Genomic DNA, 144,179 nt, shown 5'->3' with positions numbered 1-144,179 from the left:
TGAAGTCGGACGCTTAACCGACTGCGCCACCCAGGCGCCCCTAAAAAAATTTTTTTTAAAAAGGAAAAAAAAATTTTTTCTCTCTTTATCCTAAGAAAGAGAAAGAATGAAAACAACTTTTAAGCAAAAAATAGAAACAAAGAAAAACAACAAATAAGTGAATCAGCAAACAGAATGAAACCCGAATGAAGTTATATCCAGATTCCCTAGAACTGAAACTACAGTATGACTCTATAGTCCATACACTAAGTAGGTGGACTGACTTGGGCTTGTCTTCTGGGGGATGTGCTTGGAGGGTGCAGTTGGGTGGAGCTTTGTGTAACAGCTCCATTCTCCACTAGGTGGTGTTGCTTAGCTTTTTGGGGTGGGAATGTGTGTGCCCAGATGTGTGTGTGGAGGAGAGGTGGAAGTGGCTTTGCTCATCTCCCTTGTCCCTGGCACAGGAGCTTTGCACTCTCACCAACCCAGGATCAAGCACCCCTCCTCTGTCTCAGGTCTTTGTCTACTCCCTGCCTCTACCTGTCCATGTCCAAGCTGTCCATCTCCCAGATGGCAATTCCCTCCAGAGTTTTATCTGAGATGTGATTACCCCACACTTCAGAGAACCCTGTGGCTTGGACCCACGCCATCTGTCTGGGGATGTTTCACTGAGCAATGGCTGGGTGCTGGCTTGCCCCAGAAAACGTTCATGTGAGTGCGCAGTGGCAGGGGATCACACATTATGGCAAGTCACAACACACAGCTGACACCAGGTTTTACCGCACTATGGCATCTTTGTTCCAATACCAGCAAATATGGCTACTCTCTGGGGTCCGCTGGGACCTTTGCCTGTGGGGAGGCCATATGGTGTCTACCAGATGCACTCCATTCAGGGGAATTGCTTCTCCCCATGTGGCACAGGGACCCCTCAGATTGTGCTGCCTGCTCTTGGGGATCCATCCAGCTTCCTCACCATAGCACCGCCAGGCACTGAACCCCAAAACTTCAGACTCTCCACTCCACTGTTTATAGAATCCTGTTGATATTGAAACCCTCTCCTTTCTCCCCATCAATGGTTTTGGGGAACAGATTTCTTGTTCAGTCCCTGCGACTGTTTTCACTCTTTGTCTCTGGCTACTTTTGGGGGGGAATTCTTCTCTTGCATGATCCCAGTGCACCACATTCTCCCCCTTTTTCTTTCACTCTTGGTCCTCTCTCCAAGAAAACAGCTCCCTAACCTCTGCGGCCTTTCTCTTCCCCAGTTCATCTCTCTGCACCATGTACCTGCCAAGTTCTTTGGTTGACATTATGCTTATTGTTGTGTTTAACCTCAGATCAGTTTCCTAGGTGTTCAAAATGGTTTGGTGCTGATCTAGCTGTGTTTCAGGGACAAGACAAGCTCAGGGTCTCTATGGTGCTCTGCCATCTTAACTCTGAGACTTTAACTCTTCTTTAAATGTTTGATAGGGGCACCTGGGTGGCTCAGTAGGTTAAGTGTCTGACTTCAGGTCAGGTCATGATCTCGCGGCTCATGAGTTTGAGCCCTACATCGGGGTCTATACTGACAGCTCAGAGCCTGGAGTCTGCTTTGGATTCTGTGTCTCCCTCTCACTCTGCCCCTCCCCTACCCACGCTCTGTCTCTCTCTGTCTCTTAAAAATAAATAAATGTTAAATATTTGATAGAATTCACCTGTGAAGTAGTGTGGTCCTGGACGTTTTTTTGTTGTGAGTATTTTGATTACCAATTCATTTTCATTACTAGTAATTTGTTCAGGTTTTCCACTTCTTCCTGAGTAAGTCTTGGAAGATCATATGTTTCAAGGAATTTATCCACCTCTTTTAGGTTGTCCAATTTGTTACCTTATAATTTTTCATAATAGTCTTTTATCCTTTTCATTTCTGTGACATTAGTTGTAATTTCTTTCTTTTCTGATTTTATTGTTACTCAGTTTTTGTATCTTAAATTTAAAAATTTTGATTCCACCATGGTAAACATAATCATACAGTATTATATTAGTTTCAGGTATACAATATACTGATCATCAAAATAAGTATAGTCTTGGGTTGCCTGAGTGTCTCAGTCAGTTAAGTGTCCAACTTTTGATTTCAGCTCAGGTCATTCGTGGGATTGAGACCTGCATCGGGCTCTGTGCTGACAATGTAGAGCCTGCTTAGGATTCTCTCTCCCTCTCTCTCTGCTCCTCCCTTGTTTGAAAACAATTTCTTAAATGTTTTATTTATTTTTGAGAGAGACAGAGTCAAATAGGGGAGGGGCAGAGAGTGGGAGACACAGAATCTGAAGCAGGTTCCAGGCTCTGAGCTATCAGCACAAAGCCCGATGCAGGGCTTAAACCCATGAACCGTGAGATCATGACCTGAGCTGAAGTTGGAAGCTTAACCAATTGAACCACTCAGGCACCCATGTTCCTCCCCTGTTCATGAGTGTGCGTGAGCTCTTTCTCTATCAGAATAAATAAACATTTTTTAAAAAGGTAAATGTACTCTTAATCCCCTTCATCTATCTCACCCATCCCCCACCTAACCTCACCTGTGGTAACTATCAGTTTGTTCTCTATAGTTAAAGGAGTCCTTCTTTTTGTTTTGTCTCTTTCTCCTTTTTTCTTTGTTTCTTAAGTTCCACATATGAGTGAAATCACGTGGTATCATTTCTGATTTTGTTTGAGTCCACTCTCTTTTTTCGATGAATCTCGCTAAAGGTTTATCAATTTTGCGTATCTTTTCAAGGAACCAGTTCTTAATTTCATTGATCTTTTCTATATAATTTTTAATTTGTATTTCACTTATATCCATTCTGATCTTCCTTCCATCTAGTAACTTTGTGCTTTGCTCTTCTTTTTCTAGTTCCTTTAGGTGGAAGGTTAGATTGTTGAATTTTTTTCTTGTTTCTTGAGATAGGCCTGTATCACTATAAACTTCCCTCTTAGAATTACTTTTACTGTGTCTGAAAGATTTTGAATTGTTTCCATTTTCATTTGTCTCCAGGTATTTTTCAATTTTTTCTTTGATTTTTTTTCATTGACCAATTAACTGTTTAGTTGCATGTTGTTTAGCCTTAATGCATTTGTGGGTTTTTTTACAGTTTTGTTTTGTTTTTGTAATTGGTTTCTATCTAGTTTTATGCCATTGTGGCCAGAAAAGCTGCTTCATATATCAGATTTCAATTGTCTTAAGTTTATTGAGTTTTGTGGCCTAAGATGTGACTTATCTTGGAGAATGTTCCATGTTCACTTGAAAAGAATGTAGATTCTCTTCTTTTTAAATTTTTTTTTAAACGTTTTTATTTATTTTTGGGACAGAGAGAGACAGAGCATGAACGGGGGAGGGGCAGAGAGAGAGGGAGACACAGAATCGGAAACAGGCTCCAGGCTCTGAGCCATCAGCCCAGAGCCTGACGCGGGGCTCGAACTCCCGGACCGCGAGATCGTGACCTGGCTGAAGTCGGAAGCTTAACCGACTGCACCACCCAGGGGCCCCGATTCTCTTCTTTTTAGATGGTTCGGTATAAAGTCATCTGACCTGCTTGGTTGTTCAAAGCCACTGTTGCCTTATCTGATCTAGCCATTGATTTAGTGTATTGTTATTATATTACTATCAATTTCTCCCCTGATGTCTGTTAATATATTTTTTTAAGTGTTATACACATTGCGGGTATAGATATTTACAACTGCTATGGATCTTCTTGTTGGAGTGACCCCTTTATTGTTATGTAATACCCTTCTTTGTCTCTTGTTACAGTCTTAAGCCAGAAGGCTGAGAAGTGATACTACCTGATTTCAAAATTTGCTGGTAACCTGGAGTAATCAGTAGAGTCCAGTTTTTCCAGGAAGAAAAGAAAAATGCTAGTTTTAAGCCACTGTCTTCAAAGGAGATGTTTTTCTGTTTAATTTCTTGTTATTGTGACTGTAATCTATTTGGTTAGCCATCTGCAGAGTTTCTCCTTGCCTGTAGTGGGTAGTGTTTGGATCTTGGCCAGAGTATGGCCAGTTTTAACTAGGTGTGCTCTGGAGTGTCTGTTAAAAGAGACTGGATGCTATTTCCACTAGAGCTGAAACTTTGCAGAACTCTATGGTTCCTGTAGAGGTGCTGGTCTTCTGGGGGAGGGGCCCATTGTGCTGGTTCTCAGGTACACTTCCTGGAGAGAAGCAGTACCAGCAGAACACAGGGGAGGCAGGGGGGTTGGTGTAAGCAGATTAGGCAGCCAATGTTGGCACTGTGCTGTTTACCAAAGTTAGTTTAAGCTGAGGAGGGGAATGGTGCCAGGGTGCTCCTTTGTCCCTGGAGAGGGGAGCTCAAGCCTGCTGTTGTCAGGGAAGCCCTTCTAGAAGAGGGAACAATTTTGCATCATGAGTTCTAGGTGTTCTCAGATGGCTGTTCTCATGCAGTCTGTCTCTTTGTTGCTTGCCTGCCTGGAGTAGTGCAGTGCATCTTGGGCTCTATCCCAGCCAGGTCTGCTGAGATCCAGAACTTTGAACTTGAGGGACCTGGTGTGGCAGGAACTCAGCAGGTGTCTCCGTGCCTATGCTGAGGGACAAGGAGGGAAGTGGCACCTGCTGGTTCTTTTGTCTTCAGAGAGGCAATGCCACCTCTCTCAGATGTGATCCAAGAAGGGAGAACCATCTGTCTCAGTGTATCTCAGGCAATCCTCAGATGGAGCCTTCTGCCCTCAGGTTACCTGCCTGTCTTCTCTACTGGAGCACTGGAGCACCCTCAGGTTCTATACCAGCCACAGCATGGACCTCTAAAACTCTAGTCTTTTAGTCCTGCTGGTTATCAGAACTCATGAAAATCAGTCTCTTTTGTTTTCCCAGTCAATGGCTTTGGGGAAGTGTTTTCCTTGTGTGATCTCCTGTGTGCTCCTCTCTCTCACTTCTGTCTATGACCAGGGCACCCTTCCCCTCCACAGCCCCCTCAATCCCTCTCTCCCCACAAACCATATCTCCATACCTGCTACTTTCTACAACGTAGCCTCCTCTCTCCCTCCAGGTGTGCAGTTTGTTCTGGCAGTCCTCAGATTGATTTCTTGGGTATTCAGTATTTTTCTAGCTGTGTTTGGGGGAGGTAGCAAGCCTACGGTCCTACTACTTAATGCACCATCTTAGCTCTTCTACTATAATCTGTTTGGGATATTGCAAAGGCATAACCATCATGGGTATTGAAAAATTTCAGCAAGTTTTCTGGTTGATGAATTTTTTTGAGATAAGATTAGTAGCAGCTAACATTCTTTCTCATGTTTAGAAGGTGAACCAGAGGAACTTATAGAACCTGTAAAAATGTGATGTAAAGGCATGCCACTGACTGGTATGTTCATTTGGGGAATTCCATGTCATTCCATACAAAATTATTTTTTAGAGTTCATGAAACAAATATTTTTTAAATTTATTTTATTTATTTTTTACTTTTTAAAGTTTATTTATTTTGAGAGAGAAAGCATGAGCAATGTAGGGGCATAGAGAAAGGGGAAAGAGAGAATCCCAAGCAGGCTCTGCACTGTGCACTAACAGTGCAGAGCCCTATGCAGGGCTTGAATTCATGAACCGTGAGATCATTACCTGAGCTTAAACCAAGAGTTGAATGCTTAACTGACTAAGCCACCCAAGTGCCCCTGAAACACATATTTCTATATAGCTTATATTTAAGAAGGTGATGGTTGAGGTGGTGATAATTTGCCTTACTCATATACATTAAAATGAAATATGGAAAGACTGATATGCTCTTTCAAGAGAATGCCTTAATAATTATTCAAAGTTCTAATATTTTTAGTAAAATGTAAGTAATTATAAGTGACTCTAGCAGTCAGCCATCAACAATAAATTCCTAAAAAATATTTGTTAAATGTCTACCATTAATAAAGCAACAGGCTAGATTAGGCAGAGGAATAAAGATGATTAAGACGCAATTCCTGGTTCAGTAAACCTATGTCTAGTTAAGGAAATAAAGCATATTCATATAAAGACTATAAAGACTAAAGAAAAATCCAGTGTAGTAAATGAAGAAAGTTTTTGAGTTTCTACTTTTTATCTTTTCTCTACATGATTCATTCTTCATTTTTCCTATAAGAATTTTATTCCATTCATAAACCTGGTAGTGTCCTTTGGATCTACTCAGTACTAAAAGATGTTATACAGCACAGAATACCATAGACATTCAAATTGTAGACTAATCTGGTGGTTCTCCAAGTGTGGTCAAAGACCAGCAGCACTAGCATCACCTGGCAAATTATTACAAATGCAAATTCTCAGACCATATACCAGACCTATTGAGTTAGAAACTCTGAGGGTAGAGCCTAGCAGGCTGTTCTTTAACAGACCTTCTGAGTAACTCTGATGTATACTAGTTTATCCCTTCACCTGTTGATGGACATTTGTTATTTTTCCATTTTGGGGCTGTTGGGAACAATGAATACCCATGTACATGTTTGTGCAGAAATGTTTTTTACTTGTCCTGGAGAAATACACAAGAGTGGAATTTCTAGATTATATGTTAGGTTTATTAGTTATTTATTGCTGTATAACAAATACTCAGAAGTTGAAAATAAAAATTTATTATCTCACAGTTTCTTAAGGTGGGGAATACAGCAATGACTTAGTGAGATAGTTCTGGCTCAGGACAGTCAAGGCGTCAAGGTGATTTGTGGCTTTGCTCATCACAAGGCTTGACAGAGAGAATCCACTTCTAAGGTAATACATATGGCTGCTGTCAGTCCTTAGTTCCTTGTTATATGAGCTTTTCTACGGAGCTGCCTCATTATGTGGCAGCTGAATTCCCCCAGAGCAAAGCAATCTAAAAGGGAAAAAGAGAGCATATAAGACATAAGCTACAGTCTTTATAATCTAGTTTTGAATGCGACATCTCATCACTTCTGTCATATTTCTTCTGTAGAGGTGAACCAGTAAGTCTAGCCCACATTCAAGAGGAGAAGATTAGACAAATAGCATAAATATCAGAAATGGAATTCACTGATGTTCACCTTAAAGGCTTTCTACCATAGTAGGTATTTGTTTAAATTTATAAGAAACTATCACACTATTTCTCAAAGTCTTTGTACCCCTTTATACTTCCACTAGTGATGACAGGCCTTTTTCATTTTAGACATTCTAACAGGTATGTAGATTTTTACTATGGTTTTGAGTTGCCTTTGTCTGATGATTAATAATACTGAGCATCTTTTTCATGGGATTGTTAACTATTCATATATCTTCTTTGGTTAAAATGGCTTCACATTTTTTGCCCATTTAAAGAAAATTTTTTTTTTACATCTATTTATTTTTGAGACACAGAGAGACAGCGTGAGCAGGGGAGGGGCAGAGAGAGAGGGAGACACAGAAACCAAAGCAGGCTCCAGGCTCCGAGCTGTCAGCACAGGGCCTGACGCGGGGCTCGAACCCATGAACCGTTAGATCATGACCTGAGCTGAAGTCGGACGCTTAACCGACTGAGCCACCCAGGCACCCCTTTGCCCATTTTTAAAAATAGTTCATATATATGTGAAATAGTTGCAATACTTCACATATATACATATTTTAATATGTAAATATATACTATATACTAGCAGAATTATTAACTAATATTTATGATAATATATAAAATTATATATTATAATACAAATCTTTTGTCAGATACTTGTGTAAGAAATATGTCTCCCAGTCTATGGCTTCCCTTTCCATTTTCTTAATCGTGTTAAGCAAACATTTTTATTTTGATCAAATCAATTTATCAATTTTTTTATGGTTCAAATTTTTTATATATTTTTTTTTAACATTTATTCATTTTTGAGAGTGAGAGAGACAGAGCATGAGCAGGGGAGGGGCAGAGAGAGAGGGAGACACAGGATCAGAAGCAGGCTCTAGGCTCTGAGCTGTCAGCCTAGAGCCTGATGCAGGGCTCGAACTCATGGACTGCAAGACCATGACCCGAGCTGAAGTCGGATGCTCAACCGACTGAGCCACCCAGGCACTCCAATATTTTTATATTCTAATAAGTCTTTGCTTTCTCCAAGGTTGCAAGGATTTTTCGAGATTTTGTTTTTATTAATGTAAACTGATGGGTAATTGGGAACTCTCAATATTATAACAATGTACTATAGCAATTAACTGTGTAATTTATGTATATATGGTATATATAAGCTGCTTTGTAGGACTATACATTTACTGTTGAAGTTTTTGTGTTTTTCATCAACTAGACTGTATATACTCAGTAGAAAATTAAGAGTAGAAAATTGTTTTGATTCTTTTTTTTAATATATTTTTTTAATGTTTATTTATTTTTGAGACAGAGAGATACAGAGCATGAACAAGGGAGGGGCAGAGAGAGAGGGAGACACAGAATCTGAAGCAGACTCCAGGCTCTGAGCTGTCAGCACAGAGCCGGACATGGGGCTCGAACTCATCAACCATGAGATCGTGACATGAGCCGAAGTCAGAAGCTCAACCGACTGAGCCACTCAGGCACCCCCCAAAATTGTTTTAATTCTTTTGTGTAGCTTTCCTTGCCTGGTATAAAGTAAGGACTCAGTAAGCATTTTTTGGTTTAATGATGTGTTTTGACTTGAAGGTAGCAGTAGGGTACTTACATTTAAGTGTTCAAAAGTGGAGCTTTATCAGAATGATTAGGGCTGTAAATAACAAATGAGAATCTTTTCAATACAGTAATAATTGAAGCCATGGGAATGGATGAGATCTCCATGGAAGAGAATGTATAGAAATAGGGTTGAACCTGGGAGCGTAGCACCTCTGAACCATAATGAACAAGGATGCTCCTGAGAAGGATGAATATGGATCAGTTATTTGCATTATTTTGACATCTCTGAATGTGCTGTGTCTAAGACATTGAATACTAAAACAGTATTCTTCATTTTGAGTAGTAAGAATAAAATCTTTCAGTAGTCAAAAATTAATTTTCTGTCCCCTTTTCTCTTCTTCTTGGGACTCCTATAATACATATGTTATTACATTTCATGGGGTCACTGAGTTCCCTAAGTCTATTCTCATGTTGCACAATTCTGTCTCTGTTTTGTTCAGCTTTATTATTTTCCATTATTTTATCTTCTAGTTCACTAATTTGTTTCTCTTATTCTTCCAGCCTGTTGTTCATTGCATCAAGCTATTTACAATCTCATTTCTTGCATTGTTCATCTCTGATTGTTTCCTAACTCTTTCATCTCTGTTGTAAAGGTCCCACTGATGTCTTCTATTCTTTTCTCAGGCTCAGTGAGTATCTTTATGATTGTTGCTTTAAATTCTCCATCAGACATGTTACTTACATCTCTTCACTTAGATGTCTGGCCCTAGCCTTATCTAGTTCTTTCATTTGGGATGAATTCCTCTGTCTTGGCATTTTGTTTAGGTCTCTGCCTTCTTCTCTAATTTTGAAAATCCAGTTATGTCTCCTACTCCAAAAGTAATGGTCTTATGAAGAAGAGGTCATGTAGTGCCCAGGGCCTGGCATTTTAAGGGAGTGTCTCTGGTGTGTGCTGTGTGTGCTCTGCTATTGTGTTTTAGCTGCTCTGTCCTTCAGATGCTTCAGATCTACAAATGCTATCTTTGCCTATTGTGGGCAGTGTTTTGTTCCTGGTCTGAGTGTGACAAGTTTTAACTAGATGTGCTCTTGTCTGGTTGTGAAATGAGACTTGATACCAGTTACACCAGAACTGAGGTCCTGTAGAACTCTTTGGTCGGGAGATGTGATGTGGGCAGGGGTTTATGCTGGTGTTATTGGGGAAGGGCCTTCTGCACTGGGACTAAGGCAAGCTTGACTGTGAAGAGTCATCCCACCAGCACACTGTGGTGTGAGGCTTGGTGTAAGAAAGCTTGGCAGCCAGTGTGGGCGCTGCACTGCTTCCTGCAGGTAGCTCTGTATTTATGTGATCGATGGTATAGGGACATGGTGCCAGCCAGCTCCTTTGTTCCTGGAGAGGCATCTCCATGAATGCTGCTTCTCAGGGATGTGCTCCCAGAAAAGCAAACAATGTCCCCCTCCCCCCCGCCCCCGCACCCGCACCTCCCCTCCGCCGTCCTTAGGCATTCTTCAGATCACAGTCTCCGCACTATCTGCCCCTGGATTTTTTTGCCTGCCTTAGCTCCAGGAGTAACACAGTGCCCTCTGGGGTCTATCCCAGCAAAGATGACTGATCTTTTAGTATATGTGCTGCCGAAGCGAGCACAAGATGACTGATCTTTAATACTCCAGGCTTTAAGCCCCACTGGTTGTAAGAACTCACGAAATTCAGCCCCTCTTGTTTTTCAAGCCAGTGCTTTTGGGAAAATGTTGTCCTTGTGCATTCCCCTGTGTGTTTGTCTCATACTTCTCAGTGGCCTTGGCTCCCTTCTCTCTGCAGCATCCATGATCCCTTTTTCCCCTGAACCACATCGCTGTACTTCCTACCTTCTTCAATGTGGCCTCCTCTCTTCCTTTAGTTGTGAAGTTTGTTCTGTTACTCTTCAGGTCGATTTCTGGGGTATTTAGGCTGATTTGATAGTTATCTAGTTGTTTTTGTGGGACAAGACAAGCTTAGAGCTCTCCTCTACCACTATCTTCCACCTCTCTAGCACACCTAGATTTTTATATATTGATTTTGTATCCTGCAACTTTAGTGAATTCATTGATTTCTTCTAACAGTTTTTATTGTTGGAGTGTGTTGGCTTTTTATATATAGTATGTCCTCTAGAAACAGAGCTGTATTTCTTTCTTTCTAATTTGTATACCTATTAAATCTTTTTCTTGCCTAATTGCCCTGGGTAGGGCTTCCAGTACTGTGAATAAAAGTGGTGAGAGTGACCTAATACCAAAACTTGATAAAGGCACCACAAAACAGAGAACTACAGGCCAATAAATCTGGTGAAAATCCTTGACAAAATACTAGCAAACTGTATCCAATAATATATTAAAAAATTTAGTTATCACAATCAAGTGGAGTTATTCCCAGGATGCAAGGGTGGTTCAGTATTTGTAAATCAATCAACATGATGTATCATATCAAAAGGGGAAAGATAAAACCATATGATAATTCTGATACAGAAAAATATTTGACAAGTACATTAATTCATGATAAATGTCTTCAACAAAGTAGGTTTACAGAGAGTATACCTCACAATAATCAAGACCCACAACAATCATCATACTCACTGGGAGAAACAGCTTTGTCAGGAACAAGACAAGGATGTTCAGTCTGTCTCATCACTTTTATCCAAGACACTACTGGAAGTCCTAGCTACAGCATCTGACAACAAAAAGAAATAGAAGGCATCTGACTTGGTAAGGAAGAAGTAAAACTTTGACTATATATTTGCAGATGACATGATGCACTATATAGAAAACCCAAAAGACACTACCAAAAAACTGCTAGAACTGATAAATGAATTCAGTAATGGTGCAGGATACAAAATCAATGTGTAGAAATCTGTTGCATTTCCAGATATAATAATGAAGCAGCAGAAAGAGAAATTAAGGAAATAATCTTATTTACAAGTGCACCCAAAATAATGAGATACCTAGGAATAATCCTACCCAAAGAGGTGAAATATCTGTACTCTGAAAAGCATAAAACATTGATGAAAGAAAATGAAGATGATACAAATAAATGGAAAGACATTTCATGTTCTTGGATTGGAAGAAAAAATATTGTTAAAATGTCTATGTAGCCAAAGCAATCTATACATTTAATGCAATCCCTATCAAAACACAAACAATAGTTTTTACAGAACTAAAGCAAAGAATCCTAAAATTAATACGGAACCAGAAAAGACCCTGAATAGCCAAAGCAACCTTGAAAAAGAATAGCAGAGCTGGAGTGTATCACAATTCCAGACTATATTATATATTACATAGCTATAGTGATCAAAATAGTATGGTACTGGCACAAAAAGAGACACATAGAACAGAAAAGAAAACCCAGAAATGAACCAACAATTATATGGCCAATTACTTTTCAACAAAGTAGGAAAGGATATCCAGTGGGGAAAAGACAGTCTCTTCAACAATTGGTGTTGGGAAAACTGGACAGCAACATGCAAAAAAATGAAACTGGACCACTTTCTTACACCATGCACAAAAATAAACAAAATAGATTAAGGACCTGAATGTGAGACCTGAAACCATAAAAATCCTGGAAGAGAGCATAGGCAGTAATGTGTCTGACATGGGCTGTAGCAACATTTTTCTTGATAGGTCTCCTGAGGGAAGAGAAATAAAAAATCATTGGGATTCCATCAAAACAAAAGGTTCTATACAGCAAAGGAAACAACCAACAAAACTAAAAGGCAACTGACAGAATGGGAGGAGATATTTGCAAATGACATCTGATAAAGTGTTAATATCCAAAATATATAAAGAACTGATACAAGTAAACACCCCCAAAAACAAACAATTCAAAGAAAATGGGGAGAAGATATGAATAGACATTTCTCCAGAGAAGACACAGAAATGGCCTACAGACATGAAAAGATGCTCAACATCACTCATCATCAGGGAAATGCAAATCAACACTGTAATGACCTATCACCCCATACCTGTCAGAACGGCTAAAATCAAAAGCACAAGAAACGACAGGTGTTGGCGAGGATGTGGAGAAAAGGGAACCCTCTTGCACTGTTGGTGGGAATGCAAACTGGTGCCGCCACTCTGGAAGACAGTATGGAGGTTCCTCAAAAAGTTTAAAGTAGAGCTACTTTAGGATCCAACAATTGCACTAGTGGATATCCCCAAAATACAGAAATACTAATTCAAAGGGATAAATGCACCCCTTTGTTTATTGCAGCATTATTTACAACCGTCAAAATATGGAATTCCCCCGAGTATCCATCAGTTGTGAATGGTTCAAGAAGAGGTGTTTTATATACACAATGGAAAATTATTCAGCCATGTAAAAAATGAAGACTTGCCATTTACAACAACATGAATGGAACTAGAGAGTATTATGCTAAGTGAAATAAGTCAGAGAAAGACAAATACCACATGATTTCACTCATATGTGGTATTTAAGAAATAAACCAAAAGAGCAATGGGGGAAAAAAAGAGACCAACCAAGAAACAGTTTCTGAAGTATCAGAACTGATGGTTACCAGAGAGGAGGTGTGTTGGCGAATGGGTGAATTAGGAGATGGGGATTAAGGAGGGCAATTGTGATGTGTACTGGGTGATGTCTAGAATTATTGAATCGTTATTTTGTCCACCTGAAAGTAATATGACACAGTTAACTATGCTGGAGTTAAACAGTAGGTGGTGAGAGTGACCATCCTTGTCTTGTTCCTGATCTTAGACGAAATACTTTTATCTTTTTACCATTCAGTACGATGTTAACTATGGGCTTGTCATATAAGGCCTTTATTATGTTGAGGTACATTTACTCTGTACCTAAGTTGTTGAGAGTTTTTCTTATGAAAGGATGTTGAATTTTATCAAATGCTTTTTCTGCATCTATTGAGCTGATTGTAGGATTTTTGTCATTTTGTTAATGTGGTGAATCATATTTGTTGATTTGCATGTGTTGAACCATCCTTGCATCCCAGGAATAAAGTCCACTTGAGTAGGTTGTATGATTCTTCTGTTGTGGTTCTGAATTTAATTTGCTAGTTTTTTGTTGAGGATTTTTTGCATCTATGTTCATTAGAGATATTGTCCTGTCTTTTTTTTTTTTTTTTTTTTGTAGTGTCCTTCTCTGGCTTTGGTATCAGGATAATCCTTGCCTTGTGAAATGAGTTTGTAAAAGTATTCCATCCTGTTCATTTTTTTGGGAACAGTTTGAGAAATATTGGTATTAATTCTTTAAATATATGCCTCAAAAGTTAGATAGAATATGACAGGGAAGCCATTTGGTCCTGTACTTTTGTTTTGGGGGAGGTTGAATCTCCCTGATTCAAATCTGATTGAATCTGATTGAATCTCCTTACTAGAAATCAGTCTGTTCAAGGTGACTACTTTTTCATGATTCAGTCTTGGTAGGTTTTATTTTTCTAGCAATTTATCTATTCCAGATTATCTAATTTGTCGATACATGATTATTCATAGTAATCTCTTATGATCATTAGTATACCTGTGTTCTCAGTTGTAATGTCTCTTTTGTTTCTGATTTTGTGTCTTCCTTTTTATTAGTTCATTAAATGGTTTCTTTATTCTGTTTGTCTTTTTAAAAAAAACAGGTCTTTGTTTCATCATTGATGTCTGTCATTCTAGTCTTTATTTCATTTATTTTCACTCTGATGTTTGCTATTTCCTTTCTTCTACTAACTTTGGACTTTGTTCTTTTCTAGTTACTTGAGATGTAAGGTTAGGTTATCTATTGGAGGGCTTTCTTTCTTTTTAAATGTATGTGTTTACTGCTGCAAACGTTCCTCTTAAAAGTGCTTTTTTTGCATCTGATAAGGTTTTGTATGTTGTGTTTCCATTTTCATTTGTTTCAAGATATGTATTTTTTATTTCTTTTTGATTTATAATGTATTAGTTATTCAGGAACATGTTGTTTAATCTTCACACATATGTGACTTTGTACCAGCTCTTGTATTGAATTTCTATTTGCATACTATTATGGTCAGAAAAGATAGTTGATATGATTTTAATCTTCTCATATGAATTAAGATTTTTATTTTGGTGGCCTAACTTATGATATATCCTGGAGAATTCCATGTGCACTTGAGAAAAATGCATATCTTGCTGCTGTTGGTTGGAATACTATATCTATTTGTTTAGTCCATCTGATCTAATTGTGTAGCTTAAGTCCAGTGTTCCCTTATTGATTTTCTGTTTGAATGATCTATCCATTGATAAAGGCTGGGTATTGAAGTTCCCTGTTAATCATTGTATTGCTGGTTATTTCTCCCTTCAGATCTTTTAATTGCTTTATAATATTTAGGTGCTATGATATTGGGAGGATAAATACTTAAAATTGTTACATCCTCTTGATGAATTTACCCTTTAACTTCATATAATTACCGTGTTTGTGTCTTGTTACACTTTTTTTGACTTAAAATCTTTTTTGTCTGCTAAATATAGCTACCCTATTTTCTTTTGGTTTCCATTTGCATGGGATATCTTTTTCCATTACTTCACTTTCAGTATATATGTGTTCTTAAGGCTAAGTAACTGTTTTCTAGACAGCATAAGATTGGTTAGAGTTTTTTCATTAAATTCAGCCAGTCTGTATTTTGATTGGAGAAGTTAATTCATTTAATTTTAAACCAGTTATTGACAGGTATAGATTTCCTAGTAACATTTTGTTAATTGTTTTCTGGTTGGTTTGTAATTCCTTTGTTCCTCTCTTCCTCTTTTGCTTTCTTTGTGATTTGATGATTTTCTGTAGTGTTATGATTAGATTCCTTTCTCGTTCTCATTTGTAAATCAACTATAGGTTTTTATGGTTAACAAGAAGCTTACATAAAACATAGTAATGATAGTATATTTTAAGCTGATAACAATTTAACTTTGAACACAAACAAAAGCACATTTTTATACCCTTCCACTTTGTTTCTGATGTCACAATTTATATCTTTTTTAGTTGTGTAGCCGTTAAGAAATTATAGTAGTTATAGTTATTTTTATTACCTTTATCTTTAACCTTTATACTAAAGTTATAAGTGATTTACCCACCATCATTACAATGTTAGAGTATTCTGAATTAACTAAGAAATTTCTTTTATCACTGAATTTTATACTTTCATATGTTCTCATGTTACTTATTAGTGTCCTTTCATTTCAATTTGAAAGATTCCTTTTAACATTTTTTATATGAGTGGTCTGTTGATGAACACCTTCACCTTTTGTTTATAGGAAACTCTTTTTTTATCTTTCCTTCAGTGCTGCAGATCAACTTTGTTTGGTGATGTATTCTTGGTTGCCATTCTTTTTTCTTTCAGTACTTTGTATCATCCCATTCCCTTCTGGCCTTCACGATTTCTCCTGAAAAATCTGCTCAAAGTCTTATGTGGGTTTTGTTGTATGTAACAAGGTTGCTTTTCTCTTGCTGCTTTTAAGAATCTTTCATCATCTTTTAACAATTTAATTATAATGTATCTCAGTGTGGGTCTCTTTGGATCCATCTATGACATTTTTTGGGTTTCTTGGATCTGGATGTCTGTGTCTTTCTCTAGGTGAAGGAAATTTTCAGCTATTGTTTTTTTGTTTTGTTTTGTTTTGTTTGAATTAGCTTTCAGTCCCTTTTTCTTTCTCTTCCCCTTCTGAGAATGGGTGTCCTCTTGTCCTCTTGCTGGTGTCCCAGAAGTCTCTTAAACTATCATCTCTCCTTTTTTTTTTTTGTTCCTCTGATTGGATGATGTCCACTGTCCGGTCTTCCAGGTCACTGATCCTTTGTTCTACTTGGTTTAGTCTGATTTTGAATCCCCCTTTTGAATTTTTCAGTTCAGTTATTGCTCATCCATATGATTTGTTTGGTACTATTTTGTATTCTTTGTGAAATTCTCACTTTGTTCATGCATTTCTCTCCTGATCTCACTGAGCACCTCTGTTATTGTTATTTTGAACTCTTTATGGGACAAATCACTGCTCTCCATTTCATTAAGGTCAGTATCTGCAGATTTAGCTTGTTCTGTTGTTGCAAACATATTTTCCTGTTTCTTCACTTTCCTTGATGGTTCTGTGTTGGTTTCTGTGCATAAGGTAAAATAGCCACCTCTCCCAGTATTGTTAGACTGGCCTCATGCAGGAGATGAACCTCATCAGTCAGCTTAGCCTGAGTCTTGGTTGCCTCCCAAACCTTTGTGTTTGCCTGAGTTGCTGTGTGTGTGTGTGTGTGTGTGTGTGTGTGTGTGTGTGTGTGTGTGTGTTTTAGTGACCCCAGTAGTCATCAGTGTGTCAGATCTGTCAGTGTTCTAAAGGTATGGGAAATGCCCATATCCCTGTTAGGTTCTTAAAGGGCTACTAATTGCCTGTTTAGTTTCCTCATGCAGGTTTATTGGAAGCGTGACCTTCTAGCAGCATTTGGGAAGTCAGGACATCAGATATGCAATCTAGCCCCTGCCAGGGAGAAACTGGGAGCTACCAGTTTATGCTTACTCATTCTGTGGTAATCCAATGAGAATAGTCACTGGGCATGCTTCTAACTTGTTCTCAGATAGAACCACCTCTTTGTTTTGTGTGGTTGCAGAATGGTGAATGCTGAGCTCTAGAGGTAGGTAATTTGAGAGTCATTTCCTCAGGTGGCAGCCATAAAAGTTGAGGGCACCTTGTAGAGAAGGTCCTTCTAGGGAGAAGCTGGAGACTTGTTTTTACTGTTGGAGTGAGCTGAGAGAAGACAATTGATGGGAGGTACCACCAACTCTCTATAAGGTTCCTGGGGGGATCCCAGTCAACTTCCACATGAAGGCTGATTAGAAGCTGGACCCTCAGGCAGCAGGTGGGAAATTATACAGTCAGATCCCTTCTAGGGAGAAACCGTGAGATGGCATTTTGTCTCCTCCCTCTGTGCTGAGGGAAGGGGCAGGAGACAATATTGCCTGAGGTGCTTATATGCCCATTTGAAAACTGCTCTTTAAAATTTTTTTTAATGTTTGTTTATATTTGAGAGAGAGGGAGAAGGAGAGGGAGAGCGAGAGAGCGAGGGAGAGAAAGAGAAAGGGAAAGAGAAAGAGAAAGAGAATGAGCAGGGGAAGGACAGAGAGAGATGGAGACAGAATCTGAAGCAGGCTCCAGGCTCTGAGCTATCAGCACAGAGCCTGATGCAGGGCTCGAACTCACAAGATGTGAGATCATGACCTGAGCTGAAGCCTTAAGCTTAACCGACTGAACCACTCAGGCACCCCCAAAAATTCTCTTTTTAAAATATTGTTATGTGGGACTTGTGAATGCTGAGCACTGTTGGCTATGACAGCTAGGTGATTTGAGGGCCTGTCCCTTTGGTGGCAGCTGCAAAAGATGAGGTACTTTATATGTGGACAAACTCCTTCCAGGGTGAAGCTGGAGACTTGGTGTTATTGTTGGAGTGAGCCAGAGGGAGAATGTGTGGGAAGTGCTCCCTGGCTCATTCAGGCTCCTGGGAAGATCTTACTTGGCTCGTAGATTCAGGCTAATTCGAAGTTTGACCTCAGGCAAAAGCTGGGAAGGTACGTAGTCAAACTCCCTCCAGGGAGAAACTGCAAGTTGGTTGTTTTTGCCTGCTCCCTTTTCACTGAGCCAGGAGGGAATAGTCACATAAAACTGTGTGTCTGCTAAAACCACTTCTTTTTTTACTATAGTCTTGTAGGACTTGTGAATGCAAGCTGTGTTGACTCACAGAGATTGGTAATTTGGGGACATGTCCATTACATGGCAGACTTAGAGGCTGAGGTATTATACGTGTGGTACAAACCCTTTGCTTCTCACAGAGAAGCTGAGAGTTGGGAGATCCTTTCCTATTGGAAAGTGTTATGCCAGGGGTAGGGTTTGTAGTGAGAATGTATCTCAGCCTTTCCAACCTGTTTCCATGTGGGTATTTTCTCAGTTGCCCAGTGTGGAGTAATCACTCAACTAGTTTCTGCATTTCTCACTAAGAGAATTGATCTGTGTGTAGCTGTGTATTTGGTTCATCCGAGATAGGATGGAAATTCAGGAGACTTCTGTGTTGCCATCTTGGTGATGTTCCCCACCCCCCTGCTGAGTTTTTAATTTCAGTGAAATATAACTTATCCTTTTTTCATGGATTGTACCGTTAGTGTTGTATTTAAATGGTCATGATCAAACCAAAGATATCTATATTTTCTTCTATGTTATCTCCTACAAGTTTTGCACTTTACATTTAGGTCTGTAATCCATTTTGAGCTAATTTTTGTGAAGGATGTAAGGTCTATGCTAGATTGATTTTTCTAAAGGTGGATGTGAGTTATTCAGCACTATCTGTTAAAGACTGTCTTTTCTCCATTGTATTCACTTTGCTCCTTTGTCAAAGATCATTTGACTATAGTTGTGTGGGTGTATTTCTGGGCTCTCTATTCTGTTCCATTGATCTAGTTGTCCATTCTTTCACCAATACCGTATTATCTTGATTGCTGTGCATTATAGTAACTCTTAAAGTTAGGTAGTGCCAGTCCTCCAACTTTATTCTTTTACTTCAATATTGTGTTGGCTATTCCTGAGTCTTTGGCCTCTATATAAACTTTAGAACCAATTTATCAATACCCATAGAATAACTTGCTGAGATTTCAATTGATATTGCATTAAATCTCTAGATCAAGCTGGGAAGAACTAATATCTTGACAATATTGATTCTTCCTATCTGTGAACATGAACTGGCTCTCCATTAGTCTTTTAGTTTCTTTCCTCAGAATTACATTTTCCTCATATAGATCTTGTACATATTTTGTTAGATATGTTCCTAAGCATTTTATATATTGGGGTGTTAATGTAAATGGCATTTTTTATTTTAATTTTTTTTTAGGTAATCTCTACACCCAACATGGGGTTTGAACTCATGACCCCGAGATCAAGAGTTGTACACTCTACTGACTGAGCCAGCTAAGTGCCCCAGCATTTTTCATTTTAAATTCTGGTTGTTCATTGCTGGTATATTATAAAGCAGTTGAGTTTTGAATATTAACTTTATATCCTACAACCTTGCTAATATTCACTTATTCATTCCAAGAGTTTTTTGGTTGATTCTTTAGGGTATTTTATATAGACAAACATGTCACTGTGAACAAAGACAGTTTTGTTTCTTCCTTCTGAATCTCTGTACCATTTATTTCCTTTTGTTGTCTTAAAACATTAAGCTAAGTCTGCATTAGCTAAGACTTACAGTATGATACTGAAAAGGGGGTGGTGAGACGAGACATTCTTGCCTTGTTTCTGATCTTAGTGGGAAAGCTTGTAGCTTCTCACCATTAAATATGATGTTGGCTGTAGATTTTTGGATAGATGTTCTTTATCAAATTTAGGAAGTTCTCATCTTCGAGTTTGTTGAGATTTTTTTTTATCATAAATAGATATTGGATATTATCAGATGTTTATTCCTGTAATTATTGATTTAATCATGTGATTTTTTTTTAAAACATTTTTGTTAACGTTTATTTTTCAGACAGAGAGACAGAGCATGAACAGGGGAGGGGCAGAGAGAGAGGGAGACACAGAATCTGAAACAGGCTCCAGGCTCTGAGCTGTCAGCACAGAGCCTGATACGGGGCTCAAACTCACGGACCGTGAGATCATGACCTGAGCTGAAGTCGGTCGCTTAACCGACCAAGCCACCCAGGCGCCCCAATCATGTGATTTTTCTTAAGGCTGTTGATATTGACAGATTACATTAATTTTTGTCTTTTATTTTATTTAAAAAAAAATTTTTTTTTTACGTTTATTTATTTTTGAGACAGGGAGAGACAGAGCATGAATGGGGGAGGGAGGGTCAGAGAGAGAGGGAGACACAGAATCTGAAACAGGCTCCAGGCTCTGAGCTGTCAGCACAGAGCCCGACGCGGGGCTCGAACTCACAGAGTGCAAGATCATGACCTGAGCCGAAGTCGGACGCTTAACCGACTGAGCCACCCAGGCGCCCCAATTTTTGTCTTTTAGATTATACTGATATTTGAATTTGAACTAGATTTGTGTAAGTGGAATAAAGTCTACTTGGTTGTGGTGTCTAATACTATTTAGACACTGTTGGACTCAATTTCCTAATATTTTGTAGAGGATTTTTCAATTTGTGTATGAGAGAGAATGGTCTGGCGTTTTCTTATAAAGTCTTTGTCTGGTTTTGGCACTAGGGTAATGCTGGCCTCATTTAGTGAGTTAGAAAATATTCCCTCTGCTTCTTTCTTCTGGACAAGATTTTATAGAATTGGTATAATTTCTTTCTTAATTGTTTGGCAGAAATCACTAGTGAACCTATGTGGGCTTGGAACTTTCTGTTTTGGTAGGTTATTCTTAATTCAGTTTCTTTAATGCAGATAAGTCTTTTGGGGACTATTCTTTTGTGGGCTTTGGTAGATTGTGTCTTTCAAGGAATTGGTCCATTTTATCTAGGTTATTAAATTTGTGGGCATAGAGTTGTTAATAGCCCTTTATTATTTTTTTAATGTCCATAGTATCTATAGTATTTTCCTCTCTTTCATTTCTGATTTTAGTAATTGGTATCTTTTTAAAAAATTTTTTAATGTTTATTTTTTTGAGGGAGAGAGAGAGAGACAGAGCATGAGCTGGGGTGGAGCAGAGAGAGAGGGAGACACAGAATCCGAAGCAGGCTCCAGACTCTGAGCTGTCAGCAGTGAGCCCGGTGCAGGGATCAAACCCACCAACTGTGATATCATGACCTGAGCTGAAGTCAGATGCTTAACTGACTGAGCCACCCAGGTGCCCCATAATTTGTATCTTCTTTCTTTTTTTCTTAACCTGGCTAGAGGCTTAATGAATTTATTGATTTTTATGAAGAACCAGCTTTTGGTTTCATTGATTTTTCTCTATTATTTTCCTCATCAATTTCACAGATTTTTGCTTTAATTTTTATTATTTTTCTTCTTACTTTGTATTTAATTTGATGTGTGTGTGTGTGTGTGTGTGTGTGTGTGTGTGTGTGTGTGTGTGTGGTTTTTTTTTTTTTTTTACTTTTGTAAGGTGGAAGCTTAGATGATGAATTTAAGTTCTTTCTTCTTTTTTAATATATGTATTTAATGCTGTAAATGTTACCTCTAAGCACTGCTTTCACTGCATCCCACAAATTTTGGTAAGTTGTAATTTTGTTTTCATTTAGTTAAAAATATTTTAAAATTTCTCTTGAGATTTCTCCTCTTTGATCCATATATTACTTAGAAGTGTGTTATTTAATCTCTATTTATTTGGGGATTTTCCAGCTGTTATTATTTTCTAGTTTAATTTTGTGATCTGAGACCACATATTGATGGTTTTTATCTTGTTAATTGTATTAGGGTATATTTCATGGCCCAGAATTTGGTCTCTCTTGGTGAATATGCCATGTGACCTTGAGAAGAATATGTATTCTGCTATTGGATGAAGTATTCTGTAGATGTTTGATTATTATATTTGAAATATAGCTATTTGATGATGCCGTTGCATTTAGTTATGTCATTACTGATTTTGTGCCTACTGGATCTATTACTAATAGAGGGTTATTGAAGGCTTTCAGTTGCTTTTTTTTTTTTTGGCTTGGTCTGATGTTCTTTCTTGGTTTTAATTTATTTCTTTAAATTCAAGTTAGTTGACATACAATATAGTATTGGTTTTAGGAGCAGAACCCAGTGATTCATTGTTTACATAGAATACCCAGTGGTCATCCCAAGTGCCCTCCCTAATACCTATCACCCATTTAACCCATCCTTCCACCCACCACCCCTCCAGCAACCCTCAGTTTGTTCTCTGTATTTAATAGTCTCTTATGGTTTGCCTCCCTCTCTGTTTTTATCTTATTTTTCCTTCCCTTCCCTATGTTCATCTGTTGTGTTTCTTAAATTCCACATATGAGTGAAATCATATGGTGTTTGTGTTTCTCTCACTGATCTTGTTTAGCATAATACACTCTGGTTCCATCCACATTGTTGCAAATGGCAAGATTTCTTCTTTTTGATCACTGAGTAGTATTCCATTGTATATATGTATATATACCACTTTATCCATTCATCAGTCAAGGGACATTTGGACTCTTTCCATAATTTGGCTACACTTTCTTCTTGTCCCACAATCCATACAGTTTAGGAGGGAGATCCCATAACGGGTTAGTTCTTACAAATTTAGACCATTTATTTGAGGAAAGTTGTTGAATATAAGTCCAATTTTATTTTGGTCTCAGAATTGATTAAAAATATCATTGGCAAAAAAGTTATCACATATAAAATCCAGAAACTTGTTAATTATCTTAATTTTGTCTAATTAAATTATTCATACCTTTGCTTTAGTTTTTCAAACTATACCTAAGATATAAGTTAAATAACCATCCCCTGGATCAGTTTGGGTGAGTTGAATATTTTTTTGAAGCCTTTAGTTATAGCTTCATTTTCTGTTTTTAGTTTTGTAGAATTTTAGCTCAGGGAACTAGGGGAGGCATTTCATATTGGCATTGAATGAGTGGGCGTGTCTTTTTGAATGGTGGTTTCCTTGTGCTGTGACAGTTTGTCAGCTTAGCTTCCTCTAGTACAACTGTCTTAAATCTCTGGAATTTGATCACCTAGCTATGCTTATTCTTGATGTAGTATAACCTGCATAAAATCAATAAATATTAATGTTTGTTGTTATTAGCTAATATTTAGTTAAGAGCTAATATTTATTGATTACTCATGTATCAGGAACTATTCTAAGGGCTTTACACAGTTAGGTGTTTGTTTTGAGGATTAAAAGAAATAAGAGGTTGATAATACTTATATCTCCATTTTACAGGTGAGAAAACTATTAAACAACTTGCTCAAGATTACAATTGGTGACAAATCCAAGTTTTCATCACAGGGCTGCCTTACTCCAAAGCTCATTCTCTTAATTGCACTACCTGCTGCTCAATCCTGAGGACTTTCTAAGTTTTAGGAACCAGTTGCTTAGGCTTGAAACTATAGAATAACATGAAAGTAATGGTCTCTTCTAACAGCAAAACACATATTTCTAAGTTTTCTAGTTCTCAACCCCAAATCTTATTCTTATAAATATAGCTTTAGTACTTTTTACTTCCTAACAGGGACAAGTTGTGGTTCATACAAAATTGAGAATAGAGGGGCGCCTGGGTGGCGCAGTCGGTTAAGCGTCCGACTTCAGCCAGGTCACGATCTCGCGGTCCGGGAGTTCGAGCCCCGCGTCAGGCTCTGGGCTGATGGCTCGGAGCGTGGAGCCTGTTTCCGATTCTGTGTCTCCCTCTCTCTCTGCCCCTCCCCCGTTCGTGCTCTGTCTCTCTCTGTCCCAAAAATAAATAAACGTTGAAAAAAAAATTTTTTTTTAAGAACAAGACTTTCATTTCGAGTTAAGTTACCTTGAAAAGTGTTAGATTTTTGGGGGTGCCTGCGTGGCTCAGTTGGTTAAGTGTCCGACTCTTGATTTCGGCTCAGGCATGATCTCGCATTTTGTAAGTTCGAGCACTGGTTCGGGCTCTGTGGTGCAGAGTGCCTGCTCAGGATTTTCTCTCTCCCTCTCTCTCTGCTCCTTCCTTGGTTGCGCATGCACTCTCTCTCAGAATGAATAAATAAACTTAAAAATAAAGAAAAATGTTAGATTTTCTACTTTAGAATCACATAGACTCAAAGGTTAGGTTCATTTGCATTGTGCAAAAATAATACCAAACCAATTTCCAAGATATATCTCTGAATAATACATCTTGAATGTCATGGATGAAGCTACAGATTATTATCTTTCACATTAAGATTTAGTAGTCGTTTTCATGTTAGTGTACAGCATCATAGTTCTGTAGTTCAAATAAAATAATAAAGTTTACCGTTTTTCTTAAAAATACCATTTTAAAATGCAAACACTATAAATAAACTAACATGATTAATATATATGTATATGTGTATGCATATGTATATATAAAGATTGTAGCTGTGTAAAAATTGCCTTTGAATGTGAGAAATAATATGCAATAATGATTTGTTTTCGGAGTATGGGGTTATATGAGTTTATTTTAATAGTTTATTAAAATAAAAATTATACTAGTTTCACATCAAGTAGTAATGTCTGAATTGTTATTTTAGAGAAGATAACCATCTAAATGCTTTGCATACTTTAGGTAATTATATGATGAAGAACCCTGTACTTCATTTTAAACAAAATTATAGTTTTAGTCAACATTTTAAAATTATTTGTGATTTTGGGGGTACATCGGTGGCTCAGTCAGTTGAGCGTCTGGCTCTTGGTTTCTGCTTGGGTCATGATCTCACAGTTTGTGGATCTCACAGTTTGTGGAGCGTCTGACTCTGCACTGGCAGCACAGAGCCTGCTTGGGATTCTCTCTCCCTTTCTCTCTGCCCCTTCCCTGCTCACACTCTCTCAAAATAAATAAAGAAACATTAGTAAAATAAAATAAAGTAAAAAATTTATGATTTTTAAAACTCAGGGTTTGCTTAATGCATATATTATAGTTTTACCATAGTTTGCAGGTAGTTTCATTGCCATTAATATTAGTCATGCTCAGTAGTTATATTCATTTCAAATTGAACATGATGTTATCTGTTCTGTTGTAACTATTACCTCTTTTTAGTTTTGTAAGTCCTTCATATCATCATTTATATAAATGTCATGTGCTTCGTAAGGAAATTCTTTTTTAAAAATACCCTGTGGAAACTTTATCCATTAGCTCTCAATTAAAATTCCTTTTCTCCACAAACTTATACAGTGCTCTTGAATTATTCCTACATGAAAAGATAAATAAGGAGTCTAAAGAATGTGGTTTATTTTATAACTTTAAAAATTGGACAGTGATTTGAGAGGGCAGCTTAGTACAAGTCCTTTTATAAATAAAATTCTGCTTCATTTGCAACTCTGAACATGAGAACTGAAAGGGGTGTTTCCCTTGGCTGGTGCCTGACCTCTGTGCACACCTTGGTCTTTGTCTCAACCTTGCCCACACTGCACACTACAGCCATATAAATCAGATTTTCAATTGGTTATAAAATGCAAGGCACAGATGTAGTCCGCAGTATTCAAAAACTTTTGAAACGCTGAATATCCAACAAAATTTGTTGTTTGTATGAATGTAAGTTTTTATTGAGGTAAGTCTGTTTGTTTGAAAGTTAGCTAGTGATTATTTCAAATTAAGTAGATTTAATTTCTCTCTATGTCTCTGTCTTTCTTTGCTTGTCTGTATAAGGCTTTGGGAAGAAACCTTGATATTACACCTGTGTTAATAGGAAGCTGTTGATTGAGATTTCTGTTACAAAGTCTTCCTGTCAGGAGTAAGTCACTTTATAAAACGAAATTGAGAGCTTGTAATCATAGAGTGAGTATCCTTCATCTCTTCATGTGTTTTTTTTAATTCCTTTGTTTCTGTTATAGCAGGTAACTTCACATACGTCTTAATAGCTACTTTGCTGTGCCAGATGCCAGATATTTTTTAAAAGGAAAGCATATGTAAATTGGTAAAATAATGTTCAATCTACAGTAAATTTGTAAAAGTACAGTTCTTTTATAAAAGTTTTAAAGGTTCTATAGAAATGCAAACCTTTAAATGCTATTAAAGATTTTTCCATAGTATATTTTTGGCCATTTTCGATAAACTGAAAATTTGGAAGTTATTGATTAATTCTGTTTAAAAGTCAGATTAGTAATAGGCTTTATGAAAAAGTAAAAAGTCAATTCAGGTCATTCAGTTTCATTTACTGAGTCATATCTTTTATATTTTGTATATACTGAGTCATATACTTTTATACTTTTTTTATGTACTGTATTTGTACTTTTTAATGTTGATCTTTTAGTTTTTTATGTTCAGATGTTTTTATTGATATGTAGTAAGTATCTAAACAAATAGATAAACTAACTGAAGAATTTTGTCACTAACATATAAATGTCTTCATTTTCATCATTTTAAAATATTTGCTATTAGAATATTTGACTTTTATAATGCCTTCAAAAGATAATTTCTCCTAAATTAATTATTCTAGGTGCTGTTTTTCAATCTTAAACTTTTGCCCAAGAATGAAACTATTTAAAAATTAAGATGCCAACAGGTAACCTCTTGTAAATTTATATGTCAGTGTATGTCACATAGCAATTGAACACTCCCGCAAAAAAAAAGTGTGCTAATACAAAGCTATATTTTTCCCCATCTAAAATTGTTCCAGAAATCTGAAATGTTTTGGTTTTGAAAGATCACTTTTTATAGCATGAAAATATTTTATTTTAGACATATTTTGTTGCTTTTTACAAATTGACAAATTCTAGCTTACCCTATATCTGATACCAACTTTACAAAACAGTAAGTGATATCATCATATGTGGAATTTAAGAAGCAAACAGATGAACATAGGGGAAGAAAAGGAAAAATTAGATAAAAACAAAGAGGGAGGCAAACCATAAGAGACTCTTAAATACAGAGAACAAACTGAGAGTTGCTGGAGGGATGGTGGTTGGGGGGATGGGCTAAATGGGTGATGGGCATTAAGGAGGGCACTTGTTAGGATAAACACTGGGTGTCATATGTAAGTGATGAATCACCAAATTCTACTGCTGAAACCAATACTACACTGTTAACTAACTTGAATTTAAATAAATAATTTTTTATATTAAAAAAATTGTTTTTAATGTTTATTCATTTTTGACAGAGAGACAGAGAGTGAGTGGGGGAGGAGCAGAGAGATAAGAGACACAGAGTCCAAGGCAGGCTCCAGGCTCTGAGTTGTTAGCACAGAGCCAGATGCAGGGCTCAAACTCAAACTGTGAGATCATGACCTGAGCTGAAGTCAGTTGCTTAACTAAGCCACCCAGACGCCCCTTAAATAAATAAATTTTTTAAAAAGGAGTAAATGAAATCAAAGTAACAAAATAGATTGAGAGATAATGCTTCAAGTTAGATGAGCATTCTTTATAGGTAAAATACCAGTAGAAAACCCTATGTGATGATTCCTGTGATTCTGATGTAATGTTAATTGGGATTTTATTTGTTAGCCAAATTATTCCTGAAAAATGGTAAGCATTATCTTATTAAAAGTTGTTTCATTGTAAAGAAGCACACCATTGTGTAAAAAAGAAAAAATCCAGAAGGATTAGTTCTTATTGGCTTACTTTCTTTTTTCCCACCTAAATTTTTTTGTAATTCTGTTTTCTTCTTTGTATTTTTATACTTTTATTGTTATAATGTCATGGTGAAACCAATTCTTCTTAAATCTGAAGTAAAAGAAATATTTAAAAATTTTAAATTCTGGTGGCGGAGACATCTGGCTCAGTAGCAATTATATCTTAACAACTGTTGATATTCAGTGGCAAGTAAATGCTAGCTGATTTTTTTAATGCCAAATCTGAGTAATGCCATTTTCTTCACATAAGATGATTCTAGGTCATTTTCTAGACAGTTAGGAAGCAGTAATGTGCAGTTTTATCCCTCTTAAAGGCTGAAAGATAAAGTGTTCAGCAATTTGTTCTTCTAATTATAAATAGTGATATAATGACTCAGCGAATTCTAGAGATATTTCTAAATTTTTCTATATAATGGTTTTGGAATAAAAGAAAAAAGTTAAAAAAAAAATAGGTGTGGGGAAGGAGGTGCAGGATGGAAGGAAGGAAAGGGACCATGGGAGACCAGGAAGGCAAAGAGATAAAGTAGGATAAAGGAAGGGTCAAGGATAAAGAAGGACGTAAGGATGGAGAAAGAAGAGGGTAGGGAAAGCATGCAAGAAATGGAAGTTTATTTTTTCAATATTCTAAAAGTTTTGGCTGTATATCAAGAAATGACTTAGGTTTTTAATTTTACTTTAGAACTTTAGATGTCTTTTCAGTTATCAGCTGTTACCTAAAATCCTCTTGCAAATCAAAACCTTGTAAGATTACTTTTTAGGTTTTTTGTTGTTGTTGTTATTTTAAAGATTTTATTGTTAAGTAATCTGTATACCCAACGTGGAGCTTGAACCCACAACCCCAAAATCAAGAATCTCGTGCTCTACTGACTGAACCAGCCAGGCATCCCTGGGTTTTGTTTTGTTTTGTTTAATTGTCATACATGAAATATTTAAAGATAATTTTGGAAATCAGAATTTATTTCAATTACATAAATCATTTTCCAATAGCAGTTTTCATAGTTTAATGAATTTGAGACCAAAAGGAAAGATAAGAATTTAAATATACCTTTGGAACAGAGAAACTCTAAACAAAAGCTGTTGCAGAGTCTTAGTATTAAATGAGAAAGGCCACCATTTATTTTAAGATCCTAATCCCCTTTTAAAAATCTAATGAATGTAGAGATTCCTTATGTCTGTAATATAACCTATAAATCTGTTATAACTAATGGTCATATCCTTAGGACATATTATTTTTTTCCCTCAAAGGGACAGAAGTCCCTGCTTACCAAATAAGCAATAAGATTAAGTTCTTCATTTTGAGAAGCAATTCTTCATTTAATTTTTAGAATCGCCACTTCAGTCTAAGATACTGAGTCCTTTACTTGTTTTATTAGAAAAACTTAATTTGCCTTTCTCTAGTTTCATTTATGTATATGTTTAGATCACGAAGAGCCCTGTGGTCCCAGTCACAGGTCATTTTGCCTGAATGGAGGGATGTGTTATGTGATACCCACTATTCCCAGACCATTTTGGAGGTAAGTAAAATGTGCTGGGGTGGGGGAAGGCAATTTTATTTTTTATCAGCTACTAACTTCTTTAGAAGTGATAAATATTGGGGCGCCTGGGTGGCGCAGTCGGTTAAGCATCCAACTTCAGCCAGGTCACGATCTCGCGGTCCGTGAGTTCGAGCCCCGCGTCGGGCTCTGGGCTGATGGCTCAGAGCCTGGAGCCTGTTTCCGATTCTGTGTCTCCCTCTCTCTCTGCCCCTCTCCCGTTCATGCTCTGTCTCTTTCTGTCCAAAAAATAAATAAAAACGTTGAAAAAAAAAAAGTGATAAATATTGATCAAAAAGTGTAAGATGAAAAAGTGTGAGGAATGCTGTATATAAAACAAAATTATACTTTAAAAACAAACAATGTGGCAAATCACAATCTTGCTCAAAGTGTTTACTTTGGAAATTGTAGTGATTTCAAGATTAGTCTGATTTTTTTTAATAATCAATTTTGGTGAACTCTATGATTTTAGCAATTTAGGGAAGACAGTCTATGTTTAATATTACTGATAAAACAGGTAGAGAATTCATTAATATAAGAAAGCCCAACATGAGGTGTTTGAGTTCAGAATACATAAATACATAACTGTGTTGGTACCAAAACTTACATTTGATATGTTAAAAAGAAAATGAAACATTAAGTTTCTCTAATGGTGTTAAAAAAAAAAAGTCTAAGCCACTATTGTTTTAAATAATATGATTCACTTTGGGAGTATATAGCCAGGTCAGTAAAGGACTTGAAAATAGTACTTGTTTAGCTGGCTTCCTTTGAATTTGGTTGAATGGGATTTAAGGGGGGCATAGTAAACCTCTTTTAATACATGAATTAACAACATAATACTACCAATGATGTCCATAGACTTTAGTGGAGCTGACACTTAAGGACTTCAAGATATTTTGTGGCATGTGCATGAATTACTCTGTTTTTGTTCATTAACTGAGATGAGAGGTATAGAATCTAGATTTAAGATCTTATTGAAGTAAAATTCATATGAAAAATGAAAAATATTGGGATTTGGTGTGGAGGAGAGGAGGCAGAGAAATAATCTCATAATTATCTCAATCCGTTTTTAGAGGTTTTCATATGGGAAATAGTGAGTAGGTATTTTTCCTCTCAAGTTAATAAAATGAAAAAGGAAGAGGATAGAGGAACAAATCAACAATTGCTTTGTACCCCCTAGGTGCCGGTATGTTTTTCTTTTTAAAGTTTATTTACCAAAATGTAATTTATGAATGATAAACTACATTCTTTTTTAAAAATATTTTTTAATGTTTGTTAATTTTTTAGAAAAAGAGACAGAGTGCAAATGAGAGAGAGGCAGAGAGAGAGACACACACACAGAATCTGAATCAGGCTCTGGGCTCTGAGCTGTCAGCACAGAGCCTGATGCAGGGCTTGAACTCACAAACCCTGAGATCATGACCTGAGCTGAAGATGGATGCTCAACTGACTAAGCCACCAAGGTGCCCCTGAACTACATTCTTAAAAGTACACAACTGATGAATTTTTATACCCATGAATATTTATACCCAAATATTTATATCCATGAATATTTATACCCAAATATTTATACCCATGAAACTGTCACCACCATAACAAGATCCAGAGCATTTCTGTTATCCCACATTTGCTGACCATATTTTTCATGTTTTCATTTCACAAAAACATTAGAGGAAAGGGGGAGAGAAGATGTAAGGAAATAGAAAAATAAAGGGAAAATGAGAAATTAAGCGACTTGCTAAAGGTCATACAACTAGGATTAAATTAAAGAAATGGCCTTTGAAAAGTACAACTCCCAAGTTTCACCTAATCTTATGGTGTATTCATTCTGAATTCTTTCTAATAGGATAGGACATGTAGCATTCATTAAATGAAACTAAAATACTCATCAAAACAAATACATTTAATAATTAAAAGATACTAACTTTTTTTTCTTTAATTTACATCCAAGTTAGTTACCATATAGTGCAACAATGATTTCGGGCGTAGATTCCTGAGTGCCCCTTACCCATTTAGCCCATCCCCCCTCCCACAAGCCCTCCAGTAACCCTGTTTGTTCTCCATATTTAAGAGTCTCTTATGTTTTGTCCCCCTCCCTGTTTTTATATTATTTTTGCTTCCCTTCCCCTTTCCCTTATGTTCATCTTTTTTGTATCTTAAAGTCCTCATATGAGTGAAGTCATATGATATTTGTCTTTCTCTGACATAATACCCTCTAGTTCCATCCATGTAGTTGCAAATGGCAAGATTTCATTCTTTTTGATTGCTAAGTAATACTCCATTGAAGATACTAACATTTTGTATCTTGATTGTAGTGATGGCTTCTTGGGTAAAAAGGCTGTCCTTTCTCCATTGAATTACCTTTACATTTTTGTCAAAAATCAATTGATCATATATGGTGGGACTATTATACTCCATTGATCTATGTTTCTATCTTTCATGATTACCAAACCATCTTGATAACTGAAACTTTATAAGTGAAATCAGGTCATGTGAGTCCTTAACTTTGTTCTTCAGCTCATTGATCTTTAGTCTTCTTTTCTAAAAGACTGTATTTAATGTTAAAAATTCCCAACTACATTTTACCTGCATCTTACAAATTTTATAATTTGTTCATTTCTAAGTTAAATATTTTTTCCGTTATGATTTCTTCTTTAACCTAAGTGGGGTTTTTTGTTATCCTTTAATATTTATATCTAATTTAATTGCATCGTGGTCAGAGTACTTGGTCTATCAAGCTGTCTCTGTACTAAAGCCGTGTTTATACTGCACTGAATAAGTTGAGAGAAAGAATTAAGAGTACTGAAATTTGGAGACTCACTGGGATGGGAAGAAACATAGTCTTAACTAAGGCTGCTATAGCAAAAAAACATAGGCTGGGTGGCTTATGAACAATAGGAATTTCTCACAATTCTGGAGGCCAGAAATCTGAGATCAGGGTGTCAGCTTGATTGGGTTTTGGTGAGTGCCTGCTTCCTGGCTTGCAGATGTATCTGGGTAGATCTCTTGACCAGCAGGTTTATTTTCAGGAAGACCTGGCAAGGGATCAGCTTTGTAGACCACACAGCCATCAATGACAGAAAGAAGAGCATCTTCTAGAGTAGGATGCCAGCAAATTACAGACTATAGGCCAGATATTTGGGGGGCAGGGAGCAGATTACTTTTGTATGGACTTTTTACTAAGAATATTTTTTGGTTTTTAAAGAGTTGTAATAAACAAGCACACCAAAAAATACAGAAGATTAGGGGCACCTGGGTAGCTCAGTTGGTTAACTTGATTTCAGCCCAGGCCATAATCTCATGGTTCGTGAGTTCGAGCCCCATGTCAGGCTGTGCTGACAGTGCAGAGCCTGCTTGGGATGCTCTCTCTCTCCCTCTCTCTCTGCCCCTCCTCCACTCACTCTCTCTCTCTCTCTCAAAATAAATAAACTTAAAAAAAATAAAGAAGATTATGCCACACATGGCAGGAAGAGAGAGCTCTCTGGAATCTCTTTTATAAGGGCATTAATCCCCTTTATGACAGCTCTATCCTCATGTTCTAATTACTTCCCAAAGGCCCCACTTAATACCATCACATCGAGGTTAGGATGTCAACATATGAATTTTGGGGGTACACAAACATTCAGTATATAACACTTAGGTTGTCACTCTGCTTTTGTATTTTGGGCAAATGTATTTTAAGTTTATTTTCAAAAAGTTACCAATGGAAGTGAATGGACCACTTTGCTCACACTGGGTTGAGGAATACATCTAATTTCTTCCTAATCTGAACTTTAATAGTAGTAAGTAAAGAATAGTTGAAACTGTGTCCCTGGTTTTATGGTGGATAGGGAAGGAAGCAAAGTTATCATGTTGCACAACAGCAGAAGATTTCTGTGGGATTAGCACCCCCTGTGCAGTATGGATGGTGTACCCTGGAGTTGTTCAACACCCTGGAAGGAAGTGAAGTCAGAGAGACAGAGAGAAGGAAGGAATATAATGGCTAAGGTTTAAATAAAGTTGGATGGCAGAGACATTTTATATCATATGTTAGTTTTAAAAGTAACTGCTTTCCAATAATTAATTTTAGGGCCATCCTTTCTTATATAGCACTATAGGTAAAATAGGTCTGAGGATGATAAACTCATTTCCATCTCAACTCCTACTACTTCCTGTGTTCCCTATTTCTGTTAATGACATCCCAACTGTCTTATCACTGAGAATCTTTGACTCTATCATTGACCCTTGTCAAGTTGTCAAACCGTAATTCTACCTTTGTTGTATGTCTCTTATCTGTCTAATCCTCTTTGTTCTTACTATCACTATACTAGTTCAGACCTTTTTAACCCCTCATTGTCTATAGAAATAATTTTCTAACCAATTTTCCTCTTTTTTTAAGTTTATTTATTTATTTTGAAGAGAGAGGGAGCAGGGGAGAGGGAGAGAGAGAATCCCAAGTAGACTCTATATTGCCAGCACAAAGCCTGATGTGGGGCTGGTCCCATGAACCACAAGATCGTGACCTGAGTGGAAACCAAGAGTTGGATGCTCACCACCACTGAGCCACCCAGGTGCCCCACTAACCAATTTCCTTGCGGCCTAATTCTAATTACTACTTCTGCAGTTTGCTACCCAAACACTTCTACGGCTTTCTCTTCTTCCTTGGTCTGTGTTCTAACTAGAACCATTTACTATTTATGTTAAATGTACTCCCATCCTTTCTTCCTGTCTATGCGTATTGAAATCCTACTTATATTTCAAGGCCTTTTCCTCTCTCAACCCTATCACAAGTCAGAATTAACCTCTTCCTCCTTTGAACAGAGAAATATGTGAAATTTATTACTTTATATTTTGTCTTTGTATACTCATCTCCTTTTTTGGACTATAAATATTCCCCACTCCACCTCACCACCTAGGAGAGTGTGTTGGTCATAGTAACAAAATTTAAGTAATAGTTGACTTATAGATAGTGAATTTATAGAAATAATTTCATCTCAGAATCAGTAGTCATTATATTTTTCTTAAGTGAATGGGTAGGTAATAAATAAACAAAATAATTAGAAATACTGCAGTGGCAATAAACAAGTACAGTTTACAAATTTAATTTAGTTTTATCATACATTGGTCTTTGTCCTCTTGTCTCTATTTTTTTTCTTCTTTGTACTTTATTTAAACCAGCATACTCTAGTTTTTCTTATCTAATTTCTTTAGTTGACTATTTAGCTCTTTGGTTTTTTTAAGCTACTTTATTTTTTTTTTCAATATATGAAGTTTATTGTCAAATTGGTTTCCATACAACACCCAGTGCTCATCCCAAAGGTGCCCTCCTCAATACCCATCACCCACCCTCCCCTCCCTCCTACCCCCCATCAACCCTCAGTTTGTTCTCAGTTTTTAAGAGTCTCTTATGTTAAGCTACTTTAAAATTGAGGACTGCTTGGTATCAGTTGGTGTTGAGATCTGCTTTGAAGCCTAGTTCATGTATAGTATTTTAAATGGCCTATGTGTAGTAGAGAAGAATGTGGATTCTTTAATTGGTGGGCGAAAGGTTGTATATATGTACATAAGATCAAGCATTTGTAATGTGCTGTTGAAATCTGTTATGCCCTCAACTAATTTTTTATCTGCTTGATTTATCAATACCTGAAGAGGTATGTCAAAATTTGTCACAATGATTTTGGATCTTCAGCATCTCACAATTTCTGTTAATTTTTGCATAAAATATTTTGAGACAATATTATTAAGTCCATATAAATTCAGGATGGTTATGTCTTCTGGTGAGGTATCCCTTTTATCATTATATAATGACCTTCTTTATCTCTAGTAATGCTTTTTGCTTTGGAATCTATTTCATCTGACATTCATATAGCCATGTCAGCTTTCATTTGTTGAACATTTGAATGGTTTCCTTTTTTTCTTTCAATTTTCCATTAGGTATGTCTGTAAACATATATAGTTAGTTGGACTTCTTTTCTGTCTTTATTGGAGTGATTGAATTTTATTTGTCCATTCTACATTTTATTAGCTTATTTTCATTAACATGTCTTGAAATCAATTTAGTTGTGGGCATCATTTATTTAATGAAGAGAAAAAATAGAAAATTTGAGGGTAAATAGTGCATACTGAGTGGAAGTATTATTTTTGAGACTTTTGTTTCAGGGGTGTGTGTGTGTGAGTGTATGTGTGTGTGTGTGTGTGTGTGTGTGTGTGCATGTGTGTATGTGTTTTGGAGCACATTTGATTAGTCACCAAGTCCTGTCTGGATTATCTATGGAATTTATCCTTACTACCCTATTCTCTTTGCTGTTGCCTTAGTATTATTTCCTTTCTGAAGTTTTGCAGTAGCTTTCTTTTCCTTTCTGAAGTTTTGCAGTAGCTTTCTTTTTTTAATCCTAGTCTTATTCACAATGCTTTTGTAGTGATTGTTCTAAAAGGTAGATTTGGGTTTTTTTTAACTATTATTTATTTACGTAGTAATCTCTATACCCAACTATTATTTATTTATGTAGTAATCTCTGTACCCAATGTGGGGCTAGAACTCACGACCCCGAGATCAAAAGTCACACGCTCTTCTGACTGAGCCAGCCAGGCACCTCTGACTTTGTCTTTTTGATTCACAAATTATTTCAAGGGATTCCTATGTCCTAAAGTACATCTTCAAATGTTTTAGCTTATCACTCAAGGCTGTTTATCATAATAGTCTATTTGATATCCTCTTCTATAACTTCTCCAGACATATCTTGATTCTAAACATTCTGAAAACTACATGTAGGTTCCCAAACATGCTAAGGCCTGACTCCATGCTCTGCATATGCTAGTCTCCTTCCTGAAACATCTTTACTCCTTAGTCTTTGAAGTAAGCTAATTTATTGCTCTTCTGTGAGCCATCTTTGTCCTAACCAGAATGATTCTGGGGCTCTTTAAGTTTTTTTTTTTAATTTTTATTTATTATTGAGAGAGAGAGAGAGAGAGAGAGAGAGAGAGAGAGAGAGAGAGAGAACAAGCTGGGGAGAGGTAGAGAGAGAGGGAGACACAGAATCTGAAGCAGGTTCCAGGCTCTGAGCTTGTCAGCACAGAGCCCTATGCGGGGCTCAAACCCACAGACCGTGAGATCATGACCTGAACCAAAGTCAGACACTTAACCAACTGAACCACCCAGGTGCCCCTTCACTGATTAATATTTTAATTATTTACAGTCTTCCTCAAAATTATGAGGAATTGTGCCTAGCAAAGTAAATAATAAGTTAATAAGTGAAGGAAGTAATAAATTACACCTACATATTGCTACCAGTGATTACAAAAAACTTAAATTTTAAATTTTCTTGTAAAATGTACTATATTATCTTAACCCTACAATATCAGTAAATAATTTCTATGTAGCGATTATGGTTTTTTAAAAACTTTTTATGTGGTTATTAATAAATTTCAAGTAAAAGAGAAAATGACCTTAAGCAAACATTTTTTTAAAATGAGGCAATATAAATGCCAGTATAAATATATATATGAAAGTATGATTAGCATTCACCATAACTTAGTTTAGAGGTCTATATGAATTCTAATAGTATTTTGAGTTATTTATCTTTTCTAGTATTGTGATGAAATATATGTAATATGAATTTACCATTTTAATCATTTTTAAGTGTTAAGTGACATTAAGTGCATTCACATTGTACCACTGTCACCACTATCCATCTCCTTCAGAACATGTTTATCGTTTCAAATTGAAATCATTACCCATTAAGCAATAGCTATTTCCCCTTCCTTTTGCCTTTGGTAACCATTGTTCTACTTTCTGTTTCTATGAATGTGAATATTCTAGGTACCTTTTGTAAGTGGAATCATACAATTGGCATCTTGTGTGTTTGGCTTATTTTACTTAGCATAATGTCTTCATCATAATGTTTTAGCATATTGTTGAATTTCCCTCCTTTTAAAAGCTGAATGATATTCCATTGGATGTAGGTACCATATTTTGTTTATCCATTCGTCCATCAAGGGACATCTAAACTGTTTCCACCTTTTGGCTATTCTGAGTAATGTTGCTATGAACATGAATGTACAAATATCTCTTTAACAACCTGCTTTCAATACTTTTATAATCTAAGGTGGAATTGCTGGATCATATGGTAATTCTATGTTTAACTTTTTGAGGCCCTGCCATACTGTTACAGTGGCTGCACCAGTCTACATTCCCACCAGAAATGCAGAGAGTTCCAATATGTCCACATCCTTGTGAACACTTACTATTTTTTGGGTTTGTTTGTTTGGTTTTTGATAATGGATGTGAAGTGGTATCTCATTGTGGTTTTCATTGGCATTTCTCGAGTGATTAGTGATGTTGAATGTTTTTTCATGTGGTTATTGGCCATCTGTATATCTTCTTTGGACTAATATCTATTTAAGTCCTTTGCCTGTACTTCATTCGGGTTGGTTTTTATTTTTTGCTGTTGAGTTTTCTCTATACATTTCAGGTATTAATTCCTTATCAGATAGGTCATTTACAGATATCTCTCCCATCCTGTGGTTTGCCTTCTTACCTCTGTTCATAATGTTATTTCACGCACAGATCTTAAGTCCACTTTGTCTATTTTTTCTTTTGTTGCCTGTGCTTTTGTTGTCATGTGAAAGAAATCATTGCCAAATTCTGTCATGAAGCTTTTTCTCTGTGTTTTCTTCTAAAAGTTTTATAGTTTTAACTCTTATAGTTTTAACTCTTACGTTTAGGGATGTGATGTGCTTGAGTTAATTTTTGTATATAGTGTAAGGTAAATCCTTTGGCATGTCAGCTTTCCCAACACCATTTGCTGTAAAGATCATTTTTTTCTTTTCCCATTGAATGCTCTTTGTGCCCTTGTTGAATTGACCATATATGTGAGGATTTATTTTTGGCCTCTATTCTATTCCATTGGTCTGTATGTTTGTCCTATGCCAGTACCACATTGTTTTGATTACTGTCACTTTGTAGTAAGTTTTGAACTTGGGAAGTGTTAGTCCTCCAACTTGCTTATTCTTCACAATTGTTTTGTCTGTTCAAGATTTCTTGAAATTCCATATGAATTTTAAACTTTTTAAAAATTTTTTATTTTTTAATTTTTTTAAAGTTTATTTATATATTTTGAGAGAGAGTGGAAATGGGGCAGGGACAAAGAGAGAGAGAATCACAAGCAGGCTTTGCACTATCAGTGCAGAGCCCAACATAAGGCTTGATCTCATGAGCCCTGAGATTATGACCTGAGCCAAAATCAAGAATCAGACGTTTAACTGACTGAGCCGCCTAGGTGCCCCTAAATATTTTTTAAGTTTATTTACTTATTTTTGAGAGACAGAGCGAGCACAAGTGGGGGAGGGGCAGGGAGAGGGAGAGAGAGAATCCCAAGCAGGCTCTGTGCCGTGAGCATGGAGTCTGATGCCAAGCTCAGTCCCACCAACCATGAGATCATGACCTGAGCAGAAATCAAGAGCTGGATGCTCAACTGACTGAGCCACCCAGGTACCCCAACCATATAAGTTTTAGGATGAGTTCTTCCATTTCTGTGAAAAACATTTATTTGGTTTTTATCAGATTTTCTTGAGTACTCCTATAGGTAGTTATTTTTTTTTATTGTGTCAGACATTGTGTATGAAAACTGTAGAAATATTTTAAGGCTCTTGATTGTATTATATTCTTTTAGAGAGGACTTATACAAACTGGCAGATGTTTAGAGGCACTAATGATCATAGATTGCCTAATCTAATTAGTGATTGAGATAATTCAGAGCTGCTGCATGTACTAGGCTTTCTGGTTTACCATTTTGGCTAAGATAAATTCAGGGATTAACTTTGTCATCTTCCAGAAAATCCTGCAAGGATTTTGATTGGCATTGAATCTTTAGGTCAAGTATGAGTATTGACTAATAAAGTGAAGACTTTGAATTTATGAGCATGTTGTGTACCTTAACTGATTTATGTGTTCTTAAGTTTCTTTAGTGTCTATTTAGTAGTCTTAGTGTGGTGGTGTTACATATCTTTCACTAGTTTTTAAAAATAGATATCTTAATATTTTTGAATGATATTTTCTTTTTTTAAGTTTATATCCAAGTTAGTTAACAAGTACTCTAGTTCCATCCATGCGTTGTTGCAAATGACAAGATTTTATTCTTTTTGATCGCTGAGTAATATTCCATTGTATATACACCACATCTTTAGGATGATATTTTCAATGACATTTAAAAGATTAAATTTCCTAATGCTAACTGCTTGTATATGGAAATAAAATTATTTTTATACTGACTTTATGTGTAATGATCTTGCTGAATTCATTTATTAGTTATGATAGTTGTGTATGTAGGTAGTCCTAAAGAAACTATACAATCTTGTTGTTATCAAAAATGTCAGTTCTGTTTCTTTCTATCCGATCTTTACCTTTCATTTCTTTGCTGCATTGCATTGGCTGGAATCTATAGTATTTCTTTTGAATAGAAGTTGTGGGAATGCTCATCCTTGTCTTGTTTCTGATTTTAAGAAAAGAGAGCTCAGTATTTCATTATCAAATATGGTATCAGCTATAGGTTTTTATTGATATCCTTTAATAGATTTTATTTTAGGCTTATTTTATTTAGATTTATTTTATTTTATAGGTTTTTATTGATATCTTTTAATAGATTTAGTAAGTTCCCTTATCTTCTTTGCTGAGAGTATTATCATGAATGAGTTTCATATTTTATCAAATGCTTTATTTGTGCCTATCAAAATGGTCATATGATTTTCTTTTATTTGACTAAAGTGTTAAGCTACATGAATTTTTTTACAATTCATTATGGTATGTTTATGGTATATTTTATATGCATATATTTAAAGCATACAGTTTGACTTTTGACTCAGAGTATGTAGCCATGAAACCACATGCACAATCAAGATAATGAACATACCCATCATCTCTAAAAGTTTCCTAATGCCCCTTTGTCATTCATCATTCCTACCATTCCTGTGTTCTCAAGTGAACAGTGACCAATTTTTTGTCATGATTGGTTTGTGGTGCCCAGAATCTTATCTAAATGAAATTATGCTTGATAAACTCTCTATAGGGTAATGCTAGCTTCATACAATGAGTTGGAAAGGGTTCCCACCTCTTCGTTTTTCTGGAAGAGTTTGTGAAGGGTTTGTAATAATTCTTTCTTAAATATTTGGTTGAGGTCACAAATGAAGTCATTGTATCTGGAGTTTTATTTGTGGGAAGATTTTTAAATATAAATTCAATGCCTTTAGTATATTCAGGGTTATTCAAGTTATCTATTTTTTCTTGAATAATCTTTGGTAGTTTGTGCCTTTCAAGGAATAATTCCATTTCATCTAAGTAATTAAATTTATTGGTATAAAACCATTCTTAATATTTCCTAATTTAATATAAAAACCTTAATTTGATAGGGCACCCGGGTGGCTCAGTTGGTGAAGTGTTTGACTTTGGCTTATGTTTTGATCTCATGGTTCATGAGATCAAGCCCTGCATCAGGCTCTCTGCTCTCAGCATGGAACCCGCTTTGAATCTTCTGTCTCCCCCTCTCCCACCTGCACATGCTGTCTCTTTCTCTCTCTCAAAAATAAATAAGCATTAAAACAACAACAACAACAACAACAACAAGAAAACCCCCTAAAACTCTAATTTGATAAAAAGGGATTAACTATTAAGAGGGGTAGAGAGAACTCCAAAGAATACAGGAATAGGAGATGCTGAGAGTTGCCACTACCTCTAAGCTAAAGGAGAGCACCAGGAAGGAAGAAACTTAGAGGACACTCCATCAGTGTGGAGATTCAGATCTTCATAGAGAGGGTATAGCTGTGGCTCACTGGATGGTGGAGAAATTCTTGGGACCAGGGCTGTTAAGCAGAAAGTCACCAACTGGACTACTGATGTGTCTCATGGGGAGGTTGCTTGCTAGTGTGTGAACAAGACCTGCTGGGTATTTTTGAAACTTTCCACAGAGTGTGTGTCACTGTGTCTACCACGGAGGCCTCCAAAGGAGGTCATCACACCAAAGGAGCAAGAAGAAAAGCCCCTTCTTACAGTGTCCTTCCAGTGCTCTTCACTGATAAGGCCTAACATTGTGCAAAGGACAAATGTTATAGATTCAAGCCCCCATTTCATAAATACAGAACAGAGAAGCATTGATTTAGAGGTGAGAGACAATAAATTGATAACTGGCATATCTTCCCTTTGGCTACTTAGCTTCTGTATGCCCTTTCTACACACATTTGAACTTTTGCACACCAAAAAATTCTCACAGTTTTCCTAAGGAAGAGACATCCAGACTCAGCAATAATTGTTTTCAGAGTTGGCAATATTAGTCCTCAAATTTAATCATAGTGTGCCTGAATATACTGTTATATAAAGACTAATTGCTAAGATTAACCTCCAGTAATGGCAAGATGGATAATAAGAAGAAAATGATTAATATATCCAAACATATACATAATAAGCAGAAAATAATATATGTTATGGTCCTTTTTGTAATTATTTTGTTACAAAACCATAGGTGATATCTATGGTTCCTTCTTCCAGTACTCAGCCCATATTTCCCATAGCTTCAGTCATAACTTCAGTAGGTTTTTTGCTGGGTGACCCAAGCCATCTTTCCTGAAGGATCTGAGTTCTCAACACTTTTGCCTTTTTACATTGCTGTGATTTGTTGTTAACCTCTATTATTGAGAATAGATGTGCTGAGAGTCCTGAGAGAAGACACCCCAGAGAATTCCCTGGATTCCAGGTATAGTCTTCCTTTCCCACAACATATATCAGCAACCCAACTTTCTCTCGGTAATTGGGATCAATCATTCAGTGGACTAACCCCCTCTTCATTTTTGGTTCAGTAGCTTGAAGAGCGTCAACTGACTAGGGGAACTAGAATCTCTGAACTCCATAGGCATGAAGCTCAAAATTTGTTGAGATGGTGAAAAAATTCACCAAGTAGGTTATTAGCTGTAATAGTGAGTGAAGCCATTATCAATTCCACCTCTTGATTCCCAGGCCCATGTAATCTGACTGTATGGGAGACAGCACCATGTAATGATTTCTGATTCAAAGCATATACTACATCCTTTTAGAATTTTTTCTCCCAATGGTACCATTTCACTTCTAATTGGCCAGATGGTTCTGATTGATGGCATATGGTATAAAACCAGTTAATTGCATGGATATGAGCTCAGATCTGTACTTCCTTGGTTGTGAAATGAAGTTCCATAATCAGAAGCAATGTTATATGTAATACCATGATGGATGATGGATAAGACATTCTGTGAGTCCATGGATGGTGGTACTGGCAGAGCATTGTGAAAACGTAAGGCAAGTCCATATCCAGAATATGTGTCTTTTCCAGTGAGAACAAATCTTTGCCCTCATCTATGATGGAAAAGGTATGGTGTAATCAACTTACCACCAAGAGGCTGGCCATTCCCCCAGGAAATACTTCTGTATCAGGTATTCATTGTTGGTCTCTGCATTGGCACAGTTGGCACAATAGTAGCAATAGCTAAATTAGTTTTGGTAAGGGGAAGTTCCTATTGTAGAGCCTATTCACATCCTCCACCTCTGCCACCATGGCCACTTTGTTACTGGACCCATTGAGCAAGCACTAGCGCAGCTAGGGAACGAGGGTAAATGATAGAGTGTGTCATTTTGATTAAAGAGCACATCATCTGATTATTAAGAAGCCCCTCTGCAGTGAAGTCCATTTGGTAGGCAATCACATGGGACACAAATATCTTCAGTGTGCCCACTCTGAAAAATCTATCCATCTACTTGTCCTTGTTACCTATCTTCCAGCCTTGGTATTTCCTTCTTTGATAATCCAGCCTAGGTTTTAGTAACTGCTCATGCATCTGTGTAGATCTTTTGAGCAACTATGGATCCATGCTTCTCACCATCTCTCCAGAGAAAGTGGACGGGCAATATACTGATCAAGGTTCTGTGCACTGGGAGGATTTTCCTTCATCATTGTGTATGAGTCACCCCTGAATAGAAGTGTAATGCTGTAGCTGCCCACTTTCAGGTGGACATATTGTGCAGGCCTATTTATAAACCAGATTTGAATATTTTCTTCCTTAGCTAGTCATAAGGTACTTCTCAGAAGGCTGTAAGCATAGATTGAGAAGAATAATGCAACATAGGTCAGGGTCTGAACTACTTGCTCTTGTAACTTATTTCTGGATTTGCCTGTACTTGGTCTCTTATATACTATTTCCATTTGACAATGAATTGATGTTGTGCATGATCGAACACCCAGTTCATGATGGGAAGTTCAGACTACATGGTCATCTCACCTTCCATGTTGGCATCAGCTATGATCTATGTGGTCTATACAGGAGAGCAGCAACAGAGCTTTTCAAGCATACAGGTACTGCCCTCACTAATGTATTTACCAACACTTTAGTGATAAGAGTGCCTTCTAGGCCCTCTTGGGAAATATAGTTATAAGGTGGACATGCAGATTACACATGATAAATCCACTCCAGCATTTCTAACCCTAAACTTTCATGTTCCCTTGTTTACAGCATGTCATGGAAGCTACATCATTTCATTTTTATTAAATGTAGGCCATTGAATCCAAGTTTCAGACAACTAACCGAGTAAGCTTTTAGCTCATACAGTGGGAAGTAGCTCTAATACATTAAATCCCGTAATCTCTAGTAAGTGCACATATATCAATAAACTTATCCCTGTTTGGTCCAACATTCTTTGAGTCAACTCCTGCACATATTCCTCAGGATAGATGGGTGTGCGTGTACACACGCACACACAAAATCTTGTAATCATTTTGGTGTGTAAGATGTCTCCTCTTAGGTTACAGAGTATACATTATTTCCTAGAGTATGCTGATCCTAGTTTTTGGTCTAGTGGAAATTAGGGGAGATTTTGGTGGGGTTGAGGAAAGTGTCCCCTTGCCAGACATTTGCCCTAGGTGAGGTTATCATAGATTTCTTTAAGCAAAGGAAAGCTAGGGGTTTTTTTAGATATAGGAAGGCCAACTACTTCCACTGGTAAGGCAGTCTCAGAGTGACTGGGGATTTGAGATTGTCGTTTTCATCTGGCCTACCAGAAGCCCCCATTTCAAGTTTTAGGGGCTCATTCTTTATTCATCTATGCCCTGATATTCACATAAGAAGCTTGGCAAGACTATGAATCCAACTAGTATTGTAATTCAACAGCCTGAATAGTATATTTTTCATTAGGTTTTCAGCAAAATCAGCTCTGTGGCTACAAGAAATATATTAATTTAGGGCTGCTATGGGAGCTTTCTAGTTCTCAGATAGGATTTGAGCTTGTTGTTTTCCTTCTGTAAGTGCCTAGTGCATCAAGTCAGTTTACCCCATTCCTAGTCCTTATGATCATATTACTACCATAACAGTCAAGAGCTCCTAAGGTACTTACTTCAGTTGGCACTTTATCACAATTAATTGTGATGCCACTGCATACTATGAATCAATAGCATCCCATTTCTTGTTGTTAAGGAGTTCATTCATGCGATTATGCCTAAGGGCATAAGCAAATCAGTCTCAAAATCTTATCTTTGAGATTGTGTTTCTTGGCATCACACCCAGTGCCAATTCTGTTTTTAGTGAGGTCCAGTCAGAAGATAGGAACCAAAACAGTAATTTTAACAGGGAATATTTAATATAAAAATCATTAAATTTGTAAAAAGGGGATTAACTACTAAGAAGAGTATAATGAAACCCCAAAAATATAGGAATAACACACAAAGAGAGCAGTCACTACCTCTAGCCTAAGAAGATATCTATAGAAGAAACAAACTTAGAGGACACTTCATCCAAGTTGAGATTTAGACCTTGTTGAAGAGGGTGAGGCTGTTTTCATGGGGAAGCAGCTTGCTGAGGTACCTTAAGGCTAGAGCCAACAAGGGGAAACCACTCCCTGGATTGCCAGAAAAACATGCTGGGAGCTGCTTGCTGTGATGCCATTGTGACTCACTGAAGGTTGTGTGCCGCTCAGTCTCCCGTAAGTCACTCGCTGGCTGCCACACCTTAGTAGCCAAATAAATGCACCAGATCCAGGGAAACTAAATCCCTTCCTTTTTCGGCTTGAACAAATAAATTTTGCATAAGATTTTCAGCAAATTCAAGGTGACAAATATAGGCTTACTAACATTGTGCCAGCTTGCAAAATATTAATGTTTATAGGGTACAGCTCTACTATTACAAAGAGTGGGTTTGGAGCTGAGAGGCAATAAATTGGTAACTGGCACATTCTTTTTAAAAATGTTTTTACATTATTTTATTTTATTTTATTTTATTTTATTTTATTTTATTTTATTTTATTTTATTTTATTTTATTTATTCAGTTGTTTTAGAGAGGGGAGGGGCAGAGGGAGAGGGAGAAAGAGAATCCCAAATAGGTTCCATGCCCAGTGCAGAGCCCAACCACCAGGCTCCATCCCACGACAATGAGGTCATGACCCAAACTGAAATCCAGTCAGATGCTTAACTGCCTGAGCCACCCAGGTGCCTCACATTTTCTTTTAATGTCTGTGGGATCTTTAGTGATGTCCCCTCTCATATCTGTAATTGGTAATTTAGGTCTTCTGTTTTTTATCATCAGTTTGGCTAGAGGTTTATACATTTTATTGATATTCTCCAAGAGCCATCTTTTGATTTCATTGATTTTTCTTTTTTTAGGTTTTTTGTTTTTCTATATTTCCTTTCTTCAGTTTAATTTGGGTTTAATTTATCCTTTTATTCAAGTTTATTTTTGTATTTTTTTAATTTTTAATTTTTTTATTTGAGAGAGAGAAAGAGCTCATAAGTTGGGGAGAGGGGCACAGGGAAGGAGAGAGAGAGAGAGAGAGAGAGAGAGAGAGAGAGAATCTTAAGCAGACTCTATGCTCAGCCCCCAATGCAGGACTCAATCCCATGACCTTGGGATCATGACCTGAACCGAAATCAAGGATTGGACTCTCAAGTAACTGAGACACCCAGGCACCCCTCAGTTCTCTTAAGGTAAAAACATAGGTCATTGATTTGAGAACTTTTTCTTTCCTAAAAAAAAAAAATCTAGTGCTATAAATTTTCTAAAAGCACTGTTTTAGTTACATCCCATTATTTTAGACATGTTGTGTTTACATTTCCATTAAGTTCCAATTACTTTCTAATTTCCCTTGTGATTTCTTCTTTGACTCCTAGATTATTCAAACGTGTTGTTTAGTTTCAAGAGATTTTGGAATTTTTCAAATACTTTTTATTCTTTAATTTAATGCTATTGTATTCACATTATATACTTTGTAGGATTTGAATTCCTTTAAATTTATTGAGATTTGTTTTATGGATCAGAATATGGTCTAGCTTGGTAAATGTTCCATGTATTCTGAAATACATATATTTTAAAAAGTACTTGAAAAATACATATACTCTGATTTTAATGAGTGGAATGTCCAATTAGATCAACTTGGTTAATAGTGTGGTTCAGATCTCCTGTATTCCTATGGATTTTCTATCTATTCTATTGGTATTTAAAACTATAGTTGTAGATTTGACTATTTGTCATTTCTCCTTGTGGTTTATATTTCAGGTATCTTGAAGCTTTGCTATTAGGTGCAAAAACAACTTAGGATTGTTATGTTCTCTTGATGAATTGGCCCCTTGATCCTTATGAAATGACTCTCTCTTTCCCTAATAATGTTATTTGCTCTGAAATCTACTTTGTCTGACATTAATATAGGTATTCCAGCTTTCTTCCCATTAGTTTTAGCATGGTAAATCATTTTCCATCCTTTTAGTTTAAACCTATTTATGTCTTTATATTTTGAATAGGTTTCTTTTTAAGATTGTTTTTTTAATTTAATTTTGAGACAGAGAGACAAAATGTGATTGACAGAGGTGAGAGAGAGAAAGGGATACACAGAACTTGAAGCAGACTTCATTCAGCCTCTGAGCTGTCAGCACAGAGCCCAACATGGGACTCTAACTCACGGACTCACGGAATGTGAGATCATGACCTGAGCCAAAGTCGGCTGCCCAACTGACTGAGCCACCCAGGTGCCCTGAATAGGTTTCTTAATTGACAGCATATAATTGAGTTTTTATTTTATTTTATTATTTATTTATTTATTTTTATTAAATATAATTTGTCAAATTGGTTTCCATACAACAGCCAGTGCTCATCCCAACAGGTGCCCTCCTCAATGCCCATCACCCACTTTCCCCTCACCCCCCACCCCCATCAACCCTCACTTTGTTCTCAGTATTTAAGAGTCTCTTAGAATTTGCCTCCCTCCCACTCTGTAACTTTTTTCTTCCCTTTCCCCTCCCCCATGGTCTTCTGTTAAGTTTCTCAGGATCCACATATGAGTGAAAGCATATGGTATCTGTCTTTCTCTGCCTGACTTATTTCACTTAGCATAATACCCTCCAGTTCCATCCACGTTGCTGCAAATGGCCAGATTTCATTCTTTCTCATTGCCAAGTAGTATTCCATTGTATTTATAAACCACATCTTCTTTATCCATTCATCAATTGATGGACATTTAGGCCCTTTCCATACTTTGGCTATAGTTGAAAGTGCTGCTATAAACATTGGGGTACACGTGCACCTATGCATCAGCACTCCTGTATCTCTTGGGTAAATTCCTAGCAGTGCTACTGCTGGGTCATAGGGTAGGTCTATTTTTATTTTTTTCAGGAACCTCCACCGTTTTCCAGAGTGGCTGCACCAGTCTGCATTCCCACCAACAGTGCAAGAGCGTTCCTGTTTCTCCACATCCTCTCCAGCATCTGTAGTTTCCTGAGTTGTTCATTTTAGCCTCTCTGACTGGCGTGAAGTGGTACCTCAGTGTGGTTTTGATTTGTATTTCCCTAATGAGGAGCGACGTTAAGCATCTTTTCATGTGCCTGTTGGCCATCTGGATGTCTTCTTCAGAAAAGTGTCTATTCATGTCTTCTGCCCATTTCTTCACTGGATTATTTGTTTTTTGGGTGTGGAGTTTGCTGAGTTCTTTATAGATTTTGGATACTAGCCCTTTGTCCGATATGTCATTTAAAATATCTTTTCCCATTCTGTTGGTTGCCTTTTAGTTTTGTTGATTGTTTCCTTTGCTGTGCAGAAGCCTTTTATCTTCATGAGGTCCCAATAGTTCATTTTTGCTTTAATTCCCTTGCCTTTGGAGATGTGTCAAGTAGGAAATTGCTGCAGCTGAGGTCACAGAGATTTTTTCCTGCTTTCTCCTCTAGTGTTTTGATGGTTTCCTGTCTCACATTCAGATCCTTCATCCATTTTGAGTTTATTTTTGTGTATGGTGTAAGAAAGTGGTGTAGTTTCATTCTTCTGCATGTTGCTGTCCAGTTCTCCCAGCACCATTTGTTAAAGAGACTTTTTTCCATAGGATATTCTTTCCTGCTTTGTCAAAGATTAGTTGGCCATATATTTGTGGGTCCAATTCTGAGGTCTCTATTCTATTACATTGGCCTATGTGTCTGTTTTTGTGTCAATACCAGGCTGTCTTGATGATTATAGCTTTGTAGTAGAGGCTAAAGTCTGGGATTGTGATACCTCCTGCTTTGGTTTTCTTCCTCAATATTACTTTGGCTATTTGGGGTCTTTTGTGGTTCCATACCCATTTTAGGATTGTTTGTTCGAACTTCGAGAAGAATGCTGGTACAATTTGATTGGGATTGCATTGAATGTGTAGATAGCTTTGCGTAGTATTGACATTTTAACAATATTTATTCTTCCAATCCATGAGCACGAATGTTTTTCCATTTTTTTGTGTCTTCCTCAATTTCCTTCATAAGGTTGCTATAGTTTTCACCATACAGATCTTTTACATTTTTGGTTAAGTTTATTCCTAGGTATTTTATGGTTCTTGGTGCAATTGTGAATGGGATCAGTTTATTTCTCTTTCTGTTGCTTCATTATTGGTATATAAAAATGCATCCGATTTCTGTACATTGATTTTGTATCCTGCAACTTTGCTGAATTCATGTATCGGTTCTAGGAAACTTTTGGTGGGATCTGTTGGGTTTTCCATGTAGAGTATCATGTCATCTGCGAAAAGTGGAAGCTTGACTTCATCTTTGCCAATTTTTTTAATATATGAAATTTATTGTCAAATTGGTTTCCATACAACACCCAGTGCTCATCCCAAAAGATGCCCTCTTCAATGCCCATCACCTACCCTTTCCCCCACCCCCATCAACCCTCAGTTTGTTCTCAGTTTTTAAGAGTCTCTTATGCTTTGGCTCTCTCCCACTCTAACCTCTTGGTTTTTTTCCTTCCCCTCCCCCATGGGTTTCTGTTAAATTTCTCAGGATCCACATATGAGTGAAAACATATGGTATCTGTCTTTCTCTGTATGGCGTATTTCACTTAGCATCACACTCTCCAGTTCCATCCATGTTGCTACAAAGGGCCATATTTCATTCTTTCTCATTGCCACGTAGTATTCCATTGTGTATATAAACCACAATTTCTTTATCCATTCATCAATTGATGGACATTTAGGCTCTTTCCACAACTTGGCTATTGTTGAGAGTGCTGCTATAAACATTGGGGTACAAGGGCCCCTATGCGTCAGTACTCCTGTATCCCTTGGGTAAATTCCTAGCAGTGCTACTGCTGGGTCATAGGGTAGGTCTATTTTTATTTTTTTCAGGAACCTCCACACTGTTTTCCTGAGTGGCTGCACCAGTTTGTATTCCCACCAACAGTGCAAGAGGGTTCCCGTTTCTCCACATCCTCTCCAGCATCTATAGTCTCCTGATTTGTTCATTTTGGCCACTCTGACTGGCGTGAGGTGATATCTGACTGGTTTTGATTTGTATTTCCCTGATGAGGAGTGATGTTGAGCATCTTTTCATGTGCTTGTTGGCCATCTGGATGTCTTCTTTAGAGAAGTGTCTATTCATGTTTTCCGCCCATTTGTTCACTGGATTATTTGTTTTTTGGGTGTGGAGTTTGGTGAGCTCTTTATAGATTTTGGATACTAGCCCTTTGTCCGATATGTCATTTGCAAATATCTTTTCCCATTCCATTGGTTGCCTTTTAGTTTTGTTGATTGTTTCCTTTGCTGTACAGAAGCTTTTTATCTTCATGAGGTCCCAATAGTTCATTTTTGCTTTTAATTCCCTTGCCTTTGGGGATGTGTCAAGTAAGAAATTGCTGTGGCTGAGGTCAGAGAGGTCTTTTTCCTGCTTTCTCCTCTAGTGTTTTGATGGTTTCCTGGCTTACATTCAGATCCTTCATCCATTTTGAGTTTATTTTTGTGTATGGTGTAAGAAAGTGGTGTAGTTTCATTCTTCTGCATGTTGCTGTCCAGTTCTCCCAGCACCATTTGTTAAAGAGACTGTCTTTTTTCCATAGGATATTCTTTCCTGCTTTGTCAAAGATTAGTTGGCCATACGTTTGTGCGTCTAGTTCTGGGGTTTCTATTCTATTCCATTGGTCTATGTCTGATTTTGTGCCAGTACCATGCTGTCTTGATGATGACAGCTTTGTAGTAGAGGCTAAAGTCTGGGATTGTGATGCCTCCTGCTTTGGTCTTCTTCTTCAAAATTACCTTGGCTATTCAGGGCCTTTTGTGGTTCCATATGAATTTTAGGATTGCTTGTTCTAGTTTCGAGAAGAATGCTGGTGCAATTTTGATTGGGATTGCATTGAATGTGTAGATAGCTTTGGGTAAGATTGACATTTTAACAATATTTATTCTTCCAACCCGTGAGCATGGAATGTTTTTCCATTTCTTTATATCTTCTTCAATTTCCTTCATAAGGTTTCTATAGTTTTCAGCATGCAGATCTTGTACATCTTTGATTAGGTTTATTCCTAGGTATTTTATGCTTCTTGGTGCAATTGTGAATGGGATCGTTTATTTGTCTTTCTGTTGCTTCATTGTTAGTGTATAAGAATGCAACTGATTTCTGTACATTGATTTTGTATCCTGCAACTTTGCAGAATTCATGTATCAGTTCTAGCAGACTTTTGGTGGAGTCTATCGGATTTTCCATATATAATAGCATGGCTTCTGCAAAAAGTGAAAGCTTGACTTCATCTTTGCCAATTTTGATGCCTTTGATTTCCTTTTGTTGTCTGATTGCTGATGCTAGCACTTCCAACACTATGTTAAACAACAGCGGTGAGAGTGGACATCCCTGTCGTGTTCCTGATCTCAGGGAAAAAGTTCTCAGTTTTTCCTCATTGAGAATGATGTTAGCTGTGGGCTTTTCATAAATGGCTTTTATGATCTTTAAGTATGTTCCTTCTATCCCGGCTTTCTTGAGGGTTTTTATTAAGAAAGGGTGCTGAATTTTGTCAAATGCCTTTTCTGCATCAATTGACAGGATCATATGATTCTTATCTTTTCTTTTATTAATGTGATGTATCACGTTGATTGATTTGCGAATGTTGAACCAGCCCTGCAACCCAGGAATGAATCCTACTTGATCATGGTGAATAATTCTTTTTTTATGCTGTTGAATTCGATTTGCTAGTATCTTGTTGAGAATTTTTGTATCCATATTCATCAGGGATATTGGCCTGTAGTTCTCATTTTTTGCTGGGGCTCTGTCTGGTTTGGGAATCAAAGTAATGCTGGCTTCATACAATGAGTCTGGAAGTTTTCCTTCCATTCTATTTTTTGGTATAGGTTGAGAAGGATAGGTATTAACTCTGCTTTAAATGTCTGGTAGAATTCCCAGGGAACCCATCTGGTCCAGGACTCTCATTTGTTGGGAGATTTTTGACAACTGATTCAATTTCTTCACTACTTATGGGTCTCTTCAAATTTTCTATTTCCTCCTGTTTGAGTTTTGGTAGTGTGTGGGTGTCTAGGAATTTGTCCATTTCTTCCAGGTTGTCCAGTTTGTTGGCGTACACTTTTTCATAGTATTCCCTGATAATTGCTTGTATTTCTGAGGGATTGGTTGTAATAATTCCCTTTTCATTCATGATTTTATCTATTTGGGTCCTGTCTTCTTTTTGAGAAGCCTGGCTAGAATTTTATTGGTTTTGTTTCTTTTTTCAAAAAACCAATTCTTGGTTTCATTGAGCTGTTCTACTAGTGTTTTGGATTCTATATTGTTTATTTCTGCTCTGATCTTTATTATTTCTCTTCTTCTGCTGGGTTCGGGGTTTCTTTGCTGTTCTGCTTCTAGTTCCTTAGGTGTGCTGTTAGGTTTTGTATTTGGGATTTTTGTTTCTTGAGATAGGCCTGATTGCAATGTATTTTCCTCTCAGGACTGCCTTTGCTGCATCCCAAAGGGTTTGGGTTGTTTTAATTTCATTTTCATTTGCTTCCATATATCTTTTAATTTCTTCTCTAATTACCCATTCATTCTTTAGTAGGGTGTTCTTTACCCTCCATACTTATGGAGGTTTTCTGTCTTGGAGAATGTTCCATGTGCACTCGAGAAGAAAGTATATTCTGTCGCTTTGGGATTCAGAGTTCTAAATATATCTGTCAAGTCCATCTGGTCCAATGTATCATTCAGGACCATTGTTTCTTTACTGATTCTGTCTAGATGATCTATCCATTGTTGTAAGTGGAGTATTAAAGTCCCCTGCAGTTACCACATTCTTATCAATAAGGTTGCTTATGTTTGTGATTGTTTTATATATTTGGGGGCTCCTGAATTCAGTGCATAGACATTTATAATTGTTAGCTCTTCCTGATGGATAGACCCTGTATTTATTACATAATCCCTTCTTCATCTCTTGTTATGGCCTTTAATTTAACATCTAGTTTGTCTGATATAAGTATGGCTACTCCAGCTTTCTTTTGACTTAGAGTAGCATGATAGATAGTTCTCCATCCCTTCACTTTCAATCTGAAGGTGTTCTCAGGTCTAAAATGAGTCTCCTGTAGACAGCAAATAGATGGGTCTTTTTTTTTTTTTTTAATCCATTCTGATACCCTATGTCTTTTGATTGGAGCATTTAGTCCATTTACATTCAGTGTTATTATTGAAAGATATGGGTTTAGAGTTATTGTGTTTTCTGTAGGTTTCATGCTTGTAGTGTTGTCTCTGGTTCTTTGTGGTCCTTACAACATTTCACTCACAGAGTCCCCCTTAGGATCTCTTGTAGGGCTGGTTTAGTGGTGATGAATTCCTTCAGTTTTTGTTTGTTTGGGAAAACCTTTATCTCTCATTCTATTCTGAATGACATGCTTGTTGGATAAAGGATTCTTGGCTGCATGTTTTTCCTGTTCATCACATTGAAGATTTCCTGCCATTCCTTTCTGGCCTGCCAAGTTTCAGTAGATAGGTGTGCTACTACCCTTATGTGCCCACTTTTGTATGTTAAGGCCTGTGTATCCTTAGCTGCTTTCAGAATTCTCTCTTTATCCTTGTATTTTACCAGTTTCACTATGATATGTCCTGCAGAAGATCAATTCAAGTTACGTCTGAAGGGAGTTCTCTGTGCCTGTTGGATTTCAATGCCTGTTTCCTTCTCCAGATCAGGGAAGTTCTCAGCTATGATTTGTTCAAGTACACTTTCAGCCCCTTTCTCTCTCTTCTTCTGAAATTTCTATGATATGGATATTGTTCCATTTGATTGCATCACTTAGTTCTCTAATTCTCCCCTTGTACTCCTTGATTTTTTTATCTCTTTTTCTCAGCTTCCTTTTTTTCCATAATTTTATCTTCTAATTCACCTATTGTCCCCTCTGCCTCTTCAATCCATATTGTGGCCGCCTCCATTTTATTTTGCACCTCACTTATAGCATTTTTAAATTCATCATGACTTTTTTTTTAATCCTTTGATCTCTGTAGCAGTACATTCTTTGCTGTCCTCTATCATTTTTCAAGCCCAAAAATTAATTTTATGACTATTATTCTAAATTCTTGTTCAGTTATATTGCTTAAATCAGTTTTGATGAATTCTGTAGCTGTCACTTCTCCTGGAAATTCTTTTAAGAGAATTCTTCTGTTTCATAATTTTGGCTAGTTTTCTGTCCCTTATGTGTTTTAAAAGCTTGATGTGTACTCTGCACCTGCAAGCACTGCTATATTAAAGAAGGGTCATACACTGTCCAGGGCCTGGACCTTCAGGAGGTGTTTTTGGAGTGTTACTTGTTCTCTGTTGTTGTGACTTTGCTTGTTTTATTTCCCTACTAGTAGTGATTTTTGGACCCTCCCCCAGGTGTGCTTTGATTTGTTCCTTGGAGTAGTCCTGTAAAGGAAAACAAACAGACAAACAGGGGACAAAAACATGCAAACACATAAGCAAAACAAACAAATAAACAAAAACAAAAGACAAAAAACTAAAAACAATCAAAAAACCAAAACTCCAGCTACAAGTAAAGAACAGGGTGGAGGCGTGCTGATGGAAGAGCACATACAAAGAGAAATGACTGGAGCTGGGGAGGAGGACAGAGGAAAAATAAACATTGATTAGGCAGAGAGACTAAAAGGCTTAATCCAGAAAGAAAGAGAGGAAAATAAGGAAGGAGGTGGGGGAAAAGAATGAAGATAAAGTTACCCAGAGAAACTATATGGCTTGATTATTCCAGAGAGAGAGAAAGGAATGTAAAGAGGAGGTGTGGAACATGTATCAAGAGAATGGATTAAATACATCTGTTTAGACAAACCAATAACCAGAGTAACCAGCCTAGAGAAGGGAAGAGATAAGGAGCAGAAATGGCAGGGAGAATATATCTATATATCCAGAATTGACCTAGAATTAATCCAACCGATGTTGCAGCATTGATCTGGAGGAGCTGTTCACAGGGTCTGTCCAGCTCCCGTAGATACACGGTTACCGGGTTCCAAGGGGCCTGGTTTGGTGTAGGCTGGTCCCGCCTCCACTGTGGGCCCTGCCTGTTGGCCCTCCACTGTGGGCCAATCACTGTAGCCTTGCCTTGGTGGGTGAGCAGTGGGGAATGGAGATCCCCCAGTCTCTTCTCCACAGACCCAGACCCAGTGGACTCCGTTTGAGTCATCCTCACTGTGCCATGGGCGTAGACAGAGCAGTCCTTCTCACTCTGCTAACTCCCCTGACCCTGTGCTTGGCTAGGATTCAAAGACCCACTCCATGTGCTCTGGCACTGGGGAAGCACCTTTCTGTGCGGCCTGGTATGTAGTCCCGGCTGGCTTTGGCTGTGCTGCAGCACTTCAGGGAGAACCGCCTTTTCCTGCTGAGGAGTGGGCTGCTGACCTCACCGCCGAGCCCGGGGTGGTGGAGGCAGGCAGGCTTTGTCCTTTCCCATAGCACTCCAGGGAGGGGGCTGCTTTCTCCTACTGCAGACTGCACCCTTGACCTAGCCATCAAGCCTGGGGGCCTGGAGTGGCATACACAGGCAGGCTTTGTCCTGTCACACAGCCCTTCAAGGAGAGGACCACTTTCTCCTACTGCAGACTGCGCCCCTGATCTACCACCGGACCCAGGGCTGGCTGCCCTCCTCCCCAGGTATGTGAACAGGGAGCCAGCCCCAGTCTGAAGAAAGCCCCACAGTTAGAGATGGGATCCCTCTCAGTCCCAGTCCTAGGTTTTTCTCTTGTCCAGATACAGTCCTACATGTCCCCAGCCACTCTTTCTCTTCCCTTTGTCTCTCTGCAGAAAGGGATCCCTCCCATTCATGCCTATGCAGCCCATTTTATCTCCCCCAGTTTGTAATCACCCACCTATGGTCTCTCAAGTTGTCTCATTTGCTTCCTAGTAGATTCAGTTTCTTTTCCTCCCAGATTTTTGGGGTTCAAAGTCCTTTGGCTTCAGCACTTCTTTGTTTGAGAGACTCAGGAAGTATGGATCCCCTTACTTCTCTGCCATGTGGGCCCCTCCCTCTCTATAATTGAGTTTTTAAATCCAATCTGGCAACCTGCCTTTTAATTAGTGTTTAGACTATTTACATTTAATGTAAACAGTGATACAATTAGGTTTAAAATCTGTTGTCTTCTTGTTGTTTTTTTAACTGGTCCCCTCTGTTCTTTGTTCCCCTTTTCTTTTTTCCTGCCTTCTTTTAGATGGAGTGTTTTTATGATTTCGTTTAATTGCCTTTGTATTAGCTACAATCGCTTCACTTTGTGTTTTGTTTGTTTGTTTTTGGTGGTTGCTTGTGGGTTTTAGAATATATCTTATCATAGGGGTGCCTGGGTGGTTCAGTTGGTTAAGTGTCTGACTCTTGATTTCAGCTCAGGTCATGGTCTCATGGTTTGTGGGATCAAGCCATGCATCAGATTCCAGAGGCTGACAGCATGGAGCCTGCTTGGGATTCTCTTTCCCTCTTTCTCTGCCCCTCCCCCACTTGCTCTCTCTCAAAATAAATATATAAATTAAAAAATATATATATACCTTATAATCTACTTTCAGTTAATACTATACCACTTCAATTATAAGAAACTTTCTTTTTTAAAATATTTATTTGTTTATTTATTTATATTTATGTATTTATTTATTTATATTCCAGGAGCCCTCCCATCCCACCCTACTCAGCATCCCCTCCCACACCTTCTATAATAACCTTTCAAAAGTATACCTATATTTCCCCACTTTTGGTCGTTCTACTATCATTGATGTGTACTTTAGGTCACCATATGTTATGAACCAACACAATACATTGTTATAATATCTTGCATAAACAGAATTAGCTCTTAAAGAGATTTATAACATGAAAAATATTTATTCTATAGATCTCCTTAACATGCTCATACTTTCTACCTTTATGGACATATGTGATATTTTTATAATAGCTGTTTTAATATCCTTGTTCACTAATTCTATTCTGTTTCTATTGGTTAATTTTTCTCCTTATTATGGGTTATATTTTCCTGCCTTTTTTGCAGGCCTGGTAATTTTTTATTGGTTACCAGTCTTTGTAAATTTTATACTGTTGGGTGCCAAGTTGTTTTGTATTTAAGTAATTTTTTTTTAATTTTTTTTTTCAACGTTTATTTATTTTTGGGACAGAGAGAGACAGAGCATGAACGGGGGAGGGGCAGAGAGAGGGAGACACAGAATCGGAAACAGGCTCCAGGCTCCGAGCCATCAGCCCAGAGCCTGACGTGGGGCTCGAACTCACGGACCACGAGATCGTGACCTGGCTGAAGTCGGACGCTTAACCGACTGCGCCACCCAGGTGCCCCTGTATTTAAGTAATTTTGAGCTTTCTTTCTAGGACTTTGTTGATTTACTTGAAAATCTTGTGATTCTTTAGCTTTTCTTTTAAACTTTGTTAGGTGAGACTAGAGAAATATTTAATTTAGACATAATTTATAATAACCCACTACTGAATACCCAGTATCATTCTGAATACCCAGTATCATTCTGAATACTTTACCTAATATCCATGTTTTACCAGCTTTCTAATCTGGTTATCAGGGGCATGAACTGTTCTACCCCTGTATGAAGATCATGAATTTTTCTTTACCTGCTTTTTCCTGGTGTTTTTTCTCCTCCAATATTGATTGACTTCCTAACATGTATTTGCTATCTGTATTCAGTTGAAGGCTTAAGTGGAATCCTGTGCAGATATTAGGACTTTTCTCTCTCTGGGCAGTACTCTGTCTGGTATTCTGCCATGTAAATTCTAACTGCATTGGCCTCTTCAGATTCTCTTCTTAAATCAGGAAAACCTCTGTTTCTACCTGGATATCCTTCCCTGTGCTGTGCCCTGGAAACACTGTAGCCAGTAAACTATGGTGATCATAGAGTTTATTACCTCATTTATTACTCTCTCTCAAGGATCATGGTTCTCTGGTACCTGTTGTCCAAGATCGTTTCATATTTTTGTCTTTATTTTTCAGTTAAGATAGGAGGGTAAATATAGTATCTATTCTTCCATCATGGCTGGAAATAAGCATTGTTTTTTAAATGTTTAACCAACTTGTACTCCTGAGATAAACCTTATTTATTTATTCTTTTTATGTATTGCTGAACTTGATTTTCAAGTATTTTGTTTGCAATTTTTACACATTCATTCAAGAGTATATTGGTAATTTCCTTTTCTTCTAATACCCTTACTAGATTTTGCTATCAAGATTATGCCAGTCTTATAAAATGAATTTGACAGTGTACCCTTTTTTCTCTCTATTCTCTTGACAGAATTTGTGTGAAATTGGTATTGTTTGTTAAATGCTTACAAGAATTATGGTGAGACCATCTGAAAATGGCATTTTCTTTTTGAGACAGTTATATGTTTAAAAAAATTTTTTTTTAATTTAAATCCAAGTTAGTTACCATATAGTGTAATAATGGTTTCAGGAGTAGAATTTAGTGATTCATCACTTACATATAACACCCAGTGCTCATCACAAGTACCCTCCCTAGTACCCATCACTCATTTAGACCATCCCCCCACCCAACACCACTCCAGCAGCCTTCAGTTTGTTCTTTGTATTTAATAGTCTCTTATGGTTTGCCTCCCATCTGAGACAGTTTAAAATGGTATATTTAGTATCTTTAACAGAAATAGGAAAATTTAGTTTTTTTATTTATTTGAGTGCTAGTATTGGTAAGTTGTGTTTAAGGAATTTTTCTTTTTTTTTTTTTTAAATTTTTTTTTTTTCAACGTTTATTTATTTTTGGGACAGAGAGAGACAGAGCATGAACGGGGGAGGGGCAGAGAGAGAGGGAGACACAGAATCGGAAACAGGCTCCAGGCTCTGAGCCATCAGCCCAGAGCCCGACGCGGGGCTCGAACTCATGGACCGCGAGATCGTGACCTGGCTGAAGTCGGACGCTTAACCGACTGCGCCACCTAGGCGCCCCAAGAATTTTTCAATTTTATAAGATGTCAAAATGTATTGGCAGAATGTTTATATTATTCCTTCAATATCTTTTTAATTTATATAAAAGTTTGTGGTGGTGGTCACCTTTTAATTCCTAATTATGTTTTCTTTTTAATGTTTTCTTTATGTTTTCTTTCTTTTTTCTTGATTAATCACTCTAGAAGTGATTAATCTTTTCAAAATCAACTAGGTCTTGTTGATTTTTCTCAATTACATATCTGTTTTCTGTTTCATTAAATCTTTTTTATTGAAAACTTTCTAATTAGAAATTTACTTTAATCCCCATACCAAATTACCATAACTTTTCAAATCATTTCATTTCTTACACTGTGCTTCATTACCAATTGTTTTTTTTTTTATGAAATTTATTGACAAATTGGTTTCCATACAACACCCAGTGCTCATCCCAAAAGGTGCCCTCCTCAATACCCATCACCCACCCTCTCCTCCCTCCCACCCCCCATCAACCCTCAGTTTGTTCTCAGTTTTTAACAGTCTCTTATGCTTTGGCTCTCTCCCATTCTAACCTCTTTTTTTTTTTTTCCTTCCCCTCCCCCATGGGTTCCTGTTAAGTTTCTCAGGATCCACATAAGAGTGAAACCATATGGTATCTGTCTTTCTCTGTATGGCTTATTTCACTTAGCATCACACTCTCCAGTTCCATCCACGTTGCTCATTACCAATTGTTTTTAACCAGAAGAGATACAGTAGTGTAGTCAATTTTTTTCCTTTAACACTATCTCATAAATGTTTATATCATATTCTTCACGGTGATTATTTTAATGTCTGCATTTATATCTTATTAAGTTGCTTACAGATGTTTTTGGCACATAATGAGCAATCAACATATATTTGTGGAATGAATGAACAGTTTTGTACATAAAGAATTTTCTTTTAAAAAAATTTTTTTTTTTTTCAGAGAGAGTGCACATGAGTGGGGTTAGGGGCAGAGAGAGAGGGAAAGAGAGAGAATCCTAAGCAGGGTCCATGCTCAGTGCAGAGCCCATTGCAGGGCTTGATCCCATGACCCTGGGATCATGACCTGAGCCGAAATAAAGAGTTGGATGTTCAACCCCTTGAGCCACCCCAGGTGCCCTTTTTTTTTTTTCTTCAATTTTTTATTTAAATTCTAGTTAGTTAACATATAGTATAATTTTGATTTCAGGAGTAGAATTTAGTGATTCATCACTTACATATAACACCCAGTGCTTATCATAACAAGTGCCCTCCTTATCACCCATTTAGCCTGTCCCCCACCCACCTCCCTCCATCTCAACCCTCAGTTTGTTCTCTATCGTTAAGAGTCTCTAAAGTTGAGCATTATATTTTCCATGAAGCTTTTCTAGGTAGACTTAACCATTCTCCATCTAGCACCCTTTGTCAGAGGCTATTAGTGTTCCATAAATATCTATGTGATCCTCTACTTTTCCCAGCCTAACTTTCAGTTAGTGTGCTCTGTGATTGGGTTCTGGGACAATGTGATTATGAGCAAAAGGGTTGTAAACCATCCAGAAAAACTCTAGCCTGTTTTATTTCCTGCCTCAGTGATGTTGGAGGCCGTTTTCTCGGTAGCAGATTCAGGAGATGGAGAAGGGCTGCCTGACCATTATTGGGCATTAGACTATACTATAAGCCAGAAATAAACTTTTATTGTATTAAACCACCAATATTTGAGGGTTTGCCTTAAATGACAGCTAATATTAATTTGGTTGACTATTATAAGTCTACATGATACTCAGATACATTTCTGTCTTATAGCTCTTTATTTCGTTTAGTGATTTATGTATCTGCTACGCTTTAACAGAATATAAGCTTCTTGGGACAGACCCATCCTCTTATGTCTTTGAATTGCCTGCATCCGGTATAGGTTCTGGGATAAAATACTGAAATAAAAGTATTTGTTGAGCAAATTTTTGAGGAGAAAAACCAGGATAAAAAAGAATGTACAATTTTATCACTAAAAAATAGGGATATTTAACACCAAGCAAACAAAGCTATGGTAAGATATAATAAGATATTCTATGAAGAAAAGATCTTTGCAATATATTAGTGATTTGAAAATATTAAGTTTAATTACTAGAAAAAATTAAAATTTTCTCATGTTAGGGAAAATTAGGAGCTGATAAATAAAAAAGTTATTTGTGGGACGCTTGCGTGGCTCAGTCGTTTGAGAGTTGGACTCTTGATTTAGGCTAATGTCATGGTATCCAGCCCTGTGACAAGCTCTGTGCTAAGTGTACAGCCTGCTTGATTTTCTCTCCCTCTGCTCCTCTCCCCTGCTCACATACTCTCTCTCTCTCTCATTAAAAAAAAGTTATTTGTAATTTTCTACTGAGATGTTATTGAATCATTTTTTGCCCTTTTTAAGATAGAAAAATATTTATTAATCTCTTTATTTGAAGAGATTTTAGTTTACTGCTTTTATTTATTTTTAAAAAAAAATTTTTTTCAACGTTTATTTATTTTTGGGACAGAGAGAGACAGAGCATGAACGGGGGAGGGGCAGAAAGAGAGGGAGACACAGAATCGGAAACAGGCTCCAGGCTCTGAGCCATCAGCCCAGAGCCTGATGCGGGGCTCGAACTCCCGGACCGCGAGATCGTGACCTGGCTGAAGTCGGACGCTTAACCGACTGTGCCACCCAGGCGCCCCTAGTTTACTGCTTTTAGAACAGTAGCATTTTTTAATGAGTATGTACCTTTCAGTTTTGTTTTCTAATGCTGACTTTTAAACTGTTACATTTTCTCAAGAACTAGAGTTTACAACTTGTATATATTAAACCACAAAATATTTACTGACCCTGTTAATGCCAAGAGTCTCAAAGAGGAAGAGGGAAATCAACATGAAAGAAAGAAAGAGAGAGAGAGAAAGAAAGAAAATAAGTAAGTAAGCGGAGGGGCAGAGAGAGGGAGAACGAGAATCCCAAGCAGACTCCATGCTGTCAGTGCAGAGCCTGTTGTGGGGCTTGAACCCATGAACCATGAGATCATGACCTGAGCCGAGATCAAAAGTCAGATGCTTAACCTACTGAGCAACCCAGGTGTCCCTCAACAAAGTAAAATTAATAAAATAATTTTAAAACTCAATTCCCTAATTCCTTTCATTTATTCTTTTTTTTTTTTTAAAGCATTCTCAAACTATTGTCAGTAAATATTATGAATATCTCTGGAGCTGTTTTAATGCTTCAGTTTTCATTAGTATAATCCTAAAACCTGACATCGATGCAATATAACCTGTAGCTGGTACCTCTTCTTGAGGCACATTCAAATGTTTTAGGAAACAATAATAAAGGATCTAAATGCCACATACATTAAAACTTCAAGCTTTACTGAGTCACACTGATTTCATCCCTTTGATCTGCCTTTTCTCCAAGAAAAATTTTCAGGAGATCCAAATTCCAGTAGTTGTTTTCTTTGTGCTGTTTCTAGTTCTTCCAGGCTTTCATGAAGTAGAGAGTTCCCTTTGATCTTTTCCTCCTCCATATGAGGAGGAAAGGATAGATGGTTGATGACTGGAAGCTAACAGGCTTGATGGATCCTGTTGGAGATAATGTTAGGAACCAGAATCAAACTTCAGTTTTCATTACGTCTTCTCTGTAAATCCTTTAGTCTTTTTTGAAGCTTTGCTTATTCTTCAGATGGAACATTTGTCTATTTAACACTTGATTTTCTGTTTCTAGTTCTTCTCTCTTTGTCTCTAAGAGTTCTGTGTTCTCCTTTGTTTCCATGAAGAGATTTTCTCTCTTTCTGGGCAATTGCAGCTTGCTGCAGGTTTTCTCTAGCTTGATTATACTTTTCTTCTCTGTCAGTGATATATTCCTGAAGCATATGCTTTACTTCCAACCCTTATATCTGTTTCTCTTCCACTGTCTGATTTTCAACTTCTAGTTGTGGTTTTCAGCTTGGCTTCTTAAATTTCAGCATTCCTGGTTTAACCTCTCCACCATTTCGTTCAGTATTTGTTTGAATTCAGCAACTTATTCTCTGAGTATGCAAGCAAGGTCACCTGGATCTGCTAACTACTAGATTTACTGTTTCAGGTCAGAATTTTCATTTTTTTTCTTCTGCATTTTCAGTATTCACAATTTGTTGTTGAAGTTTTAACCTGATGCTCTGTAGTTCCCTTCCAGCTGGCTCTTCTGCTATCTGTGAAGCTTGCAATTTCTCTTCACACTGATCCTTTTCAGATTGCCTTCAGACATCGTGTTCCACTTTCATTTTCTCTAAATCCACTAATTTGTTCTCTAGTTCTTGCTTTTCATCTTGTCATACCAGAAGTTTTTGATAACGTTTTTCCTTCGCAGCTTGTGCTTTATGTATTCATTTGTGATCCTTTTCTATTAGGAGCTCTTTGTGGTGTTCAACAACTGAATTGAGAATTTCATTGTCTGACCATTTAGTTTAGTTTAAATGTTATTCCTTTCTCTTTCTAGTTCACTCTTAGCTCTTGATGCCTCCAGTTTGAAGTCTCTTATTTCAAATTTGTTTGAATATTTAAGTTCTTTTACTTTACTGGTCATTGTATTTATTTCCTGTTCAAGTCTATGCACTTTACTGATTAAAACAGTGTTTTGTTTATTGTTTGACTGTAACTCTCTCTCCAAGCATTCAGCCTGTAGTTTAGCTGTTTTTCAACCTCAGGGGATATGACTGTATCCTGCATCTCAGTCAACTGCCGCACCTGAATTCTTTGGACATTTTTTACCTGAGCACCGGAATTCTCTTTTTTACCCCTTAATTCTGCTACTTCAGCTTCTACACCTTGTGATTGCTAACACAAGTAGACTTTCCTCACAAGTTGCTCCCCATTCATTGGCTGTCTCTTGTGAGATCAACACTAAGCAGTTGGTTATAATAGTTCTTCTTTATCTTTCTCCAGCCTTGCAGTCTTTGATTTATATTTTATTTTTTTCTTCTTCTTTTTAAAATTATTTATTTTGAGAGGGAGAGATTGAGAATGTGAGAGGGGCAGGGGCAGAGAGGGAGAAAGAATCCCAGGGAAGCTCTACATTGCCAGCACAGAGCCCAGTGAGGGGCTTGAACCCACAAACTGTGAGATCATGACCTGAGCCAAAATCAAGAGTCAGATGCTCAACTGACTGAGCCACCCAGGCACCCCCATATTTTATTTTTTCTTCTAAAATATGTGAAAATTCTTTCTGGTGTTCAAATGCTGATTTGAAAAATGTATGTTCATAGTAAAGCTTATTGTATTCACTTCTATACTTTCCACTTCTTCACCCAGATTCCTAAAATGCTCTCTCATTGAGGTTTCTAATTCTAATTGTTTGGGCTCATAACAACTCCAACTTATGTGAAGTTAACACTTGCATTGTCATTCTTCCAAGTCTTTAGTTTTCTCTACTAATTTCCCTCTTAGCTCTTTAAGCAGCAGCTGAAATTTTTCTTGGTGAGTTTGCTTTTCATTTAACAGGCGCTTGAATTCATTTTGTGACTTTATGTATTCATCTTGCAACCCTGTGTGCTCAACTTTCAGAGTCAGATAGTTTTATGATGTTTACATTGTAATCTTTCATTAATTAACATTTTTTGGAACTCAGACTGAGAACTTGTCAACCTACTTTCTCCGCTAGGAGGAAAAAACTGTGGGAAAAGTGTCCATATTGGTAAGTGAGCTGATAACCATGTAAAAATAAGTTCTAGCTTCCTTATTGTCTTATTTTTTTTCTAAGAGTTTTTTCTACTTACTTGCTAAGAAAGAATCTCAGGATGCCAAATCATACCGACTCACATACACAGTCCTTGCAATGTGAGTGCATAAAACAATGACTGGTGTTGTGGCCAAACTTGCCACTGGGGGACACCTCTACATCTCCAACCATTGGCACCCACTCAACTCTCCTTCCAGAGACACTGGGGCTAAGGGATATGGTCCCACAGGCAAGGGGCTGGCCTGGCCCACAACACCTGTCAAGGTCCTGGCAGACACCTGTGGCAGAGGCTGAAGAAGAGGAGTAGGAAAAGGAGGGTCGAGCACATCCTTGGGCTTCTGACTCATGGGGCAATGTGAGGTATTCTGGAAGGCGAGGGCAGTAGCAGCTGAGAAAAGCCTCATTCCACCTTTTTGGGAATATGGGGCTGAGACGTCCTGCTCAGATACCCCTCAAGCCCAGTGGAGCATCTGCCCATTTTTAGTTTGCATATTTGCCATCTCTCACTAAGTGTATAACAAATCAGCATTTCCAAAAATCTCTAAGTTTTCTTAGTCTAATGGAGTATTAGGATGGGAAAGGACTCAAATGGGGGGAGGGCATGAAAAAAGCCTTTAAAATAATTGTCTTACGCCTGCCTCATCCTTTTTATAAAGTATCTCAACCAAAATGTGTTAAATGGAAATTCCAAATATAGAGCTAATCCTGGCCATCAAGAAGATATGTGTAATACTGATATTTATAGATCTTTATGATGCGGTTCCCATTACATATCTCACTGGGAATATTTGAGGTTTACTCTAGGACCTGTTTATTTTCACATTCTGATACAGCCATTTTGTCTGATTTCTACCAAGACAGTACAAGCAGATATAGTAATAATAATGAGTATATGGGGCGCCTGGGTGGCGCAGTCGGTTGAGCGTCCGACTTCGGCCAGGTCACGATCTCACGGTCTGGGAGTTCGAGCCCCGCATCAGGCTCTGGGCTGATGGCTCAGAGCCTGGAGCCTGTTTCCGATTCTGTGTCTCCCTCTCTCTCTGTCCCTCCCCTGCTCATGCTCTGTCTCTCTCTGTCCCAAAAATAAATAAAAGTTGAAAAAAAAATTTAAAAAAAAAATAATGAGTATAATATCGAGATCTGGTACTGTCATTATGTACATGAATGATCTTAGCAATTCACTAGTCACTGTAAGAATAAATGATTATAAATAGAATGTTGGCAGTTTTTTCTAGTTTGGTGAATGGATCTCTTCTCTGCTGTATCTAAGGGAGATTTTATGTCAGGGACTCTCTCTTATTGCCTGACCTTTCACTAAAGTCCTCTTTTGCCAGCAGTGTCTCTTTGTTCTACTGTATCTTATGTAGTTAAGCACATATGATCTATTAAAAAACAAAGCTAAGTTTTTTAATACCATTAAGGTTTGAATTTCAAACTCCTGTAGCAAAAAATTAAGATTTAAATACTCAATGAAGTTAGTATATCTAGGAAGTAAATAGCTTCCAGAGTACTGTGTGATCATTGTATCACATCTGGAAGTCTCCCCTCAGCTTTAATCTAATTAAGCACATTGTGAAGGGATCTCGTTTCTCATAAGCAGATACATATTGACTAGGTTTACAAAGACTAACGTCTAAAGCATTCCAATGTATTAATTTATAATATGTATAAGTGACACAGACTAGAGTTACAGTAGGCCAGGCATTCTTTTTCTCTGTAGACTAACATACATGGAGGCCAAGTTTATAATTAGAACATTTAATGAGCATAGAATAGAAAAAATTACGTAATTTGAGTTTATATTTACAACTTGTCTGATGCATTCACAGCCACAATAGTAACAATCTTGCCTACGACTGTAATAGTAGTACTTAAAGTCTTCTGACCACAACTTTCTCTATATTTGACAGTGTTTAGGTGGGTACTACTAATGTTCCCCTTTGTGCCTTTCCTTTCTCTCCTTGACCAACAACTCCTCAGATTGACAAGCTTTTTCTTTAGATATGTTAACACATATTCAGTCAGTCTCCGTTGTTTAAAGGAACTTTGCTTCATTCAAGTCTGATTCATTGACTTTATAATTCAACTTGCATCCTTCATTTCTAAGTATTACAGAGCATCTCACAGTTGCCCACTTGTATTTGATAACAATCTAACTACAGTTGAAGTGTATTACAAGTATTACATATTCTTGAATTGCTTATTTTTCTTTAAGTGTCCTTCTAGTCCCTGAATTTCAAGAATATGATTCTTGTGTCTAGCACACCATTCAGTCTTAGAAAAAATATTTTGATTTTACATCCCTAAGGTCCTTTCATGCTTGATTATCATCAGTATAGATTCTGATTAAAACCATTTGCTTTATGTAAAACTGGAATAGCTCATATTCCAGACTTACCTACTCCTCTCTAGAGATAAAAATTATAAACTCTGCACCAATAGAAATAACACTGTACAGAGGCACTGGAGAGTAACTAAAAGTAGCAGAAACAGAAAAGAGTTCACAGTTAGAAGAGGGAAATATCATTGGGTGAGTTTCCCAATTTTTGGCTATCTGCCTAAGATAAGGCCCTAATAAGTGCCACAGAAAGTGGATAAAACTGAATAGAAACTCTAGGCAATCACCACAGCTGGAAATTGATGAGGGACATCCTGGAGAGATCCACAGGGCAAGAGCCCAACTTCTGTATGTAAACTGCCCAAATCTTTAGTTGGTCCTGAACTTGTATGCATAGGGAAAATTCCAGACAGCCTTGCCAAGGCTAAGAAAAATGAATAGAGATTTCAGCTGTTGCCACAATTGGGGAGACAAAGTTTAGAGTTTCAGTTAAGCCAGGTTATTCTACTGATAAAACAATAACAACAACAACAACAAACATTAGTGCTGTAGCAAGGGATATGTAGCGAGAATCTAGAGTCTCTATAAGAAAGAGCTCAAAAGTTTGGGAGACTGACATGGCTGGAATTTGTGGGCTAGAGTACCAGAGAAGAGGAAGCTGTGTAGACAAAGCATTCCAAAATCTGCATAGGGATTCCTTTTGAGTATCTTGCTGAATACTGTGTTACACATGTGTAATATGTAGTATAGTGTGAAAATCTACAATGCTGGGGAAGGATCTACTGAGAGCTATAAGCTGAACAATTCCCAGAGCTAAGGCAGGATTTGGAATGCTTAAGTGCCAACCAGCCAGAGTGGAATGTCCAACCCAGGGCATTCAGTTGAGCCACTCTTTAGTAGTAAGGCTAAAGTAGGTCTAATGACTAGGCTTACCCTCCAAAAAGCTTCAAAAAAACTTAAAAAGATAAATTTTATTCACAAGTAACATAACTGCATATCAAGCAAATCCAACACTCTTTTTCGACGTTTATTTATTTTTGGGACAGAGAGAGACAGAGCATGAACGGGGGAGGGGCAGAGAGAGAGGGAGACACAGAATCGGAAACAGGCTCCAGGCTCTGAGCCATCAGCCCAGAGCCTGACGCGGGGCTCGAGCTCATGGACCGCGAGATCGTGACCTGGCTGAAGTCGGACGCTTAACTGACTGAGCCACCCAGGCGCCCCAAGCAAATCCAACACTCTTGAAAGAAAGACAACAAAATCCAGCACTCAACAACATAATACTCATAATGTTCAGAAAGTAATAAAAAGTACTAGAATATACTAGGATATATAAAGAAGCAGGAAAATATGACTAAAAATTCAGTCAAAAGAAACAGATGCAGAAATGTCAGAGATAATGGAATTAGCAAGCGTGAGTTTTAAAGCAATTATTATAAATATGTTAAAAACTTAAAGGAAAACTTGCACTGAAGAAGAAAATAGATTTCTAGAAGTCAAAAAGTATAACATCAAAATGAAAAGTCCACTGGATTGACTTAACAATTAAATACTGCAGAATCAAGATTAGTATGTTAAAGGCAGTGATAGAAAGTTTACAAAGTAAAGTACAGAGAGAAAAAAGACTAAAGAACAGAGCTTTGGTGACCTGTGGGACAATATCAAGAAGTCCAACATACATGTGATAAGGAATCACAGAAAGGAAAGGGAGCAGAAAAAATATTTTAAGAAGTAATGGCCAAAAAAAATCAGTAGATTCAGAATATTTCACATTCTAAGAGTTTTACAGATAAGCAAAGTTGAGAGCATTCATTATTATTAGGTGTCATTATAAGATGTTAAAGGAAGTTCATCAGCAAAAGTAAACTGAAACCAGAGGGAAACTCGGATCTACATTCCTACAAAGGAATGAAGAGAGCAGAAATATGGCATTCTTCCTGTAAGTTCAAAGGATCCACATTGCTTTGAATTGAAGCAGAAATAGCACTCTTTTAACTGAAGAAGTTGGTGCAGGATTTTATGTTTGGCACCTTCTGCAGTAAATTCACATCTTTGGTCACTAACCCAGAGTTTTTGTGTCCCTTTGCGTAGACTGATTCCCACTCTCTCTTTCCAGTTAGCTTCTCCTGATATAAAGAAGGACATAGACTTGTTGCTTCATATCAGAGCTACTATTATTGGTTAGTTCCTTGGCATTATCCATTTTATACCACTTACAGAGTTAATGTCCAGTGTGCCATACAGAGCATAAACAGTTCTGTATTCATCTGGGACCTGTGTTTGTCAAGAAACTCAGGAAATTTCATATGCTTAAACAGCTTTGTCACCTATGAAATCTGTGAAATATTTCAACATAAAAGAACATTAGAAGGAATTGTATAAGAGTCAACTTCTTTGAGGCTGGCCCCCTCTTCAACACATATTTTAACTGTAAAACTTCTCCTACCTAGCTGCTCAGTCTTCACACATGTTACAAAGCTTGGCTTACATTCTGAACTGCCATGATATCCAGGGTGATGGTAAAGTCACTATCAAACTCCTTGGTGATGGAGACACTGAGAACTTTAGAACATCTGTCTGTTATTGTCACCAAATATAATTCTTGTATGGCATCCACAACGTGCATCTGAAATTCATGTGTATTTTCCTTTTGACTGTTGAAGCATCTAAGTAGTGTTGGATGTCACAGATGTCATAATGTGATCTGAAGACTCCTTGCTAGTAACAAGTTTTAGAGTGTTCTTTGGATAGCACGTAATTGGCAAGAGGTGGTATGTATGTCATATTCTGAAGTGTTGTGTTCACTTCATATTCTGAAGTGTTGGTATTCACACAGTAGTGGTTATCCATGTACTGGAACAGCCATTTCCAGTGGGTTCCATTGGATTCTGTCCATTGCATTCTCTCCCACAAACCATCCACCTAAGCTCCCATCCAATTTGAAGCCCATATTTCTGGGTAATTTATAGTTTTATCCAGAAGATCCAGATTTGGCTCCTTATCCAGCAGTCTATAAACTAAAAGTTATTAGCCATCTCTATCCCCCCACCCAAATATACAACAGTGGCCTGAGAATAGGATAATTCTAATGAAGTTAGGAAATATAGGGAAATAGAAAAAAATAGGAAACATGTAATAGTTTCTGGTGCTTAGTAGTTATCATATTCTCCTAACAAAACTTGTGAAACCCCTCCTGCTCTGAAGTGAAGTAAATCCCTTGGTTAGCCATTCTGGAAGCTCTTCTGGGAGGAGCTGTCAAATCATTTGTCCTCTGTAGCCCTGGCTCTGCCTTGTTGGATTTGTCTTCCTTAAGGATTTTCTTCCAAGGCCACTGCTGAGGTAGTCATTGCACAGTATGTCCTTGTAGGGGAGAGGAAAAAACATCTTTTTCCTCTACCTGTCTTAGATTCATTGATTGGAGCCCTGCAAGTTAGACTGACAAAGACAGATTAACAAGAGAAAAACAAATAGAAGTTTATTAATGCTTCCATTTATGTACACATGAGAGTGCTCAGTGATGCATAATTAAAAGGTATGGTTAGAACTAGGGGGCTTATATAGCATCTGAACAAAGAACAATAAATTTGTAGATAAGTGGCAAGTTACAAAGGAAAAGGGATTTTAACCTTTAAAGGGTGGCACTCCATGAGAAGGTAAATATATGGCAAAAATTAATGGCAAATATATATGGTAAAGGCTAGTTAATAAGTTTTGTTCTATAGATTTCTCTGGTGTCACCTCCAGGTTGATAAGAGTCTAGAATTGCCTCTGGTGATTAACAATTCTCCTGCTCTTCCTGGTAGAGAAGGAGAAGGCAGAGAATCTGTTTCTTCTCAGTTCCCTTCAGCTCAAAATAATCCTTTGTCAAAGTGGTATATTTTGAGGTAGACTGTTCTGCTACCCTTCACCATTCTTGGGGACTGCAAAGTTTTCATCATACTGCCTGCTGTTTGGATTTGGAGGTCTAGGAATTGCTTGAGGATTTTAACAGGCTTGTGCAGGTAAGGTTTTTTTGGTAATGCAATCCATTAAAAAATTTACTAGGCTCTAGATATTTCCTGTGTCTACTCAGTTCAGCGTAAGTAACCACACTAATGATCTCAAATAAACAATTTTTAAATGTAAAAAGTTTATGTCTTTCACTTAATGTCTTCTATTCTGAGTCCATTCCTTCTCTTTGAACTTAGTGGTGGTTGTTACCTTGAGGCCATCTGAAACAAGAAGCTTGGTTTTGGAAGGCCACTTGCTCAATCTCATTTTTGTCTCTGAGCTGGCTACCATTGCCTGGCAAAGATATGAATGAAAGGTCTGGGGTGCAGTCTTACCTCAGGCTAAGATTATTCCTTAGCAACTATTTCTAATCATTGCTTCAGTTTTGGTTACAAAATCATTTTAAAATTTTGGTGACAAATTCACATGGTCAAAATCAAGCAAAAGGTATACTGTGCAAATTATTATTTCTACCCCTTCCCCTGATGTGTCAGTTTTCTACTCAATCTTCATAAGTCACCAATTTTAAAAGTTGGTTGTTTATCTTCTAACATATTCATGCATATATAGGCCAAAACCAGCCTGAAATCTTATTTTCAATAAGTTTTAACACTGTATTCTACTTTGCTTTTTTATTTTTTTGTATGTATGTATGTATGTATGTATGTATTTATTTATAGGGAGAGAGAGAGAGAGAAAGAGAATCCCAGGCAGGCTCTGCACTGTCAACGCAGAGCCCAGTGCAGGGCTCAAACTCATGAACCATGAGATCGAGACCCAAGCTGAAGTCAAGAAACAGATACTTAACCGATTGAGCCACTCAGACACCCCTGCTTTTTATATTTCATAATACATTTAGAGATCTTTTCATGGCAATACACAGAGTACTTTATTATAACTGCTTAGTATTATATTTTACAAGAGTACTATGGTCTATTTAACCCTGTTGATAGACATCTGGGTTGTTTCTCATCTTTTCCTAATGCAAATAATGCTGCATATGTATGTAATTTTATAGAGTACAAGTTAAATTCCAAGAATTTGTCTAGTCAAGGGTATATGCATTTGTAATTTTGATAGATATTGCCAAACTGCTTTGCATAGACATTCCTACCAGCTATGTAAGAGAGTGTTTCATTTCCCAGAAGACTGCATTATCCAGCTTTGGACATTTACCAATCTGATAGATGAGAAATGGTATCTCAGTATTGCCTTAATTCACATTTACCTTATGATAGAAGAGGTTGAGCCATTTGTATTTCCTTTTCTATGAACTATTTATTCTTTATATTCAATCCCAGCTTTTCTTTCTTTTTTTAATTTAAATTCCAGTTAACATACAATGTAATATTAGTTTCAGTTGTAGAATTTAGGGATTCATCACTTACATACAACACCCAGTGCTCATCACAACAAATGCACTCCTTAATACCCATCATCACCTATGTAACCCACCCCCTTACCCACCTCCCCTCTGGTAACCATCCGTTGGTTCTTTATAGTAAAGAGTCTGTCTCTTGGTTTGTCTCTCTCTCCCTCTTTTTCCCCTTTGCTCTTCAATTCTTGTTAAAGAATTTAAATTTGTTTCTTAAATTCTACATGTGTGTGAAATCATATGGTATTTATCTTTGTCTGTGACTGACTCATTCACTTAGCATAACACTCTCTAGCTCCACATCATTGCATATGGCAAGATTTCATTCTTTTCTAAGGCTGGGTAATACTCCATTATATATATGTACCCACAGATCTTTATTCATTCATCAGTCAGTGGTCTTTTGGGCTCTTTCTATAATTTGGCTCTTGTTGATAGCACTGCTGTAAATAAACATTGGGTACATGTGCCCCTATGAATCAGCACTCCTGTATCCTTTGGATAAATACCTAGTAGTGAAATTGCTGGGTTGTAGGATAGTTCTATTTTTAATTTTTTGAGGGGCCTCCACACTGTTTTTCAGAGTGGCTGCACCAGTTTGCATTTCCACCAACCAGTGTAAAAGTGTTCCCCTTTCTCTGCATCCTTGCCAACATCTGTTATTTCCAGAGTTGTTCATTTTAGCCATTCAGACAGGTGTGAATTGGTATCTCACTGTGGTTTTGATTTGTATTTCCCTGATGATGAGTGATGTTGAACAGTCATGTTGTTGGTTGGCCATCTGGATGTCTTCTTTGAAAAAATGTCTATTCATGTCCTGCCCATTTCTTCACTGGATTATTTATTTTGTGTGTGTTGAGTTTGATAAATGCTTTATGGATTTTGGATACTAACCGTTTATCAGATATGTCATTTGCAAATATCTTGCCCCATTCTGTTGGTTGCCTTTTCATTTTTTTGATCATTTCCTTTGCTTTGCAGAAGATTTTTATTTTGATGATGTCCCAATAGTTTGGTTTTGCTTTGGTTTGCCTCAGGAGACATATCTAGTAATAAGTTACTATGAACAATGTCAAAGAGGTTGCTGCCTATGTTCTCCTGTAGGATTTTGATGGTTTCCTGTATCACATTTAGGTCTTTCATGCATTTTGAATTTATTTTTGTGTATGGTGTAAGAAAGTGGTCCAGTTTTACTCCTCTGCATGTCCAGTTTTCCCAGCACCATTTGCTGCAGAGACTGTCTTTTGTCCATACTCTTTCTTGCTTTGTGGAAGATTGGTTGGCCCTACATTTGTGGGTCCATTTATGGATTCTGTTATTTTACACTGATCTATGTGCCAGGTCCATATTGTGTTGATGATTACAGCTTTGTAGTACAGGCTAAAGTCCAGGATTGTGATGCCTCCAGCTTTGGTTTGCTTTTTCAACATTACTTGGGTATTTGGGGTCTTTCTTGGTTCCGTACACATTTTTGAATTGTTTGTTTTAGCTCTGTGAAGATTTCTGGTGTTATTTTCATAGGGATTGCATTGAATATGTAGATTGCTTTGGGTGATATTGACATTTTAACAGTGTTTGTTCTTCTAATTCATGAGCAAGGAATGTTTTTCCAATTGTTTGTGTCTTCAGTTTTTTCCACAAGTTTTCTATAGTTTTCAGTGTAAAGACCCTTTACCTCTTTGGTTAGGTTTATTCCAAGGTATCTTATGGCTTGTGGTGTAATTGTAAAAGGGTTGATTCCTTGATTTCTCTTTCTTCTGCTGCATTATGGGTATATAGAAACACAACCAATTTCTGTACTTTGTTTTTCTATCCTGCAACTTTGCTGAATTTATGTATCAGTTCTAGCAGTTTTTTTGTGGAGTCTTTCAGTTTTCTGAAAGAATGAATCTGTGAAGAGTAGAAATTTGACTTCTTCCTGGCCAATTTGTATGCCTTTTATTTCTTTTTGTTGTCTGATTGCTGAGGTTAAGACTTTCAATACTGTGTCGAACCACAGTGGTGAGAGTGGACATCCCTGTTGTGTTCTTGATCTTAGGGGGAAGTCTCTCAGTTTTTCCTCATTGAGGATGATATTAGCTGTGGGTCTTTCATATATGGCCTTTATCATGTTGAGGTATGTTCCTACTATCCCTACTTTCTTAAGGGATTTATGAAGAAGCGATGCTGTATTTTGTTAAGTGCTTTTTCTGCATCTATTGACAGGATCATATGGCTCACATCCTTTCTTTTATAAATGTGGTGTATCATGTTGATTGATTTGCAAATATTGAACCAGCCCTGCAATCTAGGAATAAATCCCACTTGATCATGATGAATAATTCTTTTAATGTATTGTTGAATTGTATTTGTTAGTATCTTGGCTGAGAATTTTTGCATCCAAGTTCATCAGGGATATTGGTCTATAATTCTCCTTTTTAGTGAGGTCTTTGTAAGTTTTTGGAATCAAGGTAATGTGGGCTTCAGAGAATGAGTTTGGAAGCTTTCCTTCCATTTCTATTTTTTGGAACAGTTTGAGAAGAATAGGTATTAACTCTTTAAATGTCTGGTAGAATTCCCCTGGGAAGCTGTCTGGCCCATGAATCTTGTTTGTTGGGAGATTTTTCATTACTGATTCAATTTCTTTCCTGGTTATGGATGCGTTCACATTTTTATTTCTTCCTGTTTCAGTTTTGGTAGTACGTGAGGAATTTTTCCGTTTCCTCTAGTTTGGCCATTATCTTGGCATATAATTTTTCTAGTATTCTCTGATAATTGTTTCTATGTCTGTGGTATTAGACATGATCTCTAATCATGTGATCTCTCCTCTTTCATTTGTGATTTTATTTATTTGTGTTCTCTCTTTTCTTTTTGATAGGTCTTGCTAAGGGTTTATCAATTTTGTTTATTATTTCAGAGAACTGGTTTTTTGTTTCATTGATCTGTTCTGTTTTTGGTTTTTTTTTTTTTTTTTTTTTAATTTTTTTTTTTAACGTTTATTTATTTTTGGGACAGAGAGAGACAGAGCATGAACGGGGGAGGGGCAGAGAGAGAGGGAGACACAGAATCGGAAACAGGCTCCAGGCTCCGAGCCATCAGCCCAGAGCCTGACGCGGGGCTCAAACTCACGGACCGCGAGATCGTGACCTGGCTGAAGTCGGACGCTTAACCGACTGCGCCACCCAGGCGCCCCCTGTTTTTTTTTTTAATATCATTTACTTCTGCTCTAATCTTTATTTTTTCCCTTCTTCTGTTGGCTTTAGGCTTTATTTGCTGCTTCTGTTTTAGCTCCTATAGGCATAAGGTTAGGTTGTGTATTTGGGACCTTTCTTGCTTCTTGAGATTGGCCTTTATTGCAATGTACTTTCCTCGTAGGACTGCCTTTGCTGCATCCCAAAGGGTTTTGACTGTCATGTCTTCATTTTCATTTGCTTCCATGTATTTTTTAATTTCTTGGTTAACCCATTCATTCTTTAGTAAGGATGTTCTTTAACTTTCATGTATTTGTGGTTTTTCCAAATTTTTTCATGTGATTTATTTCAAGTTTCATAGCATTGTGATCCAAAAATATGCATGATATCATCTCAGTCTTTTTGTACCTGTTGAGAGCTGATTTGTGACCCATTATGTGCATTCTGGCAAATGTTACATGTGCACTTGAGAATAATGTGTTTTCTGCTGCTTTATGATGAAAAGTTCTGACTATATCTGTTAAGTCCATATGGTTCATTGTGTCATTCAAAGCCATTGTTTCCTTGTTGATTTTCTGCTTAGATCATCTGTCCATTGTTGAAAATGGGGTATTAAAGTCCCTTACTATTTTGGTATTATTATCAGCAAGTTTATTTATGTTTACTATTAGTTGATTTATATATTTGGATTTTCCAAGTTGGGGGCATAAATATATTTACAATTGTTAGGTCTTCTTGGTGGATAGACCCCTTAATTATGATATAATTCTGTTTTTCATCTCTTGTTACAGTCTTTGCTTTGAAATCTAGTTTGTCTGATATAAGTATGGCAACTCTGCCTTTCTTTTTACTTCCCTTAGCATGATAAATGGTTTTCAATTCCCTCACTTTTGATGTGGAGGTGTTTTTCAGTCTAAAATATGTCTCTTGTAGGCAGAATATAGATGGATTTTTTTTTAATCCATTCTGATACCCTGTGTCTTTTGACTGGAGCATTTAGTCCATTTACATTCAGAGTGATTATTGAAAGATATGGATTTAGTGCCATTGTGTTGTCTATAGAGTTGGTGTTTCTGGTGATGTTATCCAGTCCTTTGTAGTCTTTGTTGCTTTCATCTTTGTTTCTCCACTCAGAGAGTCCCCCTTAAAATTTCTTGCAGGGCTGGTTTAGTGGTTAAGAACTCCTTTACTTTTTGTTTGAGAAACTCTTTACCTCTTCTTCTGTTCTGAATGACAGCCTTCCTGGATAAAACATTCTTGGCTGCATATTTTTCCTGTTCAGTACATTGAATATTTCCAGCCACTCCCTTCTGGCCTGCCAAATTTCAGTGGACAGGTCTACTGCTAACCTTATGTGTCTATCTTTGTCAGTTAAGGACATTTTGTCCCTAGCTGCTTTCAGAATTCTATCTTTTTTGCAAGTTTCACTGTGATGTTTTGTGGTGTTGACCCGTTTTTGTTGATTTTGAGGGGAGTTCTCTGTGCTTCTTAGACTTGAATGCCTGTTTCCTTCCCAAGATTAGTGAAGTTCTCAGCTATAATTTGTTCTCAGCTATAATTATAATTTGTATAATAACAAAAGGTTAAGGAAACCTTTTGTCCTTTTTTCCCTCTATTCTTCTTTTGGGACTCCTATGATATTGTTGGGAAAATAAGTAAAGTTCTGCACCATAAGATGGCTGACGGGACTAACATAAGCTCTAGTTTCTAGCTTAGAGACTCCTCTTCCAGGTTCTTCCTGCTCTGTTTGCCACACAAACCACCATGAATGCAGAAGAGATAACGCTATAAATTACCCCTCCCACTTGTGTTCAGGGCTCAGATCTCTGGAGAAGGATCTCCTCTGAGTCTGCTGGTGTAAAATAAAACACCGATCCACCAACATCTCCAAGTGCCACGTGGTTTTTCTGCCAGCGATCCAGCCTGGTTCCATGACATATTTGGTTCTCTGATTGGGAAACCCAATTGCGCTGGCCCATTGTTGCCACCAGTTTGGGAGAATGGCGAGGCGGTGAAGGAAAAAAGAATTGCAATGGAGAAGGTGCTCCCTGCTGGATTTTTGGGAGTCTCCCACTCGGTCTCCTCAGACCAGCCCCGCTCCACCATTCCCACTGGACTCAAGGAGACTTGGAAGTGAGGACCTGGACCTGATGTCAGATACTGGTAAGGCCTGTGGCTCCAATTCTGTCTGGCCCAGCCATAGTGGTGGAAGGGGGATCGGATCCCAGAGACCTCAGAGGTCTCACAAGTAGGAATTCTGTGGGAGGGAATGTAATAACCTCTGGTGTATATGTGAGTGCGAATGTGCGACTCAGCCTAGCTTGCCTGCCAAGTTCGATTCTGTGGCTCCATGGGTGGGCACCCTTAAGGTTCCCAAAAGCCCACGGAGTCTGAGCGGGCCCGTCTGCAATTCCGTGGTGAATGGCATATAGCCTATGGTGGCATTGGAATAGTTTCTGATCGTAAGTCACAAAGCTGAGACCACTATGGCTGAGTGTCACCTAAGTGCCTTTGGGACATGGCCAAACAGACATCTGACTGGTCTCCTCATTAGAAGGGGCACCCCTACCCCTCTGTCTGCCTTTGTGACACCAGACACAGGAAAAGGATTAATAATGGGGTCAAAACAGAGTAAGCCCATGATCCTCAAGGTCATGCTTAAGAACTTCAGAAAGGGATTCTCAGGCGACTCTGGGATGAAAATGATACCTGGGAAGTTAAGGACCTTTTGTGAACTAAAATGGCCCATGTTCAATGTAGGATAGTCCTCAGAAGGAACATTAGGTGTCCAACTGGTCCGCAGGTTTGGCGAGTAGTCACTGGAAACCCAGGTCACCCCAACCAATTTCTATATATCGATTCCTGGCTTGAAGTTGCCCCAAATCTCCCACCTTGTGTGTGATTCATCCATAACAAGCAGAGTCAGGCAAAGGTTTTAGCCGCCTCACCCAGAGAACCAAAGAAGCAGCCCACTGTTCCCACGGTATTTGTGGGAGACCCAGAGGAGGATCCTGTCTTTCCTCCACCTTACCCATTGAGCCCCCACTTCCCCCCCACACAGGGACCTGAAACTCCTCCACTCTTCTCTTCTCCACCCCCAGGCCCGGAGAATCCTCTCTCACCAGGGCCAGCAGCCAGACTGTGCCTCGGACATCAGGAGAAAACTCCAAAAGCTAGAGGGCTTAGCTAGGATGAATATCACTCAGTTGATAGAGGTCACCAATAAAGTTTTCATGAACAGGTAGGTCACAGCTGAGAGGGAAGCTGAAAAAAGAGGGTCACCCTTCTCACAGCAGCACTGAAAGAAAAGGACAATGCAAAGACGGAGAAGCTTCAACCACCAAAGTGGGGAAAGCCCAGAGCCCCCTTAGCAAAATACTAATGTGCCTACTGCAAGGAAAAGGAACATTGGAAGAATGAGTGTCCGAATTGGAAGGGACCCCCAAAACCCAGCCAATATTGGGAGGAACCTTGAGAAGGGGAACTTACTGGTCTGACCAAGGTAGAATCAGACTGAAGGGGATGTTGACTCTCTCTCTCTGTTCTTCTGCCTAATAGATGTGAGGGCTTCTCCCTCATTCATTTCTGGGGTTAACAGCTATAATTGGAGCCAACTATGGTTAGTCTACCTTGGGATGGGGACTTTAAGGAATATTCCCAAGAAGCTGCTGAAACTCCATTTGTTTTGGGGAAATTCCCGGTCTTCCCTGGCTTAATGTGGACTCCATATTTCCACTTTGGTAGAAAAACATGGCATCTGCTCTTCTGTCTGAGCTAAGGTTTTGCATTGGGTTTTCCTTCTCTGCCTTCTGCTGGCACCTTGCCTCTTCTGCCTTCCTCTCCTCTTCCTGTTTCTGCACCAATTTGGGTGAGGCCTGTATAACTGGTTCCTATACCATTCTTAGTGCCTCAGGCACCATTGGCTCCTCCTCCCACCCTGGAGGTCAAGGAGCAAAGTGTACCCCCTTGGACCACCCACTTTAGGTACCTCCACTGGAGTCCCAAGTGAAAATTAACAATGGGGGACAATTGGTTGAGTTTCAAGTGGACGCAGGTGAAACATATTCGGTGTTTAAACTAATTTAAGTTTGTTGGATCTGTCTTTAAAGTTATCAGCATTAAATATGAAACTTTCATTCTACCAAGGTTGACTAAAAGTCAAATAGGCTCATGTTATCTCTATTGCAATTTGTTAGCAAAAAGATGGCTTAAAATGGTAGTTAATTTTGTCTATCTCAAAGTTTTCATGTGTAATTGTTAAGATAGCTGTCAAGGTCTTTGGTAACCTGAAACTTTAAAGTTTTGATTGCATGATAAAATGAGATTCAATTCATTGGACATCTAGGTCTTTTCCAAATAGGATAGAGTGCTAAAGCTTTGATTACTGAACATAGGTTTGTGTTTTTAACTTCTTATTGCAGAGAAACTAAGGCTATTTGGACCTATTGGAAGACACGCTTTGTGCTTAATTGGTTCATGAATTTACCATCTAAAAAATTCTGGTGTAAACACCTCTCTGTTGGTTACTAAGTCCTCAATTGGAGACTAAGGTTTCCTAAGAGTTAAAATTCTGCCAAGTGTACTTAAGACTGATGAAAATAAGGAAAGCAACCCTGTATGTAGGAAAGTGGGAGATATGTAAGAAAGATATAAGGAATGGAAATACTTTTTTTGTTGAGGACAAAAGAAAGTAATTTTGCCCTAAATGAGACTGGTGGTTTGGAGAGAAATGGCTTTGGGACAAAGTTTGAAGGCAAAGGAAAGTTGTAGAAGGTTCATGAAGGGAAGCCTTTGGAAAGGAATTTTATGTGTGCTCAGGATGGACTAAGGTTGAGATGAATGGAATTTTTTGTTGTTGTTTATTTATTTTTGGGACAGAGAGAGACAGAGCATGAACGGGGGAGGGGCAGAGAGAGGGGGAGACACAGAATCGGAAACAGGCTCCAGGCTCTGAGCCATCAGCCCAGAGCCTGACGCGGGGCTCAAACTCCCGGACCGCGAGATCGTGACCTGGCTGAAGTCGGACGCTTAACCGACTGCGCCACCCAGGCGCCCCGATGAATGGAATTTTAAAAGTACATTGGTATAAGGTTGAAATTCTGCTTTTCTCTCTATTCAAAAGACAGTTTTCTTGGACTGTTGATCTACTCTTGATAAGATGACGTAAACAAAGGTATTTTTCTCTTTTTGCCTGCCAGGGAAACCAAAGCTTTAGGTTTCATCTTTATCAGGTCTTTGATTGCTAGTTAAAACTTCTCAATGTTAAAGGAGCTAGGTTTTGCTAACAACAATATAATGCTATACATTCACCTTTAAGATCTCTTATTGCCACCTTGGCTGAATAAATAAGGTTTTAAGATTTGTAATGATCTGTAATCCTATTTAGGATGTGCTTTATTACTTCCTAAGGTTTTAACAAACTTCCCAGGATTTAAATGGTAAATGAAGTCTTTGACCAATTAGGCCCTTTTATTTGGGATGCTAAGTTACTTGGAAAAGCACTGTCGTAAAATGGTAAGCCTTAGGTTGTATTGCGTGGGTAAATGCTGTAACTGCCCAAATATATATGCAATTCCTAAAGTTTTAATGTTTTGGGATAAGGTCATCACTTAATATTCTGATTACCTGAAGTGTTATGTGTCACAGAAATAACCGAATTTCTTTGTTAATTGCATCATAACGAACTCTCATCAGATCTTTAACAGTGTCCATTTCTGAGATTTTGTCATTTATAATTGTTCTTATTCTCTCACAAAACGTGTTTCTTCTTCAAGGAGAATTATAAAAAGGACTTTTAGGACAAATACAGGTATTTGACATCTTTAAGGTTAATACTAAAATGGGTAAGAATTTCCAGAGCTAAAAAGTTGCATTCAAATTGAACAAGAATTAGGAACATGGGACTAAATGAACTGAGGAAGATTACAGTTTTGTGACTCTTGTTGGAAATATTGCTGGCTCTCTAATGTTTGCTCTTCCAGATTAAGGAGACTTTCTCTTAAGATATGTCATAACATGTCATAAAGAAGTGTCATAAAGTATTCATTTGTAAACTGAAGCATTTATCTTTTCTCTCAACCTAAACCCTCTGAAATTCAAAAACTCTCAGTGAGTATTCTTTCTTTCATGGAAATTACAATTGTTTGCATAAATTCAATAAGAATCTGTTCATCTTGTAACAGGTCACCATTGGAAATGCTGGTTATTTTACCAAGGCTTTGACTGGAATGTCATATTTGAGAGTGACATGCATAGATTCAGATATGACCAGACAGCTTTAAGGAACTCGGGGTGACTTTATGAAACATGGAGCCATAAAGGAAATGTTGGCCTGATACCTTGCTAACAGAGCTCCCAGCAGCCTCACCAGGTGAATAAAGAAGGTCACTTCCTGGCAGGTGCAAGAACCTAAGGATACCTTGGGGACCTGGTGAAGAGGAATTCACCCAATTCTACAGGTATTGCAGGCCTGTCCGATGGCAAGTATTTGGCTTGGCTTCTGGCCTGGAGAAGCTACTAAAAAGTTCAACCTGGAAATTCCTTATAAAAATTTCCAGCAAAAGCAAACTTTAAAGATCCTCATGATCAATCGCTATTCTTGCTGAGCTTATGTAAATAATTAGGTCAGGTTTGTTAAGACTGGGTTTATTCTACAAATGCATTGGTCTCAATTTGGCTATCTCTGGAAATGGGGGTTTTTAGAGAGAAAAACTATGTTTCAACAATGCACTGTTATGGATGTTAAATTCTAGTTACGATTGTCTTTAAATGTTTGCTGTTTGCCTAAGCTAGACAACTTGAGGTAAACGTCAGAAAAATTGTCCACAGTATTTCATGTATAGACAGTCTTCTGTGCTTGTTATTCTGTGAGGATAGTAATAAAACCCCATGGGCACAAGATTATTTAAACAATTGGAAGACGGGATGGATCTCTAAATATTCAAACCATATCCTCCCTAAACCAGATCTGACAATTACTAGAAACCTACCCAATATAAACCCAGGAGATCTGGTTTATTCCAAGAATGGGGCCACCCCTTTTGAAGACTTGGAGGTGGACTTTACAGATATACAACCAAGCAAAGGATTCAGGTACTTCCTTGTAATAATCTTCACATATTCAGGATGGGTCAAAGCCTTCCCAACAAGGATGGAATGAAGTCATGAGGTGGCCAAAGCTCTTCTACAGGAAATCGTGCCTTGATTTGGTCTGCTCCTAACCATACACAGTGACAATGGACCTGCATTTGTAGCGGACATTATACAAAGCCTGACCAGGTCCCTCAACATTACCTGGAAACTGCAACATTCATCTTAGCCCTCTGAAGGTACCAACCCCTAGAGCTAAAGGGTGATGTCTACTGAAACAGATTTTTTTTTGTTAAAAAAGGCATCAAAGGGGGGAATGTTGGGAAAATAAGTAAAGTTCTGCACCATAAGATGGCCGATGGGACTAACATAAGCTCTAGTTCTTAGCTTAGAGACTCCTCTTCCAGGTTCTTCCTGCTCTGTTTGCCATGCGTGTACAAGCCACCATGAATGCAGAAGAGATAACGCTATAAATTATCTTTCCTACTTGCGTTCGGGGCTCAGATCTCTGGAGAAGGATCTTCTCTGAGCCCACTGGTGTAAAATAAAACGCCGATGCGCCAACATCTCTGAGTGCTGCTTGGTTTTTCCGCCAGCGATCCAGCCTGGTTCTGTAACAATATGGATATTGTTTTGTTTCATCGAATCACTAAGTTCTCTAATTCTCCCTTTATGATGTAATAATTTCCTTTCACTCTTTTTTTCAGCTTAAGTATTTTCCATAATTTTGTCTTCTGTATCACTTATTCTCTCTCTGCTTTTTCAATCCTTGTTGTGACTATATCCAGTTGGTTTTGCATCTCAGTTATAGCAATTTTTATTTTGTCCTGACTAGTTTTCAGGTCTTTGATCTCTGCAGCAAGAGTTTTTTCTGGTGTCTTCTAGGCTTTTTTTCAGGCCTAAATAGTAGTCTTATGACTTTTTCTAAATTATTGTTCAGATATATTGCTAATATCCATTTTGAGCAAGTCTCTGGCTGTCATTTCTTCTTTTTGGGAGAATTTTTTGTGGGGAGAATCCTCCATCTTGTCATTTTGGCTAAATTTCTGTTTTTTGCGTGTTTTAAAAGCCCGTTATGTTTCCTGTACCTGGGAGTACTGCTATATTAAAAAAGGATCATACACTATCCAAGGCCTGGCCCTTCAGGAAGTGTTTCTGGTGTATGCTGTGTGCACTCTGCTATTGCATTTTGGCTCCTCTTTCCCACGGTCAGTCCTCTGCAGAGCTCCTCCCTGCTTGTAGTGGGGGAGTGTTGGGACCTTTAACTAGGTGTGCTTTGATTTGTTTGTTCAAGTAAGCCTGGAGAAAGGGGGAAAATGAAAACCTGGTCCCAAAGAGAAAAGGAAAAGGAACAAATAATATGAAACAGAGAACCAAAAAACTGTAAGTCTATTCCAAAGAAAAAGAAAGGAAAAAAAAAAAGAAGAAGAAAAAAAAGAAACAGAAAAGAATAAAAAAAAGCCTGATCCAAAAAGAGAGAGAGAGAAAGAATATGAAATGAAAAACAAAAAAACAAAAACAAAAAAAAACAAGAATGTATGAGCCTGATTCCAAAAGATAAAAGAGAAAGAACTGCAGGTGTCATTTTGGAGCACTTGATTTTCAGTGTACTTGGTGCATGGGGGATGCTCTCTGTGCTGGTATTGTGGAGGAGAGGCTCACTGCATTGGCTCAGAATCAGTCTTGCCCCAGTAAATAAGCAGTTGCCCAGCACGTAGTGGAGTTGGGGGTAGGTGGGAGACGAGTTTGGTATAAATGCCCTCCTCCACTGGGGGCCTCTGTGTTGCTCTCTGATGTCCCACCATGTTGGTGTTGGAGTGAAATTGGTGCCACCCCAGTCTCTTGTCTCTGGACTGGGATCGCATACCCCTGCTGTTCTGGCAGCCCTCACAGAATAGCAAGGGCAGTCAGTTTACCCTGCATCACAATTCTCCTACATTTTTTCTTTGGCCTGAAGCTGGGACTCAAAACCTGAAGTCTTAGAGGACCACACAACATGCAGATCTGCTCCCCTCCTCTGGAGTACAGCCTTTCCAGGCTGTGTCTGAGGCTCTCTGTCCCTGAAAAATAGTCCTGTGCCTGCAGGGTGTGCAGAATCTATGGTGTAGCACTGCTAAAAGCAGCAAAGGTTATATTCCCTCTGGGTGCTCTTCTGTCCCCTGCTAATGAAAGGCCTTTGGCTGGCCCCTACAGGGTCTTTCATCCTTGGGGAGACGATATACCCTCTTCCAAAAGTATTCCAGGAAGGGGAATGTTCTCTCACAGTGGACCCTGCAGATCATCTCCTACACCTTAGTATGCACTCTGGGGCAACCCCCCTCCTCCCCAGGAGCATGTGCCACAGCTCCATTCTGGGAAAGTCTTGAACTTTGAAAACCTCAGAGTTTGAGCTCCAAATGCTGTTTCAAAAAAATAAAATAAAATAAAATAAAACCTGCAACACTCAGCCCTAAGTACTTCTTGCTCCCCAGTCCATGGTCCAGAGAGGTTTTCCTCTTGTGCGAACCCGAGGCTGCCTTCTCTCAACCCTTTACTTTCTCTCCTTTTTGTCTCTCCAAGGAAAGGGTTCCCTCCCTTCCACAGCACCTCCGTTTTTCTCTCTCCTAATTTACTTCCATGCACCTTTTACATGCCAAGCTGTAGATGGCTTTCCTGGGTGTTCAAGTGATCTGACCTCAACACAGCTATATTGGAAAAGCCCAGGGTCCCCCTGATGAGGTTTTAGTGGGGTTCGTGGGGTCTGCAGCTGACAGCCAAGAAATAGTTCTTTAAGACGTTTTTGGTGCAAAAAGTGATTTTATTGAAGTACCAGGACAGGACCCATGGGCAGAAAGAGCTGCCCTGGGACCATGAGGAGAGACTGGTTTTATACTATGGGGTTGGGGGAAGTAAAGTCCAGGGGAAGTTTCCAGTGAGGTTTCCATATGCTGAAGAAGACTCCCACTCCCAGGATACTGGAGGTCTAGCTATTGTCAAGCTAAGGTAGTTTTCCCTCTAGCAAAGCATTAACATTAGGACTGTAGGGAGGTCCTGGGGAAACCTTTTACTCTGCCTGCCTCAAGTATTTGTCAATGGGCTGCAGGTTATAAGGAAATTTAGTTCTGTCTGCCATTTCCTTCTGCCTTTGTTTCCCACATCACTGTGGAGGGGTGATGTTGGGACTCCAGGAACCAGAGTCTATAAGTTTCTGAAGATTAGGCTATTGATAAGATTGCCTTTTTCTTGTAATTTACTAAGATACTTGTAAATAAATGGAGACTCAAGTCTTTCAGAACTATGATCTCTATCAGTTAGCCATTTGTTTTTCCCCTTTTCTTTGTTCTTGGGCAGCTGGGAGTGCCTGAGGAATATCACAAATATCCCACCTGTGGGTGGGGAGGGGGTGTTTGTGACAGCCTGTCAACTTGCCTTATGCTCCCATCTCACCCCTACCCCTGCCATTGTTATGCCCAGAATTCATGATCCCCAAAGACCGCCAGGGAGCCAAGTCCGACTTAAAGCAAAAGAGCCTTTATTCGAGCTAGCTCGAGCTCAATCCCCTACCTGCACTGACGCAGCGGCAGCGGTGAGATACCGGGGAGAGAGAGCGAGTTTCAAAAGGACAAAGGTTTTATTGGGGCCTAGGGGCAGTTGGTGAGGTAATGGCTGTGGCCTCAGCCGATTGGCTGGGGAAGGGTCGGAGTCCTGTTAGGCAGGTGAGCGGGAGGTTACTCAAGGGGAGGAGGCGTGGTCAAGGTGAAGGACACAGAACAAGATGGAGTCGGCCGGCGTAGGCCCGCCCTTTCACCATCTTGATTCCTGGCCCAGTGTAACCTTTTAAACCAAATTTGAATTTCAGCTACTTTGAACTTCATTTATTTTTATTGAATATAATTGCCATATAATGCTGTATTAGTTTCAGGTATACAACATAGTGATTTAACAATTCTATACATTATGCAGTGGTCATCATGAAAAGTGTAATTATCTTCTGTCACCATACAAAGTTATTACAGTATTATTGACCATGTTCCCTATTCATTCCTATGACATATTAACTTTATAACTGGAAGTTCGTACATCTTAATCCTCTTTACATATTTCACCTATCCTCCCTATCCCCCTCTCCTTTGGCAACACACCAGTTTGTTCTCTGTATTTATGACTGTTTTGTTTTTTTAGGTTCCACATTATAAGTGAAATCATATGGTTTTTGCCTTTGTCTGATTTATTTTACTTAGCATAATATCCTCTAGGTCCATCCATGTTGTTGTTGAATGGCAAGATTTCATTATTCTTTATGACTAAGTTATATTCCATTGTATATATCTACCACATCTTACTTATCCATTCCTCTATCTTTGGACACTTGGGCTGCTTCCATATCTTGGCTATAGTAAATAATGCTGCAATAAACATAGATGTGCATATATCTTTCTGAATTATTGTTTTTGTTTTCTTTGGGTAAATACCCAGTAGTGGAGTTACTAGATTATATGGTATTTCTATTTTTAATTTTTTGAGGAACCTCCATACTGTTTTTCACAGTGGCTTCACCAGTTTACATTCCAACCAACAGACCCCCACATCTTTGCCAATATTTGTTATTTCTTATCTTTTTTTTAAATTTCTTTTTAATACTAGCTGTTTTGACAGGTATGAGATGATATCTCATTGTGGTTTTGATTTACATTCCCTGATGATTAGTGATTTTTGGAATCTTTTCACATGTCTGTTGACCACCTGTATGTCTTTGGAAAAAATGTCTATTAAGGTTCTCTGCCCATTTTCTAATTAGATTATTTGTTTGGTGTTGAGCTGTATGAATTTTTTTTATATATTTTAGGTATTTATATCATTTGCACATATCTTCTTCCCATTCAATGTGTTGCCTTTTTGTTTTGTTGATGATTTTATTCTCTGTGCAAAAGTTTTTAGTTTGATGTAGTCCCAATAGCTTGTGTTTGTTTTTTTTCCCCTTGCCTGAGGAGTGATATCTAGAAAATTGTTGTGGGACCCAAGGAATTTAACAAAAATCCCCTACCCCTGGACAAGCAGAGCAAGACTAACTCCATTTTGTGCTACACCCACCATCTCATGTATAACCCCCACATGACCTACTTATTGCTTAAGACACTCCCCCACCCTAGTCAAGCTGCTGAGCACACCCTTACTAGAAACCGGCTCATTTAGGAATTCGGAACCCCTAACTGCCAAAGAATGTAAACCCTGCCTTTTGTCTGCCAAACTTGTGCGCCAATTCTGACCAGAGTGATAGGCTAGTTCAAACAGTTACTATAGGGTAAATTGTAATTCAATTGGCCACCTGCATGTGGACTGACATGACTATGCAACTTTCTGTGTATGTTACAATCTCATTGGCCACTGGCCCCTATAAAACTGGCCCCTATAAAACACCTCTTAACCTAGGGGTCCAAGTCCCTGCTCTGCTGTGTCGGGTATACTTGGGCCCAAGCTTGAGCTTGCAAATAAACCCTCGTGCGTTTGCATCGGTATCGGCTCCTTGGTGGTCTCTCCGATTCAAAATCGGGGGCATTACATTGTTACGAAGGCTGATGTGTACGAGATTACTGCCTGTGTTTTCTTTCAGGATTTTTATGGTTTCAGGTCTTGAATTTTAATCCATTTTGAGTTTATTTTTGTGTCTGGTATAGGAAAATGGTTCAGTTTAATTCTTTGCATGGAGTGGTCCAGTTTTCCCAGCACCATTTGTTGGAGAGACTGTCTTTTTACCACTATATGTTTTAGCTATTTGGATCTTGATAAATTGTATTTCCAAAATGGCACAAAAATAAAATTATCTGTTTATATTTTTACCTTCTAAACTTTCATATTCAAAGGAACTTCATTAAAACAGTTAATCATATTTCCCACATAATAAATTATTTGGAAATATAAAAGTAAACTATGGCGTGCCTGGGTGGCTCAATCGGTTAAGTGTACAACTTCGGCTCAGGTCATAATCTAGTGGGTTCGTGAGTTCTAGCCCCGCATCAGGTTCTGTGCTGACAACTCGGAGCCTGGAGCCTACTTTGGATTCTGTGTCTCCTTCTCTCTCTGCCCCTCCCCCACTTGTGCTCTGTCTCTCTCTCTCTCTCTCTTAAAAATAAACATTTAAAGAAAATTTTTAGTCCAAGCTGTGGGGGGGCGGCAAGATGGTGGCTTAGGAGGACGCTGGGCTCACCGCACGTCCTGCTGGTCACTTAGATTCCACCTACATCTGCCTAAATAACCCAGAAAACCGCCAGAGGATTAGCAGAACGGAGTCGCCGGAGCCAAACGCAGACGAGAGGCCCACGGAAGAGGGTTGGAAGGGCGGCGAGGCGGTGTGCGCTCCACGGACTGGCGGGATGGAGCCGGGGCGGAGGGGTGGCTCGCTGGCCAAGCAGAGCCCCCGAGTCTGGCTTGCAAAAGCGGAGGGGCCTGACGGACTGTGTTGCCACAACAAGCGCGACTTAGAGTCTGGGAGGTCATAAGTTAACAGCTCTGCTGGCAAAGCGGGAAGGCTGGAGGACAAAGGGAGGGAGAGCTGCTGAGCCCCCTGACGACAGAGCTCAGTTTGGTGGGGAACAAAGGCGCTCGCCAGCGCCATCTCCCCCGCCCATCCCCCAGCCAAAATCCCAAAGAGAACCAGTTCCTGCCAGGGAACTTACTCGCTCCGCGCAAACACCCAACTCTGTGCTTCTGAGGAGCCATCCCTCTGGCAGCGGATCTGACTCCCTCCCACTGCCACAGGGCCCCTCCTGAAGTGGATCACCTAAGGAGAAGCGATCTAAGCCTGCCCCTCCTGCCCCTGTGCACCTTGCCTACCCACCCCAGCTAATACGCCAGATCCCCAGCATCACAAGCCTGGCAGTGTGCAAGTAGCCCAGACGGGCCACACCACCCCACAGTGAATCCCGCCCCTAGGAGAGGGGAAGAGAAGGCACACACCAGTCTGACTGTGGCCCCAGCGGTGGGATGGGGGCAGACATCAGGTCTGACTGCGGCCCCACCCACCAACTCCAGGTATACACCACAGCACAGGGGAAGTGCCCTGCAGGTCCTCACCACGCCAGGGACTATCCAAAATGACCAAGCGGAAGAACTCCCCTCAGAAGAATCTCCAGGAAATAACAACAGCTAATGAGCTGATCAAAAAGGATTTAAATAATATAACAGAAAGTGAATTTAGAATAATAGTCATAAAATTAATCGCTGGGCTTGAAAACAGTATACAGGACAGCAGAGAATCTCTTGCTACAGAGATCAAGGGACTAAGGAACAGTCACGAGGAGCTGAAAAGCGCCTTAAACGAAATGCATAACAAAATGGAAACCACCACAGCTCGGCTTGAAGAGGCAGAGGAGAGAATAGGTGAACCAGATTATAAAGTTATGGAAAAAGAGGAAGCTGAGAAAAAGAGAGATAAAAAAATCCAGGAGTATGAGGGGAAAATTAGAGAATTAAGTGATACACTAAAAAGAAATAATATACGCATAATTGGTATCCCAGAGGAGGAAGAGAGAGGGAAAGGTGCTGAAGGGGTACTTGAAGAAATCATAGCTGAGAACTTCCCTGAACTGGGGAAGGAAAAAGGCATTGAAATCCAAGAGGCACAGAGAACTCCCTTCAGACGTAACTTGAATCAATCTTCTGCATGACATATCATAGTGAAACTGGCAAAATACAAGGATAAAGAGAAAATTCTGAAAGCAGCAAGGGGTAAACGTGCCCTCACATATAAGGGAGACCTATAAGACTCGTGACTGATCTCTCTTTTGAAACTTGGCAGGCTAGAAAGAATTGGCAAGAGATTTTCAGGGTGCTAGACAGAAAAAATATGCAGCCAAGAATCCTTTATCCAGCAAGTCTGTCATTTAGAATAGAAGGAGAGATAAAGGTCTTCCCAAACAAACAAAAACTGAAGGAATTTGTCACCACTAAACCAGCCCTACAAGAGATCCTAAGGGGGACCCTGTGAGACAAAGTCCCAGAGACATCACTACAAGCATAAAACATACAGACATCACAATGACTCTAAACCTGTATCTTTCTATAATAACACTGAATGTAAATGGATTAAATGCGCCAACCAAAAGACATAGGGTATCAGAATGGATAAAAAAACAAGACCCATCTATTTGCTGTCTACAAGAGACTCATTTTAGACCTGAGGACACCTTTAGATTGAGAGTGAGGGGATGGAGAACTATTTATCATGCGACTGGAAGCCAAAAGAAAGCTGGAGTAGCCATACTTATATCAGACAAACTAGACTTTAAATTAAAGGCTGTAACAAGAGATGAAGAAGGACATTATATAATAGTTACAGGGTCTATCCATCAGGAAGAAGCTAACAATTATAAATGTCTATGCGCCGAATACCGGAGCCCCCAAATAGATAAAACAATTACTCATAAACATAAGCAACCTTATCGATAAGAATGTGGTAATTGCAGGGGACTTTAACACCCCACTTACAGAAATGGATAGATCATCTAGACACACGGTCAATAAAGAAACAAGGACCCTGAATGAGACATTGGATCAGATGGACTTGACAGATATATTTAGAACTCTACATCCCAAAGCAACAGAATATACTTTCTTCTCGAGTGCACATGGAACATTCTCCAAGATAGATCATATACTGGGTCACAAAACAGCCCTTCATAACTTTACAAGAATTGAAATTATACCATGCTTACTTTCAGACCACAATGCTATGAAGCTTGAAATCAACCACAGAAAAAAGTCTGGAAAACCTCCAAAAGCATGGAGGTTAAAGAACACCCTACTAACGAATGAGTGGGTCAACCAGGCAATTAGAGAAGAAATTAAAAAATATATGGAAACAAACGAAAATGAAAATACAACAATCCAAACGCTTTGGGACGCAGCGAAGGCAGTCCTGAGAGGAAAATACATTGCAATCCAGGCCTATCTCAAGAAACAAGAAAAATCCCAAATACAAAATCTAACAGCACACCTAAAGGAACTAGAAGCAGAACAGCAAAGGCAGCCTAAACCCAGCAGAAGAAGAGAAATAATAAAGATCAGAGCAGAAATAAACAATATAGAATCTAAAAAAACTGTAGAGCAGATCAACGAAACCAAGAGTTGGTTTTTTGAAAAAATAAACAAAATTGACAAACCTCTAGCCAGGCTTCTCAAAAAGAAAAGGGAGATGACCCAAATAGATAAAATCATGAATGAAAATGGAATTATTACAACCAATCCCTCAGAGATACAAACAATTATCAGGGAATACTATGAAAAATTATATGCCAACAAATTGGACAACCTGGAAGAAATGGACAAATTCCTAACACCCACACTCTTTCAAAACTCAATCAGGAGGAAATAGAAAGCTTGAACAGACCCATAACCAGCGAAGAAATTGAATCGGTTATCAAAAATCTCCCAACAAATAAGAGTCCAGGACCAGATGGCTTCCCAGGGGAGTTCTACCAGACGTTTAAAGCAGAGATAATACCTATCCTTCTCAAGCTATTCCAAGAAATAGAAAGGGAAGGAAAACTTCCAGACTCATTCTATGAAGCCAGTATTACTTTGATTCCTAAACCAGACAGAGACCCAGTAAAAAAAGAGAACTACAGGCCAATATCCCTGATGAATGTGGATGCAAAAATTCTCAATAAGATACTAGCAAATCGAATTAAACGGCATATAAAAAGAATTATTCACCATGATCAAGTGGGATTCATTCCTGGGATGCAGGGCTGGTTCAACATTCGCAAATCAATCAACGTGATACATCACATTAACAAAAAAAAAGAGAAGAACCATATGATCCTGTCAATCGATGCAGAAAAGGCCTTTGACAAAATCCAGCACCCTTTCTTAATAAAAACCCTTGAGAAAGTCGGGATAGAAGGAACATACTTAAAGATCATAAAAGCCATTTATGAAAAGCCCACAGCTAACATCATCCTCAATGGGGAAAAACTGAGAGCTTTTTCCCTGAGATCAGGAACACGACAAGGATGCCCACTCTCACCGCTGCTGTTTAACATAGTGCTGGAAGTTCTAGCATCAGCAATCAGACAACAAAAGGAAATCAAAGGCATCAAAATTGGCAAAGATGAAGTCAAGCTTTCGCTTTTTGCAGATGACATGATATTATACATGGAAAATCCGATAGACTCCACCAAAAGTCTGCTAGAACTGATACAGGAATTCAGCAAAGTTGCAGGATACAAAATCAACGTACAGAAATCAGTTGCATTCTTATACACTAACAATGAAGCAACAGAAAGACAAATAAAGAAACTGATCCCATTCACAATTGCACCAAGAAGCATAAAATACCTAGGAATAAATCTAACCAAAGATGTAAAGGATCTGTATGCTGAAAACTATAGAAAGCTTATGAAGGAAATTGAAGAAGATTTAAAGAAATGGAAAGACATTCCCTGCTCATTGGAAAAATAAATATTGTCAAAATGTCAATCTTACCCAAAGCTATCTACACATTCAATGCAATCCCAATCAAAATTGCACCAGCATTCTTCTCGAAACTAGAACAAGCAATCCTAAAATTCATATGGAACCACAAAAGGCCCCGAATAGCCAAAGGAATTTTGAAGAAGAAGACCAAAGCAGGAGGCATCACAATCCCAGACTTTAGCCTCTACTACAAAGCTGTCATCATCAAGACAGCATGGTATTGGCACCAAAACAGACACATAGACCAATGGAATAGAATAGAAACCCCAGAACTAGACCCACAAACGTATGGCCAACTCATCTTTGACAAAGCAGGAAAGAACATCCAATGGAAAAAAGACAGTCTCTTTAACAAATGGTGCTGGGAGAACTGGACAGCAACATGCAGAAGGTTGAAACTAGACCACTTTCTCACCCCATTCACAAAAATAAACTCAAAATGGATAAAGGACCTAAATGTGAGACAGGAAACCATCAAAACCTTAGAGGAGAAAGCAGGAAAGGACCTCTCTGACCTCAGCCGTAGCAATCTCTTACTCGACACATCCCCAAAGGCAAGGGAATTAAAAGCAAAAGTGAATTACTGGGACCTTATGAAGATAAAAAGCTTCTGCACAGCAAAGGAAACAACCAACAAAACTAAAAGGCAACCAACGGAATGGGAAAAGATATTTGCAAATGACATATCGGACAAAGGGCTAGTATCCAAAATCTATAAAGAGCTCACCAAACTCCACACCCGAAAAACAAATAACCCAGTGAAGAAATGGGCAGAAAACATGAATAGACACTTTTCTAAAGAAGACATCCGGATGGCCAACAGGCACATGAAAAGATGTTCAGCGTCGCTCCTTATCAGGGAAATACAAATCAAAACCACACTCAGGTATCACCTCACGCCAGAGTGGCCAAAATGAACAAAACAGGAGACTATAGATGCTGGAGAGGATGTGGAGAAACGGGAAACCTCTTGCACTGTTGGTGGGAATGCAAATTGGTGCAGGCGCTCTGGAAAGCAGTGTGGAGGTTCCTCAGAAAATTAAAAATAGACCTACCCTATGACCCAGCAGTAGCACTGCTAGGAATTTACCCAAGGGATACAGGAGTACTGATGCATAGGGCCACTTGTACCCCAATGTTCATAGCAGCACTCTCAACAATAGCCAAATTATGGAAAGAGCCTAAATGTCCATCAACTGATGAATGGATAAAGAAAATGTGGTTTATATACACAATGGAATACTACGTGGCAATGAGAAAAAATGAAATATGGCCTTTTGTAGCAACGTGGATGGAACTGGAGAGTGTGATGCTAAGTGAAATAAGCCATACAAAGACAGATACCATATGTTTTCACTCTTATGTGGATCCTGAGAAACTTAACAGGAACCCATGGGGGAGGGGAAGGAAAAAAAAAAAAAGAGGTTAGAATGGGAGAGAGCCAAAGCATAAGAGACTGTTAAAAACTGAGAACAAACTGAGGGTTGATGGGGGGTGGGAGGGAGGAGAGGGTGGGTGATGGGTATTGAGGAGGGCACCTTTTGGGATGAGCACTGGGTGTTGTATGGAAACCAATTTGTCAATAAATTTCATATATTAAAAAAAAATTTTTAAGTAAGCTATATTGTGGGTATGTATATTTGTATTTTATAGGCATAGAGAGAGTTGGCCCAACTCCAGAAAAAAAAAATGGGGGTCAGATCCATTCAATTTGGAGATAAAAGAATAATATAAAGAGTTTTGCTGATACAAGCACAGATTAATGCTATTAGTGCCTGAATATAGCTATGCTGAGCTGTCTTGCTAGTATTCAGGTGTCAACATTTCTTTAATGGACTTACATTGTAGGTATAAGAATTTATTGTAGTTTATAGCCTGAAATAAAAGCATGCTATTGTTTTTGAACTTCAACTGTGAATATTAACACAATAGGAAGAAAATATAGCATGTTTGAGATTTCCATGAACATTGTTCATTCAGGTTTTCTTCACATAAGAAATTTACATGGGGCTATCTAAAACTTTTTAAAGAAATGCAGAAAACTGAGTAATCATTTTACATCTTTGAATATTTGTATGTAACTAGTATTATTTTAAATTTAATCAAATTCTCTCCCTATATGTTTTTCCAGTTTTGCAAATAAATTTCAGAAATCCACAGTCCAGACTTCTGTTTGGTGGATCTGATTTGCATTATCCCTTTTTCCATTTATTTATTCTTTTCCTTCTCTGACTTTCTCTATTACACCATTCAAAAAATTACAACAACCAGCATTTATTGTATGCCAAGTGCTTTGAAATACATTATCACATTAGATTGCCCCAAGATGCCTTTTGGGTAGCTGTGAAGCTTTACATTTGAATAACTTATTTCAGGCCACTATCCCTTTCTACTGTCACGTGCCTTCTTACCTTTGTGTATCCAAGATTTCTCTCAAAAGCATAAATTCTAATTTCTGTTCAGAATAAAAGTGGTTGTTATCAGGGGACCAACTGTGAAGTAGAATTTTATCTTTTTGGCTATTTCTGTCATGACTCTTTTTTTTTTTAATGTTTATTTTTGAGAGAGAGGGAGCAGGGGAGGAGCAGAGGGAGAAGGAGACAGAATCTGAAGCAGGCTTCAGGCTCTGAGCTGTCAGCACAGAGCCCAACACAGGGCTTGAACTCACAAACCGTTAGATCATGACCTGAGCCACATTTGGTTGCTTAACCATCTAAGCCACCCAGGCACCCAATTCTGTCATGACTTTTTTCCCTATACTATGCATTCGCTGTTCTCTGTTCTCAAAATTTTTTCCAAAAACTCTTCATTCACATGGAGATTTAAATAACAGTGTAGCTTAATTTATGGCTTTTCCCAGAGATATTGCCATTTTCATTGTTGTCTGCAGAAAGAGAATTAGAAGGTGAGGCTGACTCTCATGGCTCCAACTGTCTAGCTATTAGGAATCCTTTACTCATGAAAACTGCCACAAAATTTGTTAGGCTTAATCCAAATGGATTTCATTAATATATCATTTAGCTCTTTGTAAGATAAAATGAATTACAACTGCTTGTTGCCTAACATTCTATTTCAAGTTATTACTAAATTTCTTTTCAATGTTTATTATTATTTATTTTTGAGAGAGAAAGAGAGACAGAGGGAAAGCAGGGGAGGGGCAGAAAGAGAGGGAGACACAGAATGTGAATCAGGCTCCAGGGCTTGAACTCATGAAGGGCTTGAACTCATGAACCACGATATCATGACCTGAGCAGAAGTCAGACACTTTACTAACTGAGCCACCCAAGAGCCCCTCTTCTAAATTATTTTTGTTTTTTGAAAAATTCTATTGCATCATACAAATGGCAGCATACAAATGGCAGAATCACAATGGAATATTGTGATTCTGAAGGACATTGCATTTTTATCTAATTTTATATTTTTAGTTGTTAAAGATAGGATGTTAGAAAAAAATGCAAAAGTATGATTCTTTTCCAGTAAAAGTTTGATCCAGGATCATTTATTTTATCATGACTTTCATCTCCTAGTGTGTTCCTGAAAACATGCTTGAAAAGTCATTGTCTGAAAGTTAAAGATAAAATGGTATAAGGGACCCTAGAGGCCTATAATATGTTATAAAATTCCCAAATATGATAGTGTAGTTGCTACCTTGGCAATCCAAATGGAAGGACTAGAATTTTCCCAGGTTCTGGAGCCTAGGGTCAGCCTTCCTGATGGTATAACATATATATAATATATACTATATGCAGTATATTATATATTTTACATATATAATATGCAATATGTTACATATATAATATATAATTAATAGATAATATATAGATAATAGATGACAATATATAATATAGATAACAGATAATAGTATAGATAATATATGTAATATATAATACATATATTAGTATCTATTAATATAATACAATAGATATATCTATAATAGATAATAGCTATAATATTTTATATATATTATATATATTTTAGAAAAGGTAAAGTCATGATCTCATATAAATATAAATTAACATATCAAAGATATCATTTAACTCACTAATTATTGAGGAGACCAGTAGGATGTTACAAACAGTTCAAAGCAACAGATAAATATATAATGGGTAATTATATTATTATTATATTGCTGAAAGGAATTTACAAATACATGCAAAACTGATCAGTGTCTAAAGGAAATAATTATATTCCACCAGGCAAAATTCATTTGAACTTTTTTTCAACTTTATTTATTTATTTTGAGAGAGAGAGCAGGAGAAGGGCAGAGAGAGAGGGAGAGAGAATCCCAGGCAGGCTGTGCTGTCAGTGCAAAGTCCAGTGAGGGGCTCAAACCCACGAACTGTGAGATCATGACCTGAGCCAAAATCAAGAGTCAGAGGATCAACCGATTAAGCCACTCTGGTGCCCCTGAATTTCTTTTTAAGTTTACTTATTTATTTTGAGAAAGAGAGAGAGAAAATGGGAGAGAGAGAGAGAAAAAACATGACTGGGGGAGGGGCAGAGATAAAGAGGAAGAGAATCCCAAGCAGGTTCATTGCTGTCAGCACAGAGCCTGATTCGGTGCTTGAACACATGAAACTGTGAGATCATCACCTGAGCTGAAACCAAGAGTTGAACGCTTAACTGACTGAGCCACCCAGGCACCCATTTGAATTTCTATGGCAAAGGATCATTTGTGTTAATATAAGTTTTCTATATTTTACAGAGTTGTAGAATAGCTGGAATGAGAGCTGCAGACCCTTATAGAATTGGATAACCTGAAAGAATATATTGGACAGGACACCCAATAATAATTTTTTGTCCATTTCAAAGTATTTCATAATTTTTCATGACAGCCAGAGCCTGGAGCCTGCTTCAGATTCTGTGTCCATCTCTCACTGCCCCTCCCCTGCTTGCTCGCTCTCTCTCTCAAAAAAGATAAATAAAAATAAATGTTAAAAAAAATTAAAAAAAAGAAGTGATGGTGCAGCTTGTATAAGTGCAACAAGGGTGTTAAACATATAGGTCACCTTGATTTGCTTTTGCACATTTGTGCCATTCCGTATTGAACATCCATGAAGGTTATAAAATTCTCTCTGAAAGCTTTCATAAAGAATCTTGGAATGGACTTTTATTTATTTTTAATTTATTTAAAAAATTTTTTTAATGTTTATTTATTTTGAGAGAGACAGAGACAAAATGTGAGTGGGTTAGGGGCAGAGAGAGAGGGAGACACAGAAGCAGAAGCAGGCTCCAGGCTCTGAGCGGTCAGCACAGAGCCCGATGCGGGGCTTGAACTCACGAGCTGTGAGATCATGACCTGAGCCGAAGTCGGACACTCAACAGACTGAGCCACCCAGTCACCCCAGGAATGGACTTTTATAAGCCTCTATTATTCACTATCCTGAGGCTAAGAAACCAAGCCTAAGAAACTCTTCCAGACTTTGCCTGTAGTATCTATAAATTTGGATGAGTTCTTCTTTTCTTAAAGTCCTCCAAATTTGTCAGTGGTCTTGGCGTTTCGATAAGTGACTTCCTCACTACCTGTAATGCTTGACCTGTAAACCAGGTACCAGGCCAGTATTCCCAGGTGGTCTTTGTAGATTTTGGAACTATAGGTAAAGTAAACCTTAGTTCTGTAAAAATGACTTATCTTACCTAATTCAATGAGAATCATTCTCAAATATGATAGTTCAGGTAAGACCTTGGTTGCCCAAATGATTTAACCAGTTTCATCCTAATAATAAGAGAACAGATTCTTATTGGGCATTTGAAAGTAATAATAACAATACTGCCATTAAGAGTAAGATGAGGGCACTCAGTCCGTTAAGCATCTGACTTCTGCTCAGGTCATGACCTCATGGTACATGAGTTTGAGCCCTGCATTGAGCTCTCTGCTGTCAGCATGGAACCAGCTTTGGATCCTCTGTTCCCCTTTCTCTCTATCCCTCCCCCTCTCCTTCTCTCTCTCTCTCTCTCTCTCTCTCCCCCTCTGTCTCTTTCTCTCTCTCTCTCTCTCTCTCTGTCTCAAAAATAAACATTAAAACAAGTAAGATGACTCAGTTTCTGAATTTGTGGGTCAAGGGGATGCTCAATGAGTATCAGATATTTCAAAATATTTTAATTTAACAAAAGTACTATTTACTAAATTGTTGTGGGATATTCATAGCTTAATAAAGAGGTCAGAAAAGTACATCATTACAATATTAATAATATTCTAAACGGATAACTACTCAATTTTCCCTCATCAGTTTATTCACTATGTTCCTCAGCATGTTGAGATAGCAGTCTGCTCTCACAAAGCTGTGAGAGTCTGAATTGTAAAGACTCTTGGAAATCCTGATTCAATCCTCTCAGAAGATTGTACTTAAGAATCTTTTTTTTTGAAGTATCAAAAATTTGCAGTAAATTGTACATTTCTTGTCCATGAGGCTCTGGGGCTGTCCTTTTTGGTTTAGGACACAAACTCTGCATCACAAAACATAAACTATGTAGATGACAGATGATTGTGGGTAATTTATTTCTGTGACCCATAATATCAGAATGGGTAAAGGTAAAATTCTCTATTGGAATCTGTAAGAATTCTGGTTAAGAGTTTTGATCTGTATTTGCCCTGAGATTAAAAACATATTATGGGCAGAAAAGGCATTGACAAATCTCCAGGAAATTCTGGAGATTTTTGTTCAGTGTGTTAGTATTATAATTATTTCAATGATCTCTATTTTTATGTGGTAAAAGATAAAAATAGTGTGATTTTCTAGGGTCTTCTGGGAAATCCCAATGATAGTTTTAGGTGTCAAAGATAAACTGAAAGTTTTACTTTTTCTATATTTAGGATCTAGTTCTGGGAAGGCAGAGGACATTTGGGCAGTGGATTAATACAGTTTCAAAGGTGCCTGAGAAACCAGACTTGGTTGCCTTTCTAGTTGAAAGAGACAAAATAAAATTTACTTTGCAAATTTTGTCCTTCATTATGCTTTTTTATATTCTAGAACGAACTGACCCTTTAGTTCTCCCTGATTCTTTCTCATGGGTTTTGCTAGTTCAAACCATTTTTATAATAACATGAAGATGTTATGTGTAGCACACTGTATTATTCTTGTCTCCAATGAATCATAAGGAAGTATTTAAAAATTTTTATTTCAATTTCCAATATAGTAAATACCAATAATCCTAACCAACGTAAACGTAAATTCTGGAGTCCTCAGTTAAGTCTGAAAGTCCTTTGGTTTGGAGACCAAAAAACCTCAAGACTGCAAACTGCTACTTTCAGACAAAACTACTCTTATTCCTTGAAAAACAGAAGTATACACAGACTTGTATTTCTCTGTCACAGTTGTTCCTAGTACAGTCTTATTACTCATATCAATTATAGGTTTCAACCAAGTAACTAACTTCTACTTCATAGACAAAACTGAGGGATGGGTAGTTTAGAGCTGTCTAGCATATACAAGCCATTTAGTAGATATGCAAATGTCATGACTACACATAATACAACTTTTTACTGTCACACACATCCCTTTTTTAAAATCTCCCTCATTGATATTTATTACATTAATAATATTTCTAGAAAAAGCAAATAAGATCAGTTTCATTTTGATCCATTAGCCAATTTGGAAAAAAGCCATATTGATCAAAGGGATTAAAAGTAAAATGTTTTCTTTGGTACATACAGTATTTTTTAACATGGTGGCCCTATAAACTTTTTTTAAAGTTTATTTATTTTGAGAGAGAGAGAGAGAGTGAGTGGGCTCGAACGCATGGGGGAGGGTCAGAGAGAGGGGTAGAGAAAGAATCCCAAGCAGGCTCAGGACTGCCACTGCAGAGCCCCACGCAGGGTTCACACCCTTGAACTGAGAGATCATGACCCAAGCCGAAGTCAAGAGTTTGATGCTTAACTGACTGAGCCACCCAGGCACCCCGCAAAGCTATAACCTTAAGCAAAATAACTTAAAGATTAAGGGTCTTACGATATTAATTCAATTAATCAGTCTAAGACTTTAAGTTACCTTGGAAATGACCTACTATAAAACATAAATACTACAAAACATAATTATGATTGAAGTAAAATATTTGTCAGATCAATTATTCAATGAAATTGAACACAGTTTTATATTTTTCCTAGGTTTTAATAATATGTAAGAATAGTATGAGCTTATTTAATCAGTAAGCCTGTATAAGTTTAGGGAAAACACACCCTAGGAGAATTAAATGTATGCTTGTGTTATACTTAACACTGATGAAGAAAAAGAGGTGTTTTTTTAAGCCAAACTATTAGGTTAGCTTTATTTACTACAAGTCTACTCTTACTAATGTGAACTTGGATTCTTCAAATATTTCTTAGGGTCACTGAAAATAATTTTATATAAGTTTAGCATTTTAAAACCATTAGAAGTTCAGCTTCCTATTCTGGGAACTTTATGAATACTGAATTTTATATAAAAGCTTATTTTTCTCTTTAAGTCAATCTGAGCAGAACTTTAAGAGACTCTGTAGTATAATTTTTTAAATATCTTCTGGAGATAGGAAGACATTTCATATAGAATGAGAGGTAAAGGCTTTTTATTTTTTTATTTTTTATTTATTTTTATTTTTTCAATATATGAAGTTTATTGTCATATTGGTTTCCATACAACACCCAGTGCTCATCCCAAAAGGTGCCCTCCTCAATACCCTTCACCCACTCTCCCCTCCCTCCCACCCCCCATCAACCCTCAGTGTGTTCTCAGTTTTTAAGAGTCTCTTATGCTTTGGCTCTCTTCCACTCTAACCTCATTTTTTTTTCCTTCCCCTCCCCCATGGGTTCCTGTTAAGTTTCTCAGGATCCACATAAGAGTGAAACCATAGGGTATCTGTCTTTCTCTGTATGGTTTATTTCACTTAGCATCACACTCTCCAGTTCCATCCATGTTGCTATAAAGGGCCATATTTCATTCTTTCTCATTGCCACGTAGTACTCCATTGTGTATATAAACCACAATTTCTTTATCCATTCATCAGTTGATGGACATTTAGGCTCTTTCCATAATTTGGCTATTGTTGAAAGTGCTGCTATAAACACTGGGGTACAAGTGCCCCTATGCATCAGTACTCCTGTATCCCTTGGGTAAATTCCTAGCAGTGCTACTGCTGGGTCATAGGGTAAGTCTATTTTTAATTTTTTCAGGAACCTCCACACTGTTTTCCAGAGTGGCTGCACCAGTTTGCATTCCCACCAACAGTGCAAGAGAGCTCCCATTTCTCCACATCTTCTCCAGCATCTATAGTCTCCTGATTTGTTCATTTTGGCCACTCTGACTGGCGTGAGGTGATATCTGAGTGTGGTTTTGATTTGTATTTCCCTGATGAGGAGCGATGTTGAGCATCTTTTCATGTGCCTGTTGGCCACCCGAATGTCTTCTTTAGAGAAGTGTCTATGCATGTTTTCTGCCCATTTCTTCACTGGATTATTTGTTTTTCGGGTGTGGAGTTTGGGAGCTCTTTATAGATTTTGGATACTAGCCCTTTGTCCGATAAGTCATTTGCAAATACCTTTTCCCATTCCGTTGGTTGCCTTTTAGTTTTGTTGATTGTTTCCTTTGCTGTACAGAAGCTTTTTATCTTCATAAGGTCCCAGTAGTTCATTTTTGCTTTTAATTCCCTTGCCTGGTAAAGGCTTTTTAAAGTCATAGACACGGAGAGAACTTATAGATCTTTAGATCTATAACTTTGGCACAGGTCAAGAGTAAACAGAAACATGAAATTTTACTCATAAATATCAAAAAGGTATTCTCCTTCCCTGTGCATATGAAAGTTTTAATTGATTTGAACTTAAAAATGGAAAAATAAAATTTTAATAAAAGTCTAACAAGCCAGATTCTCTGTCATCTTTAATAGAGAATAGATGTCTGTCATCTGTTTACAGAGATCATCAGATTATCAAACTCCAAAACCAAATTACTTATCAGTATTCTTACTAATGGGAAATAACTTATCAGTAGTAAGTGAACCACCACCACAACCATAAAATTAGTAAATAGGGGGAAAAACTAAAGACACAGAAACAGCAAATTTTAAGATCTATTCCTGCTTGGAGTTCAGTCTGGGAGCCAGGAAAAGACATGTCTGGGCTTTAGGTGCCCAGGGGGTGTATTTCTCTGGCAACTTTGTTTATCTAGCTCTGTCACATGACTCTGTCTCAGTGAAGGACCTTCAAAACTGGTTAAAAAAAATATACATACTTTTTTTTTTTAATGTTTATTTTGAGAGAGAGGGAAAGCACACACCGGGGAGGGACAGAGAGACGGGGAGAGAGAGAATCCCAGATTAGGCTCTGCGCTGTCAGCTCAGAGATGGCTGCGGAAGATGTGGCGCTCAATCTCAGACCCCACCAACTGTGAGATCATGACTTGAGCTGTAATCAAGAGTTCGACGGTTAGCCAACTGAGCCACTCAGGTGCCCTGAAATAAATTTTTATGAAAGGAAAAATGATTTTCATACAAATATAAAATGAATGTGTATCAAAGATATACTTAGTTCATTAATCAATGAAGGAATCAGTGAAATGTTACAACTGACTGAAGGGAGAATTCAAACAACACACACATTTAGGTGTTGAAGTGAATTTACAAATAGATACAGATTAATATCCACAGGACAATCTATTTTGTTATATTGGACAAACTTAATTTGCATTAGTATAAGTTTTAAAGAGTTTACAAAGTTGTAAAGTAACTCAAATACAGTGAAAAGCACACCCTGGAGAGTCAGATAACCCAAGGAGGTACATTAAGACTGGGTACCTAGTAGTCTTTTTTTCTTGTCGTTTTCAGGATCTTTCACTAGAGAACAGTTCAGGCAGCAGCCCTTTCCAGTTCTTGTTTTCTTGGCCAATTAGCCATAAGGTTAGCCAGCCCCTAATCTTTCAACCACCCATCTAGAACTTTCTAGGTTCTTGGAGCAAGGTTAGGGAAAATGGGTTTGTCTGCACCTGTCTTTCTTCACTAGCTGGATGAGGACTTTCCTTGCTGCCTCGCTTTCCTTCATGCATCTTGTAATCACCTCAGAGCCAACCATTGCACAGTGTGGAGGTGGAGCTCTGAGACAGAAGGTTTAAATTGGCGAAGGGATATCTGTTGGAATAATTACCCCGAGTGACATAAGTAAGCTCTGATTCCCTGAGCCTGATCACTGGGATTTTCCCAGAGGGGAATTCCAAGAAGTATCTGACTACACAGTCACAAGCTCAGACCAGGGAAGGTCTCTGCTGCCTTGGCTGATGCCAAGTTCTGTCCCCTATCCACAACAGTAGCATTCCCACTGTTAGGTGGAATCACCATTTGTCAGGTGATAAAAGGCTGAATTCTATTTGAGAGGCAGTTTAAGGAGTACAAACGTGTAATGTATGAAAGGATACTTATTCAAAAGTAAAATAATTGAGACTGAGGATCACTTAGATTTGGCAAATGTAGGAAAACCGACATTTATTGTGTTTCTTTATTTGGCATGTTGCCTCATTTAATTATGTATATTGTTTGTGTCTATCAGTAGTTTTGCTGGGCCTCACTATATGTTTTACTAAACTCAGTTACCAGAAGAAATCTGGATTTTATGAGTTGTTTTATTAGCCACAGAAAGTTTTAAAGTTTTCTGAAAGCCATTTGGTTAAAATAGGCTGAGTCTTGGCACTCTTTATAGATAAGACTTCTGTTTTTTTCATCTCTAAATTTAGTAGAGGGTTATAGTACAAAGAAAAAAGTTCAAATGCTACTGTGATATTAATCACAACAAAGTCCTCTTTAATTTGACTTTTGGCACTGTACCATATACTTTATTAAACGTCAGGATTTAAACTGATCTTTAGAACACCATTACAAAAGGGAAATAGCCACCTTTGAAGCTTATTTGCAAATGCATAAAACAGTTGCTCTGTTTAGTTATGCATTTTGTTAGCACTTTTCACAGTAATAATCTTATTTCTGATAGTGTTCATTAGAATACTCAACAGAAACAATTGATACATCTATCTTGATTTTACCATGCTTAGAACAAAACTTATAAGAGGATAAATCTTGAAACCTCACATTTTTCCAGATCAGACACTATGCTTATCAAACATGGTGGAATATGGTTATGAAACAGTGGAAGCATTCCTTCTCTCTTAGGTCTCCTTATCTTCTGAGTTTGTCTTAGTGATTTGTGTCATTTGTCCAAGAGTAGAAATGATTCTTCAGAGCTAACTTGGGTTAGCTTATTGCTGTTCTAGGGAGCACAGTGCCAATGAAAGACAATATATATCTTTAAAGCTCCTTCATTTTCTTATTTGTTGCATAATGAAGTTGTATCAGATTATGCATTTGCTTATGAATTTCCCTTACCCTTTTAGTGTCTTTATTATCCATTTCCATTAGAAGACAACTGAAAAATATTCACATTTCTCATCAGTAAGATTTCATTTTCAGTGTAGGAATACCATGCAAAGTGACAATTGTGACTTTTGCCTAGCTCTAATACTTAACTTCTTTTGTCAGGAAGTGAACTGATGCTGGCTTTTCTTTGTCTTATTCCAAGTTGGGGCATGAGATTTTCCCTGCATTAGAAGGTTGTTGAGACCTGAAGCCTGGGAAGGTAAGATGCCAGCATGAATATTGTCCACTTAGAACTGTGGTTGAATTGAGTGTCCGGTGATTTACGAGCATAAGTCATTCCAGCTGTTCCCAGTTTATAAGCTCACCATTTGTTCACATGCTTCCTTCATTCATTGTGCCTTAGCTTGTTTTAGTAAATAAAATACTTCAATATTTCAGTGATTTGTTTAAGCTAAAAAAGTAGAACTTTTCACAATAAAACTATAACAATGCCCTACAACATGACAAATGTGAATTCTTCTTTATGCAATGTTTTATCCATTTATATTCAGATTTAATTGGTAGTCCATTTCAGCATATGAATTATCTGGTTAATAGTCAATCTTGAAAGAGTCTAATAGATTTTGCTTTTAACTAAGGTTAGATTATACTTACACATATGAAGTGTAGTAATTATTTGTTTTTTTGTGGTGCTAGTAATCATATAAATATAACATTAAACAAAATTTTTGCAGGATTGAATATTAATTAGCTAAGTATCTGTAGTGTTAAGAATCTAGTAAATAATGAAGTTACCTTTATGGCACTAGTTAATAAAAGAGGAAAAGGTCATGAATTAGTCTTCCCTAATTGAGTTCTTGCTTCCAAAATTCCAGTAGGAGTTTCATAGGATGTTGGCGTGTTTGTGTATTATTTTATGTCCTGGACTACTAAAGGGGTTCAAGCTCATGTTGTCAGTTCATATTTCTTGAACACTCTAATAGTTTTATTTTGTTTTGTTTTAACTATTTTTCATGGATTTCAGGTTGAACTTTTATTATGCTACAGAGTATTGGTCAATGTAATTCAATTTTGGCATGTGCCAGTATTGTACTTTTGCTTTCCAGAATAGATTATTCCAAGTAAAGTGATATTGACATTGAGTCTCCACTTGGTTAGTGAGCTATTCTATAATACAAACTTGTTTCTGATAAATATTTACTACTACTACTAATAATAAACAGTAGCATTTATTGGTTGTCATGCTCTTAACCTTTTCTGGCTATAATTTTTCTTAGGCATTATATTCCCTATAGTCCAATATGAGATGTAAACATGGTCTTTATAAAGTCACTAATTTCAGTTCCATTTGTATAGTGTGTTTCAACATTCAAAGCACTTTTAGACATTGTTTGATTCTGACAATAGCCCTATGAAATAGCTAAAGCAAGTGTTGTTATTTTGATTTTACGGAGTCTTAAGAGAGTTTAAGTGACTTGTACAAGGTCACACAGCCAACAAGCACAAGTGTGGGTTCAAGAAATTAGTTTTTTCTAGCTCATAGTTGAATACTCTTTCTTGAAGCTAAATGCACTATATTTGTTTACATGATTAAAAACTTGGTTCTTTTATTATGGTAAAGGTCTCTAATGTGTAACAACTTACTTTAAGTGCTGTATAATCTAATGAATTTATTTCATGTGCAATGTACCATACATAGCCTCTGGTTTTAGGGAAAGATTATTGGCGGTATTCAGCCAGAAAACCAAATCATGACCGGATTTGGGGCTTGGGAGTTATATCTATTCCAGGTTTCATCTTTCAGTTCCAGGAGAATGTACATGATCTCCCTCACTAGGTAGACACTAGATGTCACAACTGTTTGCTACTTGGCGGTCTGTGCAGAAATGAGGTCCAGAAATAATTTAGCAATATAGTTGCATAAAGACTGAAGGCTACTTAGTTCTGTGTACTCAGTTTTGTGTAAAATGCTGGTGCAATACCTTATCTTTCTGTCTTGCTTCAACTAGTACTACCAGTTGTCTGGCTAGATCTTCTTAATTCACCCTCTTTACCCATAAAATAATTGGTTAACTGTCTGCCTGAAATTTCACTTTTATGTTGTAACTGAGGTTGTAACATTTTCATAAATGAGCTTGACCTTTAAAAGTGGAATCCAGGTGTGCCTTGCTGGTTCAGTTGGCTCAGTTGGTAGAGCATGCAGCTCTTGATCTTGGGGTCAGGAGTTTGATCTCTATGTTGGGTGCAGAGATTACTTAAAAAACTAAAAAATCTTAAAAAGAAAATCATAATCCATATACACACTCATTGGTAAGCTGTGTTTACTTTTTTGTATGATAAATATCTAAAAATTTAAAATTAATTTTTAGGTTAATCATTCCTACTTCTTCAACATAATATTTAAATTTCTCTTTGCCTTTCTCTAAATTCTAATTTGACTAGTTAAAAAATAACAGGATTTTTTTTTCTTGACCTTGCTTTATTTAAAGATAGCAACATGTTTTTACTTTCCCACAAGCGTATGTGTTTGCTTTGCCCTGCTGTAAGACCACAGAACAACACTCTAGTGTTGATTTCCTTTATATTCCTTTTTGTTTGTTTATCACCTGATCTGACCGCTCAATGTCTATTATACCATTCCCCTGACTCCTTTCAACTCAAAGTTTTTATCGTCCAGGTAAAACATTTTTAGTTAGTTCCATCACCTAGTTTGTCATCTTCCTTCAAGTTCAATCTTACCTAACCTTGAGCAGCATTAAGAAATTTGAGTAATGACGGGGCGCCTGGGTGGCGCAGTCGGTTAAGCGTCCGACCTCAGCCAGGTCACGATCTCGCGGTCCGTGAGTTCGAGCCCCGCGTCGGGCTCTGGGCTGATGGCTCAGAGCCTGGAGCCTGCTTCCGATTCTGTGTCTCCCTCTCTCTCTGCCCCTCCCCCGTTCATGCTCTGTCTCTCTCTGTCCCAAAAATAAATAAACGTTGAAAAAAAAATTAAAAAAAAAAAAAGAAAGAAATTTGAGTAATGAATTTATAGGCTTTTAAGAAATCCTACTTATGAAGAAGAATTATGCTGTCTCATTTCTGGATTTATTTCTTTAGGGTTCTAATTATCTTTTCTAGAGTAGAAACTGAGCCCCATTTGCACATTATTTCTAAAATTATTTTAAAGCTACGACACTGGGTGGGAGGGAGGGGAGAGTGGGTGATGGGTATTGAGGAGGATACCTTTTGGGATGAGCACTGGTTGTTGTATGGAAACCAATTTGACAATAAATTTCATTTAAAAATAAATAAATAAATAAATAAAGCTATGACACCAACTTTCTTTCAGTAGCTAAGCCTTTTCCTTAAAAACCTTCAGAAGTCACAAATAATTGTTATTTATCTTCTAATTCTAAATTTAGAATTCTAATTTTAAAAATTAAAGAAGCTAGGGGAGTTTTTCCTCTTTTTTTTTTTTTTTTTTGGTCATTTTAGAGATACTTTGGCCAACTAAATTTAGAACCTAGTTTTTGTTTTTGTTTTTTTACTGTGTGGAATGCCCCTTTCCTTTGGTTATTTTGTGATGATATATGTATCAGTTTTTATGACAGTTGCTATGTTGACATTCCAGGTAGTGTGTGTGTGTGTGTGTGTCTATTTATTCCCCTTTGAGGAGTGGGATGTGGAGTTATAGGAGAAAGAAGTTATTTTCATTATTTTTTTTTTCTCTTCACATTTATTTATTTGACTCAGTCTATGGAAAAAGAAGTATTTTCTATTTTATTAGATAATTGTGTTTTCCCCAAATAATTTTATTGCCACTTCAGTTTTCCACTCATGTTATTTCCTTGCCTTTTTTTCCTGTGTCTCAGCTCCATCTTTACAGTAGTTTGAGAGAATTGAGACTGCTTTTTTGCTCAAACTGATACTCTATAACCAATAATGCTACCGCCTCACAGTGGGTAGGGTTTGGGATTAATAAACCATCTTTCATATTTAAGTAAGATATCTCATTTAAGTAAGATTGATATATCTTGTACTATATCTTGATCTTTTCTTATATCTATGTATATTATTAGTGTATCACATTAGTTATCAAAACTTTGTTAGTAATTCACTAAGGTGGGAGAAAGGAGATAGATCAACATTTCTAGTTTTGGTAATACCAGCTTAAAGAAGAAAAATACACACACACACACACATATAATGTACACATATACACACTTTTTTATACATGTACATGCCCATGCATACATACACTCATACACATATATTTTTTTACACTGAATTATTGCTAAGTGAAATTTACTCCATAACTTCTTAGGTTTATTAAACAATGTATACCGTTATTTATTTTAACTGCAACTACAAAATAATGAAATTGATTTGGTGCCAGTGTCATTCTTATTAATCCATATCAATCTCTGTGTTTTTTTTAAAGTTAAAAAAATTTTTTTAATGTTTTTATTACTTATTTTTGAAAGAGAGATAGAGGAGAGTAGGGGAAGGGCAAAGAGAGAGGGAGACACAGAATCTGAAGCAGGCTCCAGGCTCTGAGCTGTCAGCATAGAGTCCGATGCAGGGCTTGAACCCATGAACAGTGAGATCATGACCTGAGCCGAAGTCAGATGCTGAATGGACTGAGCCACACAGGCGCCCCTCAATCTCTGTGTTTTATAATTCTTTGAACATATTAATAGGGTAAAAGGAACTGATTTATATTATGAAAGATTATAGTCCTTTGCCATATAGTTTTAAGGAGCTGAAAGTAATTGCCTTTAAAATGTTTGGTTGGCAGAAGTACCTGGCTGGTTTAGTTGGTAGAGCATGTGACTCTTGATCTCAGGGTTGTGAGTTTAAGCCCCACATTCAGTATAGAGCCTACATAAAAAAATAAAATTTACCATAAAATATTTGGTTGGCAAGTGAAAATATAAAAAACATTCTAGAAAAGGAAATTATAGGAAATAGAACTACCAGATATTAAAACATATTATAAAGCAACCATGTTGAAGCAGTGTAGTAGAACATTAGATGTGTAGAACATGGAAGAATAGAAAGAAATGTTCTTTATATAGATTTGACATGTTAACAGAGGCCCTATTAAGCAGTAGGAAAGGGAATGATTATTTAATAAGTAGGGTGAGAATAAGCAGTTAGCAATATTGTAGAAAAGTACATTTAAACCCGCATCTATACTGGATGTAACAAAATAAATCTCAGATAAATTTAAGTGTAGATAATTACATTATTGAAAATCTAGAAGATAAGAGGACTTAGTATGTTTTAATTTCTCTGGAGTTTCTAAGCACTGAGAAAACCAGAAAAGGAAGATTAGAAAGATTAGATTGCATATGCTAATGTGTTTTATTATAACTGTAGCTCTGTGAACATTATAGGAAAGCATGCCTACTTTATATTCACAACCTGAAAAATTAGTCTTCTTTACTCTTCATACCAGCTGAAAACCTTTTGTTTTCTATATTAGTTAATGGAACAGAGAATGCAGTTCTTTACCTAAAATTTTATTCTGTAGATGCACTGAAAATTATACAGGAGCTCGTTGTGAAGAGGTTTTTCTCCCAAGCTCCAGCATCCAAACTAAAAGTGACCTGTTTGCAGCTTTTGTGTCATTGACTATTCTTCTAGGAACTCTTATCATTGGAGCCCTCTACTTCCTTTTCAGGTAACCAAAATAGAAACACACTTTTGAAAAGAAAAAAGTAATGCATAAAGTAGTTTTTCTACTAAATAACTAATATGCCCTTTGGATCTAGATATTTTTACAGATAGTGATTTCTATTTAAAGTTCTCTAATACAGTTGTTGTTATTAAATTAATAAGTCATTTTGAAAGTGTCTTAAATAGTCTCTATTTGTTCTTTGTTACTGACATCAAGCGTTGATTTCTGTAAACTAATTAGGTAGACCCACATTCACTAAAGTCATCATGCCAAAGCACCTAAATATTAGGGCTAGGTCTATTTAAAGTACATTTTGAATGTGAAAGAAAGGAAACAACTTATGCAACATTGTAAATATGAATTTAAGGCCTGTGGTTAATATCTAGGATTAATTCTTCATTTAGTGCCTACTATGTGCTAGGCATTGTGCTAAGAATAAAGAATACAATAGTGAGGAATCTACTTCCAAAGCCAAGAGCACACTGTATACACTGTATGTTAGCTAACTTGACAATACATTATATTAAAAAAAAAAAAGAATACAATAGTGAACAAGACAGACATGTTCCCTAATTGTAGAGGACAATCAACTTGGATAATCAACTTGGAGAGAGACAAATAAGGAGGCAATTAATTTGGGAAGACTTGTAACTCATAAGACAAAAGGAAAAATTACTCATATGAAGCAATAAAATGTGGTGGAGATTACTTTCATTAGTTTTGGTCTTCACTTTTTTCTGGAATTTTATGAAAATAATAAATATAGAATTTATAAGTTTAGGAGTTATCTGGTATTATAACTCTCATTACTACTATTTATTAAGTGCACACTGTAATACTTGTGAAATACTTTTAATACTATGTTCTCGTAATACTTGTGAAAATGGAGGTGCGGGTAATAATAAAAGAGATGCAAAAGGGCTTAAGAAGTTTATATTCTAGGAAAGGTTTTATATATATGTAAAATTATATTTCATAAAATCCTCCTTTCTGAATTACTTTATACCATAGAGTAATTAAAAGTTGGAGAGAGACTGCTCTTTTAAAACATATAATTACATATTTTATTCTAAAATATATCATTTAAGCAGTCTCATGTTTTACTTCAGATAAAAAAATTTCAATAGAAACCCATTGTATCAGATTGTATTTTCCCAAAGATAGCTACAATATCTCTCATTCCCACATGCTGTTCTAACCCTATTTAACCTTAATTACCTCCCTAAAAGCTCTGTCTCCAAACATAGTTACATTAGGAATAAGTGCTTCAATTTGTGAATTCTGGGAGATAGAGTGTAACCTGTAATGGCTAGTATGTGTGTTAGCATTCTCCATACAAATAGAACCAATAGAATGTGCAGAGAGACAGATTTATTTTAAGGAATTGGCTCATTAAGTTGTGGAGGCTGGCATGTCAATAGTCTTCATGGTGGCCTGGCAGACAGGAGACTCAGAGAATAGTGAGTGTTGCAGTTCAGCTCTGAAGGCTATCTGCTGACACAATTTCCTCTTACTCAAAAGAGGTCAGTTTTTGTTCTTTTTAAGGCCTTAGACTGATTAGATGAAGCCCACCCCCGTCATGGAAGGCAATCTGCTTTACTCAAAATACATAGATTTAAAAATTAATTTAAAAAAAAAACACTCTTATAGAAACATCCAGAATAATGTTTGACCAAATATCTGGGCACCATGGCCCAGCCAGGTTGATACCTAAAATTAACCATCACAGTATGAACCAAAAAATTATGAGCCAAGGGACACGTGGGTGCCTCAGTTGATTAAGCATTTGCCTCTTGATCTTAGCTCAGGTCTCGATCTCAAGGTAGTGAATTTAAGCCCCACATTGGGCTCTGCACTGGGCATGAAGCCTACTTAAAAAAAAAAAAAAAAGGAAAATTATGAGCCAATCTTATTCATTTAACCTAGATATAAAAGATTAAAAATTAGCAAACCAAGTTCAGTAATGTATTAAAAAACTATCATCTTGGAATTATTCCATTACTATAAGAACACAAAGTTGGTATAAAGTTATTAACTAATGTATTTTATCTAGTTTGTATATTAAAAGAGAAAAATCTTTTTTTAAATGTTTATTTGCTTTTGAGAGAGATAGAGACAGAGAGAGAGAGAGCAAGCTGGGGAGGGGCAGAGAGAGAGACACACACACAGAATCTGAAGCAGGCCCCAGGCTCCAAGCTGTCAGCACAGATCCTGATGTGGAGCTTGAACCCATAGAACGTGAGATCGTGACCTGAGCCAAAATCAGATGCTTAACCGACTCAGCCATCCAGGCACGCCACATCCTTACCATTCTTAAAGAAAATAGCATTCTTGAAAAATTTTCAGATAGGGTTGCAATATGTTTGAAATTGTGTATTTCCCATTTTTTAATGAGAACATAAGCAGAGTCATGGCCTTAACGATGCCAAGAATAGAATTAATTTGAAAATGAGTCGCTATTGCTTATAGAAGCTACACTTATGATTTGGGCTCATATGTATTGACCAAATGAAATGTATTTGTCAGAGTGGTGCTTTCAAGAATGAAACCAAGTCTGTTTACTAAAATAGTTTTTGGGTCCATTAGTGGTTGAAATTGCTTTAAATGTGGGTCTTTTGAAATTTAGTAACTAATTAGTGTGATCTTTGAATGAGGTCAAAAATGATACCTCACTAATGCTGAAATCTAGCCTAGAATCAGTAATGTTTCATGAGGAGGAATCAGGGTTTTTTAGAAGACACATTTCATTTTGCTGTGGTAAAATGGTTTTGAATTCATTTTCACTAATATATACTCTAAGCACTGACACTGAAAAAAATTAGAGCAAGTGTACATTTCAAAATCTTGTTTAATATTAAAAGTAGTTAAAAAAAACTGTCATGATCATCTGAATACAATTATAACCCATATTAATTGGCCAGATGACCTAAAAGATGGATGAACTACAACCTTAAAAAGGCACAAAATGAGGTTTTCAATGTCATTAATAGTGAGTAAAGCCACCCCATATCACAAATGTCTCAGCTAATAATGAAAACCTCTTTTAAAAGGGCAAAAACATTACACTAAACATTAAAACATTACAAAAACATTACATTAATAATAGCTTTCCAATTTCAAAGGAAAAGAACTAAGTGCATCATCAGCATCTGAAGTCCCCATAATGAACTCCCTGACTTGGTGGATTTGTTGAATAATGGGGCACAGTTTTAGGGCAGCCTTGTCAGTTTCAGGTAGTTCTGGAGAAGAAAATAGACCTCCAGGGGCGCCTGGGTGGCGCAGTCGGTTAAGCATCGGACTTCAGCCAGGTCACGATGTCACGGTCCGTGAGTTCGAGCCCCGCGTCAGGCTCTGGGCTGATGGCTCAGAGCCTGGAACCTGCTTCCGATTCTGTGTCTCCCTCTCTCTCTGCCCCTCCCCCGTTCATGCTCTGTCTCTCTCTGTCCCAAAAATAAATAAACGTTGAAAAAAAAATTAAAAAAAAAAAAAGGAAATAGACCTCCAAATTTTCAAGTTTAAACTTCCCTCTGCTTTTCCACTTACCTGCTTTTTATTTGTGTGTTTCTTCTTTACTGTCAGGAAGGGCCACCTTCAGAGGGCCAGTTCAGTCCAGTATGATATCAACCTGGTAGAGATAAGCAGTACCAGTGCCCACCACAGTGAGTAAATTCAAAATAAAATGCTCGTTTTAAAGCCCTGGATGAGATTGTTGTTGTTACATGTAGAGATTTGGATCTATCCAAAAAGGTTGACTCAAGAAAACTTTTCTATGAGTTTTGACATTAAGATGGATTTCTTTTTCACATTAAAATGGATTTCTTATTAGCATGACACCGGTCATTTTTTTTCCCCCAGAGAAAACCATGTTATCTCAGTATGTGAAATTATGTTTTTAGCTATAATGTGTTATAATGTGTTACACATATGTAAGGGATTAGTTTCTCCAGAAGTAATTTTTTAAATATTTGTTTATTTTTGAGAGAGAGAGAGAAAGAGAGTGCATGCAGGGAAAGGGTAGACAGACAAGGGTACCAAGGGGCGGGGCTTGAAGTTATGAACTGTGATATCATTACCTCAGCCAAAGTTGGAAGCTTAACAGGCTGAGCCACCTGTTATTTGAAGTGGGCTGGTATATAGAGAAAAGGATATTTACCTGTGTAAGGATAGGCAAAACTTTGGGAAACTTATAGACCAATTAACGTTTGAGAAGTTTCTTGAGACTTCTACTTCTGGCTAAGATGGAGTAGCAGGTACTAGGACTGGATTTACCTTCTACTTGAAACTGTAAAAAAAAAAAAATGGATATAATACATGAAACACAGGTTTTCAAGACATTGGACATCAGGAGACAAAGGATCATGATCCCTAAGAGATGGGAAACAGAAGTAAGCCAATGATTGCTTCAGATTATTGCGTTGAAATAGTTTACAGGCTGTGGCACAGAAAGGGGGAACCCAGGCTGAGCTTGGTAGACTCCCTGAGTTAAGAAGATGAAATTCAGAGTCTAGAAAGGTTGAGGTGGTTATAATTCAGTGAACAGAGTACTGGAAAAGATAGCTGCATAGAGAAAATTCCAGAGATCTCCAGTTCAAGTATTCAGCTGAATATTAATCAGCACATATGTAGTAGGGAAATACTTGAGGTTAGGTATAGAATTACTTGAAAGGATTAGAGATGTCCAGTACTCACACAGGGCTCGGAAAAATGTCTGTTCCAAAAAGTTAAAAAACAAAACAAAACAAAAAATTGTTACTCGTGGGACATTAAGGAGACTACAGAGCAGAGTGTTTCCCCAGTAGAGGGGAATAATTAACCCTATATTTAAGCACTGTTCCAGCCCTGCCTGACAAACCTTAAAAATTTCCAAATAACTGCATCCCAGATTAAATCTCAGTAAGACAGCAATAACAACAAAAACAAACACACGCACATGCACACACACACTCACACACACCAAACAAACAAAAAACCCAATACCCAACAGGTACAATTCACTGCCTTGCATCCAATCAAAACTTACCAACCTGTTGGTTTAACATATGAAATCAATGTGAAAGACCACATTAACAGAATAAAGATAAAAACCACACAATAACCACATTAGATGCAGAAAAAGTAGTTGACAAAGTTCAACATCCATTAATGATAAAAATTCTCAAGAAAATAGGTATAGAGGAAATTTCCTCAACATAGATAAAGACCATTTATGAAAATTCCACAACCAACATCATTATCAGTGGGAAAAAACTGATCGTTTTGTCTCTTGTACTTTTCCAGTACAAGGCAAGGATGTTCACTTTCACACTGGAAGTACTAGAAGAGCAACCAGACTTTTTTTTTTAATAATGGCATCCTATCTAAAAGGAATAAATTAAATTATCTGTTTGCAAGCGATATGATTTTATATGTAGAAAACCCTAAATACTCCATTAATAAACTATTAGAACTAATAAACGGCTTCAGTAAATTTGCAGGATACAAAAAAACATGTAAGAAAAATTATAATTCATTATACCAAAAATGATTTATTTGAAAAGGAAGGAAATCAACAAAACAATTCTATTTGTAACACCACCAAAATCATTACTTAGAAATAAATTTAAGCAAGGAGGCCAAAGATCTATACATTGAAAACTATAAAATATTTATAAGAGAAATCAAAGACACAAAAATGCAAAGATATCCCATGTTCACGGATTAGAAGAATTAATATTGTTAAAATGTCTATACTACCTAGGGTGATATACAGATTTAATGAAATTGCTATCAAAATTCCAATAGTGTTTTTCACAGAAGTAGAAAAAAAAAAAACAACCTAAAATTTGGAACCGCAAAAGACCCTGAATAGCCAAAGCAATCTTTAGAAAGAAAAAGCAAGTTGGAGGCATTACATTTCATGTCTTCAAATTATATTACAAAGTTATTGTAATTAAAACACATGTGTAGACCAATGGAACAGAATCAAGAGCACAAAACTAAATCAAGCATTTACAGTCAATGAATTTTTATAATATTCATATTCCAGTTAACACACAGTGTAATATTAGCTTCAGGTGTACAATATAGTGATTCAACACTTACATACAACACCTGGTGCTCATCACAAGTACACTCCTAATCCCCATCACCTATTTCACCCATCCCCCACCCCCCAACTCCCCTCTGGTAACCATAACTTTGTTCCTCTATAGTTAAGATTCTGTTTCTTGGTTTGCCTCTCCATTTTTTTTTCTTTACGGTCATTTGTTTTGTTTATTAAATTCCACATGTGGGTGAAATCATATGATATTGTTCTTCTCTGACTGATTTATTTTGCTTATTAGCATAATATGTTCTAGCTCCATCCACATCATTGCAAATGGCAAGATTTCATTCTTTTTTATGGCTAACATTCCATTGTATAAAAACCACCTCTTCTTTATCCATTCCTCAGTTCTTGGACACTTGGGCTCTTTCCATAATTTGGCTATTGTAGATAATATTGCAATAAACATTGGGGTGCATGTATCCCTTTGAATTAGGGTTTTTGTATTCTTTGGGTAAATAGTAGTGCAATTGCTGGATGTTAGGGTAGTTATATTTTTAACTTTTTGAAGAACCTCCATACTGTTCTCCAGTGGCTGCACCAGTTTGCATTCCCACCAAAGTATAAAAGGGTTCCTCTTTCTCTGCATCCTCACCGACATCTGTTTTCCTGTGTTGTTAATTTTAACCATTCTGACTGGTGTGAGGTGGTATCTCACTGTGGTTTTGATCTGTATTTCCCTGATGGTGAGTGATAGTTGAGCATCTTTTCATGTGTCCATTGGCCATCTGTGTGTCTTCTTTGGAAAAATGTCTATTCATGTCTTCTGCCCTTTTCCAGTTGGATTATTTGTTTTATGGGTGTTGACATGTATCAATTCCTTATAGATTTTGGACACTAACCATTTATGGGATATGTCATTTGCTAATATCTTCTCCCATTCAGTAGATTGCCTTATAGTTTTGTTGATTGTTTACTTCACTGTGCATAAGTTTTTTATTTTGATCAAGTCCCGATAGTTTATTTTTGCTTTTGTTTCCCCTGCCTCAGGAGACATATCTGGAAAAAAGTTGCTGTGGCCAGTGTCAAAGAGGTTACTACTGCTTGTTTTCTCCACTAGGATTTTTATGGTTTCCTGTCTCACATTTAGGTCTTTAATCCATTTTTGTGTATGGTGTAAGAAAATGGTCCAGTTTCATCCTTTTACATTATGCTGTCCAGTTTTCCCAACACTTTGGTTGAAGAGACTGTCTTTTTTCCATTGGATATTCTTTTCTGCTTTGTCGAAGATTGACCATATAGTTGTAGGTCCATTTCTGGGCTTTCTATTCTGTTCTATTTATCTTTGTGTCTCTTTTTGTGCTACTACATACACTACAGGTACAGCTTTGTAGTAAACTTGAAGTCCAAAATTGTGATGCCACCAGCTTTGCATTTCTTTTTTAGGATTGTTTTGGCTATTCATGGTCTTTGTGGTTCCATACAAATTTTAGAATTGTTTGTTCTACATCTGTGAAAAATGCTGCTGGTAATTTGTTAAGGATTACATTAAATGTGTAGATTGCTTTGGGTAGTATAGACATTTTAACAGTATTTGTTCTTCTGATCCATGAGTATGGAAAATCTTTCCATTTCTTTGTGTACTTTTCATTTTCTTTTATCAGTACTTTATGGTTTTCAGAGTATAGGTCTTTCAGATCTTTGGTTAGGTTTATTCCTAGGTATCTTATTGTTCTTGGTGTAATTGTAAATAATCCCTTAATTTCTCTTTATTTTTTTTAATTAAAACATTTTTTAATGTTTATTTTTGAGAGAGAGAAACAGAACGCAAGTGGGGGAGGGGCAGAGAAAGAGGGAGACAGAATCTGAAGCAGGCTCCAGGCTCTGAGCTGTCAGCACAGAGCCTGGCATGGGGCCCGAACTCACAAACTGTGTGAGATCATGGCCTGAGCTGAAGTCAGATGCTTAACCAACTGAGCCACCCAGGTGCCCCCTTAATTTCTCTTTCTGCTGCTTCATTATTTGTGTTTAGAAATACAACAGATTTCTGCATGTCGATTTTGTATACTGCACCTTTACTGAATTCATGTATCAGTTCTAACAATTTTTTTGTGGAGTCTTTTGGGTTTTCTATATAGAGTACCATGGGACTTCATCAAATATAACAGTTTCTGCACAACCAAAGAAACAATTAATAAAACGAGAATATAGCCTAAGGAGTAGGAGAAAATACTTGAGATAAGGGGTGAGATAAGGGGTGAAGCACCAACGTGTATATATATAAGAAACTTGTACAACTCAATAGCAAAAAATTAACTAATCCAATTTTTTAAATTTTATTTATTTTGAGAGAGAGAGAGAGAGAGCACGCACTTGTGCACCCAAGTTGGGAAGGGGCAGAGAGGGAGAAAGAGAATCCCAAGCAGGCTCTGCACTGTCAGCACAGAGCCCCATGTGGGGCTCAAACTCACAAACGGTGAGATCATGACCTGAGCTGAAATCAAGGGCCAGATGCTTAACTGACTGAACCACCCAGGAGCCCCTCAACTAATCCAATTTAAAAATGTGGCCCTTCAACATCTTTAGCTCTTCTTTGTTTTTGAGGAAAATGTATGTGTATGCCTTTCGTCCCTATTATTTTAGGTAGATGAAATACTAAAATAACTGTCTATATCTGTCTTCTCTGCACTAGGAGCAGCTTTCCTGCTACAGCCCTCCTCCCCTAAAAATGTATGCCTGCACAAAGTTTGTCTCAACTCCCTTCTTGGTCAGGAACACTTTTCAGCTGTTGAGCCGATCACTGACAGATGAAAGCTTCAGCAGCTTGGCAGCCCCATGTCACCTGACCTCATTTATACTAGGTGCAGTTTCCAAGCCAGCATCATTTCACAGGACATTGATACAGTGCAGCCAAGTTCATTGAATCTAAGCCTTCCACAGTGGGGGTGGCTGGCTCTGGGGTCAGAAATGGGACTATGTTTAGGAGTTTCATCATTGGTTATGCCAGAAACCCTTCTCTGAAGCAACACCTCTTCTCCTACACCATTCTGGGCTTTGTCCTCTCAGACATGGGTTATTTTACTTGATGGTGGCCTTTCTCATCCTCTTTAGCATGCGAAGGAGCCATCTCTGCCTCTGATAGGTCTTTTTCCTGTGTTTCATTTACCCTGCATAGTCTTCCTGTACCTCCCCAGGCCAGCTGGGGAAAGTGGTTGGCTTAGGGAAAACAAATACTGTATTAATAAGAAATAATAATAAAATAAATGTTTATGAAATAGTCATGCATAGGATTTTAAATGTAGGATGTATTTTTTTAAGTTTTTATCTATTTTTAATGGTTTTTTTTTTATTTTTGAGAGGGAGAGTGAGTGGGGGAGGGACAGAGAGAGAGGGGGACAGAGGAACTGAAGCTGGCTCTGCCCTGACAGCAGCAAGCCTCATGTGGGGCTCAAGCTCACAAACTGCAAGATCATGGCCTGAGCTGAAGTTGGACGCTCAACCAACTTAGCTACCCAGGTGCACTATTTATTTATTTTGAGAGAGAGAGAGAGTGAACACAAGAGAGGGAGAGAGAGAATCCCAAGCAGACTGTGCACTGTCAGCACAGAGCCCCATATGGGGCTCAAACTCACTAACCGTGGGGTCCTGACCTGAGCCAAAATCAAGAGTCAGCTTAACCAACTGAGCCACCCAAGTGCCCCTCAATGTAGGATTTCTTATTAATTAATTATAGGTGTTTTGTTTTAACCTTAAGAAATTTAAGTACGATTCCTCTCTCTCATTAATGAGTGTCATAGAACTAATTGCATCTTAATATAGAGTCAAAGAAGACAAAAAAACCACACAACTTCACAGACTTAATCCAGAAGGTTTTTTTCCTTTGTAAATGTGATCCAAAAAATGTGCAAAGAACCTGAATAGACTTTTTTTTTTAAAGAAGACATACAAATGGCTGACAGGTATATGAAAAGTGCTCAACATTACTAATCATCAGGGAAATCCAAATCAAAACCATAATGAAATATTGTCTCATACCTGTTAGGGTGGCTTTTATAAAAAGATAAAAGATAAATGTTGGTGAGGATGTGGAGAAAAGGGCACCCTTGTACACTGTTAGTAGGAATGTAAATTGACTCAGCCATTATGGAAAACATTATGGAGATTCCTCAAAAAATGAAAAATGGGACTGTAGGGGCAGCTGGGTGGCTCAGCCGGTTGAGCATCTGACAGCTCAGGTCATGATCTCGCAGTTCATGGGTTTAAGCTCCACATCAGGCTCACTGCTGTCAGCATGGAGCCTGCCTCAGATCCTCTATCCCCCTCTTTCTGCCCCTCCCCTGTTAATGCTCTCTTTCTCAAAAATAAGTAACATTAAAAAAAAAGGACTGTAATGTAATCCAGCAATTCTTCTGGGTATATGGGAAATGAAATCAATACCTCAAAAGAGATGGTTGTGCTCCCATGTTTTTTGCAGCATTATTCACGATAGCTAAGAAATGGAAAAAACCTGTTTCCATTTGCAGATGTGTCCCAGACTATGAGTCTGGAGTTCTCTCTTGTCCAGCAAGAGAGTAGATGCAGAATTGAATACAAGAGAGGCTAATGTCTGGGAGGAGACAAGGGCCTGGTATGGTGGTTTGTCTCTGTATTTATTGAGCTCACAAGATCTTACCCATATGGTGAGTGTGAAGAAAACACGATTGTACGCGTGAACATGGTGAACGTGAAGAAAACAATCAGACAGTAATCATTAACTTGTATGTGTAAGAAGCAAAGGGTCTGGGGTGCAAGTGGAGTTTGTGATCAGAGTACAATAGTATATTGGTGTCAGATGGAAAGTAATTTCCTGCAGGTCATATAACATATTACTTGTGATCCCATTACAATATCTCACTAGCTAACTTTGGGCGTTTTCACCCTGTGGGAGCAGCTTTCCACCCTAAGCTTTTTTCTAACCCATTTATGTAAGTAGCACCTCTTCCCCCACTAGATGAATAGAAGAATGGTAGCATATATATACAATGGAACATTATTCAGCCTTTATTTTTTTTTTAACTTTTTTAAAATTTATTTTTGAGACAGAGAGAGACAGAGCATGAATGGGGGAGGGACAGAGAGAGAGGGAGATACAGAATCGGAAGCAGGCTCCAGGCTCTAAGCCATCAGCCCAGAGTCCAATGCGGGGCTCGAACCCACCGACCGCGAGATGGTGACCTGAGCTGAAGTCGGACGCTTAACCAACTGAGCCACCCAGGTGCCCTTATTCAGCCTTTAAAAAGAAGTTCCTGGGATTTATGACATCTTGGATAGACTTCAGAGAACATTGTGCTAAGTAAAATAAGCCAGCCAGAGAGAAAAATAGTACATGATCTCACATATATGTGAAATATACAAAAAGAGAGAAGAGAGTAGAATGGTAGTTACCAGCGGTGAAGAGGTTGGGAGATACTGGTCAATCAGTAAAAAGTTGCAGTTATGTAGGATAAATAAGTTGAGAAACATAATGTACAAGTATGACTGCAGTTAATAATACTCTATTTTATATTGGAAATTTGCTAAGATATAGATTTCAGGTGATCTCACCAAAAAGAAATAGAATGATAACTATGTGAGATGGATATGTTAATTAGCTTGACTTTAGTAATCATTTCCCTACATATTTATATTAAAATGTGCTGTATACTTTAAATATATTAAATTTTTATTAAAAGTAAATTTAATACAGTCAAAGATAGGTTAAAAAGAAAATTTGCAAACTGCAAAGAAGCAGGAAATGTGTTCAAAGTAAGAAAAATTAATAAGTTGAAACTGATCCAGAACTACTACAAATCTTAGAGTTAGCAGGCAAACACATTAAACAGTTATTATAAACGTATCCCATGTATTCAAAAGTTAAGTAGGAATATGGAAGATATATATTTAAAAAAATCAAGTTGAACTTCCAGAGATGAAAATTAGTATATGAGATGAAAAACAGTGAATGGTATTAACATCAGATCATACACTATATAAGAAAAGATTGATGAACTTGAATATACAGTAATAGAAATTATTACATTTTTTAATGAAAAGAACATTATGTGATGCTATGCAACAACTTCAGGTGGCATAATATAGGGTTAATTGGAGTCTCTGAACAAGACAGACACGAGACAGGAGGGGACAGAAAAAATGTTTGACAAAAGATGAGAAAGGCCTATATACTGAAAACTAAAACTATTGCTGATAAAAATGAAACAAAGAGCAAAATAAATGGAGTGATAAACCATATTCGTGGGTTTGTAAAACTCAATATAGTTAAGATGTCAGTTCTTAAATCAATCTAAAGATGCAATGTTATGCCAATCAAAATCCTAGCGAGTGTTTGTAGGAATTAACAAGCTAATTCTAAAATTCCTATGGAAATTTGAAAGAACCAGACGAGCAAAAGCAGTTTTGAAAAACAAAAGTGAGGATGCTTCATAGTGTCTGATTTCACATCTTACTACAAAGCTACAGTAAGTAATCAAGACACAATGCTATTGGCGTCAAGATAAACAAATGGATCTAGAAATAGACTCAATTGATTTTCAACAAAGGAGCCAAGGCAATTCAGAATGGAAAGGAAATCTTTTCAAAAAATTATGCTGGGACAGTTGGATATCCACATGTAAAAAGATGAATTTAGATCTTTCTGATACATAAAAAATAACTCAAATTGGTTGTAAATGTAAGAGCTAAAACTATAAAACTCTAAAAAAAAAAAAGCTTAGAAGAAAATTCTTAGAAGAAAACCTAGGAAGTATTTGTGATGTTAGATGAAGCAAAAATTTTTAGGTATGTAAGAAAAGCACAACTGAGTAGAGGGAAAAGTCTGGGATTGTGATGCCTCCCACTTTGGTCTTCTTCAAAATTACTTTGGCTATTTGGGGCCTTTTGTGGTTCCATATGAATTTTACGATTGCTTGTTCTAGCTTTGAGAAGAATGCTGGTGCAATTTTGATTGGGATTGCATTGAATGTGTAGATAGCTTTGCATAGTATTGATATTTTAACAATATTTATTCTTCCAACCCGTGAGCACAGAATGTTTTTCCATTTCTTTATATCTTCTTCAATTTCCTTCATAAGCTTCCTATAGTTTTCAGTATACAGATCTTTTACATCTTTGGTCAGGTTTATTCCTAGGTATTTTATGATTCTTGGTGCAATTGTGAATGGGATCCTAGCACTTCCAACACTATGTTAAACAACAGCGGTGAGAGTGGACATCCCTGTCGTGTTCCTGATCTCACGGAAAAAGCTCTCAGTTTTTCCCCATTGAGGATGATATTAGCTGTGGGCTTTTCATAAATGGATTTTATGATGTTTAAGTATGTTCCTTCTATCCTGACTTTCTCAAGAGTTTTTATTAAAGAAAGGTTGCTGAATTTTGTCAAATGTTTTTTCTGCATCGATTGACAGGATCGTATGGTTCTTTTCTTTTATTAATGTGATGTATCACATTGATTGATTTGCAAATGTTGAACCAGCCCTGCATCCCAGGAATGAATCCCACTTGATCATGGTGTATAATTCTTTTTATATGCTGTTGAATTCGATTTGCTAGTATCTTATTGAGAATTTTTGCATCCATATTCATCAGGGATATTGGCCTGTAGTTCTCTTTTTCTACTGGGTCTCTGTCTGGTTGAGGAACCGAAGTAATACTGGCTTCATAGAATGAGTCTGGAAGTTTTCCTTCCCTTTCTATTTTTTGGAATAGCTTGAGAAGGATAGGTATTATCTCTGCTTTAAACATCTGGTAGAACTCCCCTGGCAAGCCATCTGGACCTGGACTGTTATTTGTTGGGAAATTTTTGATAACTGATTCAACTACACTCTACTACAAAGCTGTAATCATAAAGACAGCATGGTACTGGCACAAAAACAGACACATAGACCAATGGAATAGAATAGAAACCCCAGAACTAGACCCACAAACGTATGGCCAACTCATCTTTGACAAAGCAGGAAAGAATATCCAGTGGAAAAAAGACAGTCTCTTTAACAAATGGTGCTGGAAGTACTGGACAACATGCAGAAAAATGAAACTACACCACTTCCTCACACCATTCACAAAAACAAACTCAAAATGGATAAAGGACCTGAATGTGAGACAGGAAACCATCAAAACCCTAGAGGAGAAAGCAGGAAAAGACCTCTCTGACCTCAGCCGCAGCAATTTCTTACTTGACACATCCCCAAAGGCAAGGGAATTAAAAGCAAAAATGAACTATTGGGACCTCATGAAGATAAAAAGCTTCTGCACAGCAAAGGAAACAACCAACAAAACTAAAAGGCAACCAACGGAATGGGAAAAGATATTCGCAAATGACATATCGGACAAAGGGCTAGTATCCAAAATCTATAAAGAGCTCACCAAACTCCACACCCGAAAAACAAATAATCCAGTGAAGAAATGGGCAGAAAACACGAATAGACACTTCTCTAAAGAAGACATCCAGATGGCCAACAGGCACATGAAAATATGCTCAACGTTGCTCCTCATCAGGGAAATACAAATCAAAACCACACTGAGATACCACCTCACACCAGTCAGAGTGGCTAAAATGAACAAATCAGGAGACTATAGATGCTGGTGAGGATGTGGAGAGACGGAATGCAAATTGGTGCAGCCACTCTGGAAAACAGTGTGGAGCTTCCTCAAAAAATTAAAAATAGACCTACCCTATGACCCAGCAGTAGCACTGCTAGGAATTTACCCAAGGCATACAGGAGTACTGATGCATAGGGGCACTTGTACCCCAATGTTTATAGCAGCACTCTCAACAATAGCCAAATTGTGGAAAGAGCCTAAATGTCCATCGACTGATGAATGAAGAAATTGTGGTTTATATACACAGTGGAGTACTACGTGGCAATGAGAAAGAATGAAACATGGCCCTTTGTAGCAACGTGGATGGAACTGGAGAGTGTGATGCTAAGTGAAATAAGCCATACAGAGAAAGACAGATACTATGTTTTCACTCATATGTGGATCCTGAGAAACTTAACAGAAACCCATGGGGGAGAGGAAGGAAAAAAAAAAAGAGGTTAGAGTGGGAGAGAGCCAAGGCATAAGAGACTCTTAAAATCTGAGAACAAACTGAGGGTTGATGGGGGGTGGGAGGGAAGGGCTGGTGGGTGATGGGTCTTGAAGAGGGCATCTTTTGGGATGAGCACTGGGTGTTGTACGGAAACCAATTTGACAATAAATTTCATAGATAGAAAAAAAAAACACACCTCTGTCCTTAAAAAAAAAAAAAGAAAAGAAAAAAAAGAGAAAAGCACAACTGATAAAAAAAAATTGGACTTCATCATTGGACCATAAACTGGACTTCATTTAGTGCTTAAAAAGACACCATTATAGGAGTGCCTGAGTGGCTCATTTAAGGGTCTGACTTTGGCTCAGGTCATGATCTCACAGTTCATGGATTTGGGTCCCACGTTCCACCCTGTGCTTGACAGGTCAGAGCCTAGAGCCTGCTTTGGATTCTGTGTCTCCCTCTCTGCCCTCCCCCACTTGTGCTCTCTTTCTCTCTCAAAAATAAACATTAAACAAAAATTTTTAAAATATACCATCATAAATATAAAAAGACAAGCCCCTATCTTGGAGAAAATATTTGCAAATCATATATCTAATAAATGACCTGTTGTCAGAGGAGTAAGGAATTCTGTCAACTCAATGAGAATTCTTTCAACAGCATTAAGATTTGGGCAAAATATGGGGCGCCTGTGTGGTTCAGGCTGAACGCCCGACTCTTGTTTTCGGCTCAGTTCATGATCACAGGGTTGTGTGATGGAGCCCCGTGTTGGCTCTGCACTGAGTGTGCAGACTTCTTAAGATTCTCTGTCTTCCCTCTTTGCCCAATCTCTCTCTCTCTTTCTCTCTCTCTCTGTCTCTCTCCCTCCCTCTCCTCATCTTTCCCTTTCTCCCCTTCAAAAAAAGAAAAAATTTGGACAATATATTCGAATAGGCATTTTATCAAAGAAAATATACAAATAGCTAATAATCACACAAAAAGATACTTGACATCATTAGTCATAAGGGACATAGAAATTTTTTATGTATATTTTTGAGAGACAGAGACAGAGTGCAAGTGGGGGAGGGGCAGAGAGAAAGGGAGACACAGAATCTGAAGCAGACTCCAGGCTCTGAGCTGTCAGCACAGAGTCAGACACAAGGCTTGAACCCACAAAACGGGAGATCGTGACCTGAGCCGAAGTCCGACGCCTGACTGAGCTGCCCAGGTGCCCTGGGAGATAGAAATTATTATTAACACTGCTATCATCAAAGTGTTAACAACTAGTGGTAAGGATGTGGGAAACTGGAATACATAGCTTATGAGAATTAAAAATGGTATAGACACTTTGAAAAACAATTTGGCAGTGTGCATAGATACATTTATTGTATCACCCAGCAATCCCTTCCCTAGATAACTACCCAAAATAAATGAAAACGTATATCCATACAAAGAAAAGACTTGAATATGATTTTCATAGTGGCATTTTTCATAATAACCAAAAAGTGAAAATAATCCAAATACTCATCAACCAGTTAGTAGATAAATAAAATATAGTGTATTTATGAAGTGAAATACTGTTCAGCTATTAAAAGGAACAAACTACTGATACATGGTATAACATGGATAAATCTCCGTTTTACTGATACCGCATGCAAAAGACCACACATTGGTAAGCTTACATTTTTCTTTTTTTTTTTAAACTTTTTTAACGTTTTATTTATTTTTGAGACAGAGAGAGACAGAGCATGAACGGGGGAGGGGCAGAGAGAAAGGGAGACACAGAATCGGAAGCAGGCTCCAGGCTCTGAGCCATCAGCCCAGAGCCTGACGCGGGGCTCAAACTCACAGACCGCGAGACCATGACCTGGCTGAAGTCGGACGCTTAACCAACTGCGCCACCCAGGCGCCCCGGTAAGCTTACATTTATAGTAAAATAGATGCTACAACATGGATGAACCTTGAAGTTACTATGCAAGTGGTTTCCCAGGGTTCCAGGTTGGAATGGGTGTGATTGCAAATGGGCAATGAGATCTTTTAAGGGTGATGGTATTATTATCTGCAAGTAGATTGTGGTGATGGTTGCACAACTCTAAATTACTAAACTTTGTTGAATTGTATACTTTGAAAAGGTGAATTTATAAGATGTAAATTATACCTCAGTAAAGTTGTTTTAAAGACAGCCAGTCAGCTTTTCAACAAACAGTGCTGGGAAACCTGGATGTCCACGTGCAAAGGGATGAATGAAGTTGGACTCTTACTTGGGAAAAGATCTAACATAAGAGCTAAAAAAGCTTAGAAGCAATCTGAGAAGCAATCATAGGGGAAAGACTTCATGAAAATGGATTTGACAATGATTTCTTAGATATGACATAAAAATCACAGGCAACAAAAGAAAAATTAGATAAATTGGACTTTATTAACATTACAAACTTTTATGCATCAAAATATGTTATCAACAAAGTAAAACTGCAAACCAGAAAATTGGACAAAATGTTTATAAATCACATATCTGATAAGGGATTGGTATCAGAACACATAAGCTAGAACTCCTAAAACTCAACAACAAATCAACATAATTCAAAAATGGGCAAAGGACTTGAATAGACATTTCTCCAAAGATATACACATGGCCAAAAATCACATGAAAAGATTCTCAATATCATTAATCTTTGGAGGAGTGGCTGGGTGGCTCAGTCAGTTAAGTGTCTGACTTAGGCTAAAGTCATGATCTCACAGTTTCGAGCCTTGCATCGGACTCTGCGCTGACAGCTCAGAGTCTGGAGCCTGCTTTGGATTCTTTGTTTCCCCCCTCCCTCTCTTTCTGCCCCTTTCTACTTGTGCTCTCTCTCTCAAAAATAAATAAACATTTAAAAAATATATCACTAATCATTGGGGAAATGCTAATCAAAAACCAGGGGGTACCACTCCACACCCATTAGGATGGCTATTACAAACATAAAAACAAATAAACAACAAAAAACCCCACACAAAACAGAAAACAAGTGTTAGCAAGGATGTGGAGAAACTGGAACTTTGATGGGTTGTTGTTGAAATGTAAAATGGTGCGGCCACACTAGAAAACAGTATTTCAGCACCTCAAAAACCTGAACATAGAATTACCTTGTGATCCACCAATTCCACTTATGGATACATACACTAAACAATTGAAAGCAAGGACTTTATGGTAAGTGATTGAAAGATCCACAGCTAACATCATTCTCAGTGAGGAAAACTGAGAGCTTTTCCCCCATGGTCAGGACAAGGCAAGGATGTCCACTCTTACCACTATTATTTACCATACTACTGGAAGTCTTAGCCTCAGCAATCAGACAAGAGAAATAAGTAAAGGCATCCAAATCAGCAAGGAAGAAGAGTCAACTTTCACTATTTGCAGACAACATGATCCTTTATATAGGTAGGAAACCCAAGAGCTCCACCAAAAAATTTCTAGAATATATGAATTCAGCAAAGTCACAGAATATGAAGTCAATGTGCAGAAATCTGTGGCATTTCTATATACAAGTAATGAAGCAGCAGAAAAAGAAAGCAAGGAATTGATCCCATTTGCAGCTGCACCAAAAACCATGAGATACCAAGGAATAAACCTAACTAAAGAGTTAAAATTTCTGTATTCTGAAAACTATAGAAGACTTATGAAAGAAACTGAAGAGCACACAGGAAATGGAAAGGCATTCCATGCTCTAGATATCTAGAATTGGAAGAATAAACATTGTTTAAATGTCTATACTACCCAAAGCAATCTACACGTTTAATGCAATCCCCATCAAAAACCACTAGCATTTTTCACAGAGCTAGAACAAACAATCTTAAAACTTGTAGGAGACCACAAAGACCCTGAATAGCGAAAGCAATCCTGAAAAAGAAAATCACAACTGGAGGCATCATGATTCTGGACTTCAAGCTATATTACAAAGCTGTAGTCATCAAGACAGTATGGCACTGGCACAAAACAGACACAAAGATCAGTAGAACAGAATAGAAAACCCAGAAATGGGCCCAGAACTATATGGTCAACTCATCTTCGACAAAGCAGGAAAAAATATCTAATGGAAAAAAGACAGTCTCTCCAATAAACGGTGTTGGGAAAACTGGATGGTGACATGCAGAATGAAACTGGACCACTTTCTTAACACCATACACAAAAATAAATTCAAAATGGATGAAAAAGACCTAAATGTGAGACAGGAAACAGGAAAACATCAAAATCCTAGAGGAGAACATAGGCAGCAACCTCTGTGACCTTGGCCTGAGCAGCTTCTTATAGACATGTTGCCAGAGGCTAAGGAAACGAAAGCAAAACTGACCTACTGGGACTTCCATCAAGAAACAAATTTGCACAGCAAAGGAAATCAACAAAACTAAAAGACAGTGTATGGAATGGGAGAAAATATTTTTAAGCAACATATCTGATAAAGGGTTAGTATCTAAAATTTATAAAGAACTTATCAATCTCAACACCCAAAAAACATATAACCCAGTTAAGAAATGGGCAGAAGATGCGAATAGACACTTTTACAAAGAAGACATCCAGATGGCTAACAGACACATGAAAAGATGTTCAACATGACTCATCATCAGGGAAATATAAAACAAAATCACTATGAGATACCACCTCAGTGTCAGAATGGCCACAATTAACAACACGAGAAGCAAAATGTGTTGGTGAGGATGTGGAGAAAGGGGAACCCTCTTGCACTGTTCGTAGGAATGCAAACTGGTATAGCTACTCTGGGGAATAGTATGGAGGTTCTTCAAAAAGTTAAAAATAGAACTACCATATGATCCAGCAATCGCACTACTAGGTATTTACCCAAAGGATACAAAAATATAGATTCGAGGGCACCTGGGTAGCTCAGTTGGTTGAGCGTCTGACTCTTGATTTTGGCTCAGGTCAGGATCCTAGAGTCATAGGATTGAGCCTCATGATGGGTTCCAGACTGAACATGGAGCTTGCTTAAGATTCTTTCTCTTCTTCTCTGCCCCTCTACCCCACTCATGCACTCTCTCTCTAAAATAATAAAAAATACAGATTTTAAGAGGTATATGCATGCTGATGTGTATAGCAGCATTACCAACAGTAGCCAGACTATGGAGAGAGCCCAAACGATGCATGGATAAAGAAGATGTGGTATATATACAATGGAATATTACTCAGCCATAAAAAATGAAATCTTGCCATTTGCAATGAGATGAATAGAATTAGAATGTATTATGCTAAGTGAAATAAGTCAGAGAAAGACACATACCATATGATTTCACTCATGTTTGGAATTTAAGAAACAAAACAGATGAACATATGAAGAGAAAAAAGAGGGAAACAAACCATAAGAGACTTAAAGATAGAAAACAAACTGAGGGTTGATGGAGGGAAGTGGATGGGAGATGGGCTAGATGTGTGATGAGTATTATGAAGGGCACTTGTGTATTACTCATGAGTATTGTGATGGGCACTGGGTGTTGTATGTAAGTGACGAATCACTGAATTTTATTCCTGAAACCAATATTGCACTATATGTTAACTATGAAGAATTTAAATAAAAATTTGAAAAGAAAAAGACATTATGGTAAATGAAATAAGGCAGACACAAAAGATAAGTACTGTATGATTCCATTTAGATATCTAGAATAATCTAATTTATAGAGACAGAAAATAGAATGGTAGTACCAAGGGCTGAGAATAGAATGGGAGTTACTACTTAATGAGTACAGATTCAGTAGGGGTTGATGACAATGTTCTAGAGATGGATGGTGGTAATGGTTGCACAACAGTGTGGAGGTACTAAATGCCACTGAGCTGCACACTTAAAAATAATTTATGGGTGCCTGGGTGGCTCAGTCATTTGAGCATGGGAATCTTGATTTTTGGCATAGGTCACGATCTCACAGTTGTGAGATCGAGCCGTGTCAGGCTCTGCACTGAGGGTGGAGCCTGCTTAAGATTCTCTCTCTCCCTATCCTGCTCCTCCCTTGTTCATGCTTTCTCTCTCTCTCTCAAAAAATAATTCAAATGGTAAATACTGTTACATAATATATCACATTAAAAAGGCAGACTGAAAGAAATGCCACTATTAAGTGATGCTATCAGATGTTGCATCGTGATATGCTCAAAATTATCACTTGAGTTATCAAGAGATTGAGATGTGTTCCTATATTTTATAATTGAGTAAAATGTATTTTAATGGTTTTGCACATTGTTGTTCTTTGTTATATTTGTAATGATAATGTCTGGGACCACATTCATCTGTAAAGTTTCACCAAGAAACTCCCCTTGACCTTATTCAAATCGTTTATCAACTACCCTGTGAATGTTTGTTTGTTAAGTAAATTCACAGCCTGAAATCCTACCGTGCATTTACATTGTAACTGTGTATCCCTCTATTGGAATAATGCTCTAGTTCTGAAAGTATAGCTCTTCAAATGCAAAGAAAGCAGTGTAATGAAATAATCATGAATATCAGATGCCTATACATGCCAGGCACTGTGGCTGACATTTCATGTTATCTCATATAAATATTAACTCCTGTTGTGAGGCAGGTGGTGGTATTCTCATTCTATGAAAGAAAATAGGCAGTGAGGAAAGATAGGGACACTTATATTTGTGAGACCTGAATGGGGTGCTGATGCAACTCTTCTGTGTTCTGATGAGCATTGTAGGCAGGATACTGGCTTGTTTAGATGTTCTAGGCTAGCTTACCTCAACTCTTCACATCACAAACAGTAGGTTTATAAATGTAAATAAAACTATATGTATTGGTGGTATGCATATAAAGAAAAATTGAGATGGAGAAAACATCTTAGTTCTTATTTTCCATAGGTCATGGAGAACACTGAAGAAATATCACACTGAACAAAATCATTCCTTGTTTGTCACAAAGGCAGAAAATGAAACTCCATAAGGTAAAAGAGATCATAGGATTTATTCCTTCTTTCTTCCTTGAAATAAAAAAGACTGAAGTTGCCATACCATGAAACAGTCTTTTCTGCAAGATATGTGCGTTTCCATAACATATTTTATTAGTTCATATGCAGCTGGTAAGTTGGGGAATGACACAAGTCCTGTGTGGAAATTGTACTGGTTCAAACATCATTTTTATAGTAGGCTAATGTTAAAGCAAAGAGAGACAAACTTTCTCATGACTGAAAAAATTAACTCTTAACAATATATGATGACTCTAAGAAAAAAAGGTGAAAGTCCTTAAAGTGCAAGGAATGGCTAGGTTAGTGGCTTCAGAAACCACCTAATTTATGACCATGCTAAGCTGTCTGGGGGAGCTGCAAGTACAGATAAGCCATGAAGACTTTTCACCTGGTGATTACAAAAAGAGCATTTATTAAAAAGGCTACCTCTGGATCATCTTTTTAATATTAATGAAATGGTTTCTATTAAAAGGAAATGATTTCTAGAACCTATACCTGAAACGAAGAAACACAAGCCCACAACTTAAAGCCTGCAAAAGATTGATCAACTAATTCTCAGTATAAATAATCATAGATACTTAGGATTATTGTTTTCGTTACCACTTAAGTTACAAAGTTCCAAACCTCTTCATAAGGTTTAATTTTTAGGGCATGATTTCACAGAATGTGAGGTTTTCATCTTATTAGGGACAATATAAAGAATTCATTAGGCCAGGACAATTTCTTCAGACAGCCTTTTCCAATTGTAAAGTTATCCTGAAATATAAACAAAGTAATAGTGACTCTCAGGTAGTATGAAAATAAAGAATTGTAGGATAGTCTGGAGCTGTGGATGTTCTGAATACCACAAATCTTGAACTAGTAAATAGTTGAGGCAAAGGAGAAAACACTGACCCAATGTACCATCCCTTCTGTGAACTATTTCTTCCTCAAGCCAATTTCTCCACATCCTTGCCAATTATAGTTTTGTTGTTGTTGTTGTTGTTAATAGTTATCCTAATAAGTGTGAAATGGTATCCCATGGTGTTTTTTTAATGTTTAAGTTTATTTTATTTTTTAAAGTTATTTAAATTCGGTTAGTTAACATACAGTATAATATTAGTTTCAGGTGCAGAATTTAGTGATTCCTCACTTACATGTAACAGTGCTCATCACAAGTGTACTCCTTAATGCCCATCTCATGGTTTTAATTTACATTTCCGTTATAATTAGTGATGTTGAACATCTTTTCATGTGCTTATTGGCTATCTATATAACTTCTTTGAATACCTTTTAATTCAAGTCTTTTTTATAGTTTTGAACTGGGTTGTCTTTTGGTGTTGCATTTTAGTTTTTTATTATATTCTGTATATTAATTCCTCATTGGATAAATGATTTGCAGCTATCCTTTCCTATGGATTGCTTTTTCACTCTGTTAATAGTGTCCTCTTTACATAAAAGTTTTAAATTTTGATGAAATCCAACTTGTGCATCCTGTTGATAACTTGTGACATTGGCATCATATCCAAGGAATCATCGCCAAATCCATTGCTTTTTGTAATTTTTCTTTTAAGAGATTTATAGTTACAGGTCTCACATTTAGGTCTTTGATCCATTTTTAAAATTCAAGTATAATTAACATACAGTGTTATATTAGTTTCAGGTGTATAGTATAATAATTCAAAAATTCCACAGATTTTTCAGTGCTCATCAAGATAAGTGTATCTTTATCCCCTTTATCTGTTTCACCCATTTCCTCACCCTCCACCTTTCTGGCAACCATCAGTTAGTTCTCTGTATTTAAGAGTCTTATGTTTGTCTCATTTTTTAAATCACACATGTGAGCGAAATCATATGGTATTTGTCTTTCTCTTACTGATTTATTTCATTTAGCATTATACCCTCTTGGTCCATCCATGTTGTTGCAGATGGTAAGATTTCATTTGTTTTTATAGCTAAGTAATGGTATTATTCCATTATATCATATCATATGATATATGTACATATATGTATCATATATGTATCATATATGATCATATATCACTTCTTTGTATTCATTCATCTATCCATGGACACTTGGGTTGCATCCCTATCTTGGCTATTAAAATAATGCTGCAGTAAACATAGAGGTACATATATCTTTTCAAATTAACATTTTTATTTCCTGGCATAAATACCTAGTAGTGGAATTATTGGGTTGTAGGGTAGTTCTATTTTTAATTTTTTGAGGGACTTGTACAATTGTTTTCCACAGTGGCTGCACCAATTTGCATTCTCACCAATAGCGCATGAGGGTTCCCTTTTTCTCCATATAATTGCCAAATTTGTTATTTCATGTATTTTTGATTTTAGCTATTAGTAGTTTAGCTAGTAGTAGTTTTGGTTTGCATTTCCCAGATAAGTGATATTCAGCATCTTTTCATTTGTCTCTTGGCCATGTGTATGTGTTCTTTGGAAAAATGTCTATTCAGTTCTTCTCCCCATTTTAAAATCAGATTTTCTTGGTGTTAAGTTGTAGAAGGTCTTTTTATATTTTGGATATTAATGCCTTGTGATGTATATCATTTGTAAATATCATTTCCCATTCAGTAAGTTGCCTTTTCATTTTGTTGATGGTTCCCTTTGCTGTGCAAAAGATTTTTAGTTTGAAATAGTCCCAATAGTTTCCTTTTGGTTTTGTTTCCCTTGCCTGAGGATACACACACACACACACACACACACACACACACACATTTCTATACCTGATGTCTAAGACAGTACTGCCTATGATTTCTTTTTAAGATTTTTACAGTTTCAGGTCTTACATTTAGGTCTTCTGTTCACTTTGAGTTTATTTTTATGTATGGTGTAAGAAAGTGATCCAGTTTCTTTCTTTCTTTCTTTCTTTTTTTTTTTTTTTGCATGTTGCTGTCCAGTTTTCCCAGCACCATATGTTGAAGAGACTGTCTCTTCTCTATTCAATATTCTTGCCTCCTTTGTTGTAGATTAATTGACTTTATATAAGTGTGGGTTTATTTCTACACTATTCTGTTCCATTTATCTCTGTTCCATTGATTACTACAGCTTTGTAGTATATTTTGAAATCTGGAATTGTGATACCTCCAGCTTTTTTGTTCTTTTTGAAGATTGCTTTGGCTATTCAGGTCTTTTGTGGTTACGTGTAAATTTAAGAATTTTCTAGTTCTTACTAGAGCTAGAATATTTTCACAAATACTGTTGGTATTTTGATAGGGGTTGCATTAAATCTGTAGACTGGGTAGTATGGACATTTTATCAATGTTTGTTCTTCCAATCCATGAGCACAAAATATCTTTCCATTTGTTTGTGTCCTTTTCAATTTGTTTCATCAGTGTTTTATACTCTGCAAATTACTGGTCTTTCACCACGTTGGTGAAGTTTATTCCTAGGTGTTGTTATGATTTGTGGTGCAATTGTAAATGGGATTCTTTTCTTAATTTCTCTTTCTGATACTTCATTATTAATGTAAAGAAATAAAACAGATCACTGTATATTAACTTTTTCTTAGTTTTTATTGAATTTATTTATCATTTCTAGTATCTTTTTAGTGGAGATTTAGGATTTTTCCATATATAGATCATGCCATCAGCAAACAGTGTGATAATTTTACTTCTTCCTTGCTGATTTGGATGCCTTTGATTTCTTTTTCTAGTCTAATTGCTGTGTCTAGGACATCCAGTAATATGTTGAATAAAAGTGGTGAGAATAGATGTCCTTGTATTTTCCTGATCTTAGAGAAAAAACTGAGTTTTCAGCATTGAATATGATGTTACCTGTGTGTTTTCCATAGATGTCCTTTATTATGTTAGGTATGTTCCTTCTAAACCTACTTTGTTGAGGGTTTTTATCATGAATAGATGGTATACTGTGTCAAATGCTTTTTCTGCATCTATTGAGATGATTGTATATTTCCTATCCTCATTGATGTGTTGTATCTTGTTGATTTGGGACTATTGAATCACCCTTGCATCCCAGGAATAAATTTAATTTGATCGCGGTTACCAATTTATTTAAAATGTATTATTGATTGTGTTTGGTAATGTTTTTTGAGGATTCTTACATCTACATTCGTCAGAGATAATGGTGTGGAGTTTTCTTTCTCTGTAGTATCATTATCTGGTTTTGGTATCAGGGTAACTATAGCCTCATAGAATGAATTTGGAAGTTTTCCTTCCTTTTCTATTTTTTGGAATAGTTTGAGAAGAATAGGTACTAACTCTTCTTTAACTGTTTGGTAGGATTCACCTATGAAGCCATCTGGCCCTGAACTTTTGTTTGCTGAGAGTTTATTACTGATTAAATTTCCTTGCTGATAATTGGTCTGTTCAAAATTTCTATTTATTCCTGCTTCAATTTGGGGAGATTATATGTTTCTAGGAATTTATCCATTTCTTCTAGGTTGTCCAATTTGTTAGCATACAGTTTTTCATAAAATTCTCTTACAATTGTATGTATTTCTGTGATGTCAGGTGTTATTTCTTCTATTGTCTTTTTAGTTTCTATTTTGTTTATTTCTGCTCTGATCTTCATTATTTTCTTCCTTCTACTGATTTGGGGTTTTGTTTGTTCTTTTTCTAGCTCCGTTAGGTGTAATGTTAGGTTGTTTGAGATTGTTCTTGCTTCTTAAAGTAGGCCTGTATTGATAAACTTCCCTCTTAGTTTAGACTGATGCATCCCAAAGAGTTTAGACTGTTGTGTTTGCATTTTATTTGTCTCCATTTATTTTTTAATTTTCTCTTTGAATTTTTGGTTTATGCAATCATTTTCAGTAGCATGTTATTTAGTCTGTATGTATTTGTGGCCTTTCCAGATTTTTTTCTTCTGGTTGATTTCTAGTTTCACAATGTTGTGGTCAGAAAAGATGCATCGTATGACCTCAATATTTTTTGATTTCTTGAGACTTCTTTTGTGGTCCGTTATGTGGAGAATGTTCCATGTACACTTGAAAGGAATGTGCCTTCTGTTTTAGGATGGAATGTTCTGAATATTTATGTTAAATCCATCTGGTCCAGTGTGTCATTCAAAGCCACTGTTTCCTTATTGATTTTCTGTTTGGCTGATCCGTTAATGTAAGTGGGATGTTAAAGTCCCCTACTAATATTGTATTACTATCGATTAGTTCTTCTATGCTTGTTACTAGATGCTTTATGTATTTAGATGCTTTCCTGTTGGGTGCATAAATATTTATAATTTTTAGATCTGCTTGTTGGATTTTTCCATTTTATGATTAAATAATGTCCTTTTTTGTCTGTTACAGTCTTAGTTTTAAAGTCTATTTGTATTTTGTATTGCTACCCCAGCTTTCTTTGCACATCCATTTGCATGATAAGTGCTTCTCTATCCCTTCATTTTAAACCTGCAGATGTCTTTTAGTCTGAAATGAGTCTTTTGTAGGCAGCATATAGTTGGGTCTTGTTTTTTTTGTTTTTTGTGTTTTGTTTTTTGGGTTTTTTTTGTTTTTTTTTTTTCCATTCCATCACCCCATGTCTTTTGATTGGAACATTTAATCTTTTTACATTCAAAATAATTATAGATAGATATTTATTTTTGCCATTTTGTTAACTTGATTTGTGGTTGCTTTCTTCTCTCACACTGTTCTTGCATGATTAGTTGTCTTTATTTATCGATATACTTGGATTCCTTTCTCCTTATTTTTCCTTTCTCCTTATTTTTCACATATCTATTACTGTTTTTTGATTCATGGTTACCATTAGGTTTGTACATAACATTTAGTTTATATATTAGTCTATATTAAATTTCTGGTTGTTTAAGTTTGAACCCAATCTTTACTCCTCCTCGCCGCCCTGCCATGTTTTAGGTCTATGGTATCATACTTTATATCCTTTTATTTTGTGAGTTCCTTGACTGATTTTTACAGATCTACTTGCTTTTACTGTTTTTGTGTTTCCTACTTTTGATACTCTCACACTCTTTTCTTTCCATTCAAGTAGTCCCCTTTAATATTTCTTGTAGGGCTGGTTTAGTGGTCACAAACTCAAAAGAGTTTGTCTAGGAAACTCTCTATCTCTCTTTCAATTCTGAATGATAACCTTGCTGGATAGAGTATTCTTGGTTGCAGATTTTTTTTCCTTTCAGCACATTGAATATGTCATGCTACTTCCTTCTGGCCTGGAAAGTTTCTGTTGAAAAATCAGCTTAATAGCCTGATGGAGTTTCCCATTATTTATTTGCTTTCTTTTATCTTTGTTCCTTTAAAATTTTTCTCTTTTTCATTACTTTTTGCCATTTTAATTACTTGTGTCTTGTGGACCTTCTTGGGTTGAAGTTGTTGAGGTATCTCTGGGCCTCTTGGATCTGGATTTCTGCTTCATTCCCTAGATTTGGGAAGTTTTCAGTTATTTCTTCAAATAAATTTTCTGCCCCCTTCTCTCTTCTCCTTCTGGGATCCCTATAATGCGAATGTTATTATGTTTGGTGGTGTCGTTGAGTTCCGTAAGTCTATTCTCACTCTGCATAATTTTTCCCCCTCATATGCACAGCTTGATTACTTTCCATTCCTCTCCCCTGCAGGTACCTGATTTGTTGTTCTGCTTCCCATAGCCTACTATTTATTCCATCTGGTGTATTTTTAATTTCATTTACTGTGTTTCTCATCGCTGATTAGTTCTTTTTAAAAAATCTTTGTTAAGGGTCTCACTGACGTCCTCCACTCTTTTCTCAAGTCCAATAAGTATCTTTATGATGATTACTTTGAATTCTTTTTCAGGTATATTGCTTCTCTGTTTTATTTCTCTTTTGTTGTGATTTTTGTCCTGTTCTTTCATTGGGACATATTCCTTTTTCTCCTAATTTTTTGTAACTCTCTGTGTTTCTCTGTGTTAGGAAAGTCAGCTAAAGTTCCTGATCTTTAAAGCAGTGGCCTTATGAAGAAGAGGTACTGTGGTGCCCTATAGTGCAATGTTCATTGTTCCCCAAAACCAAGCATTTCAGGGGTGTCTGCTATGTGGGTTGTGTAAATCCTAATGAACTGAATTTGCATTCAGTTCAGTCAGCTGCAGTGGCCTACTTTGCCTGTTGTGGTCAGGGTTTGGTCCTTGTGCTGTTAAAGGATCAGTCTGGGGCCACTGTTGGTTTGTAATAGGGTGGTGCTCTGTACTGCAGAACCTGCTTGGGATTCTCCCTCACCCTCTCTCTGCCCCTCCCCCTGCTCATGCTGTCCCTCCCACTCTCTCTCTCTCTCAAAATATTTTTTTAAAAATATTAAAAAAAATTAAAAATCCTGTCAAATTTTTGTCAAATGCTTTTTCTGTATCAGTTGATGTTGTCATATGGGTTTTTCCCTCTTCATTCTGTCAATATAGTATATTAATTCATTTTCACTTGTTGAACTCTTCTTGAATTGCAGAAATAAATCCACTTGTTCAAAGTATATAGAACTTCTAATGTGATGTTTCAGTTGCTAATAATTTAAGATTTTTGCATTAATATTCATCAGGGATATTAAGCTATAGCTTTTCTTCCCCCTTCTTTTGTAGTCTGGCTTTAGTGCCAAGGTAATACTGGCTTTATAGAATGAGTTAGAAAGTTTCTCTTGAATTTTTTGGAATAGTTTGAGGACTGGTGTTATTTCTTGTTTAAATGGTTGGTAGAGGGGCGCCTGGGTGGTGCAGTCGGTTAAGCGTCCGACTTCAGCCAGGTCACGATCTCGCGGTCCGGGAGTTCGAGCCCCGCGTCAGGCTCTGGGCTGATGGCTCGGGGCCTGGAGCCTGTTTCCGATTCTGTGTCTCCCTCTCTTTCTGCCCCTCCCCCGTTCATGCTCTGTCTCTCTCTGTCCCAAAAATAAATAAACGTTGAAAAAAAAATTTTTTTTTAAAAATAAAAAAAATAAAATAAAATAAATGGTTGGTAGAATTCTTCAGTGAAGCCATTAGTTGCAGAGCATTTCTTTGTTGGGAGGGTTTTGATTACTAATTCAGTCTCCTAGTTATAGGTCCATATAGATTTTATTTGTTCATGATTCAGTCCTTGTATTTCTAGGAAATATATTCATTTCATCTGGGTTATCCAATTTATAGCTGCTCATAATTGTACTCTAATCCTTCTATTTCTGTAGAATAATTACTAATACCCCTACTTTTATATCTGCTTTTAGTAAGTTGAAACCTTTTTTTCATGTTCTAATTAAGATTTTTCCACTCTTAAAATCTTTTTGAAACACTATCTTGCCTATTTCAGTTTTAATCTTCCACTGGCTTTAGGTTTATTTTTTTCCTGGGTCTTTTTAGAATGTTTATTTCATATATTTATATTTATATATTCAAGGTAAGCATTTACAGCTATGGATTTCCTTAGCAGTGCTTTTGTTGCATCACATACGTTTTGTTATGTTGTGTTTCGCTGAATATATTTTGAGGCTCTGTTATTAGATGCATGAATGTTTATAACTATTTAATTTTGATGTATTTTAAACCTTTTATCAGTAGATAATGTCCTTCATTGTTTCTTGTAAGCTTTTGGGGTTTAAAGTCTTTTTTTGTCTAATGATAGTATGGCCACCACTACTCCCTTTGGGGACTATTTGCATGGAATATCTTTATCCATCTTTTTACTTTAGATCTGAAGTCAGTCTCTTGTAGACTGCAGTTAGGTCATGTTTTTAAATCCATTTCACTAGTCTCTGTTTTTTTAATTGGAGTTTAATCCATCTATATTTATTTATTTATTTATTCATTTATTTTTAATGTTTATCCATTTTTGAGAGAGAGAGAGTCAGAGCATTAGTGGCAGAGGGGCAGAGAGAGAAGGATACACAGAATCCGAAGCAGGCTCCAGGCTCCAAGCCATTAGCACAGAACCCATTGTGGGACTCGAACTCACAAACCGTGTGATCATGACCTGAACTGAAGTCGGACACTCAACTGACTGAGCCACCCAGAAAGTAATTATTGAGGGACTAATGTCATACTATTTATGTGCCTTATAGCTTTTTGCTCATTTTCAATGTGACTTTTGTGTTTTAGTTGAATTTTTTTGTAGTAAAACATTTTCTCATTTCCTGTATTATTATTATTTCCTGTATTATATTATTATTCCTCATAGCTGTATTATTATATAGCTACTTCTTTGTGGTTACCTTAGGGATTCCATTTAACATCCTAAATTAATAACACTCTAATTTGAGTTTATGGCAGCTTAAGTGTACAAAAACTCTTTTCTTATATATAACCTTGTTTTCACCCCCTTTTGGTTATTAATGTCACAAAATTACATCTTTAAGTATTGTGCATCTGAAAACATAGACAAGTAACTATTTTAAGTCTCTTAAATTATGTACAAAATGAAAAGTAGAGCTACAAATCAAAATTATAATACTAGCTTTTATACTTGCCCATGTATACTTTAATTAGAAATCTTATTTCTTCATATGACCTTGAGTTCCTGTCTACTGTTCCTTCTCATTCAACCTGAAGTTAGCACTTATTTCAGGGCAGGTGTAGTGGAATCTGTCTCCTTCTGTTTTTGTCTGGTAATGTTTTATTTTCTCCCTCATTTTTGAAGGAGTCTTGTCAGATAGTTTTGGTAGACAGTTTTTTTTTCTTTTAGTAATTTGAGTATATCAAACCCCACTGTCTTTTGGTCCCCAAGGTTTCTGATGAAAACTGGACAACCTTATTGAGGATCCCTTTTCATTCCTGCTTTCAATATTCTGTCTTTTGCTTTGGATAGACTGATTCTAATGTGTCTTGGTGGGTCTCTTTTGACTTTCTCCTATTTGGAGTGCAATGAGCTTTGCAAACTGTTCAAATCTGTTATTGAAATTCACCCTCTAGTGAAAATCTTTATTGTACCTTCTGCTCCAGAATTTCTTTGATCCTCTTTTAATTTCTTTGTTCATGTTCTCATTTTATTCATTTTCTTGATTTCCTGTATTTCTTTGAATATATTTAAGTCTCTGTCTAGTAAGTTCAAAATGTACACACTTCCTCAGGGTCAGTTTCTGTTCCTCTAAATAGACCTGTTTTCTCTTTTTCTTTGTATGACTTGTTATTTTCTGCTTTTGAATTTTTTTTTCAACGTTTATTTATTTTTGGGACAGAGAGAGACAGAGCATGAACGGGGGAGGGGCAGAGAGAGAGGGAGACACAGAATCGGAAACAGGCTCCAGGCTCTGAGCCATCAGCCCAGAGCCCGACGCGGGGCTCGAACTCATGGACCGTGAGATCGTGACCTGGCTGAAGTTGGACGCTTAACCGACTGCGCCACCCAGGCGCCCCTATTTTCTGCTTTTGAAAATTAGGCATTTCACTATTATAATATGGTAATTCTAGATATAGGATTTTCCTGTCACCAGGGTTTACCAGGTTTTTCTTTTTTCTTTTTGATTTGCTGCAAGCTGTTTTCCATTTATTTTGAGACTATTCCAAAGTATTTTTACAAAGACCTTGTTTTGTGAGATCATCTCTGTTCTGTTTACCTCATGTTCAGCTGTTTTGACAGTTTTCCTTGAATGCCAGTTCTCTGTCTTTGCAGATTAGATGGGTGCTACAGCATTCCTGCAATATGTAGCTAGGCTTGCTCTGAGCCTAGGGATCTGACTGAGGTGAAAACTTAAGGTCTTAGATCTTTTCTGAGCATGTGTTTTGCCTGGATGTGCATATGGCATTCTAAATCCCATCCTCCCCTCATATAGAGCTATTTCTGAATGTCCAGTTTTCAAAAACTCTCACCCTATCTTCTTCCCTAGGCCTTATATGACCTATTCTGTCTCCACCAATAATTGATCGCCCCAGGTATCTGAGTCTGTAGTCACCTTGCGGCTTTTACAAGTAATGCCTGCCACTCTTCCTGCCTGATTTCCAAGTTAATGGCAAAATAGAGGTGAGCACTTAAGACATACACAATAATTTGCAAATAAAGTCTACTCTACCTCTTCTGGTTTGAAGGTAGGAACTGGAAACCAGGCCTCTGCCACTTTTTTTTTTTTTTAAATTTTTTTTCAACGTTTATTTATTTTTGGGACAGAGACAGAGCATGAACGGGGGAGGGGCAGAGAGAGAGGGAGACACAGAATCGGAAACAGGCTCCAGGCTCTGAGCCATCAGCCCAGAGCCTGACGCGGGGCTCGAACTCACGGACCGCGAGATCGTGACCTGGCTGAAGTCGGACGCCCAACCGACTGCGCCACCCAGGCGCCCCCTTCTGCCACTTTTTAAATAAGACTGCCACTGCACTGGGACAAAGGCAAGTAAAATATCTCAAAATTTTCCTATCATTTTGAAGATGATTTTTCTTCACTGGACATGGT

General features: G+C 37.4%; 1 protein-coding gene and 2 pseudogenes across 1 annotated transcript; 2 read left to right on the top strand and 1 right to left on the bottom strand.

Moving 5' to 3' along the window:
* The first annotated feature begins 25,698 nt into the window (after positions 1–25,698).
* NRG4 (neuregulin 4) lies at positions 25,699–143,851 on the top strand. The gene is made up of 7 exons (XM_043554929.1): positions 25,699–25,829; positions 26,491–26,556; positions 29,042–29,135; positions 110,760–110,909; positions 114,486–114,565; positions 132,813–132,895; positions 143,619–143,851. The coding sequence occupies exons 2-6, from the start codon at positions 26,547–26,549 to the stop codon at positions 132,827–132,829; spliced, it is 351 nt and encodes a 116-aa protein (XP_043410864.1). The 5' UTR covers positions 25,699–25,829; positions 26,491–26,546; the 3' UTR covers positions 132,830–132,895; positions 143,619–143,851.
* LOC122468372 lies at positions 61,951–65,378 on the bottom strand (annotated as a pseudogene).
* Positions 119,533–120,070, top strand: LOC122467753 (annotated as a pseudogene).
* Positions 143,852–144,179: the final 328 nt, after the last annotated feature.

Source organism: Prionailurus bengalensis, chromosome B3 (genome assembly GCF_016509475.1).
Source record: "Prionailurus bengalensis isolate Pbe53 chromosome B3, Fcat_Pben_1.1_paternal_pri, whole genome shotgun sequence".
Taxonomy (NCBI): Eukaryota; Metazoa; Chordata; class Mammalia; order Carnivora; family Felidae; genus Prionailurus; species Prionailurus bengalensis.
The sequence above is the reverse complement of the archived record's forward strand: the minus strand, read 5'-3'. Positions and strand labels throughout refer to the sequence as shown.

What these genes read in the sequence shown, in the direction of transcription:
- NRG4 (XM_043554929.1), top strand. An exon ending in ATTCCCAGACCATTTTGGAG is followed by an intron (nt 29,136 to 110,759) that starts GTAAGTAAAATG and finishes TTTATTCTGTAG; the next exon opens with ATGCACTGAAAATTATACAG. An exon ending in GCCCTCTACTTCCTTTTCAG is followed by an intron (nt 110,910 to 114,485) that starts GTAACCAAAATA and finishes CTTTACTGTCAG; the next exon opens with GAAGGGCCACCTTCAGAGGG.